Raw genomic sequence first — 144,179 nt, forward strand, 5'->3', positions numbered from 1 at the left:
CAGTAATAAGTGCCCCCATAGATGCCCACGAATAATGTGCCAGTAAAATGTGCCCCCCTAGATGCTCTTCAATCATGTGCCAGTAACAAGAGCCCCCAATCATGTGCCAGTAACAAGAGAACCCCCCATCATGTGCTAGTAACAAGAGCACCCCCCATCATGTGCCAGTAACAAGAGCACCCCCTATATGTGCCAGTAACAAGAGCTCCCCCAATCATGTGTCAGTAACAAGAGCCCCCCCCAATCTTGTGCCAGTAACAAGAGCACCCCCCATCATGTGCCAGTAACAAGATCACCCCCCCGAACATGTGTCAGTAATAAGAGCACCCCCCATCATGTGCCAGTAACAAGAGCACTCCCCATCATGTGCAAGTAACGAGCACCCCCATCATGTGCCAGTAATAAGAGCACCCCCATCATGTGCCAGTAATAAGAGCCTCAGCCCCCCATCATGTGCCAATAACAAGAGCCCCCCAATCATGTGTCAGTAACAACAGCCCCCCATCATGTGCCAGTAACAAGAGCCCCCCAACATGTGCCAGTAACAAGAGCCCCCTCCCCATCATGTGCCATTAACAAGAGCCCCCTCCCCATCATGTGCCAGTAACAAGAGCCCACCCTCATGTGCTAGTAAAACAGTATTGTACATATAAAAAAAACCTGTTATACTTACCTCCATGTCAGTGATGCGATGCAGGCCTCTTCCGGCCTGTGTCCCCCGCTGTATGGCTCAAGCGGCGCGATGATATTATTGCACCGCCTGCACCAGCCTCTGATAGCCTGCTGGAACTAGGCCGGCAGCCTATCAGAGGAACAGGGAAGGCACACGCCTCTCCCTCTCCTGCCCCGCCACAGCATCCATCTGTATCGCTGTCCTGAGGATGGCGATACAGATGACGATATGGAGATGAGCGCTTCCACAATGTAAGCACTCATCTCGCTGTGCCCTGCCGCCACCGCCATCAGACTGGTGTCACCCCATCACTGGTGTCACCCCATCACGGGCCGCACCCCCTTCGCAACAACACTGAGTAGAAGGAGGAGAAGAGGTAGGTCTGCATGCAATCTGTGGCGGTAACACCAAATCCACACTGGTGCCACGGGTTGCATGCTTGACAGCCGTCAGAAGGTTCACCTAGTGGGCAGTAAAAGTTATGTACCTTCCCTGCCTGTGTTTGCTAGACAAGATGCATCTTGGTCAGATGCATCTTGGCACCGACACTGTGTGCCAGAGATACATTCACTTGCCGCTGAACTTGGCCATATAGCTCTGGAATGCCCTTCTGGGAGAAAAATTTCCTTCCCGGGACCTTCTATTGCGGTGTGCCAATGGCCACAAATTTTCTAAATCCCTCCGAGTCCACCAGTTTATATGCCAGTAGTTGGCGGGCTAGCAGTTCAGACAAGCCGGTGGTAAGCCGTTGGGCAAAAGGGTTATCCGGCATCATCAACTTTTTACGTTCTAATATTTGGGCCACAGAAGCCTGCCTTTTGCCAGATGAATGCGACGATGGCACGGTGGAAGGTGGAGTGGAGGACAAAAATGGGAGGAGAGAGGAGAAGGAGAAGAGGCAGGACGTGGAGTGCCAGGAGTGTGGCTTTGTGGGTTCTAACGGTGTTGCTCCCACTAGGCTCGGTGATGGGAGGCCAGGTGCCTTCTTAAGGCGGATGTCCCTAGGTGATCCACCTTATACGTTGACAGAACAGGCTACAGATGGCAACACTATTGTCAGCAGGTGACACGTTGAAAATAGCCTACACTGTGGAGCCATGTGCCAGCGTCCTGGGAGCGCCAGGTGTGACCGTGCATGGTGGATAGCTCACTCCAGATACATTTGCAGTCTGCTTTTTGCCTCCTGCGCACTGCAAGTTCTGTCTGCTTCTCCTCCCTATCTGAACTCCCCTCCTCTTCTGCTCTTGTGGGCACCCACGTGACATCCATCGACACGTCATCATCGTCACCTTCACCACCGGTGATATTAGAGATCTCGGAGTAGGCAGCAACAGTGGGGACCACCCTCCTTGGGCTGATCTGGGTACTGTCGTCAGACCGCTGGGTGGCGGCCATTGCTTCCTCCTCTTCCTGATCTGATGCCAAGAATGGTTGCGCACCGGTAAGGTCTGGGAATGGATGGGAAAATAATTCCTCTGACTCGAGTGGAGGGGCTGTGGTGGTGGTGTCTAGTGTTGATTGCGAATATTCTAATCTAATCGCAAATTTGTATCACGAATATAGGCACTTCGAGAATTCACGAATATCTAGAATATAGTGCTATATCTTCGTAATCACGAATATTCCCCAAAAAATTTCATCAGTACCCATGATCCTTCACTGTTTCTTGCTTGTGGGCCAATGAGAAGGCTGCAATATCTTTGACTTTAGGAGTAGTGTTGATCGTGACTTTTGGAATCGCAAATTTTTAGCGCAAATTTTCCCATTGCCGATTTTCGCAATCAAGAAAATAATGACGAGATCACAAATTCTCGAATTTGCTAATATATGACGAATATTCTCCCAAATATTCGTCATATATTGTGAATTTGAATATTCCTATTGCTGCTCATCACTGGTGGTGTCTTTGGGGGTGCACACAGCAGACAGTAAGGAGGGTGCTGATACAGAGGATGAGGAGGGTGCAGAAGCGCAAGGCTGAGTGAGCCAGTTTCTGACTGGGGTACCTAGGGACCACCAGTAAAATTTATTTTGGGGGCCCACCGTACGGATACATTTAAATATAATAAATAATCTAACAAGTTTTTATAAGAACATAAGCTGGTTGAGGTGCTGTACATTGAATATATGTATGTAGTGTACTAAATGTAATGTGTTATGTACCCCTGTGGGCCAGTCCAAGCCTGGAGTGAGCCACTCAACCAACTCTGGTGTGTCCTTTGCCATGATCACATGCATCTTCTCCAACTTCCCACTTAGGCTCCGGTCTGGAGCACCTGCCCGACACCTACTACCCCTGCAGAATGGTCTGCCTCTTCCTCTGCCTGTCTTTTTTAAAATGACCCTGTGACAAAGTCCCTATAGAAGTCCCTATAGAAAGTCCAGTATTTGTGGAAGCAGGTATATACAACCCCTTAATGAGTATTTGCTGGAAGCAGGTATATCAAACCCCTTAATGAGTTTATTTTGTGGCAACAGGTTATCACACCAATTGCAATTAGTAAAATGGCAGCCAGATCGGGTTTATTTATAGGGTAGGTGGTGTGTACATGTGCTGAAACGTCTCAATTGACTGTCCTGCCCCACCTGATGGATGTGTCATGGGTCAAAGTTTGGCACAATGCAAAAGAATATGGCGCCGGCGGACATCGCCAGATGTTTGCATGTTCGGCGAACCGTGAACTAGCAAAGTTTGCCGCGAAACGACCGCCGTGTGAACTGCAAGGCCATCTCTATTCACTGCTGGTATATTTGTGTGCAGTATAGTCACTGCTGATATACAGTATATTGGTGTGCAAAATATGTTAACTGCTGGTATATATTTATGTATGTGGTATATTTACTGCTGGTATACAGCATATTGGTGTGTACTATATGTTCATTGCTGGTATACATTTATGTGTGCAGTTTAGTCACTGCTGGTATATAGTTTATTGGTGTATTGTATGTGCACTGCTGGTATACAGTGCATTGGTGTGTGTGATACGTTCACTGCTAGCATATATTTATGTGTGCAATATATTCACTGCTAGTATACAGTATATTTGTATGTGAGATATGTTCAAAGCTGGTATATATTTATGTGTGCCATATTTTCAGTGCTGGTATATATTTATGTGTCCAATATATTTTAACTGCTGGTATATGTTTATCTTTGCGATATGTTCAATGCTGGTATATATTTATGTGTGTGATATTTTCACTGCTGGCATATATTTATTTGTGCAATATTTTTACTACTGGTATACATTTATGTGTGCGATATTTTAACTGCTAGTATATATTTATCTGTGCAATATTTTTACTGCTGGGATATATTTATGTGTGTGATATTTTTACTGCTGGTATATATTTATGTGTGAGATATTTTTACTGCTGGTATTTACTTATGTGTGCAATATATTCACTGCTGGTATATATTTATGTGTGCGATATTTTCACTGCTGATATATATTTAAGCACAAAATGACAAATTAGATAATAATAAGTGACCACCTATAATCAGACAGAAATTAGTGTAATGAGTGGTCAAATTTAAAACTTAACGTTTAATCAGAGAATATTAGAAAATAGGTCCCATGATAATGAATAACAACATATAAATACGGAGCAGCGCGGCGGTTTATCACACAGGATCTGATGGTGCACAAAATCAAGTCATGCAACTAAGTGATGCTCGGCGGCACCAAAGATTATAATCAGGTGGTCCTACCGCTTCGATGCGGCGCTCCAGAGACAGCAATTGACTAGCCGGTGTTGATAGATGAGCACACCGTTGCTAGCGACAACTGTACAACGCAGGGTAATCTGTAGTACTGGCTGGCCCTAGTGATGCCCTAGAGCCCTACAATGGCCTATGTGACCGGATGGCGGTGACCGCCACCAGTCACCTACAGGAACCTCACCCTGGAATTGATGCGCCCTAATTAGCCCTTGCTTACCTGGTCCCTACACGCATGTTTCGCTAGGGGATGAGTAACAAGCTCATCAGGGGAAAGAACGGGAGCTTGGGCTGAGTCTGTGCAGGATGTACTGACAGTGGTGTCAAGCGTGCGTCCTGCACAGAGACAAAATCACACCACGATCCGGGTATGAATCAGTGTGGTATAGGGGAAGAGGGGAATTAGGATAAGAGACCCCTCTTCTAATAACCAGTTCAGGCGCATAGGTTGATGTAACCTGGGTAGCACTTGGAAACCGCTACCTTTTGAAGAAGAAACCAGCCCCAGATTGAGGCTTGGTTGAGACGCTCCTCCCTCAATCGACGAAAGCGGTACAAGCCCGCGCATGCGCGGAGCGGTGAAACGCATGGAGAGAGGGAGGTACGTGGGCGGACGTGAGTGAGAGAAATGACGTCACCACGTCCAATCTCACTGATGCACGCGAGATGACGCGACGGTTGCCAGGCAATCGGGACGCTGATTCAAGGCACCGTCGGACCGCACGGCTGCGGATGTGCAGCGGTGCTAATTATGGAAATGGTATTTAATGGCATAAAATGTGACAACAGTAGAATCTGGAATATGTTGGGCCCTAGAGTAGAAACTCCATAAAAGTGACCCCATCTAGGAAACTACAGGATAAGGTGGTTGTTGTTTTGGGACTATTTTAGGGGTAAATATGATTTTTGGTTGCTCTATATTACTCTTTTTTGAGGCAATGTAACAAAAAAATTTAATTCTAAAAAATGTTCTACATTCGCTATTTAGTTTTGTGGAACACCTAAAGGGTTAACATAGTTTGTAAAGTAACTTTTGAATACCTTGAGGGGTGTAGTTTCTTAGATGGGGTCACTTTTTTGGAGTTTCTAGTCTAGGCTACATCAGGGGGGGCTTCTAATGGGACATGGTGTCAAAAAAAAAAACTGTCCATCAAAATCTGCCTTCCAGAAACCGTATGGAGTTCCCTTCGTTCTATGCCCTGCCGTGCGGCTATATAGCCATTTACGACCACATATGGGGTGTTTCTGCAAACTACAGAATCAGGGCCATAAATATTGAGTTTTGTTTGGCTGTTAACCCTTGCTTTATTACCGGCAAAAGGGATTCAAATTGAAATTTTGCCCAAAAATGGGTGTTTTGGCACCGTTTTTGTTTTATATTTTTAACACCGTTCATTCGAGGCGTTTGGTCAAATGTTATTTTTATAGCGACGACTTTTACGCACGCGACGATGCCCAATATGTATGGCTCTCAGACTTTGGAGACACTAAGCAGGCATCCTAAAAACTGCGGCCCTCCAGATGTTGTAAAACTACAATTCCCACCATGCCCTGCTGATGGCTGTAGGTTGTCTGGGCATGCTGGGAGTTATAGTTTTACAACATCTGGAGGGCCGCAGTTTGAGGATGCCTGCTCTAAAACTAATATTTTTTTGGGGAAAAAAAATTGTTTCTGTGTCTCCAAAGTCTAAGAGCCATAGTGTTTTATGTTCTCTAGTGGACTGTTGGGGATTATAAAAATTTAGTACTCCATGGAAGTGTGATACTCCCTGAAGCAATCGATAACGCAGAGGCCCGGATGATCGGGGCACGTGTCACATTGAGTGGTGGTGTCCTTCCGTATCCCCCTCTTGTGACACACTCTGCATCTTTTTTGGGTTCGTCCCTTCTTTCCAGTATGGGGGACCACACCTGGAAAGTGTTGGCCAGGGACGATCCGGGCGCCTCCAGTTCCCGAGGTACTCCGGCCTGCTCTTTCCCGGTCCGAAAAGATCAGGTCTTTGAGGACTGCCTCATAGAATTGGAGGAATGTCCCTGTGCTGCCAGCGCTTCGGGATAGTACAAAAGAGTTGTACATGGCAACCTGCACCATGTAGACCGTAACTTTTTTGTACCATGCCCGGGTTTTGCGCATGGCATTATATGGCGTGAGGACTTGATCAGAGAGATCAACTCCTCCCATATACCGATTGTAGTCGACGATACAATCGGGCTTGAGGACCGTTGCCGCGGTACCTCGCACAGGGACTGGGGTGGTGCTGTTACCGTGGATTGTGGACAGCATAAGGACATCCCTCTTGTCCTTATACCTGACCAGCAACAGGTTTCCACTGGTAAGGGCACGGGTCTCACCCCTGGGGATAGGTACCTGGAGGGGGTGGGCAGGGAGGCCGCGCTGATTTTTCCGCACGGTCCCACAAGCGAACGTGGATCTGGCGGCAAGGGACCTGAACAAGGGAATGCTGGTATAAAAGTTATCCACGTACAAGTGGTAACCCTTATCCAGCAGTGGGTGCATAAGGTCCCACACGAGTTTCCCGCTAACACCCAGAGTGGGGGGACATTCTGGGGGTTGAATACGGGAATCTCGCCCCTCGTACACACGAAATTTGTAAGTGTACCCTGAGGTACTCTCACAAATTTTGTATAGCTTCACGCCATACCTCGCCCGCTTTGTGGGAATGTATTGGCGGAAACTGAGTCTCCCCTTGAACGCAACGAGAGACTCATCAACCGCGACCTCCCTTCCAGGTACGTAGGCCTGCTGAAATGTGGCCCCAAAGTGATCGATGACCGGCCGTATCTTATACAGCCGGTCATAGGCAGGATCACCTCGGGGTGGACATGCTGCATTATCGGAATAATGCAGACATTTCCGGATGGCCTCAAACCGGGGACGTGTCATGACCATACTGTACAGTGGGGTCTGGTATAGGACGTCCCCACTCCAGTATTGCCTGACACTGGGTTTTTGGACTAGACCCATATGCAGCACGAGGCCCCAAAATGTCCTCATTTCGGCTGCACTGACCGGCGTCCAGCCACCGGGTCTAGCCAAAAATGAGCCTGGGTTTTGAGCGACGAACTGTTGGGCGTACAGATTCGTCTGCTCCACCATCAAATTCACCAGTGGGTTACTGAAAAAAAAACTAAAAAAGTCTATTTCAGTAAACCCCACTGTGGGAATCTGGATTCCAGGATTGCCAGCGAAATCCGGAATCTCAGGCTCAAAGTCCACTGGGGGACACCAGCTAAGTTCATCGGCAGGGGGCTCCGGTGAACTTATTTGGTGGGCCGGGAAACCAGTACGAACCCCAGGGCGGCTCGTACTAGGGTGGGCCACAGGATCCCTAGCATGTGTGGCCCCTGGCTCCGCCTGGCGGCGTCTCCGCCGCCTTGGTGGCTCATCGTCATCCGATGATGATGAGGAGGATGCGGATGACAGAAGGAATGTGGGGTCATCCTCATCCTCACTGGGGCTCTCGGAGTCGGAGGCAATCTGGGCGTATGCCTCCTCGGCCGAGAACACCCGGCGGGCCATGGGTGTGTGTGCGTGTAGGTGTGCGTGTGTGGAAACCTTTATTATATGTGCGTGTGTGTGGGGGCAACGGGTGTTCGCGTACTAAAAAAAGGAAAATAAAGGGGCAAGTGTTAGGAAAAAAAAAAAAAAAAGTTCAAAGTTGCTGATCAGCGGTACAACGCTGATCAGCGGTGGGGCAGGCGATGCGCTAACAGTGGACGGACGCTAAAGTGCCGACCAGTCAGCGAACGCAGAAAAATAAAAAAAAAGTGGTGGTAAGGGGGCTAGTGGTGAGGGGGGGGGGCTGGGGGAGGGCTGGTGGGGGGATGGGTGGGGGGGGGGTGGGGGGGGCTGGTGGTGGTGGGGGGCTGGTAGGGGGGGGCAAGTGGCAGGGGGGGCTCTGGGGTCTGATAGATGGATCAAAAAAGTTTTGTGTAAAAGTTCTTTTTTTTTTTTTTTTTTCCTAACTAACTTTTCCCTTCTTTCCCTTCCTAATGGTGCCTCTCCCTCACTGACCCTAACCTACCTGAGTGGCGATGGGTGCAGGAGGGTGATGGATGCCGATTAGGGGGACACAGGAGCTGGTGCTGGACGATGCTGCACGGTCAGGGTGCTGGACAGGAAGAGGAGGGGAGAGAGGAGCGCAGGAAGTTTGAATCTCGCGCCTCTCTCCCCTGCACCAATCAGCACCCTGGACAGCAGTGTTCAGCACCAGGGCCAGCACCGCCTCCTCAAATCCTCGGACTGCGATTGGTGGTGTAAAATTACGCCACCGATCGCAGTCTTTTTCCGGTTCATCGGGTCACAGCACACCCGAATGGACCGGAAACGCAGAAAACCGCAGGTCTGAATGGACCTGCGGTTTTCTGCGATCGTCTATACGGGGGGGTCAAATGACCCCCCCCTGCGTTGTTACGGGATGCCGGCTGAATGATTTCAGCCGGCATCCCGTTCCGATTAACCCCCGCGGCGCCGGAATCGCGAATTAAAGCCATGACGTACCGGTACGTCATGGGTCCTTAAGGATTCGGGAAACATGCCGTACCGATACGTCATGGGTCCCTAAGGGGTTAAAGATAAAGTCACTGTCAGGGAGGTGGCCTCTGAACTGTCTACCACGGAGACTGACCTCTCCGATAGTGAACGTGAACAAGCCGGCACAGCAGCTAGGAAGAAGACTCAGTTTAGAAGAGGGGGTGGACGGAGAGGGAGAGGTAGAGGACAATCCCAAGGTTTTTTAGATCAGGCTATCCCCTACCCAGTGAGAAGCAGGTCGAAGACACGGGACCAGCAGGCCCCCAAATAATAAATTTATCCAAGAGAACACTAAATAATAGTGAGATGGCTGTCCTTAGCAAGGGTTTATCTTTTGTTCCTACACGCCGGTTTGACGCCTTCACCTGGACAAAGGACTTACATCTGTTCGTTAGGAAACTCAGGTGGCTCAAATTCTTTAGACACAAGGATGAGCGGCAGTGTCAGGAACTTGGGATACCATTGAGTATTCTATCTGATGTTAGGCTGCTGTACAGCTTGGAGGAATCAGTTGGAGGCTCAACTGGTCTGGGCCCTTTCACGACCCTGAAAAATAAGAGTACCAGGATGCCCCCCTCCAGCGATATATCATGCTTGGATGTTTTCCTCCAACTTGTAACAGCAGACCTTAAACAATTAACAGCACCCCCATCCAACAACAACTGCACCAGGGAGGAATGGGAAGCCATTAACTCACTCAAAAGTGACTCCACGATCACCGTGAAACCCTCGGACAAAGGAGGCAACACGGTGATCCTGGATACGGCCGATTATAGAGCCATGTGTGAACAGATTCTCCGGGACAAGAGAAGTTATGAGGTCTTATCATACAATCCAACAGACTCATATCTAGTCGAACTCATGGATATTCTGCAGGATGCTAAAACAAAGCAATTAATCTCAGCAGAAGAACTGGATTTTCTATATCCCAAACACCCGGTAATCGCTACCTTTTATAGCCTACCAAAAGTCCATAAAGGGACAACCCCCCTGAAAGGGAGGACCATTGTCTCGGGTGTAGGATGTATTAGCCAGAACCTGGGTATCTACATCGATAAAGTTCTGATGCCGTTCGTAGTGTCCCTGCCATCTTATGTCAGGGATACGATGAATCTGCTCAAGAGACTCGATGGTGTGAGCATTGAACCACAGGCTATCCTGGGCAGTATCGATGTCGAGGCTCTGTACTCGTCTATTCCTCATACAGCAGGTCTGAAGGCAGTTGAACACTTCCTGAGTATGAGGGGCCTCCAATTTTCTCAACACAACGCGTTTGTTCTTAAACTCCTTGAGTACCTGTTGACGCACAATTTTTTCTATTTCGGCACGAGGCTCTATCACCAGCTCAGGGGCACGGCGATGGGTTGTTCCTGTGCGCCGGCCTATGCCAATCTGCTCCTGGGCTGGTGGGAGTCTACCTACGTGTTCTCTGAGGAGGTGTCGTCGAGTACCGGGCCCATAGGCTTGTGGGCCCGTTACATCGACGACATCTTCATCATCTGGAACGATTCCAAGTCAGCTTTCTCTGACTTTGTTGACAAATTGAACGTTAATGATGTAGGCCTTAGGTTTACACATGAATCTGATCCAGTAAGCCTGCCGTTCCTCGATATTACCATCGCGAGGAAAGGCAGTGATGAACTCTCGACAACTATCTTTAGAAAACCCACTTCTACTAACTCAGTCCTTCACTGGAGCAGTAGCCACCCCACCGCCCTGAAAAGGGGTATTCCATGCGGCCAATATTTACGCCTCAGGCGTAACTGCTCCGAGGGACCTGAGTTTAAGAAGAGGGCTAAGGACCTCAGGACCAGGTTTCTCAATAGGGGGTACCCTGATAATGTACTCAGGCAGGCTTACCACAGGGCGGTCGACACTGCCCGTTCGGACCTCCTGGTGCCCAGAGTGAGAACTCCTCAGGACCAGAAGATCCGCATGCTGGGCACTTTTGATGGCTGTGCTGATAAAATACGAGGGATCCTAAGGAAACACTGGCCCATCTTAATGATGGATCCAGAAATTAAGGAAGCCATACATGACTACCCCCAGATAACGTTCAGAAGGGGCAGCAACCTGAAGGATCTCCTTGTACACAGCCATTTTACATCAGTGCCTAGACAGGGCACCTGGCTCGACCGTAGGCCCACAGGCTGCTTCAGGTGTAGTGGCTGTGTAGCCTGTGGACTTATGCAAACTGGCAAAACCTTCTTCAGCTCTAATTTGTCGAAAACGTTCCCCATTAAAGATTTTATTAATTGCAAGACGCAAGGTGTTATCTACAAAATCACCTGCGATTGCGGATTGGAATATGTGGGAAAAACTAGGCGCGAGCTAAGAAGGCGCCTTGGCGAGCATCTTGGCGACATCGCCAATAATAGAGATACAGCAGTATCAAGGCATGTTCATGACCATCATCAAGGAAATCCAATTTGCCTCAGGGCAATTGGAATTGAGAAAGTTCTGCATCCAACCCGTGGTGGAGACTGGGACCGTGTGTTACTCCAAAGAGAATCTATATGCTCGGAACAGTCTCACCCACGGGACTCAATGAACAGCTCAATTTTAGCTGTTTCATTTAGTTAATTGGTATCTGCATGTATAATACTTCATCTACTTTTGCCTTCGTCCCACTTTCCTCCCCCCCCCCCTTCTTTCCCATTACCATCATCCCTTCTCCTTTATCCCTGTGTTTAACTATTGGGCCAACATATTCCAGATTCTACTGTTGTCACATTTTGTGCCATTAAATACCATTTCCATAATTAGCACCGCTGCACATCCGCAGCCGTGCGGTCCGACGGTGCCTTGAATCAGCGTCCCGATTGCCTGGCAACCGTCGCGTCATCTCGCGTGCATCAGTGAGATTGGACGTGGTGACGTCATTTCTCTCACTCACGTCCGCCCACGTACCTCCCTCTCTCCATGCGTTTCACCGCTCCGCGCATGCGCGGGCTTGTACCGCTTTCGTCGATTGAGGGAGGAGCGTCTCAACCAAGCCTCAATCTGGGGCTGGTTTCTTCTTCAAAAGGTAGCGGTTTCCAAGTGCTACCCAGGTTACATCAACCTATGCGCCTGAACTGGTTATTAGAAGAGGGGTCTCTTATCCTAATTCCCCTCTTCCCCTATACCACACTGATTCATACCCGGATCGTGGTGTGATTTTGTCTCTGTGCAGGACGCACGCTTGACACCACTGTCAGTACATCCTGCACAGACTCAGCCCAAGCTCCCGTTCTTTCCCCTGATGAGCTTGTTACTCATCCCCTAGCGAAACATGCGTGTAGGGACCAGGTAAGCAAGGGCTAATTAGGGCGCATCAATTCCAGGGTGAGGTTCCTGTAGGTGACTGGTGGCGGTCACCGCCATCCGGTCACATAGGCCATTGTAAAGCTCTAGGGCATCACTAGGGCCAGCCAGTACTACAGATTACCCTGCGTTGTACAGTTGTCGCTAGCAATGGTGTGCTCATCTATCAACACCGGCTAGTCAATTGCTGTCTCTGGAGCGCCGCATCGAAGCGGTAGGACCACCTGATTATAATCTTTGGTGCCGCCGAGCATCACTTAGTTGCATGACTTGATTTTGTGCACCATCAGATCCTGTGTGATAAACCGCCGCGCTGCTCCGTATTTATATGTTGTTATTCATTATCATGGGACCTATTTTCTAATATTCTCTGATTAAACGTTAAGTTTTAAATTTGACCACTCATTACACTAATTTCTGTCTGATATATATTTACTCACAGAAATTTTCATTTCCTGGAGACCGTAGACAGCACACAATGGGTTAACTCGATTGACCCCTACTCAAAGCAGAAGACATGTTAAATCAGCAATATTAATTAAATATGCAAACAATCAATCACTTTGGCACATTCCCTTTTGGTGTCTATAAAGGGTTGCACAGAAGACAAGACCATGTATTTATCTGCAGCAATAACATATATTTATTAAGGGAGGGAAGTTGTGCTACCTACGGACTCCAGGAAATGAACATTTCGGTGAGTAAACTTCACTACTTCCTGGACGTCCTATGGCAGCACACAAAGGGAGTTCTGTAGCAATTGAAAAAAATCAAGGGAGGGTTCTACACCAACTGCTTCCTCGATCACTCTTTTGCCAAAGGCAGCTCTAGTGCTGAGACGTTCAGTCTGTAGTGTTTTACAAACGTAGACGCTGAGGACCATGAGGCAGCTTTACAAATTAGATCCAGTGCCAATTCTGCCCATGAGGTTGACGTGGAGTGCGTAGAGTGTGCTTTTAAAAGAAAAGGAGCAACCCGACCATCCAGTTAATATGCGTCTGAGATTACATTTTTAATCCACCTGGACAATGATGCTTTTGAGGCCTTCTTACCCTTATTCGGGCCTGCAAACTGGAGGAAGAGGTTTTCGTCCCTGCTGAATTCTTGTGATGCTTCAATATAAAAGAGGGCCGCTCTTCTTATGTCTGGCAATCATAGAGACTGTTCTTGAGAGTCTTCAGGATTATCTCTTAATACTGGTAGAACTATTTCTTGATTCAGATTAATTGCAGAATTAACTTTAGGTAGAAAACCTGGGAGGAATCTAAGAACTAGGTGGTTAGAGAGATCTCTGAGATAAGGCTCTCTGGAGAATAAGGCTTGCAGTTCTCCCACTCTTTTCACAGATGTAATACCAAGAAGAAAGAGAGTTTTAAAGGATATATATTTTATAGAGGCCGTTTCCAGAGGTTTGAAGGGTGGCAAGGTAAGTTGCTTAAGAATGATTGGCAAGTCCCTTGTGGGAACTGGAGGATGAAATTCTGGTCTTAGGTTCTTAATTAAAAACCTATCTACCACATTTTATTAGGTCATTCTTCCATTTAGGTGAGTATTAATGGCTGTAAAGTGAAACTTTAATGTGTTGTATTTCAGACCCCTGTCAAAGCCTTTCTGTAAAAACTGAAGAACTGCCGCCAGAGTGTCATGTTCTGCCTTATTTGAACACCACTTCAAATAAGTTCTCTAAACCCTTGAATAGGTTTTTGTAGATGGTCTCCTAGAGGACATTATTGTATCTATGACCGCATTGGAGAGGCCTTGGCTTGCGAGTTCTGTCCGCTCATTCTCCAAGCCGTTAATTGGAGACTGGACAAATCTTGATGGTACCGATGAGCTTGGGATAGAAGATCCCGGCACAGTTGAAGTTTTAAATATCTCCCTCTTGAAAACGAGAATGCGAGCAGAAACCAGGCCCTCCTGGGCCAAAACGGCATTACCACAATTGCTTCTGCCTCCTCGATCATGATCTTCTTCAAAGTCCTCATGAGGAACGGGGGGAAAAGCATATATCAGCATGTTCTCCCATGAAATGGATAGACCGTCTAGAGCTCAGGGACGATCCTGTTTGTAGAGGGAGCTAAATTTGGTTGTCTTGGCATACTCCCTGGTCACCATAACATTTATATCTGGAATTCCCATCCTCTGGGTGATCTGAAAAAATACTTTCTTGCTGAGGCTCCACTCGGCAGGATGAACTGCTGTCACTACCAGAGCTTTGAGACGTTCTCACAGCTCTGTGTCTCCACCCCTGTGATGATGTCACTTAGAGTTTGGAGGTGTTCTCACTGTTCTGTTTCTCCGCCCCTGTGATGAGGTCTTTACTCCCAGCTGTCTCTCCTGCATTTGATTTCCCTGCCTTTAAATCACCCCTCCTCCTATTGCAGGGCGTGGATTATATTTCTCTTTTCAGTTGTAGCTCTGCCTTGAGTATCTTCACTTCTTAAGCTACTAGTTCTCTGGACCTGTGTTCTGCTGCTGCAAGCACTCCGGATATTGCCAGCGGCCCTTGGATCCGTCTTCTCTGCGGCTGCAGCTCCATCAGCTAAGTGTGCAGACTTTGTTGTGTACCTGGTGATTTCCTGACTGGATCTGAGGTGGCCACGGTTCCCTCCATATTCTGAGCAGGGCATCGGTGGCCGTGCCCCTTCCACTATTGTAGGGGTTACAGGGCTCATCAGTCTAAGGTACGCGGGCATGCCTCGTTCCACCATTTGGATCCGGGCATGTGCTTTAGCAGCATAGGGAGAGTGTTGAGGGTCTGACAGGGGTCACCCTTTCTCTTCCCTAGTTTGGGTCCGGTCAGTAGCTCTTCTTACTGTGTATGCTCTGGTTACCCTTAAACAGCCGTGACATTATAATCCACCAAAACTGTCTTTGTTGACATGGATCCGCTTTCTGACCTGGTTGACTGCATGCAGGGTCTTTCTTTGGAAGTAGCGGATCTCCGTCAATCTGTGACTCAGCTACAAGCATTGGGCTCTGCTCCGGCTCATGGAGTCTGTTGCGAGCCAAAGGTCTCACTTCCGGAAACGTTCTCCGGGGGCAGTGAGAATTTTGTTCGCTTCAAAGAGGCATGTAAACTCCATTTTTGTTTGTGTCCCCACTCCTCTGGTAATGAGGAACAGAGGGTGAGGATTGTCATCTCCCTGCTCAGAGGTAATGCTTGGGCTTTTTCGCTGCCATCAGGGGATCCTTCCCTTCGATCCGTGGAAAGATTTTTTGTGGCCCTGGGGCAGATATATGATGACCCGGATCGTGTTGCTCTGGCAGAATCGAACTTACGTGTTCTATGCCAGAACAAACTGTCTGCGGAGCTTTATTGTTCTGAATTTTGGAGATGGGCAGCTGATTCAGGCTGGAATGATGCTGCACTCCGAAGTCAGTTCTGTCATGGTCTCTCAGAGGGTTTGAAAGATGCCTTTGCTTTCCATGAGAGACCAACGTCCTTAGAGTCTGCCATGTCATTAGCGGTACGCCTTGACAGGCGTCTAAGGGAAAGAAACAAGACCTCTCCGTCCAGCCATTGTCAGTCTAGGGGCAATAGTGCGGACTCATTCAGTATGCAGGGGTCTCATCCTGTCTCGCTCCCCTCTGAGGAGGAGCCCATGCAGCTAGGCCGACTTGCCCCTGATAAAAGAGGATTTAGTCCTCAGAATATGGTGTGTTTTTGTTGTGGGGGCATAGGTCATTTGGCAAATGTTTGTCCGTCTAGGAGATTCCTGAACTGTACTAAGAGCGATAATAAGAGAAAAACCTCAAGAGGTAGATCATCAAGTTCTGCTTCATCTGCTACTTTGGGCAAAGTTGATGTGGGAATTGATGCTTTTACTTTGACCTGCAGTTCCCGTTTTCTCCTGTCTGCCAGGGTGGCGCTAGAGAGCAAAGTCATTCCTTGTGAGATTTTTGTCGATAGTGGAGCGGCCGTCAATCTTATTGACACTCAATTTGTAGCCTTGCATGGTTTTCAGGTTTGTACATTAGAAAAGGATATACCTGTTTTTGCTATTGACTCTGCCCCACTCTCGCAGAGATCTCTGAAAGGCATTGTTCACAATATCCGGCTAGCTGTAGGTGACACTCATGTGGAGGAGATATCTTGTTTTGTCCTTAACGGATTGCCTTCTCCTCTAGTTTTGGGGCTACCCTGGCTCACTAGACATAACCCCACTATTGATTGGCAAGGAAGGCAAATAAATGAGTGGAGTGACTTTTGTAGAGAGAATTGTCTCACAGCGATTTTTGCAGAGGTGTCTACTAAAACTCTGCCATCATTTCTCTCTGATTTCTCGGATGTGTTTTCCGAGAGCGGTGTTCGGGAGCTACCTCCTCACCGGGAGTTTGACTGTCCCATTAACCTCATTCCCGGCGCCAAGCTGCCAAAGGCACGCCTCTACAATCTCTCACAACCGGAAAGACTCGCAATGCGAACCTATATCTCCGAGAGTCTCGAGAAGGGGCATATTCGTCCCTCAAAGTCACCTGTTGCCGCGGGTTTTTTTTTTGTTAAAAAAAAAGATGGCTCTCTGAGACCTTGCTTAGATTTTAGGGAGCTGAACCGTATCACGATTCGCGATTCCTATCCCCTTCCTCTGATCCCGGACCTCTTCAACCAAATTGTTGGGGCCAAGGTGTTTTCCAAATTGGATCTGAGAGGCGCGTACAACCTGGTCAGGGTCAGAGAGGGGGATGAATGGAAAACGGCCTTTAATACCCCTAACGGGCATTTCGAGAATCTCGTTATGCCTTTCGGCCTGATGAATGCTCCGGCCGTCTTTCAGCATTTTGTTAATAGTATTTTCTATCATTTAATGGGGAAATTTGTATTGGTGTATCTTGATGATATTTTGATTTTTTCCCCTGATGTTCAGACCCATCAGGATCATCTTTTTCAGGTCCTGCAGATACTGCGGGAAAATAAACTGTATGCCAAGCTGGAGAAATGTCTTTTTATGGTATCGGAGATTCAATTTCTGGGTTTTCTCCTCTCTGCTTCTGGTTTTCGCATGGATCCGGAGAAGGTCCGTGCTGTGCTGGAGTGGGAGCTTCCTGAAAATCAGAAGGCATTGATGCGCTTTCTGGGTTTTGCTAACTACTACAGAAAGTTCATTTTGAATTATTCCTCTATTGTCAAACCCCTTACTGACATGACAAAGAAGGGGACGGATTTTTCCTCTTGGTCGGAGGAGGCGCTGGCAGCCTTTTCTAAGATTAAAGAGAGTTTTGCGTCTGCTCCCATCTTGGTGCATCCCGATGTTTTCTTACCTTTTATTGTTGAGGTGGATGCTTCCGAGGTGGGTGTGGGTGCAGTTTTGTCCCAGGGCCCCTCTCCTGCCAAATGGCGACCTTGTGCCTTTTTCTCTAGAAAACTCTCCCCGGCAGAGAGAAACTATGATGTGGGAGATAGGGAGTTGTTGGCCATCAAGTTGGCTTTCGAGGAATGGCGCCATTGGTTGGAGGGGGCCAGGCACCCTATCACCGTTTTTACCGACCATAAGAATCTGGCGTACTTGGAGTCGGCCAGGCGTATGAATCCGAGACAGGCCAGATGGTCTCTGTTCTTCTCCAGATTCAATTTTGTTGTTACTTTCCGCCCTGGGATCAAGAATGTGAAGGCTGATGCTCTCTCTCGCTGTTTTCCGGGAGGAGGAAACTCCGAGGACCCGGGTCCCATTTTGGCGGAGGGGGTAGTTGTTTCTGCTCTATATTCCGATTTGGAGGCCGAGGTCCAGGCTGCCCAGTCTGAGGCACCTGCCCGTTGTCCCTCCGGGAAGTTGTTCGTGCCTCCTGAGCTACGTCACAAACTCTTTAAGGAACATCATGATACGGTTCTTGCTGGTCACCCCGGGAGTAGAGCCACGGTAGATCTCATTGCTCGGAGATTTTGGTGGCCGGCTCTTCGTAAGTCTGTGGAGGGTTTTGTGGCGGCTTGTGAGACGTGCGCTCGCGCTAAGGTCCCTCGTTCACGACCTTCAGGTTCCCTTCTCCCGTTACCCATACCTTCCCGTCCTTGGACACACCTGTCCATGGACTTTATCACGGATCTTCCTCGTTCCTCGGGGAAGTCGGTGATCCTGGTGGTCGTGGACCGTTTTAGCAAGATGGCTCATTTCGTTCCTTTCCATGGTTTACCCAATGCTAAAACGTTGGCGCAAGCTTTTGTCGATCATATTGTTAAATTGCACGGCATTCCCTCTGAGATTGTTTCCGATAGAGGCACGCAGTTTGTGTCCAGGTTCTGGAAGGCTTTCTGTTCTCGCCTGGGGGTTCGGCTGTCCTTCTCTTCTGCTTTTCACCCGCAGTCGAATGGTCAGACTGAGCGCCTCAATCAGAATCTGGAGACATATTTGCGCTGTTTTGTGGCAGAGAACCAGGAGGATTGGTGTTCATTTCACCCTCTTGCTGAGTTTGCTTTGAACAACCGTCGTCAGGAATCTTCTGATAAGTCACCATTTTTTGGTGCATATGGGTTCCATCCGCAGTTTGGGACATTCTCGGGAGGGGCTCTTTCTGGTTTACCTGAGGAGGAGAGATTTTCCTCGTCTTTGTCTACCATTTGGCCAAAGATTCAGAGTAATCTCAGAAAGATGAGTGAGAAGTATAAGCGTGTGGCTGATAAGAGACGTGTGCCTGGTCCGGACCTGAATGTGGGTGATCTGGTGTGGTTGTCTACAAGAAATATTAAACTGAAGGTTCCCTCCTGGAGTTTGAGGTTTCCAGAATTGTGGACTCTCGCATTGTCCGCGGTTCTCTTCAGTACCTCGTTCATTGGAAGGGTTATGGTCCTGAGGAGAGGATGTGGGTTCCGATGTCGGACATTAAAGCCACTCGCCTTATCAGGGCATTTCATAGGGCTCATCCTGGGAAGGTGGGTCCTGGGTGTCCGGAGTCCACCCGTAGGGGGGGGGGGGTACTGTCACTACCAGAGCTTTGAGACGTTCTCACAGCTCTGTGTCTCCACCCCTGTGATGATGTCACTTAGAGTTTGGAGGTGTTCTCACTGTTCTGTTTCTCCGCCCCTGTGATGAGGTCTTTACTCCCAGCTGTCTCTCCTGCGTTTGATTTCCCTGCCTTTAAATCACCCCTCCTCCTATTGCAGGGCGTGGATTATATTTCTCTTTTCAGTTGTAGCTCTGCCTTGAGTATCTTCACTTCTTAAGCTACTAGTTCTCTGGACCTGTGTTCTGCTGCTGCAAGCACTCCGGATATTGCCAGCGGCCCTTGGATCCGTCTTCTCTGCGGCTGCAGCTCCATCAGCTAAGTGTGCAGACTTTGTTGTGTACCTGGTGATTTCCTGACTGGATCTGAGGTGGCCACGGTTCCCTCCATATTCTGAGCAGGGCATCGGTGGCCGTGCCCCTTCCACTATTGTAGGGGTTACAGGGCTCATCAGTCTAAGGTACGCGGGCATGCCTCGTTCCACCATTTGGATCCGGGCATGTGCTTTAGCAGCATAGGGAGAGTGTTGAGGGTCTGACAGGGGTCACCCTTTCTCTTCCCTAGTTTGGGTCCGGTCAGTAGCTCTTCTTACTGTGTATGCTCTGGTTACCCTTAAACAGCCGTGACAACTGCATTTTGGCTCAGCCAATCTGCTGCAATGTTCTCTGTTCCCCGAATGTGGACTGCTGTTAGGCTCCGGAGATCTCCCCTTTTTCAGCCGAGAAATATTCAGCCACCACTTTAGATCTACTTTTGTGGATGGGTAAATTCTGAGGAATCTGTCTAATGAGAGAGTATTCCTGTCCCATAAGTCCAAAATATTTGTTTGCAGATGATGAAACTGATCTCTCGCCCAGGGAACTCCATTTATCGCTGAGGTTAGAGACCCCAGTAACTTCATCGCTGTCCTGATGGAGACCCGGGAGTTCTTCACCAAATGGTGGACTCTTTGGACAATCTTGCGAATTATGTCGTCTGATAGAGTGATCGTCATTCGTTTGGTGTCGATGATGAATTCCAGAAACTGAAGATGATTGGATGGATTTAGACTCAATTTCTCCAAGTTGATCAGAAAACCGTGCATGACAAGCATCTCCAGAGTCACCTGTAGGTGAAGCTTCAATTGTTGCTCTGAGGAGGCTCTGACTAACCAGTCATCCAAGTATAGGACCACGAATATCCCCTGTAATCTGAGTGCCGCTGGAAGAACCATGATCACCTCCGTGAACACACGTGGAGCTACTGAGATTCCAAAGGGAAGGCATGTAAACTGATGGTGAAGATCATGAGAGGGCATCTGTATTGCTATTCTTAGAAAATTCCTTTGGGCTGGAAGGACTGGTATGTGGAGATAGGCATCTCTCAAGTCTATTATTGATATAAAATCGCCTTCTTGCAGGAATGCTGTAACAGAGTTGATGTTCTCCATACTGAACTTTTTCTTGATTAAATATTGGTTTAAATAAGTAAGATTTAACACTAAGCCCCATTTTCCTCCTGTTTTTGGGACTGCAAAAATATGAGAGTAGACGCCCATCCCTTTTTCTGCAGAAGGAATGGGTTCTAGGGCGTTTTGGGCTATAAATTCTTCTAATAGTTGCAGAAGAATTGGATTCCCTCCTCTGTTGACAAAAAAACGGTCTTTGAGTACTTGTGTCAGTTCCAAAGAATAACCTCTCTTTATTATAGAGAACACCCCAGAGTCTGATTACGTTGAAGACCAAACAGCAGCAAATGCTGATTATCTGCCACCAACTGGAGGGATTGATGATCTGGTGTCATAAATCAGAGGACTTCTGACTAGTGATCTTCTTTTTATTGTCTGCGCTTGGTTTCCATATGAACTGATTCTTTCCAGTAAATATTCCTCTAAACTTTGGAGATCTTTTGTTTTGGCGATGAAAAAAGCTTAGTTGTTGGTCTTTTAGGCTATGGAAATGAGATACCCCTGGCTTCACTTAGGTTTTTCAGTATGTCTTCCAGCTGTTTACCAAACAGTGAAGCTGGCTGAAAGGGCAAAGCACAGAAGTGATACTTCGATGGTGCATCTCCGGAACACTGTTTGATCCACAACGCTCTTCTGGCTGCTGTTGATAGAACCATGAATCTGGAGAACTTCAGCGCATCCACTTAAGAATAGCACAGAAAATCTGCTTCAGATTTCATGATAGGAAGATTCTCCAAAATTTCTTCTCTAGGAACCCCTTCTTGTCAGTCAGTTGACTAAGCCAGATCCTTAGGGTTCTTGCTACTGGAGCTGAGGACAAGGCAATGTGCACAGATGAGGTTGCGGCCATATAATCTCTCTTTAAAAAGGAGTCAGCCTTTCTGTCTAAAGGCTCTTTAAGCAGAGAGGAATCCTGAGAAGGGAACATAGCTCTTTTAGAGAGCCTGGCGACTGCCAAATGTACCTTAGGCGGTGCTTCCCAACTGGAGATTTCTTTTGGGTCTAGTCTGTAAACTGCTTTAAACCTTGAGCTTTGATCCACTCTTTTATCTGATTTGGGCTACTCACTCTTCAGGCACTCTTTGAGCACATGATTAGGTTACTGGTAATTTAATCAGGGCCTCTCCCTTAAACCTTTATAGTTTCCCCAACCCCCAGCCTTCCAAATAAACACACACAGCCACTGTTCGGATTAAATCGGCCACAGCAGCCTTTTTATTAATAAAATAAATACATAACATAAATAAAATAACATTAACCCTGACAAGGGAGATCGTAGAAGCCCCAAAATTTAACATCCTTAAAAACCCAACATGGCACTTCCATCTTGCCTCCAGCCGTAAAATACCAGCTCAGAGACACCAACTGATGGACGCCTCTCCAAACCAACCAAGTACCTCAACTATAAGAGTCCAGCCCCACCATTGAGACCCTCCCATTTTCCAATACCGTCCTATACCACCAGCTTCTAGGATCTCCCACAGCCACGACTGCTGCGACAGCCACTCAACCTGACAAAATCTCGACCCTACCCAGAACCACGCCATCACCACCTAATACAACCAATGTTGATGTTTTTTTTTTTATATATAACCAAACCCTAGGGAGGGAGGGTGGGAGTTCCTTTCTCTAACCAAAATGGCACCCACTCCTACGCAGTCCCCTAATTGTATAACCCTAAAACCCACCCCCTTTTCCTAACCCCTCCCCACCTAACAGCTATTAACTCCCTCCAGCCCGGCCCTTTCTACCAAAACCTATCATGTCAGCCTCCCCTTAACTCCCATCCTAGTCCGGCCTCACTGGATGAGAAGGGAATTATTTGCCATTAGTTGCAGGGAAATAAAAGAGTTGCTCTTTTTTAGATTTATTTTCTGTGTTCTTTCCGATTCCACAGTCTGTTTAACCGCTTTCATGAGAGAGGAGACTCTATCACTATGGAAAAGGTACATATCCTCAGAGGCCCTTATAGATGAATTGTCTGAAGATATACTTTCTTAAGCGCTGTCAGAATCAGAGGCAGTCTGTACAAATTGTGGTGTCGTTTCTCTGTGCATTATTTTAGTTTTCTTAAGCTGCGTGCACTGGAAGCAGATTTTGCAATGTATCTCTAATCTGAGACTTAAATCAGTCCATAAATGAAGAGGCCGGGGTTTGAAAAGCTGAAGATATATTAGCTGGAAGGTTGAACACACTCTGTGTGACTTGCGTTTCCTCTTATGGGAATTCATTCTGCAGACAGAAACAGAATTGGTTAAATTAATCTTCTAACCCCTTAAATTAGCCAGATGTCACCCTGCAACAATACCTCTTGCACTAGAGGAATCTGCTACCCGGCAGAGCGGACGCCGACTGAGCGTGCGCTGCAATTTAAAAGATTTATTCCTGTAATCTCGCGAGAGCCAAGGCATCAGCATGGCTGGTATTGTTCTACTACACAGAACACAGAGTGGGCGGGTGCACTAGAGTAATTTACCAGACCACTTTATCAACTACTGAAACCTCGCAACCCGAAGCACCAGCTCACAGAAGGCAGGGTAGGAAACCAGAGGTTTCACCTGAGGAACAAACACACAGCTTGTGTCAGGCATATGCAATCAGGACAAGTTTTGGCTGAGGGACAAGAGCACCACTTGTATAACAGCACGCTTTATATAAAGTTTTGCGCTGCCATGAGGGACTAGCGACACCGATAGCATACAGGCAACCTAAATCCATGTCACTGCTTGAGGAGAAGAAGAAAAAATACATGGTCTTGTCTTGTGTGCAACCCTTTATAGGCACCAAAAGGGGATGGGCCAAAGTGATTGATTGCATATTTAATTAATATTGCTGATTAACATGTCTTCTGCTTTGAGTAGGGGGTCATTCGAGTTAACCCATTGTGTGCTGCCGTAGGACGTCCAGGAAATAGTATATAGGTGTGTGTGCAGTTTTTTCACTGCTTGTATATATTTAGGGTACACTACACTGCGATACTGGTTGCACGACAGCTGTCACAGCCAGCATCGTAGAGTGGTGGTGATCTCATAGAAATGTATGATTATGTAATAATATAACAGGCTATAGCTACTAGAGAGGGGCCTGGATGTATTTCTGGAGTGTAATAATATTACAGGCTATAGCTACTAGAGAGGGGTCGTTGATCCAGGGAGTTATTCTGATTGCCTGATTGGAGTTGGGAAGGAATTTTTTATTCCCCTAAAGTAGGGGAAATTGGCTTCTACCTCATTTTTTTTTTTGCCTTCCTCTGAAATAACTTGCAGGATGACAGGCTGAACTGGATAGACAAATGTATTTTTGTCGGCCTTATATACTATGTTACTATGTTACTATGTATGTGATAGCAGAGTGAATCACAAAAAAAATTCTGCAGTGTTGTATTTTTTTGTGATTCGCGCTGCTATCATATACATTTCTATGACATCTCTGCCACTCTGCTATTCTGGTCGTGACCAATGTTGCTGTGTAGATGTACCCTTATGTGTGGGTTACATTCAGTTGGCTACTTGTTTTTGTAACCGTTGATTTAATGACTAAAATTGGCCCTGATGTAGCCTCAACCTTGTAATTTCATAGGTTTTATTGCAAAAAGACCTTCACATGTGACGTTGTCATGTAACCTCAGCCTTAAAATAAATGCTGCATTTTTAATGAAAATTGTATGTAACTTCATTATGATACAGAAGAACTGCTCAATCCATGGTGTGAACATTACTCATGACTGGAGCCTGCTGCCTTCAGTATGGCGCCAAGAACTCTGGTTGTCAATAGATGTAATGTCCCGGAGTGCCATTACCACTCCTTGGCACCTTGCTACCATTTACTATAGGCTAATATAAAGTGTCATTTAATGTAGTAGTGTATTTAACTTTATTGTGCATAATTATTCAGGTAAAACTGTTATGTTCATGTGATTGCTTGGTATACCACTAGGTGGCAGAAACACTTAGCAGTGCTAGTTCCAGGGAATGGACTGGATTGTCCATTCTCTCTCTCCCTCTAGAGGGAGAAGAAGGAGAGGATGAGTTAGCTAGGGAGTAAGTCAGTCTACCCTACCCCCTCATGGGGAGAGGTTGTGTGAGGAGTCTTGTCTGACTTAACCCCTTCTAAGGGAAGGCAGCAGACCTGGTCCCTGCTGGACAGGTTCTGTTAGTCTTATGCCAGCCTTATCACTGGAGGTTGTGCAACACCAAGCTAAAGCTAGAGCTTGAGGTACTCCAAGCCATGACAAGAAGTTCCTAAGATTATCTACAGTAAGAAACTGACTACTGACATAGCTGAGCTGAGACAGCTACAGAGAGGATACAGCAGAGAGGAGTTTGTTGCAGAGAGAGGTATTTGTCTGCCATTTGCCTGCTTAAACCTATTGACGACCAAGATAAAGTCTGGAAACTGTATGGAATACCATTTATGCCAAGTAAAGCAACTGTTCAACTGTTTACCAAGTCTGGATTCAACTTTGCTCTACACCATCCAAGTTCACCTACCCCTTTTTGCACTACTTTGGACCACACCACGTCTGGGATCAGCAAATATACAGGTAGGAACACTGTGACACATGTATATAACATCTACAGAGACTGTAGGCCACCCTGCACCACTCTGGCAATCCTATCCTGGGTACCAACATTACCATCTACAAAAGGGATGCAAGGTGTCTTCTGACATATGGACCCGTCTGATAAGAGAAGTGCGGCCCATCAGAGTCACGGCCACTTCTCAGCTCGTGCCTTGGGGGTCTGCCGGACGGCTCACCAGTGTGAGAGACCCGGCCGCTGAGGGAGAAACTGAAGGACCCCCAGTACAAAAGTGAGAGGACCTAGTCTGTAGTGCCCAAGTGTGGCCTAGAAGTTTGTCACTGGTCCCCTGGAGGCATGAAGAAGATGATAATCTCATCTGGGATTCCTGGAAGGAGCACGTGTCGCACCAGGGAGCTTATTGGCCTAAGACTCCCCCCAATCCCGGAGGAGATCCTCGCGGAGCTGAGCCAAAGTTCTGATCAGGTTGTGCCGAATCCAGCAGAACCGCCTGGAGAACTTCCCATAGATCAGGACCCGCCTCTGTAAGAACCCGGTCATGGTCCCGATATAGCCCGGAACCGACTGTAGGAGCTGGAATACCTCCATAACCATCTCCACCATCCTAAAAAAAAAAATGACCTTAGGAGTCAGTGTGGACTGTGCTTGAATGGTGAGGGCCTGTTGGCACGTTTTATGTGTTTTTATATTTTAGGTTCCCGTTTTTGTCCTCACCTGGATAGTAGCACTTAGTAAGGACTCCCCCCAATTCCAAACATTGCCGAGTTGCGCTCAACAGCGCCACCTACCTTTGTTTTCTTTTTCCCCCCTTTTCAGGTTATTTGGGAGCCTCTGCTAATGGTTCTCATGACCTTTGCTGCTACAAGGGGAAAGGGACACCCCAGGAGCTGGTATAATGCTTTTGTTGCTGTATATACTTTTATTCTGACTGCTCCTAAATAAGGGGGTATATAAGAACCCCTAAAATACGTTGAGCCCACCTGTGATGATAATAAAAGGAAAGCACCAGAAGTAAGCCCTGGGTACTGCCGTGTTTATTCCTGATACACTACAAGCGATCCTGGTGGGGGAGGTAGAGTCAATGGGTGTCTTGAGCTTATCCCTTTGACCTCCTCCTCAGTGAAGTGAGTCAACTCTTTTTTCTTTTATCTTGAAATAGCTTTTATTGCAATTATTTGATTTTAATTATCAGCCTTTATCTATTGACAACCAGAGTTCTTGGCGCCTTCCTGGTGACAGTTTTTTTCTTTCCTTTCTTTATACACATTTATGGAGTAGTTTGATCTACTCATCGAGCCTTCCACTCTTCACACTCCCATACTAGTCCCTTCCCTCCTTTGTCGCCCTGCTTGTTATTCCGAGATTCTTTGGGGTTTTTATTCCAAAAGGGTCTTCTGACTAACATTCTCAGTTTTTCTATTTTTTTTCTCCTGCCTTCAGTATGGGAGAGGGCAAAGTGCGGCCACTGAGTTCATCTTTGGGAAACTGATTATGTATTAGAGGAGGGGCAGCACACCAGGAAGGGAAGTTGTAAAAAGCACTTTTTTCTTGGACATTGAACAGTCTGTGGTGACACTTCAACAGCACAAGGCTTACAGAAGGATTTGAGCACGTGGGCTTCACATTCTGCAGGTAAATCTACAGATACTTGGAGACCACTGATGAGAATGCTAGTCAGAGACCAGCACCTTCTCCATTCAACTCTGGGCTACATACTGCACCTTCATATTATAGGGGTTGCTGTTATCAATAGCAACCATGGGGGTCTGTTGAATATGTACAGGACATGTGCATCGTCACTTGTAAAGGTAACGTTTCAGTATGAATTTAGGTGGTGGTGACGTTTCAGAGATTTTGCCTTTAGGACATGTTCACATGTAACATATTTGTACAGGAACTTTCTGTGATTGTTCTGTTTATTTGAGGTGGACCTTGCAGAAATCCATACGCATGCTGAAAAAACAACCCTGTTCATATGGATGTAAGATATTCACAAAGCGGCCGTGTGTAAACTTATCCTGAAGGCTATTCACACAATGGCATTCCAGACGTATATTGTGTCCATAATGCTTGTGTGTGTCATGGCCCAATGCAGAGTTAAAGGGGTTACCAGTCTGACACACATTTACAACAGTTTTTTTACAAGCATATTTGGAGGACTCCCCTTTCCTGCAGCTCCCAGGATTCATTGCTGTTTGCTCCTGTTAACCCCGTCCTCCCGAGCATAGAAAATAGTCCCTCATATATAGCCCCAAATATACATAGGGTATGTAATGCCCCCACAATTTCCTCCTCCTCTGTTTAAAGGGAGATATAGTGAGATATTTCTCTGAATTTAGAACTGGGGATGAATAAATGAATGGTGTCTAGGCCACAACACTTGCTTCATATGAGATCACTATGCTAGCAGTGAGAGAAGGGGAGCAGGGTGTTGGTTGTGGGTAGGGTTGCCAACCGTACGGAAATGACCCGGACAGTCCGGGTTTGTAATCCTGTGCCCGGGTACAAGCCTTTCTCAGACCCAGGCACAGGATTCAAACTGCAGACTTGCACACCTGACAGCTGGCGCTGAGCGGCGGCGTTGGGTGTCCGTCAGCGGCAGATGAGGTGTCAGCAGCAGGGACGATCAGCTGTCACTGCGGGCGATCAGCTGTGATACTAGCGCAGGGCGGCGCTGTCTTCAGACACTCCCTCCCTCCTTTAAATGTTTTCTTTTACTATTGTTCCTCCTTGTGTTTCCTTTTACACTACTGTCCTCTCTGATATTCTGTCTGCTTGGCCCGTTCCTCAGTTACAGCTTACGCTCCACAGCTGGACCCACCTCCGGCCTGTGGAACGCAACTTCCGGCCCTGATGTGTTCCACCCGTATTCGGGTTTGGCTTGAAGAAAAGGTGGCAACCCTAGTTGTGGGTTAGAGAAGACACTAGTAGCTTGTGATGAGGCAGAACTTGGTTTATTTGTGTGGATTAAGTTCTGAACATACAAGACATTTCAGAAAACTGTAACAGCAAGTTTTACAGATATACGGTACACAACTGGTAACCTGGTCAAGTGATATTAATACACAATACTGTACATGGTACATGCTGTTGCATCCCCTACACCCCTTCTTAATGGCATGTGCATAATTATACAACATTCAGTCTCTTTTGTAGAAAACAATGACTTTCCATTGGCAAAGGTTTGGTGAGTGCGTCTGCAGCCATCTCCCCTGATGGACAGTACTGGATGTTGATAACTCCCTGTTCTTTCATGTCCCTGAGCAGATGATATTTTACATCAATGTGCTTGGTTCTTGGTAATAATCGTTGTTAGGTAACAAGTTTTCTGTTCCATTGTTTTTCGGATAATCTGGTTCCATTGGTGTTCTCGCTTCCTTTGCATCTTGCATATAAAAAACTGTTCTGATATTTCTGTAATTTTCTGGTTAAGAAGATAGCTTCCATCCTCTTCCCGCTATATTTGAATTCCTAGGTAGTGAGTAATGTTCCCCAACTCTTAAATTTAAAAATGTTGTTTCAGTTTGTGAACTATTTGGTCATAGTCCCCTTCTTGTTCAAAACACGTCAAGATATCATCAACGTAAATTAGGATATATGCACATTTGTTCTCTTGATTCTTTAAATACAGACATGGATCTGCTTTATTTCTTGAGAATCCTTCTTTCGTGAGTATTTCGTTCACTTTTTCATTCCACACTCTCGTCGCTTGCTTGAGCCCATAGATGCTCTTCTGCAGTTTGCATACAAGGTTCTTTTCCTTCTCAATTCCTGGTGGCTGTTCCATGTATAGATCCTCCTTGATGTCTCCATACAGAAAAGCAGTTTTGACGTCTAGGTGCTTCACTTGCATTCCTTTTCTGGGAGCAATGCTAAGGAGTGTTCTTATGGTGGAATGTTTCACAACTGGAGCAAATGTCTCATCGTAATCTTCTCCAAATTTCTGGGAGTATCCCTTGGCAACTAATCTTGCTTTGTATGTATAGATGTTTCCTTTTGCATCGTATTTCACCTTAAAAGTCCATTTTCTTCCGATAGTTTTGCGACCAGGAGGGTGTTCTGTTAGTGACCAAGTTTTATTTTCTTGAAGTGATTTTATTTCCTCTTCAGCTGCTTTTCTCCACTGATGGGCTTCCCTTCTCGGCTCCTTAGGATGTTGGCTCCTGTGTTTGATGTGTTTTAGTAGGGTATGATAACCTGCGGGGTGGCATCCTGGTTTTGGTTCATTACACATTTCAAATGGTGTACTTTCAATAGCTTTTGATGGGAGCCTGTTTGGTTAGGTAATGCAGCGTCTGAAATCAAACATCTGTTCATTTCTACAAGAGTGTGATTCTTTCTTTCTGCTATGCCGTTTTGCTCGGGATTGTATGGTACAGTTGTTTAGTGTATAATACCTTGTTTCTTTAGGTATGATTCCATCTCTGTACTCATATATTCCCCTCTATTGTCAGTGCATATTATTCCAGGTTTCCTTTGAAACTTAAAGATAGTAGGAAAAGTTTCTACACCCCCGCTATCATAAAAAGGTGCTCAAGTCCGTATGACTCACCCAGTCAAAAAAAATAATTAATAGTATTGTCACGGCTGAGGATGGGGAAAACCCTCAGCCGTGCGATGCCAGAAGATGAATGGTCGATGCAAGGCCAGGACAGGAATCAGGGAGCAGGTCACCTCCAATTACATCCCTAATTCTGACCCTGTCTCCTAGCCGTATGAGCCGACCCTGATGGTAGGAGGGCTCATACTCTGGAACCTAAAATTCCTACTAGCCCTCAGGGTGGCCCTGGACTAGGAGCAGGGTAAGACGACCTGTTCCTCCTAGAAACGGAGGAACAGGAGTCTCACTGGCCAAGCTACATAGAAAGGGAGACACAAACAGCTTATGGCAATGGCAGGTAAATGAAACAGAACAACACCTACCTGCCACAGACACAGAGCCTGGAACCTATGTATAAGTGCTGCTGTCCACAAGAACACAAACGGACACAGCACACACACCACACATCACACAGGAACTCAGGACCATAAGCTGCAATAATCCAGGAGACCAAACACACACCTTCATAACACCATGTAACATAACTTATGACCAAAAGGGTGGCCCCCACTGGCAGATGGTATATCACAGGAGGATGACTCCAGCTAGCCATGGCTGAAGTACCCCCCAGACTACTGATCACAGCAGAGGCTAAATAGCCCATGTAGCCACACCCACACACAGACACACCTAGTGCACACACACTAGGAAGGAAGTTAACCCTTCACACACCAGGGAGGGGAAGACAGCCACTTAAAGGGGAATACACATACAATAAACCCCGTGCACACCAGACAAGGAAAGTGCACACATATAAACACACGTTGCCATAGGCAACCGCATGCATACACAGTGAGCAGCCCAGCAACCAGCTCCAGCTGCTACACCGCCAAACTATATGTTGCCAATGGCAACCACACGTGAGGCAACAAACCCAGAGCCCTCACCTGTGGTTGACAACACAGAACAAACCGCGGACAACCGCATGAGACCACAAGAGTCACGACCATAACCATGGTCGTGACAAGTATATGTAATGTGAAAGGACAGGCACTCTACATTCGGAAATCCAAAAATGGAATAAACGCCTGATAGCATATATGAATAGATGTAAATTAATTATAGAACCAAAAAGGCAAGCAAAAAAAAGGATAAAGCATAAAACATCAAGCAAATCCTGCGATTAGGTGTAACAGATAGATAAAATAAAAATAAAAAAAGACTAAAAAGACTGCAACAATGTATTACTCATAAAATAGGGTTATAAACCATATAACAGGGGTATGGCAATGTTTGGTTAAATATATATCACAAGAATGGTGAAATTGATGAAGTGGATCAATATTAAGGTAGTCTATCAGCTGATATTCCCATATATTTCTCATCAAAAATCCCAATAATGATAATCAAATAGGTATAGCAATGGTACTCGGGTACTTGATATGCAGTCCCGTGTAAATAATGTCCTTTAATAGACAGTCAATTCAAGTAATGTAGCATCCCTCCACATACTCTTAGCACCAGCTACACTGGTATCATTTACATACGTGAGTATAAACGCATATACAGACAGAAGCGGTCCAGTGTTCGGCTGAGCTAACTGTGGCGTCCCACGTAGCACCAGCACTGTGACCGCAATTACCTGTCTCGGCGTCTTTAGCTGCTTCAGCCGTCTGTGTTTCGTCTCCGTAGCGTACGCATTCAGAGAACCTTGTGAGTGCAGCGTCTGTCATGTAGCGTGCCAGTAGTCGTGCTGGACTGGTTGAATCTTGCATGAGGGGCTGTCCATATAGATTGGAAGCGCTACCAAAGGATTACTGGAGGTTATAATGGTATTAGTAGTCCATCATATAGGTGAAGGTATTATACAAATTATACCAGGATAATAATGAGTTGATATGTTTTATCTATTTATCATCTGATAAAGCACATTTTTCTATATCATTTTGTTATGTTTTGTACTTATGCTAGGTTATCACCAATATAGTTTGAGGCCGTCTAATAATAGCTAGCCAATCATCCCCAATCAGGACCCCAGTGTAGCTGACCAGCTAAGACCTGTCCTAGGTTGCTAATATAGCTTATATGTTTATGCAGCTAAACCTGACAATAACCTTAATACAGTTCTTATGTTTGTGTGTTAACGACAAAATCAGAGTTATTTACAGTGACTTCATGTTTGGATGTCATAAAACTGTTATATATTGTGTTGACAGAAGCAGAAAAGATAATATGCCTTTAAGATTCATTATATAATGTAAGGTAAGCTCAATGACACAGCAGAAACAGCAGAAAGCATAGAGTTAAACTGTTGTTGCTGGGCAGGAGTTTTGACCAATCACAGCCAGTCTCTCACACAGCCTGCGTGGGAAATTTTCCTAGCAGGAGCTGCTAGAATCATTACACCAAAGGAGAGAAGCTGAACAGACATTCGTTCCACTAAGAGCTGTGTTTTATAGAAGCAGAGAGGCCAAAATAGTTCCACCAATTGCAAACTACAAAGTTCACAATCCAAATTTAAATTCCATATTGCAATCCAAATTGAATACAACCATACTAGATCATACTCAACCAATCTGTAAATAGTTACTGCTAACTGCATACTGCAAATTGTGACCAAATTCAGCAGGTAGAACTATTAGTTAGACCTCTCTGAGAGATCATAAAGGGCTTAAATAACTTAAGGTGAGAGTACAGATACTTAAGAGAGAAATATATCGACCATTTTATGTTGAATGACAAGATTGAACTGTTGAACCACCATCTTATGCATACCGCTATTTTGTGATATCTTTTCAACACGTGTTATGTACATGGACTATCTGCTGCAGAGGCGGCAGTGTTATATATGAAGAAAAGTTGAAGTTAATAAAGAAGTTATTTCAAGCATTCGGTCTGCTCTTTAAACCCACTGTTTCCATAGAACGGTGCTAGAGGAATTACAGAGTAATAGACAGTCTGGTTAGACAAAAAAGTCAGAGCTATCAGAATTCTTCTAATGTCACAGCGCAAAAAGCACTTCATGGTGCTGCTCCTGGAACACCCAGTGCTGCAAGGCACCAATGCTAACCACTGAGCTACCATACTACCCACAGAAGGGGTGTAGCTATATGGGAAGCAGGGGAAGTGGCCCATCCAGGAGGAGGACTAAAAGATTTTATTGTCAGGGCCCCCTTAACATTATTATGCAGTGACACTGTTGGAAACAGATCGAGTAGCTGCCGGGCCTCGTCTGAAAGATTGATCTTAACTAGCCACAGGAATGGAGGTTGCACTGGAGGAGGGGGGATTGCAAAAAAGTTGCTTGGAGGGGGAGGGGTTGAGGGGGCCGTTCAAAAATTTGCTGCAGGGCCCAGTCATTTCTAGCTTCTCCATTGACCCACAGAGTATTTTTCACCAATATTTACTCCTGTATGTTGGTAAATCTATTGGGGCCTATATCCAGTCTCTGACACTCCCAAGTGTCAAATGCAGTGCAAGTTTTATTGTATTTTTTCTGCCACACAATGGAGTAGCATCATTTGTAATTGACCCCAATTGAACAGTACTTGCCCTTCAGTCGCTCTGCTGATTCTTTGATCACGGCTGGGATCATGTAACTGGCTGAGGGCTCTTCCTTTCACATTGCAACCGAATGTGTGCCTATTCAGCTGCATAATGTAGCTGAACAGGGAGAAAGAGGGGTCATCTGGTTGTGACAGTAAAAAACAGACAGAATTTTTTTTTTGTATCCAATACTTGTACCTCATCCCCCCCAATCCATTGATGTCCATACAATTTAGATAGCTGAAGGCTAAATGATCCCTAGGCCGTTGGGGTTCCCTCCCAACATCACCATACACATGCACACTTACTGAAATTCCTTATTCACATGTCAGTGATTCACATACGTGCGCTGTCTATGTTCTCCATGTGCAGCACACGTACCTATTCATTTTAATGTGTGTATTCACACATCTGTGTTTAAGCCTGGTCCGTGGTTTTAGCAAGGGAGCATGCCTTATTTTGTCTGTGTTTACAGATCCATCATGTCTTTTATTATCTATTGGTCCTTGAAAAACACGGATGCCATTAATTTTCAGATGTGCAGTGTCTGTGGAACACGGACACACGGACCAAACAGGGTATCTTTACAGACATCTTCATGAATAAATCACTGACCATCTTATCATGGATTTCATCACGGATATGTGAACAAGGCCCAAGGCTGCTGTTTTGCTGTCCGCAGAATGCGGAAACGCAAAACACTGGTACCGGCCATGTGCGTTCCGCCAGCCCTATGATAGAAATGCCTATTCTTGTCTGCGATTGCGGAAAAGAATAGGACATGCTTTATCTTTTTTGTGGAGCCACGGAACAGACTTACGGATGTGGACAGCACACGGTGTACTGTCTGCATCTTTTGCGGCCCTATTGAAATTAATGGGACTGCACCTGTTCTGCAAAATTGCTAAATTGATGCAGACCCAGAAATGCGTTCGCGTGAATGGATCCTTACTAAGAACCCCACTGAAGTTAGGTGCACATAAATTATTAAGAGGCGTACACTTCTTAATAAATTAGGCGCCTCTTTCGGCAGGCCATGCAAACCAATACCCGCTCTGAGCTATGCCAAGCTGTGTTCTGCTAACAAGGTTAATGTCACAGATGAGGTCAGAAATTCTCTTCCCTACTCACACTAGAACCATACAAGTCACTGTAAGACTACCTGTGCACAGTGTAGATTTTGTAAGTAGAAGATCTACATAAAATAAGCATACCAAAAGTAATAAATACTGCACAAAATACTGTGCCAAAATGTTGGTTTATTTTTGGAGTGAAACTATGCCAACTTAAAGGTGGTGTAAACTTAGACTGGACACCCCCACCCCCACTGGTTGTCCCCTATGCACGTGTCCTCGGGTGCCTTATTGTAAATGTGGTCCTGTCGCTAATACGCCAATCAAATTCATGTGGTGATCCTTTGTGTCTTTCTCTGTAGTGTCACCATAGCTATGCACTAGAATATCTGCAATAAATCCTACTACAGACAGGCCTTCTAACTGCTTCATGTTGCTTGTGTTGAAGTTCTTCTGGAGCAGTAACAATCCAAAAAGGCACGTGTAGCCATCAATAATGCCCATGAGAGCCCTGAATGTACTGGGATAACTGCTTTAGTGTCCAGTGATACTTGCCAGAAGCCATCCTTGGCACCCAAGACAGGGAACTTATTTACTTTTGTTAAGCTTGGCAGAATTTCTTCTGTGCTGTGCATTGGATAATGTGAGTGTTTCAGTTCTATATTTAAAGAGTCACAGTTTTTTCACACAATTTTGTTCATAGTAAATGGGGGCATGTCAGAGCTAGCCAAGATCCTGAGTCTGATAAAAGAACTGCATCTACACAGCTTTTCAAGAGCAGATGAGCAGCCTGTGTGTCTGGTCTGTAAGTGTGTTCTCCACGACCACCCCCCATCCTCCCCCCACACACATACCTGCTATGTGGGCTACCTAGATGAAGCTAGTTGGTAGTAAGATAAAGGAAGTCACTGCCAGTATAGTACTGGCAGACTTCCAAAGTAGGGAGACGCCCACTGCTTCTAAGAGAAATGCATCTAGCTGTGCACATAAAGCAGGGAATAACGTGGCTGAGAAAGATATTAGGGAAGCCTAAGCAAGACTTATTTCTTCATAGTTATGATTGTTTTGATGAAGCACAGCCATTATGCACCTTTTTATTTTTTATTTTATTTTATTTTTTAAACTCTGTTACGCCTTAAGTGTGGGTTTGATGCATATTCATAGCTTGCCTTGATTCTTAACAGCAACCATGCTACTTATCCATGCTGAAGGTTCTATGACCTTTGTATTACTTCCAGCTTATCTAATCTTTCTATTTTCACCTTTAAAGCCTCATTCACATGTCAGTGTTTCACGGACGTGTGCTGTACGTTTTCTCCACGGACAGCACACACCCCCATTCATTTTAATGTGTTTATTCAGACATCAGTATTTTAGCACGGTTTGTGGGTCAATGTTTATAGCATGGATGCATGCTCTATTTTGTCCGTGTTCACGGATCCATCACGTCCATTATAATCTATGAGTCTGTGAAAACCACGGATGCAACACGGATGCCATCCGTGTTGCATCCATATTTCACGGATCATTAAGAAGAGATGCTTTGAAAATTATTTGGTGTCAGTGAAACACGGATGCAATACGGACAACAAAAAACGGACACACGGACCCAACATGGATTCTTCACGGACAGCTTCACGGATGCATCACTGGCCACCTGCTCATGGATGTGAGCATAAACACGGACGTGTAAATGAGACTTAACTGCTATGAGTGGAGCTTGCACTCTAGATGGTTGTGTTGTACACGAAGTATTGCTTTATCTATTTCTAGGTTGCACTCTCAGGTAGACACACCAGTCTTTGTAAGTGTCTCTATGTTTACTTTTGATGGTGTCATAAGTGTGGGGTTATAGTTTTTTGCTGATCATGTATTAATATGTTCTACATTCAGAGTAAGCAGACCAATTTTCTGACATGTATCTGCTGAGAGAAGTGGCTTGCGTTCACCTTTCACTTGGAATTGCAGTAGATAAGCTTTATCATTGTATGTCCAATTTAGATTACATTGACCTAGAGGTATCATATATGTATTATTATAGAATTTTAATTTGACATTTCTCATCTGCACTGTTGACTTTTCCTCTACAAACGTTTTTCTTTAAACTTAAAGGGAACCTGTCACCAGTTTTATGGTGTCCTAACTAAGGGCAACATAAATAAGTGACTGATTTGCTTAGCAAAATGCTGGGTCACTTTCTTTAATTGACCCAGTCAATCTGCCAACATCTTGTATTGAAAAGCTCCAGCTGATAATGATGAGTCCTGAATATTCATGAGCTCCTGACTCTCCCCGCCCACCTGCTGCTGAGTGACAGTTTGTTTCCATATGAATCAGCAGCAGGGGGGGCAGGGGAGTGGCTATAGCTCTGAATTAAATATACGCTGGACTCAATGACATCACGCTGGACTCCAATCGGCTCATTAGCATGCGGCATCTTTGTGTGTATATTATGAGGTAACCATCTGTCACACCAGTAAGTTAATACATCTAAGGTACTTTTTAGTAGTTAATGATTGTATATAATTAGTTAGATTATAATCAAATATCCACATGACAGGTTCCCTTTAAAGGACATGAATTGCTAGATGGACGCTAGCACATCCACAATACCCAGTCCTCATAGCTCTGTGTGCTTTTAGTGTGTAAAAAATCCGATTTGATACATGTGCAAATTAACCTGAGATGAGTCCTGTCCCTTACTCACCTCAAGGACAGGACTCATCTCAGGTTATTTTGCATATGTATTAAATCGTTTTTGTTTTTTTTACACAATAAAAGCACACAGAGCTATGGGGACTGGGTATTGCGGAAGTGCTAGCGGCCATCTAGCAACCCATGTCCTCAGCTCTATACACAACATCCTGGTGACAGGTTCTCTTTCAGTGTTTGTATGTCACAAGATTGCAGGTAACCCCACAGTAAAACTGACAGAGTGAAAGGCATTTATGAAGCATTTACGCCACTGTTGTCACCAAATTATAGCTTCCATTACACTGGGGATCGGTGCAGTGGAAATGTAGTTTTGAAAAATGAGGCCAGAAGTAAAAGTACATTCTATTATACTAAGTGCAACATAGATCTTCAATTCAATAGCAGTGAATTCCAAGAGGTAGAAAAGAATACAGAGGCAGGTTGGATGGCTGCAGTTTAGCACTAGTATTGTACTGGCCTATTATTATTCAGGGTGATGGGTGTCTTAGCCATAGTCCCTCACCGTACAGAAGAGTCTTTGATGGATATATTAGATGTCTGACTTCTCAAGGTTTACTTGAAGACTTGTATTGCTTATCTCTATGGAGAATCCTTCTTAGGAGCAGGAGCTCAGTAGCAGTGGTTACACAGGAATTCCCTCTTTTGGCAGGAAGCAGGACCGGCCCACTCCTACCAAGAGGGTAGGAAGAGGCTGGTTATACATGTTCCTTGCCAACCATTGCCATCCATATACTTACTAGCAGTAATGACCATATATATAACAAAAATGCATAACAATATAACAACACAACTATATACAATATTGTAGTACCCTGATGTCTGGGGTACTATAATCACTTATTTAATCCTCTGCACCGCGGCGTGTTATTGCTGCAGTTTAGAAGATGATGTCATGGCTGTATGACAACAAGGATCAGAATGTGGTGCTGGGACAACCCATTTAGTATTTCCTTTTTCATATAAAAATGCTGGAAAATACAACATCAAGAACTCATATGTATGGCATTACAACTTAAATAACTTGGTCTATGTTAACTCCTTTGTGTCCATTGTGAAAGCTCCACTCAGAGATGTTCTTGGTAATGGCTATGCCCATTCCAGTGTGGTTGAGAAGGAATTTGGCTATCTTAGCATACAGTATATGGAGATGTGATCCTGTTTCACTTCTCATAACCTTCAAACCCACAAACATTTCCATTGAATGTATTTTTTCCCCCTGTTTTACAGGTTAACGAAAATGGTTGTGTCTAAGTCATGGACAATGGTGAAGCACTTTGTTGGTGCACCAAAACCTGAGGACTTCAAACTGATAGAAAAAGAGCTGCCACCACTGCAAGAGGGAGGTAATGGAACCCTGTTTCAAACACCGTTTTCACTTCTCATAACCTTCCAACCCCATATTCATTAATATTGCTACTAGGATAAAACACACATATAATATAACTTATGCTTCTCATACATTTTCCAGAACATGGGCTAAAGTCTACCATCTGTCAACTAATGTAGAGATGAGTGAATCAATAATAAACAAATCAGATTTGTTACAAATTTCACAAAAAATCATCCACCAAACTAATTCAGAGCTTTTGGGATTCTCTTCGGACGAATTGTATAAAATTGTGCCATTGTACTGTTAATATGGGCAGTTAGAACCACAAGGGAGGAAGAAGACTGAGGATCCCATGACACTGGAAGAAAGTGTGTGTGTGGGTGGGATGGGGGGGAGGCTTGCCCTGATTGACTTAGAGGGGGAAAGACAGTCTAATCAGCCAATCAGGGGGCAGTAGGCAGGCAGATTCTTATGCTGACATAGAAGAATCATTCTGTGACCTAGAAGGAGTGTGTGTGTGTGAAAATGGTTAGAAACACAAGCCACTAATGTAATGTGATATTAACACTATAGGGAGAGAGAAATAATTTATATAGATTTTAGGGAAAGCTTTGAGGGAGTAAAGGGCTGGTCACACTGGAATAATACAGCAGCGTGCTGTTGCAACAGTTTAGGCTGTCAGTTCTGCATTACAAAACCCCCTGGCCTGCAAAAGAAAAAAATCTTTTTTTTTCTGTATATGAACAACTTTTTTTTTTCAGAACCTGAATTTTCTATGTTGCCAGGACAACACCCCAATAGCATTCTACTGCAAAAGCTAGCAATTGTACATTGTTCAGTGCCCGTGCGTTATATCCATGCGTTACATTATAGCTAAAGCATTTTACGGCAATAACGCCATGTTTTACCCATGTTATTGAATGCATATTTGAAAGACATTTCACTGCAAATACTGCATTGTTATTTCTTTGTTAGGGTACTTTCACACTTGCGGCAGGACGGATCCGACAGGCTGTTCACCATGTCGGATCCGTCCTGAGGCTATTTCGCCGTGCCGCCGCTCCGTCCCCATTGACTATAATGGGGACGGGGCGGAGCTCCGGCGCAGCGCGGCGGTGCACGGAGAAAGGCCGCCGGACTAAAATTACTGCATGTCAGGCTTTTTAGTCCGGCGGCTTTCTCCGTGCACCGCCGTGCTGCGCCGGAGCTCCGCCCCCGTCCCCATTATAGTCAATGGGGACGGAGCGGCGGTCTGCGGGCACGGCGAAATAGCCTCAGGACGGATCCGACATGGTGAACAGCCTGTCAGATCCGTCCTGCCGCAAGTGTGAAACTAGCCTTAGTGGACTCATTACTGCATCAGACCATGTGTTTCATGGACATTTTAGCATACCTCAAATACATTTAACAGTGTGTTTGTAGAAGGGGAGGGACATTTAATTTGCCTCTGTTTCAATAACAGAAAACCCACTTGCAATTTTACTACTGCCATTTAATAATCTGCTTATACCAGACCTATGATTTTTCATTAATAGGGAACTTGTAGCTTTTTTATGTATAGGCCTCTCATACTAAAATAAATGGATGAGTGCAAAACGAAAGACCTAGGCCTCGGCCTCCCAGAGTCAGAATGTAGGTAGTAGCAGTATTCGCAACGTCAACCAGGGCCGGCGCTACCATAAGGCAGACCAAGCGGCTGCCTTAGGGCGCGCCCTGCGCAGGGCGGAAGAACGGAAGAATGAATGAATGCCGTTTTTTTTTTTTTTTTTTTTTTTTCACTTGCTTGTGCTGCAGCGCCGCCACCGTCAGTGAACCTGCCCGCCCCCAGCCTGCGTGTGCCGGCCGGCAGCCGCGGCGCTCGTCATAGTCAGGGCAACATTACCACCCGTCCCCAGCCTGCGTGCGTCGGCCGGCGGCGCTCATCGTAGTCAGGGCAACAGTACACAACACAGTCACCTGCAGAGGGGGCGTGACTGGTGTGAGAGCGGCACGGCGGCGGCGGGTAGCGCAGGTACCATAGGCGAGGCTCGAGCTAACTGATTGTGTCTGAGTCAGACACAGGCAGCCGCGCCCGCCAGTAAGATGAGAGCAGATGATTCAGACGCACACTGGCCCTCTGGCCCTCTGGCAGCCAGCAGCAGCAGGAGACGTGGTCAGGACAGGACAGGTCAGGACTTGTTAGGGTAGGCGTAGGTCTGAATTGAATTTTTAATGCTATTTTATAAAGAGTCACACCAGTTTAAAATTAATTCAAAATGATGAGATGAGCGCCCATGAGCAAAAAGCGCTAGGCTAGCGCACACACTGACTAGCGCCAGAGCAGAGGCGCTCAGGCTTAGCATGGCATCAATGATGTGTTTAAAAAAATTAATTACAAAACAATCATTAATATTGGGGGGGTCACACACCCCGCCCCCCCCCCCTAATATTAATTATTGTTGTTTTGTAATTAATTTTTTTAAACACATCATTGATGCCATGCTAAGCCTGAGCGCCTCTGCTCTGGCGCTAGTTTGTGTGACCGTGACATGATGGAGGGAGGGCAGGGGGGACAATGTAAATGTCTGTACTCTGAGTATGCCACTGTATGTGACATGGGAATGGGGCCAGGCCGCCAGGAAGGGTCGGCCGGGGGGGGGGGAATGATGTTCCATGGGGGGGTAAAATGTGACACAATAGGGGGTAATGATGTGATCATGGATGGGGCCAGAGCCGTCCGTCAGGGGGGGGATTAAGTGCCATGGGGGGGGAGAAATGTGACACAATAGCCTATTGTGTGTCACATTTCTCCCCCCCATGGCACATCATTCCCACCCCTCCCGCCCGGTCGGCCCTGGCCCCATCCATGATCACATCATTACCCCCTATTGTCAATAGGGGGTAATGATGTGATCAGGATGGGGCCAGGGCCGTCTGGGCGGGGGTTAATGATGTGATCATGGATGGGGCGCGGGAAAGGGGGGGGGGGGCGCTAAAATGTAGCTTCGCTTGTGTTGGCAAAAATCCTTGCACCGGCCCTGACGTCAACCATCCATCCAATAGTAGTAGTGGGCCACAGTTCTCCCAGATTCTAAAAGGGTCAACTCTGCAGCCAAATGCAGGAGGAGTACACCGTCTGCTATTCAGGGGACTACCTGTGAGGAACACACTAGCAGTGCATGGGTTCCTGAAAGCAGCAGGCAGGTATCACGCAGTGGTGGAGGGAAAATGTCAGAGTGGGAATTTTTCACAAACTCGCTGGGGGATGTTAGCGTGGTGGAATGCAGAAGGACAGGCGCAGCCAGGGCGCTAATGTTGGCAAGATGGCCAACACATGGAGCGTCAGTGGTGTGGGAAAACCGTGCCACTTGTTTAGTGTTATAGCCTGATGCAGCAACCCAGGGGCGGACACAGACAGCAGAGGACCCCTGTGCAAAGTATGTACCTGGGCCCCCCCCAAAAAAACAACAACACCCATACAGATATAAATATATACGTGCAAAATAAAAAAAATCTCCTCCCGATCCTTCAGGGGGAGGAAGGGGTGATCAAGGGCATCAAAGATGGTGGAGACCGTTCAGATCCTGTGGTCCATATTAATGCCCCCTTAATGCCCTTACACAGTAATTATTGCCCCTATGTTTATATATTTTTTTCATACTAGGCCATGCCCTTTAACTCCTCCCAAGGCCAGCACATAGTAGTAACGCCCAAACTATGCCCCCTTCACAGCACTTATGCCCAGATATGTGCCCCTTCACAGTAGTTATATCCAGATATGTGCTCCTCACAGTAGTTATATCCAGATATGTGCCCCTTCACAGTAGCTATGCCCAGATATGTCCCCTTACAGTAGCTATATCCAGATATGTGCCCCTTCACAGTAGCTATGCCAGATATGTGCCCCTCACAGTAGTTATGACAAGATATATGCCCCTTCACAGTAGCTATGCCCAGATATGTGCCCCTCAGTACTTATATCCAGATATGTGCCCCTCACAGTAGTTATGACCAGATATGTGCCCCTCACAGTAGTTATGACAAGATATGTGCCCCTTCATAGTAGCTATTGTAGTGTACGGGAGAGTAATACCCCGTCACTACAGAAGGGTCACTTGGGTATTGTCGTTCCCCCTGTATTTATGGGGAGGTTGGTATAGAATATCTTGTCAATGTACTGCTATGTATTTTCCTGTTACTGTGAAACGTGCATGTGCAGGCCGGCCAGGGTGTCATTCCAGCTCTGAGTCACTAGAGGGAGCTAGGGAACCCTAGGTTATATAAGGCCCAGTCAGGAAGTAATTGCAGTGTTCAGACAGTGGGAGCAGAGGTCAGAAATGATCCTGTGTCTGAGTGAAGGCCAGGCTATGGGCCTGTGAGAGCATAGCAGGCCTGAAGCCTGCCGACTAGGAGAGGGTAGTAAAGGCCCTGTAACCGGGTTCCGGATCCAAGGAAAAGGTTCCCCTCCTGAGTCATCATCCGTTTAGCTGAAGCAGCATAAGCAAATCACCACCCAAGACACAGAATACCACAGAGGCCGATCAGATAAAGCAAGAGGTACTCAAGATAACAGAGGAGGTACTAGATAAGGACAGCTTCAAGGGTACGCCAGATAAAGGGCATTAGACCTTGGAGAGAAAGTTACATGTGTCAGGACCAGTCAGGAATAGTGTGCAAGCCGCCTGTACTGCATCTCCTGCAATCAACACTCTGTATTATACATTGCTAAGACCGGCCTTTCTGTAATTCCAAGAACCACCTGTATTCTTATAGAAAACCAACTGTCTTTCATGGAACGGCGCTTCCAACTGCGTCCATGTATGATTATAACTGATATTCAGTAAAGTTCCAGTTTTTGTTGGCTATCCTGTGCTTGCTTCGTTCTTCTACAATATCCTACACGGCGTGTCACCGTTTAATTGACACTGGCGTCACGAACTTTTAAATACCTGCCTGTTCCAGTATTTGCCCCAATTGAAGACGACAGTGGATCCCAGGTTAGTGAGTCAATCTGCACTACAAAGCCCAGCATACACTACTGACCCCCTGGGACACTGCATCGCTCTTTTTGGCGTCACGAACAGGATCCGCATACTTCTGCAGTGCAGAGAAGTGTGAACTGTGTGCTTTAACTATTCCACCACCGTATTGCAAAGACTGTAACCTTTATTCCTAACTTGTGGATTACAATTGTGCCTGGGAGGAATCAGAGACGCTGTACTGTGTTGCGCTACCCCCAGAGAGAAAATCGCATTTGTGGACTGTGTTTTGTTGGACTTTTCATCATCCTGCTTGCTGTCAGTGAATTGCAGCATCAGGACATCTAAAATGGCCGCCGACGCCATAAGGCTTTTTACTGCGCCATCAGGATGTGCAGAGGCGCGAATATTTGGCGCCGAAACCTTCCAAGAAGAAGGAGGAGACGATTGCCCTGGAGCGCCACCCACCTTGAGGAGTGACGACGCGGCTGACTACTTTGAAGAGTTACGCCTGGGAGGCGGGCCTCAGATGGAGATAGACCGGCCCAGTGTGTGGGAGGAGTCAGTGTCGACTCTGCACCCAGTGAGAGAAGAGATGGCGTACGCGGAAGAGCCGGAGTTCGATACCACGTGCGCCGATGCCTCGTGCGAGTGGGGCGCCACTCCGCCGGACTTTCCCGAGTTGGGGCCATGGGACCCTCTAGCCTGGACGGCCACTTCCTGGGCCCAGGCCATGGACTTGAGCATCACTCGTCCTCAGTCCCCACCGATCCGTCGCCGGCACGCAGAATGGCCGGCTATTATGGAAGAATTGAGAGCCGCGGTGGCTAAAAAGAACACCAGCCGGAAAAAGCGGTTTGAAGAAATGGCCAAGTCCATACAAGGAGACTCCTTTCCGGGTAAGCCCCAGCTAGAAAGGCGCCGCAGGATCGTGGTGTCCTTTGATAAAGAAAAAGGCTACGGGTTTATCCAGGAGTTGGGGACTGGCCGGGACTTCTATGTAAACCGGCGATCGGTGAAGCGGCACTACCTCCCGGAGCATCTCCATAATCTGACTATGGGAGAGATCGTAGAGTATACCCCCGCCGAAAGTCTACGGGGCCCCTACGCTACCGCAGTCACTCGCCCGAAGGCGCCGGCTGAGACCTGGGACTCTGAGAAAGAGAGGACAGATCCGGTTGAGACAGAGGGAGTGCAAGTGGAACAGGCCCGAACCACCCATCTGCATAGCCAGGCGTACCTCAGTCCCGACGTTTTCTGGGAGCCCATCGTGCTGCAGGGGCTGGAGGAGCGATATCCCCCTCCGGATGCGGTGAGACGTGAGGAAGAGAAGGAGCGGCAGGACAGCTGCCGGCGGGCAGAGGAATGTGCTGAGGCCCGGCGTCAAGCAGCAGCTGCCACCGTTACCCCAGCGGCCACAGTCCCTGAACCTCCGGTAGCTCCGACCACCTGCACTAAAGCTGAACTAGAGGCCCTACGCAAGAGGGTGTATTGGGTGGCGGACCTCGGCTGCGCTGGAGGCGTGCGGTGGTTCCCGTTTCCTAGGACGGATGCCGAAATGGAGGCCATGAAAGACAAGCCTCCCCCTCTAAAGATTGTAAGAGGAGACGGTTTCCAAATGTGGCCGGCCTTGCCAGAACAATTGCTGCAGGTTCCCTACGTCGACTCATCATCCGAGGAAGAATATGACACTCGCCTGTGAGTAATCCTTGCCTCATGTCCATCTCCTTAATGGCCGTTTTGTCCCTCCAGTTGGCAGAGCTGGTGAAGCTCGCTGCCAGTTACACACGGCCGGTGGCATCCTAACTGAATAATGTGCCACTGTATACCACTGCTTCCAGCTGCCCTTGTTATGTTTGGGACATCCGGTTTGCTGCTATTCTCCCAGTTGTGCCTTATTTTGCACTGTTTTTCCCTTTTTACCCCCATTTCAGGTTGAAAAGACATTTTTATGTCAGCACTATTTTAAAGGGTAAGCAGGACTTGCCAGGATAACGTGGCCCTGGTATTGTCAGAGTCCTGTATTGTCATTTTATATATGTGCTGCTGACAGTATTTAAGTAACCGGTTTGTTTTTATTCACGCCTATGTGCCCAGAGATGGACTTCCTATGTGCAAGCCTCTGAGAGGTTAATTTTATTATGGACTTATTTATTGTCATGGACTATCCTGGTTCTTTAAACCTCCGCTGTGCCAGGTCAGCGCCCCCGTTCCACTCACTATCCTGTGAAAAAGAGAACGACGCCCCTTGTCACCAGACTTCACCTTTGCCAATTGGGTCTGATAAGAGTGTAATTGACATATATGTATGCATGCATGTGTCTTTCTCTATTTCAGGTAATGATTCCAGTTGGGCGGGCCCTGATGGAGTACGAGGTCGTACTCAGCTTAAAGCAGCGGGGTATGTAGTGTACGGGAGAGTAATACCCCGTCACTACAGAAGGGTCACTTGGGTATTGTCGTTCCCCCTGTATTTATGGGGAGGTTGGTATAGAATATCTTGTCAATGTACTGCTATGTATTTTCCTGTTACTGTGAAACGTGCATGTGCAGGCCGGCCAGGGTGTCATTCCAGCTCTGAGTCACTAGAGGGAGCTAGGGAACCCTAGGTTATATAAGGCCCAGTCAGGAAGTAATTAGCAGTGTTCAGACAGTGGGAGCAGAGGTCAGAAATGATCCTGTGTCTGAGTGAAGGCCAGGCTATGGGCCTGTGAGAGCATAGCAGGCCTGAAGCCTGCCGACTAGGAGAGGGTAGTAAAGGCCCTGTAACCGGGTTCCGGATCCAAGGAAAAGGTTCCCCTCCTGAGTCATCATCCGTTTAGCTGAAGCAGCATAAGCAAATCACCACCCAAGACACAGAATACCACAGAGGCCGATCAGATAAAGCAAGAGGTACTCAAGATAACAGAGGAGGTACTAGATAAGGACAGCTTCAAGGGTACGCCAGATAAAGGGCATTAGACCTTGGAGAGAAAGTCACATGTGTCAGGACCAGTCAGGAATAGTGTGCAAGCCGCCTGTACTGCATCTCCTGCAATCAACACTCTGTATTATACATTGCTAAGACCGGCCTTTCTGTAATTCCAAGAACCACCTGTATTCTTATAGAAAACCAACTGTCTTTCATGGAACGGCGCTTCCAACTGCGTCCATGTATGATTATAACTGATATTCAGTAAAGTTCCAGTTTTTGTTGGCTATCCTGTGCTTGCTTCGTTCTTCTACAATATCCTACACGGCGTGTCACCGTTTAATTGACACTGGCGTCACGAACTTTTAAATACCTGCCTGTTCCAGTATTTGCCCCAATTGAAGACGACAGTGGATCCCAGGTTAGTGAGTCAATCTGCACTACAAAGCCCAGCATACACTACTGACCCCCTGGGACACTGCACTATGCCCAGATATGTGCCCCTCACAGTACTTATATCCAGCTATGTGCCCCCTCACAATAGTTATGCCCAGATATGTGGCCCTTCACAGTAGCTATGACCAGATATGTGCCCCCTTCACAGTACTTATATCTAGATATGTGCCCCCCCAGGGGTGGAAACAGAAAGCAGAGGGCCTGGGCCCCCTCCCCTTTCCCCTAGCCCCCTGCAACCACACAGACATACAGAAATAAACATAGGCCATAGGCAAATATTAATACATAGTGACGTGTGACAGCAGAAGGCACACCAGATTGTCAGCTCCTCCCGATCCTTCAGGGGGAGGAAGGGGTGATCAAGGGCATCAAAGATGGTGGAGACCGTTCAGATCCTGTGGTCCATATTAATGCCCCCTTAATGCCCTCACACAGTAATTATTGCCCCTTTGTGCCAGCACACAGTAGTAATATACACATTGTGCCGTGTCACAGTAGTTATGCCAGATATGTGCCCCTCACAGTACTATGCCCTGATATGTGCCCCCTCACACAGACCCATTGAAATGAATGGGTCTGAATTCAGTCTGGATGATATGCATTTGCTGCACACATCGCATGCAGTAGGAAAATTCGCTATTGAAAGAGGATTTAATCTGACATCACACGTGGAGGGACACCGCTGCATGCCATTTGCTGACACCAGACAAAGCAACCATGCGACTCTCAGCAAGTATCGTACATGGACCCTTCTAATTTGATAAGTGTTGGGTGTCGGAAATGTTTTTGCTCTTTCTCCGTGTCTGATCAGAAGAACCTGAGGGGGTCATTTATTATCCCGAAAAACGCCTATATTTCCGGTGCAGTCGCCGCAATCTGTGACTTTGCCCCGCTCACGCCATGTCTAAATAAGTAGACGGGGAAGGGGAGGGGCCGACAGGCCCGTCTAATTCACCATTTTCTACGCCTGGTTTAGGGGTAGAAAATGATCTACATCTAGAACTCGAACATGTAGAAATGGCGGAGGATCCACCAAGGGTTATGGACATGTCACCAGTATAGGACATGTCACATTTTCTATCCTTTGGGGAACAGACATACGGATGCAGAAAGCAAATTACTTCTATATGCTTTCCATATCCGTATGTCCGTTCTGCACAAAACAGAAAATGTGACACGTCCTATACTTCTCTACAAAATACGGACTGCAGACCCATTTAAGTCAATAGGTCTGCAAAAATATGCGGATGGCACATGGGCCACATACATAGCTTGCCGATCCACGGACCGCAAAATACATGAGTGTGGGCCAGGGCCAGTCACAGGAGGGCCAGAGGGGGACAGGGGTGATTGGTGGAGTAAAAAAAATAACATACCAAGTGTCAAGTTCAGTGTCTGACAGGGACAGTTGGCACAGGGGCCACCTCCAGTCCTTACTCACTTGCACCTGAGTTGCTGGTTTGCTGCAGGCCTCACACATTAAGCACCAACTCTGAGGTGCTGAAAAGCTAGGAGAGGACCAGATGTGGGTGAAGCTACCGATGGGGGCTACCGACATCACTAGACAGGGGCGGAGCTACTGTCATCACTAGATGGGGGAGGAGCTACCATCATCACTAGAAGGGGCGGAGCTACCGACACCGTGCGTGAAGTGGCTCAGCACAGGCCTGCCACAGGAGGCAGGGCGATCACAGATTCAGCTCAGGACGGGCTGCCCAGGCCTTGCTGCTCAGAGCTGTGGACGGCACAGCACGTCCTCAGACTCAAGACAGTGAGCCGCAGATTGCCATGGGGGCCCCTTCTACATGCTGGACGGAGTTATGAATGTTGAAGCTGGGAGCTCTCTGCTTCACCATTAGAATCAGCTGTCTGTGCGTCCTGTGGAGGGCCCCCTCCCACGCTGGGCCCCTGTGCAGCTGAACCGGCTGCACAGGCGGAATGTCAGCCCCGGCACCTTCTCCCGTCTTCGATACCACAAGCAGCAGAAGTTGCAGTAGCTAGTACAGTGGAGCAATTTTTTCATGTACTGTGCCAGGCTGACTCAAATCAGCAAATAAAGATGTACTGCCTCAACACACGGGTTCAGCCCTACCTGGACTCTGGTCTTTCTGGGCATCCATGTACAATGTTCACTGACCCCACGGACTTTTGGGCAGGAAGATTGAAGCAGTGGCCTGAACTGGCCCAGTATGCTCTCTCTATGTCATATCAGAGAGTTTTCATTGCGGCATGTGGTGCTGTCATACCTAAACAGACAAAATTGTCCTTCGCCAGGGTACAAAACATCACTTTTGTCAAAATGAACAGGGAATGGATCCATGAAGATTTTCACATTCCTCTGGCTGAGGCCAATGAATAGATCTGAAGGTGCCCCATCATGCCCCTGCTGCTGTCTGCCTGCCTATCATCATGTTCTGTACTACATGGTTGCTGCTGCTATATTGCCACTGCCGTGGTCTGCCTGCCTACCATCATGTTCCATACCGTATGACTGCTGCCACCATCATGTCACTGCCTCTGTCTGCCTGCCTACTATCATGTTATGTTTGGTATGGCTGCTGCTACTGCCACAGCTACTACTCCCTGCTGCTAATCCCCCTACTGTCCCTTCCATTGCTCATACTGCCACACAAGAATTGATTTGGGTCCGAATCAAATTGTTTTAAAAATTTGCTGAATTGAACATGAAACGAATTTCAAGACATTCGCTCATCTTTCAAGGGTGGGCTCACATCATGTTTGCCATCTGTTTAACTTATACTTTGGGGGGGATAAAAATATACAAAAGTATAGCACACCATGCTTTTCTATTCTGCAGAGTCCAGTAAAACTTTATATGGTAATGTATACTTTCTGTATGCCATCCGTTAACATATATGTTTTTTGTGAACCCAGTCTAAACTAAAGTATATAGTGTTTTATTATTGAAGTCAATGCCTAGATTTACTAATCCTGTAAATCAGGCATGTCCAAACTGTGGCCCTCCAGCTGTTGCAAAACTACAACTCCCAGCATGCCCTAATAGCTGTAAGCTTCCCAGGCATACTGGGAGTTGTAGTTTTGCAACAGCTGGATGGCTGCAGTTTGGACATGCCTGCTGTAAATGGTGTAATCTTAGAGAGCCTGTCTAGACCTGCACCAGACGTACCGCAGAGGCTCAGGCTGGATGATAAATCTGGTGCAGGGATAGACAATTTTCACTGACTATAATTACTATTGGTTGACTTACATTAATACAGGACTTCTTTGTACTAAGCCCCAATCCCTTGACGAGTAAGTAAGAAAAAGTGTAAAAACCCTAGTTGCCCAACTTGCACCCCATTTTAGGCTACTTTCACACTAGCGTTCGGAGCGGGTCCGTCTGATGTTTCATCAGACGGATCCGCTCCTATAATGCAGACGTTTGCATCCGTTCAGAACGGATCCGTCTGCATTATAACTTAGAAAAAATTCTAAGTGTGAAAGTTAGTCAGACTGATCCGTCCAGACTTTACATTGAAAGTCAATGGGGGACGGATCCGCTTGAAGATTGAGCCATATGGTGTCATCTTCAAGCGGATCCGTCCCCATTGACTTCCATTATAAGTCAGGACGGATCCGCTCGCCTCCGCACGGCCAGGCGGACACCCGAACGCTGCTTGCAGCGTTCAGGTGTCCGCTCACTGAGCGCTGGCAGGCGGATGCATTCTCAGTGGATCCGCCTCCACTGAGAATGCATTAGGGCCAGACGGCTGCGTTCAGGGCCGCTTGTGAGCCCCTTCAAACGGAAGCTCACGAGCGGACACCTGAACGCAGGTGTGAAAGGAGCCTTAGACAGGTTTTAGGTGTACACACCTTAATCAATCTGGGCCAATATATACACAGTGTACAGTCAGCTCCAAAGCTTCTGGTGGCTGTATGTGGACAGAATTTTACCTTTTTAAAAGGTTTTTGCAGCCATAGAAAAAGAAAATTTCAGTAGGATGCTAATGGTTTAAAAAAAAGATTCATACCCCACTGCTGCCATTCAGATGGTGCCCGGGTCTACAATGTGTGCAGCTTTTTGCTGACATAGCGGGAATGTTGCTCACCCAATCACTGGTTGCAGCAGTAATGTGCCTCATCCAGTGATTGGCTGAGCGACATTCCCAGCCATTTCCTGCTGTGTGAGGATCTCAGCAGGGAATAGATGACAGTGGAGACTTAGGCACCATCAGAAAGGCCACGATGGGGTTGGGGAGGGGAGGTACCTATTTTATTTTTTTACTGGATCTATTTTCCACCTGAATTCATAATAACATTTTTATTTACATGTATATATTTTCAGAAATTTTGCTGGAATCAGTCTTTTTAAGTGTGGACCCATATATGAGGTAAATAAGTTTAATAATAATTATAGTAAGGCCTCATGCACACGACCGTATGTATTTTGCAGTCCACAAAAAACTGATCCTTAAAAAATACGGATGATGTCCGTGTGCATTCCGTATTTTGTGGAACGGAACAGCTGTCCCCTAAAAGAACAGTTCCATACTTGTCCGTAATGCGGACAATAATAGAACATGTTCTATTTTTTTGCAGAATGGAAATACGGACATACAGAAACGCAATGCACACAGAGTAACTGCCGTTTTTTTGCAGACCAATTGAAATAAATGGTTCCGTATACAGTCCACAAAAAAACCGCAACGGACACGGAAAGAAGATACGTTTGTGTGCATGAGCCCTGTTATACTTTGTTGGTCAATTTGATTCCAATTTTGTCATTTGTGGGTTGTTGGTGTACAACTAAACTCTGAGTAGAGTACTAGGTGCGAAGCCGCTAAAATGGCACAAACAGCCCAGAACAAATATTATGAATGTGAACATACACTCACCTAAAGAATTATTAGGAACACCTGTTCTATTTCTCATTGATGCGATTATCTAGTCAACCAATCACATGGCAGTTGCTTCAATGCATGTAGGGTTGTGGTCCTGGTCAAGACAATCTCCTGAACGCCAAACTGAATGTCAGAATGGGAAAGAAAGGTGATTTAAGCAATTTTTAGCGTGGCATGGATGTTGGTGCCAGACGGGCCGGTCTGAGTATTTCACAATCTGCTCAGTTACTGGGATTTTCACGCACAACCATTTCTAGGGTTTACAAAGAATGGTGTGAAAAGGGAAAAACATCCAGTATGCGGCAGTCCTGTGGGCGAAAATGCCTTGTTGATGCTAGAGGTCAGAGGAGAATGGGCCGACTGATTCAAGCTGATAGAAGAGCAACGTTGACTGAAATAACCACTCGTTACAACCGAGGTATGCAGCAAAGCATTTGTGAAGCCACAACACGCACAACCTTGAGGCGGATGGGCTACAACAGCAGAAGACCCCATCGGGTACCACTCATCTCCACTACAAATAGGAAAAAGAGGCTACAATTTGCACAAGCTCACCAAAATTGGACTGTTGAAGACTGGAAAAATGTTGCCTGATCTGATGAGTCTCAATTTCTGTTGAGACATTCAAATGGTAGAGTCCGAATTTGGCGTAAACAGAATGAGAACATGTATCCATCATGCCTTGTTACCACTGTGCAGGCTGGTGGTGGTGGTGTAATGGTGTGGGGGATGTTTTCTGGGCACACTTTAGGCCCCTTAGTGCCAATTGGCCATCGTTTAAATGCCACGGGCTACCTGAGCATTGTTTCTGACCATGTCCATCCCTTCATGACCACCATGTACCCATCCTCTGATGGCTACTTCCAGCAGGATAATCCACCATGTCACAAAGCTCGAATCATTTCAAATTGGTTTCTTGAACATGACAATGAGTTCACTGTACTAAAATGGCCCCCACAGTCACCAGATCTCAACCCAATAGAGCATCTTTGGCATGTGGTGGAACGGGAGCTTCGTGCCTTGGATGTGCATCCCTCAAATCTCCATCAACTGCAAGATGCTATCCTATCAATATGGGCCAACATTTCTAAAGAATGCTATCAGCACCTTGTTGAATCAATGCCACGTCGAATTAAGGCAGTTCTGAAGGCAAAAGGGGGTCCAACACCGTATTAGTATGGTGTTCTTAATAATTCTTTAGGTGAGTGTATATATATAGGCTTCTCTACATACATGAAAATGTCAGCAATAATCATTTTTCCCCTCTTGTTTTGTTGTTTTATGTGGTGGTTTCTCTGGTGTTTTTTATGCACACAATGGGGGTCATTTATCAATCAGAAATATGCCTAAATTAGGTGTATTTCAGGTGCAGATTGCAGCGCCACGGTTAGTGGCGCTGCAATCTGCGACTTCTCCCTTCTCAGGCCAGGTCTAAAATTTTGGATTGGGAAGGGGATGGGCCGTTAGGCTTATCTCATTTACAATTTTCTACGCCTGTTTTAGGGGTAGAAAAAGGTCTAAATGTAAGACAATTCAAAAGCTGTGTTACATTTTTAACTGTCGGAGGATCTGCCGAAGGTATGGAGAGGCCGGCGCCTCTTCTTAATCTCGCCAGATGCACCGCCAGTTTAGGCCTTTATTAACATTGGCGTCTAAAATGTTGGTCGTAATAAATGTCTCCCCAATGTGTCTTACCAATAGCATTTTTACCCTATAGAGAATAGGATGAAAACACCAGAGCTTAAGCATTTTTGAAAAGAAAGAAGCCAAAACAACAAAAAACTAAAAATATAAATAAAAATAAATAATGTGAAAAAAAATCACAAAAATGCAGAAAAACAGCACTAAGTATGGCAGAAATCATTAAAGGAACAGATGTTAATATATCTTATTCTTTACGGTTTTGCTACTGCAGTTTTTTCTACATGGGCAGTCCAAGGAAAATATTCCTAGTACTGCTTTTATGGAAAACCATGTTGCAATACCTCATGTAAAACCATGATCATGTGGTTGTTAAATAATGTTTTTCCCTTCAAAGTCAATAGTGGAAGAGGCAGACTTATGCTACAGGCTACATTTTAAATGGGTTAGCTCAATAATTTTATGTTTAGCAAAAAAAAAAAAACTCAGTGTGGGAGATTTAAAAAAACTGGTGTGAAGTAGAACTGGCTTAGTTGCCCATAGCAACCAAAAAAATCACAGAAAAAACTAAGATAAAAACATCCTGCACGATATGATACAAATGTGCGGATGTCCCTGGCCATATTATTGAAGAAAACCACAGAAATAAGATAATAATGCACTTAGTAAAGTAGATGCAAGCACTATATATGGACAAAGTCCTCACTCTGATATGATAATATCTGAGACACTTAGTCAATATATTTTGATCAAAACACATCTAAGCCCGCCTACCGAACGCCAAGGTGGTCTCAGGTCAGGCGGGTCCTACGCTAAACCTACCTAAGCCGTTGGGCTTCTATGTTCAGGAGCGCAGATGCCGCACATATGGTGTGCTGCTCCTAGTAACCTCCATGTGCATCAAGCAACCAATGGGAGGAGGAGCAAGCACAGCCATATGTACCACCTAATTAAGGCGCTCTATTGGATAGGGGAGGGGGGCAAAAGTGCAGAGGAATGCTACTCCCAAGATAATAGGTGCGCATTCACACTTGAAGGTGCCACTCCCTCAAGCAAATACTACATAGACAAAAAAATCACAGAAAAAACTAAGATAAAAACATCCTGCACGATATGATACAAATGTGCGGATGTCCCTGGCCATATTGTTGAAGAAAACCACAGAAATAAGATAATAATGCACTTAGTAAAGTAGATGCAAGCACTATATATGGACAAAGTCCTCACTCTGATATGATAATATCTGAGACACTTAGTCAATATATTTTGATCAAAACACATCTAAGCCCGCCTACCGAACGCCAAGGTGGTCTCAGGTCAGGTGGGTCCTACGCTAAACCTACCTAAGCCGTTGGGCTTCTATGTTCAGGAGCGCAGACCCCGCACATATGGTGTGCTGCTCCTAGTAACCTCCATGTGCATCAAGCAACCAATGGGAGGAGGAGCAAGCACAGCCATATGTACCACCTAATTAAGGCGCTCTATTGGATAGGGGAGGGGGGCAAAAGTGCAGAGGAATGCTACTCCCAAGATAATAGGTGCGCATTCACACTTGAAGGTGCCACTCCCTCAAGCAAATACTACATAGACAAAAAAATCACAGAAAAAACTAAGATAAAAACATCCTGCACGATATGATACAAATGTGCGGATGTCCCTGGCCATATTGTTGAAGAAAACCACAGAAATAAGATAATAATGCACTTAGTAAAGTAGATGCAAGCACTATATATGGACAAAGTCCTCACTCTGATATGATAATATCTGAGACACTTAGTCAATATATTTTGATCAAAACACATCTAAGCCCGCCTACCGAACGCCAAGGTGGTCTCAGGTCAGGTGGGTCCTACGCTAAACCTACCTAAGCCGTTGGGCTTCTATGTTCAGGAGCGCAGACCCCGCACATATGGTGTGCTGCTCCTAGTAACCTCCATGTGCATCAAGCAACCAATGGGAGGAGGAGCAAGCACAGCCATATGTACCACCTAATTAAGGCGCTCTATTGGATAGGGGAGGGGGGCAAAAGTGCAGAGGAATGCTACTCCCAAGATAATAGGTGCGCATTCACACTTGAAGGTGCCACTCCCTCAAGCAAATACTACATAGACAAAAAAATCACAGAAAAAACTAAGATAAAAACATCCTGCACGATATGATGCAAATGTGCGGATGTCCCTGGCCCATAGCAACCAATCAGATTCCACCTTTCATTTTTCAGAGCTCCTTTGGAAAATGAAAGGTAGAATCTGATTGGTTGCTATGGACAACTAAGCCAGATTTCCTTGACAACACTTTTGATAAATATCCCCCATAATTCTGAGCATCTTTTGTAGTGATGTATATTTAGAGATTACATTTAAGACATATAATAGCGCCACCTAGCAGTTCAGCCCCATAGTACACCCTCTTTTCTACATGTTCAGAGATGGACATACATGAGCTGTTTCTGTGCTCTGTCTCTTCATCTTTGGTGTGGAAGGATCCCTGAGATTAAAGGGGTTGTCCATGATTGGAAAAACATAGCTGCTGTCTTCCAAAAACAGCATCACCGCTGTCCACAGGTTGTGTTCAGTATTGCAGCTCTGCCCCATTTACTCCTACAAAGGTATGCTGTATACCAGACACAACCTATGGACAGGGGTGGCGCTGTTTTTGGAAGAAAGCAGCCATGTTTATCTAATGCTGGACGACCCCTTTAAGCCTTCCCTGCTTGTCAGAAGAGGAGAATGTCATTGTGCATGTTCAGCATCTCTACTCACAAGCAGAGGAAAAGAAAATGAAGTTCTTTCTTTCAGAGAAGACAATGCAGATTATGGGACAGCCTGGCCCGCAGCAGGCATCACCCCACTCCTAAAGATTGCATATACTTATCCACATCTGAACTCATAGGCTTATTTAGTACGGGGAAGGGGGGGGGGGGTCTGAACCTCTGGGTAGTGCTTAGAAATGAAATATCCGTTCACATAACATATTTATGTCCCAATATAAAAGATGTTTTAATCACGTGCTGTGTGTGACTAACTCTAAAATTGTGGGATAACCACTTTAACTCCCTTCTCTCACAGCACAATAAATATACAGCAGACGTGGGTGTTTTAAAGATGGCACCCATTTTTGAGCACATCAGGCCCCATAGCCACCGGGTGCCTGCAATTTTCAACAGGCTAATGTCTGCATTCAGTGATAATGCTGATGGAGAAATTTAACCCTCAGACGCCATGGTAAAACGTGAACACAGCATCTGAGAGCACTAAAACCGAAGCCCAATGCTTCCGGCCCAGGACATCTTCCCCTGGTTGAGATTGAGGAAGGTATTCCATAGTAGTAGTAGGCCTGAGCCTGTACTGGTATATTCCAATGCCGGCAGCATTGCCTTGTAATACAGTATACTGAATTCTGTAATGGATAAAAATCCATTGCAAAATACAAATGGTAATATAATGATTGCAGGCTATATTCATCTAGGATGACAAAATAAAGTTAAAAAAAATATTCAAATCAACCCCCTTTCCCCAAAAGTAAAATATAAATAAACGAACAATATAAAAAATAAACATCATAGTCATCAGTATGAAAACACATGTACTATTTAAATACATATAAAAAAAAAAATTAAAATGGCCAATTTGTTGTTTTCATTGATTCACCTCCCCAAAAAAATGTAATAAAAAGTGATCAAAAAGTCCTACACAACTCAATGACATAATTGGAAAGTACAGATCATTCAGCAGAAAATGAGCCCCCAAACAGCTCCATAGACATAAAAGGAAAGTTGCGGGGGTTAGAATATGGTAATGCAAAAAAATATATATTGTTTTTTCGACCAAAATTCGTTCTTTTTTTTTTTTAGATTAAAACACAAGAAAGGCTATACAAATGTGGTATCGCAGTAATTGTATTGACCTGGAGAATTAAAGGAACAGGTTAGCTTACCACTCAGGTAATTCTGTAAAAAATGAAACCCATAAAGCATTTTTATTTTCCCAATTCACCCTATTTGGAATATTTTCAGCTTCCCACTACATAGTATGCAACAGTAAATGGTATCATTAGAATGTACGACTTGTCCTTCAAAAACCAAGCCCAAATATGTGAATGAAAAAAAAAGTTATAGTTATGGAAGGTCTAGAGTAAAAAACGCTCAACAAAAAATCCTCCTGGATTAAAGGGGTTAAGGGTTGTTTAAGACACAGCAGTTTTTGCTGCAGTTTTTTTTTTAGCTAAAGCCAGGAATAGATTCCAAATGAATGAGAAAAATAAAGGACAGACTTATACTTCATTGCTGGATCTATTTCTGGCTTTGGTCACAAAAACTGATGGTTTCAGCCATGGAAAAATTTTGATACATATTTTCCAAGCAGAATGGATTTCACTGCCATTCCATAATGAATCTGCAGCAAAATCTGCATGTGTTAGTTACAGATTTGCCCCGGAATTCACCCTTTGCAATACAACCCACAATGAAGATCCTCAAAAACTCTAGTGACGGGTTCCCTTTAAGAAGCTGCCCTGAGTCCTGAAAACATTACTGTAAATATGGTGACAATCAAAGCTTAGAAATCCCAGTCTCAGATTCACACCCACTTTTCAATACTTGCAGCAGAAGGCCACAGAGTGCCATTTATTGGGTACATTTGATTGGCAGTGAAAATTAATTTCTGAGTCTGAAGAAACTGGTAATGCATATTCTCTTTTTGTCAGATTTTATTGTTAAATACCACAGAAATTGGCATTTTTGAAGGGTAAAACAATATTTTGTGAATACTCATGATGACATGCAAGCAGCATTAACCAAATTCTTTTATATCTTACAGGCCGTATAGTAGCCGGTCTATGAAAGATGGGGATGTAATGATAGGATCCCAAGTTGCCAGGTAATATATATAATCCATGGCTTTCAGGACAGATGGGTCTTGGGTTACAGCAGGTTACCAGATTCCTATTCATTTTTCACTTCTGTTAACTAAGGAGTATATATGTTTAATATGTTTGATAATGTACAGTAAAAAAGTAATAAAAGTAACCCTCCATTTTAAGAAAACAAAATCACATGAACTGGGTAACAAAAAGAATACTTACGTGGTGCTCTCCTTTTCATCTTTTTAGTTGCAGATCCTGCTATTTCTCAAGCTCCTCTTCTGTCATCCAAAAGGGGTTGTCTGGTATTTGATATTGATGACCTATCCTCAGGATAGGTCATCAATATAAGATCGTCAGGGGTCCGCAGGTAAACCCCTGCTGATCAGCTGCTAGAAGAGGCCATGTGATCTGTAACATCAGCCTAATTGCAGCTCAGCCAGATTGATGTGAATAGGGCTGAGCTGCAATGCCAAGAAAAGACGCTGTACAATGTACTTAGCGGTGCTTGGAAAGATGCCGGGAGACAGATTTGTTCACCAAAGCTCCAGTGAGCACAGCGGCTCCCTGATTAAACTGGTCAGCAAAGGTGCGGAAACTCGGACCCCTGACGATGTGATAATGATGACCTATCCTGGGGATAGGTCATCATTATATTTACATGAATAACTCCTTTAATGAACCAGAGGGTCATTTTAAATAATTTCACTGCTGCAGGACCTTCTCAGTCTTTTTTTTTTTAGCTAAATTGGGAATAATAACATTTTTTTTTTTTAAAAGTTAACAAATTGACTAATGACTTTCTGGTTGGAATCAACTGTTTTGGGGTTCTTGTGCTCATCAACAGAGCAGAGCTACATCAAAGGCCTATCACCTGGCCAATCAGTAGCCTGCTTTATACTGAAGGGGAACAGGATCTCTGAAACAGTGCTATTTTGCAGGAGATTTTGGCTTGCCTGATATCCAAAGTCACGTTTCAAGGCTCTTTCATAGGTCAGATGGTGACTTACAGGATAGTTACCCACAGGTTAGTCAGAACGTTTAATTCCACAGGAGGAGAGCTATTGTGTGCGTTTACAATGCATACAGATGTAGTAGCGCTTGCAAACACAGGTTTCACATTGCATATTAACGAATCGTGACTTCTCCTCTTTCATTTCGAATGAAATAACAATTCTAACAGCAGTACACAACAAGGCTAGTAGATGGCAGTGTTAACCTAAAGTACATAATGACAGTACATTACACTATGCCCGATCCTTCTCTGCAACCTTCCTCCACAAATGTAACATTATAAAGTGTATATGTAGTGTGGTAAGGTGAACAGAAAAGTGTATGGTAAAGTCCTGGAAGGGGTGTATATCCCACCCAGATTCCTCAACTGGGTGAGGTAAATAAAATCCAGAAGTTTAAATGGTCTCAGCAATATGTAGGTTGCTGAGACCGTTTTGTTAAGTTTATGGGCTGGATTCTATTGGACTGGGAGAAGGTAGGATTGGTAGAGGCACCTCCCCAGTCCACACCATTCTGGGACAGGTTTTTCCCTAGACTGAGGGATCCCAGCTGAAGCCAGTTGGGATCATCAAGGGGAAATAACGCAGAGTCCAGGCTGTCAGTCTGGGGAGAGTAATGCCTGGAGAAAGTCTGGGAAGCTGGCTGCCCTGCTGGCTAGAGAAGCCAAATTCTCTGTGTGAACAGTGTTCAATAGGTGAGTTAGGAACTTTACTGTATTAGCCAGAGCCCAGACGGACAGGTGTTTATTTTCGTTTGGTTTATGTTTTGTGGTGCTGGACCTTCACCTTACCCATTGAATTATAACTGGGGTTGCCTGTATTGCCGGAGTGTGATAAATAAAGCAACAGTTGGACTTTAGCCCTGTGGTCTGCAAGAGAATCTGTCATCGCTGCCCTACCTGAGAGTGTAAGCCCTTACAGTAGGTATAATACTTCACCCCCCCATCCTGCAACTTCTGATGTTCCCATTTCAGGGTGGCTGAGTGGGCGCGCGATCCCCCCAGCCTGCTTTACCACTCAGCTGCTATATTTAATATTTAATTAGATGGCCGGATCTATATCTAAAATCATATATCCTTTATTCTAAGAACAATGCCGGCTTGAAAGGTCACTGTTATTAAAGGGGCGGGTGCTATGAAGGTCCCTGTTAAAGGGGCGGGCACTTTGAAAGTCACTGTTAAAGGGGCATTCACTGTGAAAGTCACTGTTAAAGGAGCAGTCATTGTAAAAGTCACTGTTATAGGTATGGTCACTGTGAAAGTCACTGTTAAAGGGGTGGTCACTGTTAAAGTCACTGTTAAAGGGGCGGTCAAATTAAATAGATGAAATATACCCGTGCAAAGCAGGTTTTTTTTTTGCTAGTATACTATATAAATGAAATTTACTACACCATATTATAGCCTAAACTTTGCTTAATTGATACTGTCGGATGATAAATGCGCAGCTGGGAAAGATGTATGGCAAAATTGCATGATACACATATATTTTTATATTTGTTTTGCTTTTATAAAGTACATAAGTCTATTTGCATTAATGTATAATATATTGCATGCTCCCCAGGGAATAAAGTGTTAAGCCAAACAAATAGGAGGAGGGCGACTGCTGATTATTTCTTAATTCATTCCAAAATTTTCATTCCTAGAAAATAAAAATCCAATAAATAATCACAGCTATCAAGATTATTTTGTCTTTTATTTGTAAAAAAAAAACACAGACGGATAGAGATTAATCTGTTACATACTGCATAGAATATCAAATTTCTGTCTGCGGGAATATTCATATTGTGTAAAAAGAACATTCTCAGGTTTTTCATTAGGCACATTTGTAATTCTCTAGTGAATCCCCTTCTAAATATTTTGGATGCTACAGTACTTCTACTGTGTGTAATCATATTTGTTTCCAGGATAGAGACTTTTCTGAAGCAGCCTCTGAAGTATGAAGGATGGTGCATTCAGTGTAAATATTCTTATCTTTAAAATCTCCTTTTAATCCAGAAAATGTACAAAACTTGATTGTATGAATTTAAAGTGGCTCTTTAAATTCATACTATCAAGTTTTATACATTTTCTGGATTAAAAGTAAGTGTGACATGGGCGGCACAGTGCTTGAAAGAATAATGTAGTATATATACAAGGAAATTCTGCCTGGCCTATTTTTCGGTTATTGTTCTGTCGGACTGCATATTTTTTTTTGTGATATTTACAATAAAACCTCATAGGTTTCTGTGTAGTAGTCCATTTACTGCAGCTGTATAATCACTCTATTCAGCCATCAAGTCTCGTATGTAATGATATTTGTAAAGGGGGGATATTAATCACCAATATTATGCGAATATCGATAATTAGTATTCCTAAATAGGAGGAGCCGTCTAGTGAAGACTCCGCCTATTTATACCTTTATATAACAATACACAATATCTTCGCTTAGCCTTACACTAATCACTAAACTAGCTGCATGCGCCTTACTTACTACCGCTAACAAGTACACACTACACAAAGGGTACAAGTAACACAGTATTTATTACAATGCACTACGCACGCAATACTGACAACACAACACTAAATATACAGTACTCAACTACACTACACGTTCCCAAATTCCACCCACAAACTAACTATACAATACACACATACAGATATAACAACCCAACCGCCTAGCTCTATACTGTCCCTACGGGGTTACAAGAGGGTTAAACACAATACTTTGTTTGCAGAGCAGCTGCATGCTCAACAGAGCAGCAGAGCTTGGGTTAACCAGGGGATGCAGGGTTAACCAGAGGATGCAGGGGTTGGGGTAACCCAGGGGTTAATCAGGGCCACCAGGGTAAACGTTCAGGGGTAAAGGGTTAACAGGGTAAATCAGGGGAGCAGGGATGTTAACCAGGGGGATGAAGGGGGTTAACCCGGGGATGAACCAGGGGGATGCAGGGGGGGGTTAACCAGGGATCCAGAGTGGGGGGTTAATGGAGTTGGTGAGATAGGGGGGGTGATACTTAAGGTCGTCCAGGGGTCTGCTCCGGTCGCAGGACGCACTCTCCTGGGTCCGGTCCTTCAGGAGGGGGCGGCCAGGCACTTCTGTCGAGCGCCGATCGCACTCTCCTATTCCGGTCCGGTCAGCTGCCACGTGGGAGACCCTGACTCCCTAAGCGCAGGACGCGCTCCTCTATAAGGGGGGGGGGGTCCCGATGTCCTGAGCGCCGATGCGCTCTCCAGTGGGGGCCCGATCCTAACTATCCTGTCCGGAGCGCAGGACGCGCTCTTTTCATGTGGGGGCGCGCCCCCATCATCCACGTGGGCCGGCGCAGTGATATGACGTCACTGCGCCGGCCCGCACATCGGGGACGCGCTGCAGACAGGCGGGAGATGCCTTTGATCTCCCGCCTGCTGCCCTTAGCATTCCGGACAGTGCGATTGTAATCGCACTGTCGGAATGCGCATAATAGGAGGAGGGGAGGCTTCTCCCCTTCTTCTATCATGCGTAATTATCTCCAGCGGCGCTTTGTATCCATCAGGGGGGCTCTTTGTATCCATCAGGATGACCGGACCCTTGTCCAGTCATTCTGATGCAATTAGCCAGATTGCATCGGTTTGAATGCTTGGGGCACATTCAAACCGATGCACCTGGTTTCAGGTGTAGGAGGGGGGATACGTATAATATACATGAGTATGGATGCTTGGGGCACATCCATACACATGTATATACAATATTAGGGACATAAGGGGGCACATATATTATAAGGGGGCACAGATATCACAAGCCCCTACATATAAGGGGGCACAAGCCCCTATAGGGCACAGATATACTATAAGGGGGCACAAGCCCCTATATATACATTATCAGGGGGCACGGCTCCCAGGGGACACATATTTCCCACAGGGGCCAACATGATTCCCTGGGGATCACCATGGGCAGACGTGCGCAGATGCTGGGCACATCTGCGCACATCGTCCCATGATACTATGTCTAATGTATGCACATATATATCATACATGCCCGCACGTGTTTGCAGGCATGCATGGATATATATGCATACGTCTCAACCGTTCCTCAACAATCCCCCTGTTGTCGGAATATAATACGACAATATAATGGGGGAACGGGTTGAGATATATTTGCCCCCCTTCAACCCCATCTTTGGTGGAAGTTCAGGAAGAACTGTAGTGTACACTGATCTTTAGGTACTTAGACATCCCTAATCCAGCTTCCTCCGACCTGCCCTTCACTGTAACCTACTCCTCCGTCCACAGGATACACAGTCTTCTTCTTGACATCTTTCGGTTAACTGGCTCTTGGTGTCGGCCACCCCCACTTTGGAGTGACCACACCCCCACAGTCTCTCGGTAATCTGATCTTCAGGTACGGCCCGCCTCCAAGGAATCTGGAGCGGGTTCACCCTTGCAGTCTTTAACTGGCCTTTCTTTTATCCGTCTCTTGGTGTCGGCCACCCCCACTTTGGAGTGACCACACCCCCACAGTCTCTCGGTAGTTCTGCCGATCTTCAGGTATGGCCCGCCTCCAAGGCATCTGGAGCGGGTTCACCCTTGCAGTCTTTAACTGGCCTTTCTTTTATCCGTCTCTTGGTGTCAGCCACCCCCACTTTGGAGTGACCACACCCCCACAGTCTCTCGGTAGTTATGCCGATCTTCCGGTATGGCCCGCCTCCCAGGAATCTGGAGCGGGTTCACCCTCACAGTCTCAGTCCCAACTTTCTTCTATCACAACTTTCCAACGTCTGTTTCCATCTTGACGGGGTCGTAGACCCCTGTGTCAATGGGAAACGACTATAGGATGCAAATGTGTACAGCCAAATTATAACTCACCGCAATGCGTTGGGTGAGTTTCCCTGGGTATAGGCTGTCACACATTTGTACCTAGAGTGTCTATGGGTACACAATCAACCAACAAACATAATCAATATATGTACAATACAATGTGCAATGGGGTTTCAGGGTAGTACATGTTATACATCCCGAACCCCCATTGAAAACAAAACGTGTCCATAGAATAATATTTGGCTACAGGAACCATGTTTGGTTATGTCCTGAGCCTCCTCCTCCGGATAGTTCTGTACAGTTCTGTCTGGTTCTGGTGTATTTTGGTCAATAAATCCCTTGACCCTCCGATCGTATGACGATCACCAGAACCAGAAGAAGTTTCACTGGGTGAAACAAGTGATATGCTCTTCCACCCGAACGTCTCCAAATCTTCCTCCAGAGCCTTAAATAATGCTCCCGCTGGATTGTGGCACAGTCCTCCATCTCTAAAACACCTCTAGGCAGAGGTCGCTTGGTTGCCAAAATCCAGTGGGATCCTCTGGAGTCTCCCAAGAGCGTCAGGGGGAATAGCTGGCCTCTTCCGTGGCCTCTCCTGGGTTTTTCTTCCGCTCCATATAAAACCTATGGCAGAAGAAAATACCAGGTGCTCCCAGGGGAATTTCTCCCCTAACAGTGCAGTTAAATGTACAAAAATTCCCAGCACCAATACCTTTGACCCATGGGTAGAGAAGGGTATTGGGCTGCCCTTTGTCTCACAGGACTCCTCATTATCCCAACACTGGTGTCTGAACACCCTACCTTCAGAGGAGCGTGTCCTCTGCTACACATCCCTCTGCACCAATAGATAAGGATGGCCTCCCTACTAGGTTAGGATAACTGGAGTTCTGTGGACAAAGCACCATCTTGATGGCACCGCATCCCTGTCCACTCATGTGTACCCAGGCTGACTTCCCCCTGTGATCCCATCTTGTGGAGGCCCGCAGAACCAACGGCATAGGCATGCCCCGGCTCCCCAGGACCCCACAACACAAGAACACAGTCCACACTCCGCTGCCAAACACTCTGCGTCCAATCCCTATCAGAGCTGTGTTACCTGCTCGAACTAGAATTAAGTGCGCAGCACAACATTACACCAATGTTGTCTGTCCGCCCCAGTCCCCAGCGCAACACAGCCCTACCGAAAACCTTGAGCGCAACAGTGTTATCTGTATCGATCCGAGACCCTGGTTGCCCAGAATAATATCACATCATCCTTTGTGTGCTGCATGAAGAAGGTCCTTATGCCTTCTCCCGACCAGCAGGATTTCCCGTGTGATATTATCTGCTCGCTACCCTATACGTTCTCGATCCACAGTATAACACTGCTCCACTCCAAGGGGACACAGAATGAGACAAGACAGCAGATGGGACATTACAACACTACATAAATCAGCCTGGTGGAACACACTCATAGACAAGGACCACCATCAACATCAAAGAGAACGTTACAATGGACAACAAAAACACACAACATGGACATGTATAGGGAACAAACGGTGTAACAAATAGTACAGGGGTGTCAAATGTTGCCTAGCCTAGCTTGGCCACTCTGGCCCCTCAGCAGCAGATGGTGTTGCCGAGAGGTAACCCCTTTATGGTCAAGCTGACTAGACCCCGCTGCACCATTCGCTACCTGCCTCCCATCACTGGACACATTGCAGTTACTTGCACAAGGGCAATTCCTTGCAATGTGTCCTTTGTTCCCACACCTGAAGCACCTGATTGGGCTTACTGTCTTGTGTGTTTTGCAGTGCTTCGCTATATGACCCAAGCCACCACAAGCAAAGCATTTGATGTTTGCCCGGTGTGCCTTAGGTCCGTCCACACTGCAACCGCGCTCCCTGAATTGTTCCATCTTCAGGGAGGCACTTTTCACGATGTTTCTTTTCCCCAAAGTCAGGGAAAAATCTCTGTTAGTCTGGACAGGCTTGGTCTGGTGATTTGGCCTGTCACAGACTACTCTCCCCCCTATTTGCCCTGCATAGGGCAAAGTTTTGGGATATTCCGACCCTGACTTTATGGGAAAAGAAAGGGCCGGCACCAACTTGGTGATGACCTGTTGCATGCCAGTCATTATCTGGGAGCTTACAGCAACCTGAGCCTTCAATTTGGCTACCGTCACACTAGTAGAGGCAGTGCGTTCCTTGAAGGCCTTGACCTCAGTATAAGACTGAGTCAACTGAGCCTCAATTTCCTCCTTCTGCTTCTGCATTTCCACTAATTGTGACTGTATTCGAGCCACCTGCGCATCTCGGTCAACAGTAGACTGCACATTCTCCGCCAGCTGTGCCCGCAATGCCGAAACCTGGTCGGAACTATTGGCACAGCACTGGCAGTGAACAGCCGGAGGAATTGTCTCTGTTGACTGAGACACCAGCGCCACTTCCTTTGGCTTACAGATGCTAGCCTCAAACGTATGAACGAGTTTGGCTAGCATCCGAAGCCGTTTAGTGGCCTTATTCAACACCGTCCGTTTGTTAACACAAAGCTTGTCATAACTACAAGCCTGTGCCAACAAATCGGACCACAGCATTTCTGCTGACTTGTATGTGGTGGGGAGGATGGGATTGAATGTACTGTGTTTGCTCAAGTGTTGCAGTGTGGGGAAGTCCATACTCACCGTTTGAGCGTCCATCTTCTCCTTGGGGCCGTACCTCCTCGCAGCTGCTTGGAAGAAGTCCATTTTCCCGGAACGCCTCTTCCCGACCAGCCTGACTTTGTACGCTGCTCCCACGAAGATGGATCTCTTCCAGTGACGTATCCTCTTCTCCCTCGCAATCACTCGAGCGGTGTAGTGACCGTGCAAAGCAAATAGCAAAATATTAATTCACAGATAGAACATAGATTCTCTGCTAAAGATTTTGATCTGCGTTTGGTGCTGTGAGGAAGAGTCGCGTTTCCTGTCCGAATTATCAGGTCCTAGACGCTCAGACCGCTGACCACGTCTCTCCTAGACGCTCAGACCGCTGACCACGTCTCTCTTGCCTGACAATTCACAGGATAACCGACCTCTAACCTCAAAACCAAACACAGATTTCAAAATCCAAGCAGTGGGCCTGGCTCGCCAATGTAAAGGGGGGATATTAATCACCAATATTATGCGAATATCGATAATTAGTATTCCTAAATAGGAGGAGCCGTCTAGTGAAGACTCTGCCTATTTATACCTTTATATAACAATACACAATATCTTCGCTTAGCCTTACACTAATCACTAAACTAGCTGCATGCGCCTTACTTACTACCGCTAACAAGTACACACTACACAAAGGGTACAAGTAACACAGTATTTATTACAATGCACTACGCACGCAATACTGACAACACAACACTAAATATACAGTACTCAACTACACTACACGTTCCCAAATTCCACCCACAAACTAACTATACAATACACACATACAGATATAACAACCCAACCGCCTAGCTCTATACTGTCCCTACGGGGTTACAAGAGGGTTAAACACAATACTTTGTTTGCAGAGCAGCTGCATGCTCAACAGAGCAGCAGAGCTTGGGTTAACCAGGGGATGCAGGGTTAACCAGAGGATGCAGGGGTTGGGGTAACCCAGGGGTTAATCAGGGCCACCAGGGTAAACGTTCAGGGGTAAAGGGTTAACAGGGTAAATCAGGGGAGCAGGGATGTTAACCAGGGGGATGAAGGGGGTTAACCCGGGGGATGAACCAGGGGGATGCAGGGGAGGTTAACCAGGGATCCAGAGTGGGGGGTTAATGGAGTTGGTGAGATAGGGGGGGGTGATACTTAAGGTCGTCCAGGGGTCTGCTCCGGTCGCAGGACGCACTCTCCTGGGTCCGGTCCTTCAGGAGGGGGCGGCCAGGCCGATCGCACTCTCCTATTCCGGTCCGGTCAGCTGCCACGTGGGAGACCCTGACTCCCTAAGCGCAGGACGCGCTCCTCTATAACGGGGGGGGGGGTCCCGATGTCCTGAGCGCCGATGCGCTCTCCAGTGGGGGCCCGATCCTAACTATCCTGTCCGGAGCGCAGGATGCGCTCTTTTCATGTGGGGGCCCAGACCCAACTAACTTCCTGAGTGCCGGGCCGCCGGATCTTTAAACCCGGCCGCCCGCACTCCCGCGCTGCGCCGCCCACCAGGGGGCGCGCGCGCGCCCCCATCATCCACGTGGGCCGGCGCAGTGATATGACGTCACTGCGCCGGCCCGCACATCGGGGACGCGCTGCAGACAGGCGGGAGATGCCTTTGATCTCCCGCCTGCTGCCCTTAGCATTCCGGACAGTGCGATTGTAATCGCACTGTCGGAATGCGCATAATAGGAGGAGGGGAGGCTTCTCCCCTTCTTCTATCATGCGTAATTATCTCCAGCGGCGCTGGAGATAATTACAACAAAGGGCTCAGATTCTGTTGAATCTGAGCTCTTTGTATCCATCAGGATGACCGGACCCTTGTCCAGTCATTCTGATGCAATTAGCCAGATTGCATCGGTTTGAATGCTTGGGGCACATTCAAACCGATGCACCTGGTTTCAGGTGTAGGAGGGGGGATACGTATAATATACATGAGTATGGATGCTTGGGGCACATCCATACACATGTATATACAATATTAGGGACATAAGGGGGCACATATATTATAAGGGGGCACAGATATCACAAGCCCCTACATATAAGGGGGCACAAGCCCCTATAGGGCACAGATATACTATAAGGGGGCACAAGCCCCTATATATACATTATCAGGGGGCACGGCTCCCAGGGGACACATATTTCCCACAGGGGCCAACATGAGCCCCTGGGGATCACCATGGGCAGACGTGCGCAGATGCTGGGCACATCTGCGCACATCATCCCATGATACTATGTCTAATGTATGCACATATATATCATACATGCCCGCACGTGTTTGCAGGCATGCATGGATATATATGCATACGTCTCAACCATTCCTCAACAATATTACTTTAGTTATTCCCACTTTCCCAACTACTACAGTACCCCCACCACCAGCCATGCATTATTTTTTTTCCAGACCCTTCTTTGCTAGTGCAGTGCAATAAATGTACAGCAAGACCTACTGCAAATGAGTGCAAAAGTAATGACACCAGTTGTTGGTATGGATTTTTAACTTGGCGTACAAATTAAATAAATCACCTTCTATTGAGGCAGGTCTTTCCGCTCCTGCCCTACATCTACAGTGCCATTGTTCATGCCATATACATACTGTATATTTCTATATAGTATAGTATATATAGTATTAGAATGTGTTTTTTGCTTCTCTTTCCTCCTGGCCTAATTTCTATGTGGCATATGCTTTTTTTCCCCCTCTGTGACATTATGAGTTCAGTGCACTTCGGTGGCTTCTGGAGTGTTCAATATTAGTGTGTGTAATACAGTATATCTCTGAAGACTGCTGATGCATCAATTCTGCGTGCACCTTATCTCAATATAGCCAGACATGTGGGAAAAGCCATTTGGTAAAGGAAAGCTTCAATATAGCAAATGTGTTTAGAGGAAATTAAATTGCGTGTTAAGGGTTATTCAAATGGACTTTGTCATCAGTATGTAGCTTTTCTGACCTATTCAGTTGTACAAGATAATATAACATTTTCCCGGACTGAAATCCAGAAATCCCACTCACATCCCGACACCCATTCTGGGGCTGAGAAGTTACCCTAAACATGGTGCTCCACAGCAGCTTCAGCTCCACCAGTGCAGCAGCACACATACTCCTGTGACAGGGATGGTAGCGTGGATCCCTCTATAACCAGAGCTGCAGCGCACATCCCATAGTGACCCGAATGACATCACACACACCTCTCTACCACTATGTACCATTATTAATGTCATTATTAATTAATAAATAAATATAAACATAAGACCTAATAAACAGCAGTGCACATCTAGCAGCTGACACCATAGAGGTCCCTGTGCTGATACCGCCTTCTCATTGTAATCCCCGCTCTATAAATAATAACCACTCCACTCTATCTGGATGGTGTGGGGGTTTTTTTTATACCAAGAAAGCTATTTGCCCACATCCACATATTTATTTATTTTATTTATTTTAACTTCAGAAGCAAACATACATACACTACAACTACAGTACAGTACAGTACATGCTTCAGAGCAGGGAGAGTTGTGTCAATCAACCCAAAAATGTAGGTTAGGCAAAGATCTTGACATCCTGCTGGAGCTTAACAACATTCTGGAACACAATATGCCACAATGTAGTTAATCATGTACTGTAGGTAAAACAGAGATCCCAACACCCATGCTGGAGCTAAGAAGTTACCCTAAACTAATATGATGCTACTGTATAGATCTATCTATCTATCTATCTATCTATCTATCTATCTATCTATCTATCTATCTATCTGTCTATCTGATCAATACAGTAGCATCGCAGGATCATTGTGGGAGTATTATATTAATAAATCAATACAGCAGTAGCGCTGGATAAGGTGTAAAATACACCAAAAGTTGATAGACCAATATATGCAGCGCTGCTGCTGTATTGATTTTATTATATATAAATAAATTTAGATTTTATATATTTATATAATATATAAATATAGTATAATGAGAGAGACACGCGATCGCGTTTGATATTTACAGTATCATGCACTTATACCGCCCAATCAAAGTCTTAATAAGAACAAAGTGAATAGGCTTTATTTACTGTATATAAATATTTACTGATAAAAAGGAATTTTATTTGCTAGATTATTAAGATAAGGAATAATGCAAAAACAGGAGCGCTGAGCTGCAAAAAATAGGTTTCATTCACAGATTACAGCATAGTCAGCCAATCAGAGAAAAGTTCCCAGGCAATTAAGGTTAATTGGTGATGACAGGTTGTCAAAACAAAGTTTCATATCTGCTAACAAGGCAATTAACCTTAATTGCCTGGGAACTTTTCTCTGCTTGGCTTGCTATGCTCTAGAAGCCATCGAAGTGCACTGAACCCATAATGTCACAGAGGGAAAGCAAAATAATATGCCACATAAAAATTAGGCCAGGAGAAAAGAGAAGCAAAAAACACATTCTAATACTATATATACTATACTATATAGAAATATACAGTATGTATGTGGCATAATAATGGCACTGTAGATGTAGGGCACGAGCGGAAAGACCTGCCTCAACAGTAGGTGATTTATTTAATTTGTACCCCAAGATGAAAATCCATACCTACATCTGGTGTCATTACTTTTTCACTCATTTGCAGGAGGTCTTGCTGTAAGTGGGAATATCTAAAGTAATACCATTACATACAAGATGTTCTGGCTGAATGGAGTGATTATACAGCTGCAGGCTACAGAAAATGGACTACTACACAGAAACCTATGAGGTTTTAATTTAAATATCACCAAAAAATATGCAACCCAACAGAACAGTAACCCAGAAATAGGCCAGGCAGAATTTCCTTGTATATATAATACATGATGCTCTCAAGCACTGTGGCGCCCATGTCACACTTACTTATTGGCTCTTTAAATTCATATTATCAAGTTTTATACATTTTCTGGATTAAAAGGAGATTTTAAAGATTAGAATATTATAAATTGTGGCTGGCATTGTGCAGCTACACTGAAAGCACCATCCTTCATACTTCAAAGGCTGCTTCAGAAAAGTCTCTAACCTGGAAACAAATACGATTACACACAATAGAAGTACTGTTTCATCCAAAATATTTAGAAGGGGACAATTCACTTGAGAATTACAAATGTGCCTAATGAAAAAGTAGGAGTGTTCTTTTTACACAATATGAATATTCCTGCAGACAGAAATGTGATATTCTATGCAGTATGAAATAAAGAAGGTTTTTCTTGTTTTGGATTCTATGCCGTATGTAACAGATGAATCTGTATCCATCTTGTCTGTGTTTATTTACAAATAAAAGACAAAACAATCTTGATAGCTGTGATTATTTATTGGATTTTTATTTACTAGGAATGAAAATTTTGGAATGAATTAAGAAATAATCAACAGTCGCCCTCCTCCTATTTGTTTGGCTTAACACTTTATTCCCTGGGGAGTATGCGATAAATTATACATTAATGCAAATATACTTACTGGTATGTACTTTATAAAATCAAAATAAATATAAAAATATATGTGTATCATGCAATTTTGCCATAAATCTTTCCAGGCTGCGCATTTATCATCTGACAGTATCAATTAATCAAAGTTTAGGTTAGGCTAGTTTCACACTAGCGTTCGGCTGTCCGCTCGTGAGCTCCGTTTGAAGGGGCTCACGAGCGGACCCGAACGCTTCCGTCCAGCCCTGATGCAGTCTGAATGGATGCGGATCCGCTCAGACTGCATCAGTCTGGCGGCGTTCAGCCTCCGCTCCGCTCAGCAGGCGGACACATGAACGCTGCTTGCAGCGTTCGGGTGTCCGCCTGGCAGTGCGGAGGCGTGCGGATCCGTCCAGACTTACAATGTAAGTCAATGGGGACGGATCCGTTTGAAGATGCCACAATATGGCTCAATCTTCAAACGGATCCATCCCCCATTGACTTTCAATGTAAAAGTCTGGACGGATCCGCTCAGGCTAATTTCACACTTAGCCATTTTTTGCCAATATAGTGCAGACGGATCCGTTCTGAACTGAGCCACCGTCTGCATTAATATGAGCGAGTTCAGAACGGATCCGATCGAACGCTGGTGTGAAAGTAGCCTTATAGTATGGTGTAGTATATTTAATTTATATAGTATATTTATATTTCATAATTATTGTGTAGTAGACAGTAATAAAATAGGTATAAATAAATAGGTATATAGCTCTTTAACCCCTTCAAGACATTTTTCACCTTAAGGACCAGGCCTAGATATCAAACATGTTTAGTGTGATTTTTATTTTTTTATTATATAAATGTAATATATAAATTTGCGGCTATAAGAAGAAATAAGATTTTTTAAACTTTTTTTCTATATTTAAAAATATACGTGTATCTTGCAATTTTGTTCATTCACGGTCCCTCTTTTTATTACTAGTGCTGTGCACTTTTTAACCCCTTCCCAACCCATGACGTACTACTACGTCATGGAAACCACTGCGTTCCCGCAATTTGAAGTAATAGTACATCATGGTGATCGCGTGGGCACCGGAGCGGTGCGCACGCAATCACTGCAGGGGCCCGGCAGTCCCTGGTAGTCAGGCCCCTGCTGTATCCATCAGCATCGCTGTAAAAGCCGATGCCGGTGGATTAACGCCTTCTATGCCGCAGTCCGCGCTGACTGCGACATAGATGGGGGTTGGGTCGGGTGAGTGAGCGCATCGAGTCCCCGCGCTGCTGTGGCGGGGACTCGATGTGTCAGAAGGCAGCCCGATGACGTGCAGAGGCTGCACAATGCCTTGCACTGCATCGGTACCTGCCTTCTACGGGTGCCAAGGAGATCCAGCCTCAGGCTGGGTCTCCTAGGCAACCTGTTTGTGTACTACTCACTGTAGTACAAGAACAGGCAATGCATTACAATACATTAGGTATCGCCGTGTCCGTAATGACCAGCTCTATAAACATATCACATGATCCACCCTGTCCGATAAACACCATAAAAAATAAAAATAAAAACAGTGTAAAAAAAGCAATTTTTGTCACCTTACATCACAAAAAGTGCAACACCAATTCAAAAGGCGTATGTCCCACAAAATGGTATCAATAAAACCATCACCTCATCCCTAAAAAAATAAGCCCCTACCTAAGATAATCGCCCAAAAAATGTAAAAACTATAGCTCTCAGAACATGGAGACACTAAAACATCATTTGTTTGCTTCAAAATTGCTATTATTGTGCTAAAGTGAAATAGCTTTAAAAAAAAATACATATTAAGTATTGTCACGTCCGTAACAACCAGCTCTATAAAAATATCACATGACCTAACTCCTCAGATGAACACTGTAAAAAGGGGAAAAAAAACGGTGTAAAAAAAAAAAAGGCATTTTTGTCACAAAAATTGCAACTGCAAGTGATCAAAAAGGCATATGCCAAAATACAGTAGTACCAATCCGACATCACCTCATCCCGCAAAAAATGAGAGCCTACCTAAGAGAATCGGTCAAAAAAAAAAAAAACTCTCAGACAATGGAGACACTAAAATATGATAATTTTTTGCTTCAAAAGTGCTATTATTGTGCTAAAGTGAAATAAATTTAAAAAAGTATACATATTAGGTATTGTCACATCCGGAAAAAACAGCTCTATTAAAATATCACATGACGTAACCCCTCAGGTGAACACCGTAAAAAATATAAAATAAAAACAGTGTAAAAAAAAAACCAAGCGATCAAAAAGACATATACCTCCCAAAATAGTACCAATCAAACCGTCACCTCATCCCCCCAAAAATTAGTACTTATCTAAAAAATACAAAAAGCTATGGCTCTCAGACTATGGATACACTAAAATATCATTATTTCGGTTTCAAAAATGCTATTTATGTGTGAAACTAGACATATTAGGAATTAAAAAAAATGGGCGTTCAGAAAATGGAGATACAAAAATCAAATTTTTGTTTTCAAAAATGCTTTATTATGTAAAACTGAAACAAACATCATAGAAAGTAGACATATTTGATATCATTGCGTCCGTAACAACCTGCTCTATAAAAATAGCGCATGATCTAACCTGTCAGATGAAAAATAAAAAATAAAAACTGTGCCAAAACATCAATTTTTTTGTTACCTTGCCTCACAAAAATGTAATATAGAGCGATTAAAAATCATATGTACCCCAAAATTGTACCAATAAAACTGGCACCTTATCCTGTAGTTTCTAAAATGTGGCCACTTTTTTGAGTTTCTACTGTAAGGGTGCATCACGGGGGCTTCAAATGGGATATGGCATCTAAAAACCAGTTCAGCTAAATCTGCCTTCCAAAAACCATAAGGCGTTCCTTTCCTACTGCGCCCTGCCATGTGCCTTTACAGCAGTTTACGATCACATATGGGGTGTTTCTGTAAACCGCAGAAACAGGGTAATATATATTGAGTTTTGGCTGTTAACCCTTGCTTTGCTACTGGAAAAAATGGATTAAAATGTAAAACCTGCCAAAAAAGTGAAATTCAGAAATGTCATCTCCATTTTCTATTAATTCTTGTGGAACACCTAAAGGGTTAACAAAGTTTTGAGGGGTATAGTTTCTAAAATGGGGTCATTTTTGGGTGGTTTCTATTATGTAAGCCTCACAAAGTGACTTTAGACCTGAACTGGTCCTTAAAAAGTGAGTTTTGGAAATTTTCCGAAAAATTTCAAGATTTGCTTCCAAACTTCTAAGCCTTCTAACATCCCCAAAAAATAAAGTATCATTTTCAAAATGATCCAAACATTAAGTAGACATATGGGGAATGTAAAATAATAATTATTATATGAGGTATCCACTATCTATTATAAAAGTTGAGAAATTGAAATTAGAAAATTTGGGAATTTTTCAATTTTTTTTTTCTTTTTCCCCAAATAAATGTGAAATATATTGACTCAAGTTTATGACTATCATGAAGTAAAAGTGTTCCAAAGCTATTACCACATAAAGTGACATGTCAGATTAGAAAAAAATGGCCTGGGCAGGAAGGTCAAAACAGGCCCTGGGTTGAAGGGGTTAAAACATGTTATTTAATAGCGATATTACAGAGCAGAGTAAGTCCTCCTGCTGTTATAGGCCTCCTCCTTATATGTTTTTGCCACTTTATATTTCAATGTGTTCTGTACCTTCTATGTGCTTGAGTTGAATATGGTATATTATTAATCTGCTTACCAGTGTTAGTGCAATTGTCCGCTGTTACTGGAAGAAAGACAACTACTGTATGGGCCCGTAATTGTGTATACAATGAAGAGAACACTTGATAGCATGGTTCCGTTCATTGTATAGGTGTATGTGGTGTATAATAAAGTTAATAATTTCTTACCTGGTAACAGGATCTGATTAAGAGAGAAGTCATCGGCAAATGACGTCTGTGGAAAGTTGCAGGTGCCATTGGTGAATGATGATTGGTCCTGCTCTTTAATGGATAATTCAGGTACCCATAAAAGAAGGAAACAACGGTTAGGGCACATTCACTGCAATGGACAACAAACAACTATCGCCCCCCCTCCTCTATATTGTCGCAATGTTAGATTCATTGGGTGAAGTCGCTCATTATTTGAGTGGACGTGTTGTTTATTATTATATCTATTTAACAGTTAATTAGTAAGTTAAAGAATTAACATTGTGGCCTTTTCCTCCACATATATACTTATAAATAATTTCCTAAATAAATGTTATTTAGCAATTTATTGCACTTTGTAGTAATTTATGGAACCTTTGCCCATCATGTATAGTAAAGTCAGCAACGTATGTATATACAGTAACTGCCACCAGTAACAGCGCACAATCGCACCAAAACACTGGTAAGCAGATTAATAATATACCATATTCAACTTCAATATTCATATTCAATATTTTTATATTTGTTTTGTTTTTATAAAGTATATAAGTATATTTACATTCTCTAATGAAACATGATATCGCTATGTGCTCACACAATTCCGCTGTGATCTCTAGTGTTGCTACATCTGTAGTAACTTAGTAACATAGTAACATAGTTTATAAAAAGACATCTGTCCATCCAGTTCGGCCTGTTATCCTGCAAGTTGATCCAGAGGAAGGCAAAAAAATAATAATATGTGAGGTAGAAACCAATTTTCCCCACTCAATTGCTTCCCAATTCCAATAACTCCCTGGATCAACGATCCCTCTCTAGTAGCTATAGCCTGTAATATTATTACACTCCAGAAATACGTCCAGGGCCCTCTTGAACTCTTTTAGTGAACTCACCATCACCACCTCCTCAGGCAGAGAGTTCCATAGTCTCACTGCTCTTACCGTAAAGAATCCTCTTCTATGTTTGTGTACAAACCTTCTTTCCTCCAGATGCAGAGGATGTGCCCTTGGCCTATAAAACTTCCAATACTAGTTCTAGTGTTCTTCACAAGGAGAACTAGTACTCTAGTACCTACCTTATGTCAAAGACCTCACATCAGGCTAATCAACCTCCCTGTTCTGTTACTCTGTACTGAGGCAACAACACTGAAACAGTTATTTACTGATTGGTCAATTTTTTGGGGTATCCTAACTTATGTTAAAGGGAGCTTGTTTTGAAAACTTTAAACTTTTTTGTCATTTAGGATAATAGAAAGCAAAAATTCAGCATTCGCAGTGGGTGGATATTATGTTGGAAACTGTGGCTGGACAACACACTTTATATCTAACGGCAAAGGTCTGCTTCCACTGCCTTCTGAATGGCCTGGATCTCTGCCCAGATCACTGGCTCTCGGAACAGTAGGCATGCCTGGGTAAGATTTTATTTAATGTTGATTCGATCTGGTTTACACAGGGCAGTTTTGGTTTTGAGGGAATTTTAAAGGGAACCTGACAGGTTATTTGTGCTAGCCTTTCTAAAGGCGGAATAAAGTAGTGACAGACATGCTGACATCAGTGGTCAGTCACTTATGTGTTAGCAAACTTTGAAAACGTGATACTTTAAACTTTTTTCATGGCCTGCAAGGAGTCCAACAATGATCATGATATGCAGGAAATCCCCTGCCGGCTGCTTATTGACAGATTTTCCCCATTATCCAGTCAGCATGTGCCAGCAGCAGCTCTTATATAATACTATTTGAGACTTACAGATTTTATCTGTAACAGTGTAGAGGGCATAGGCCATATTAAATAGAATATCAATGGGGCATGTGATAAAAGAATATGTAGTGTACCGTATATGTCAAGTTTATAGCTAGTTAGTGTTATATGCCAAGGAAGGCAGCTCTTTGCTTGCAACTCTCCACATATAACACTCCCCACCCACGCTGCTTGTACTGTGACAGAGGTGGATTGGCTGTAGACTTTACAGGGAAATCTCCCGGTGGGCCGATACCCAGGGAGCCACCTGAGCCCTCCTTATGGCCAGCCAGTGGAAGTTTTTAGGGATGTATTTTGTGCTGCTGGCAGTAATTTCTGAAGGACTATGGTATTTGGCTCTGTGGTGGTGGTATAATGTGCCACAACATGGTATTGCTGGCCCTGCCTTCCATCAATTTGGACCTGACTCCAAAACTGTGCCACTTTTAGTATTTTTTCCAGGGCCACTTTAAGTTCCCAGTCCACCCCTGACTGTGCCACTGGTGTGTTTTAGACTTTGTGATTTATCAACACTATTCTGTATTTTATTAGTGTAACTGCATATTTTGGCCTTTTGGAAATCTGCAATCCTAAGGAAGGAGATGTAGTTCTTGTCAATAGTGCTGCTGGAGCAGTCGGATCAGTTGTAGGACAGATCGCCAAGATAAAAGTAAGTAAATGTGAAAGCTAACCCACTGTTTTTCTTTAAAACTTAATTTATTTCAAACCTGGTAAAATTAAGATAGCATTTTGTTTTACTGTTCTGTAGTTAATAGTCAAAGTCGTTGGGCCATCTCACATTTTGATGGCATATGAGTAGGCTATGTCACCAATGTTCGATTGGTGCAGGTCCAACCTCTGGGAACTGCATCTATCTCTAGAACAGGTGCCGCCAAAAGGAAGGAGGGTGCATTGCACAAGCGCGGCCACCATTCACTTCTATGGAAGTACCAAAAATAGCCGACTGCCGTGCCTGCACTGTGCACTCTTCATTTGCTTCTCTGGGAGTTCCAGAAATAGCCAAGAATACTCACTCGGTTCTTTTTACAACTCCCATAAAAATGAATGAAGAGCATGTCGCATACAGTACAGACCAAAAGTTTGGACACACCTTCTCATTCAAAGAGTTTTCTTTATTGTCATGACTATGAAAAATTGTAGATTCACACGAAGGCATCAAAACTATGAAATAACACATGTGGAGTTATATACATAACAAAAAAGTGTGAAACAACTGAAAATATGTCATATTCTAGGTTCTTCAAAGTAGCCACCTTTTGCTTCGATTACTGCTTTGTACACTCTTGGCATTCTCTTGATGAGCTTCAAGAGGTAGTCACCTGAAACGGTCTTCCAACAGTCTTGAAGGAGTTCCCAGAGATGCTTAGCACTTGTTGGCCCTTTTGCCTTCACTCTGCGGTCCAGCTCACCCCAAACCATCTCGATTGGGTTCAGGTCCGGTGACTGTGGAGGCCAGGTCATGTGGTGCAGCACCCCATCACTCTTCTTCATGGTCAAATAGCCCTTACACAGCCTGGAGGTGTGTTTGGGGTCATTGTCCTGTTGAAAAATAAATGATGGTCCAACTAAACGCAAACCGGATGGAATAGCATGCCGCTGCAAGATGCTGTGGTAGCCATGCTGGTTCAGTATGCCTTCAATTTTGAATAAATCCCCAACAGTGTCACCAGTAAAGCACCCCCACACCATCACACCTCCTCCTTCATGCTTCACGGTGGGAACCAGGCATGTAGAGTCCATCCGTTCACCTTTTCTGCGTCGCACAAAGACACGGTGGTTGGAACCAAAGATCTCAAATTTTGACTCATCAGACCAAAGCACAGATTTCCACTGGTCTAATGTCCATTCCTTGTGTTCTTTAGCCCAAACAAGCCTCTTCTGCTTGTTGCCTGTCCTTAGCAGTGGTTTCCTAGCAGATATTCTACCATGAAGGCCTGATTCACACAGTCTCCTCTTAACAGTTGTTCTAGAGATGTGTCTGTTGCTAGAACTCTGTGTGGCATTGACCTGGTCTCTAATCTGAGCTGCTGTTAACCTGCGATTTCTGAGGCTGGTGACTCGGATGAACTTATCCTCCGCAGCAGAGGTGACTCTTGGTCTTCCTTTCCTGGGGCGGTCCGCATGTGAGCCAGTTTCTTTGTAGCGCTTGATGGTTTTTATGACTGCACTTGGGGACACTTTCAAATTTTCCCAATTTTACGGACTGACTGACCTTTATTTCTTAAAGTAATGATGGCCACTCGTTTTTCTTTACTTAGCTGCTTTTTTCTTGCCATAATACAAATTCTAACAGTCTATTCAGTAGGACTATCAGCTGTGTATCCACCTGACTTCTCCACAACGCAACTGATGGTCCCAACCCCATTTATAAGGCAAGAAATCCTACTTATTAAACCTGACAGGGCACACCTGTGAAGTGAAGACCATTTCAGGTGACTACCTCTGGAAGCTCATCAAGAGAATGCCAAGAGTGTAAAAGCAGTAATCAAAGCAAAAGGTGGCTACTTTGAAGAACCTAGAATATGACATATTTTCAGTTGTTTCATACTTTTTATGTATATAATTCCACATGTGTTAATTCATAGTTTTGATGCCTTCCGTGTGAATCTACAATTTTCATAGTCACGAAAATAAAGAAAACTCTTTGAATGAGAAGGTGTGTCCAAACTTTTGGTCTGTACTGTATGTGCAGTGCACTCTCCTTCACTTTGCACTCCCCATTCTAGAGATAGATGCTGGTCCCAGAGGTAGGACTCACATCTATTGGACATTGGTGGCTTATCCTAGTGATATGCCACCAAAGAGTGAGATGGACCAACCCCTTTAATGCTATTCTGTTTCACATTGCAAGCATCACAGACAACTTACTGTTACATTGTTGTGACCAAACACTGTTGCTTGACCTCTTTTGATGAAAGTCACCATAACTGGCAGCAATAAGTTGCCACGATCATGTAATGTCACTATTGATAGCACATTTTTATGTCCCAAATAGTTGATGAATTCTGGAAGGACCATTTGTCAGAAAATTCTTAAATGTTTAGTGTTATATGAACGCCCTAAAAACACTTCTTTAATTGTGATAAATTAAGTTTATGCAATTAGAGAGGGATGTATCACATTTGTTCTTGTGTGTTTTTCTCTTAATTGACTCCGGATATGTTATATCACCTGTTTGAAATGTTAGATTCTGTTGATTAACAATAAAAATAAAATACAAAAAAAGAATTGAGGTGAGTTTTTAGATAAGAAAGTGTTACATGTTGCATGGCATATTTTATAAACTGTCCCAGCTTTGCTCTATTTTTAAACCTCAGGGTGGTGAACAGGCTGAGGTTTAGAAGTGGCCAGCCTAAAAAAATAAGTCATTATAGTAATGTCATCCAAGGGCAAGCCCATTGATTAAAGGTGTTTTGCAAGACTATTTTTTACTAATGACTAGGGATAAGCGAATCGACTTCGGATGAAACATCCAAGGTCAATTCACATAAAACTTAGTTCTAATACTGTACCTCTGGATAGGTCATTAGTATCTTATTGGTGGGGGTCTGACACCCGGGACCCCCACAGATCTGTTGCATGAAAAGGCACTGGTGCTCCCAGTAGCGCTGAGGCCTTCTCTCAGTTCAACAAGCACAGCACCAGATATTGTATAGTGGCTGTGCTTGGTATAGCAACTCGGCCACATTCATTTCAATGACGCTAAGCAGCACCTTGGCCATGTGACTAATGAACATGACGTCACATGGCCTTGACAAAGCTGCGAGAATGTGGTGGGGCTACTGCAAGTGCTGGTGCCTTTTCAAACAGCTGATCAACAGGGGTCCAGAGTGTTGGATCCCCACTGATCAGATACTGATAGCCTATCCCAAGGATAGGTCATCAGCTACAAAAAAACTTGGAAATCTCTTTTAAGCACAGGAGTGAGTTCTTCAATAGGGAGTTGGTGTCCTTAAAGTGTACTGGCTGTGCTAGTATGGTAAGTCAGAGCCTTTATTTCTTTCTGGCTGGGTGCTATATTCTGGACAGCTAAGGATCTCACACAGTGGCCACATTTACTAATTCTAAAGATGGCGTAAGCTTAGACAGGCTGTCTTACCCTGCACATGATTTATCACAGGGGCTCCAGCAGGATGATAAATGTGTTACAGAGATAGACACTCTCAATCTTTATCAACTAATGGTTGGCTTTTCTGACAGATTTTTACGCAAAATTGTGCATCTTATGCCCTGCCCTTTCCCACAAAGATCCATCCCTTTCCACTAAGTCTCATCTTCATGTTGTAAGTGTAAAAAAAAAAGTGTAGCAGCCCTATATGCTCCAAATTGCACCAACTTGTGCCACTTTTTAGACAAATTTTTGTGAATGTTTTAGTCCTAAGCTGTGTTCATTATGACACCAGAAACAAAGGGAGAGATTTATCAAACTGGTGTAAAGTAGAACTGACTTAGTTGCCCACAGCAACCAATCTTATTCCTCATTTCATTTTTCACAGCTTCTTTGGAAAATTAAAGGTGGAATCTGATTGGTTGCTATGGGCAACTAAACCTGTTGTACTTTACACCAGTTTGATAAATCTACCCAAAAAAGTTTTGTTCCTTTATTCTGAAAGTTGTCCAAAAGTGGAGAGTGGGCCCGTCCCATATCAAAATGTCATATGCAATTTTTGTATTTCTCCTTAGGGCTGTAAGGTAGTGGGATCTGCTGGTTCAGATGACAAAATCCAATATTTAAAAGAAATTGGCTTTGATGAAGCTTTTAACTATAAAACAGTGAGTTCTTTGGAAGAATCCCTGAAGAAGGCATCTCCAGAAGGCTATGACTGCTATTTTGAGAATGTGAGTTTTGCGCTCTCTTGTATTGGGGAGGGAGGGGGAAAACAAAGCCACTCGAATTTAAAATAAAATGTGCGTATGTGTACATGAGTGATAACGATATATTTGACCATAGTATGACTTTTATTTAGCATATTTTAGCAGCTTTCTCTTTTGCAGGCTATATCTCTAATTCTTAGTTGAATCTAAGCTGGTGGGTGTAAACTAGCTGCTCCCCATATACCGCAATACCCTTAGAGATAACAAATTCGGCTCCATAATTCTGTTTCACTCAGAATCGCGCAAAAGTACAGTACAGTATGGGATATCATAGAGAAGTATTGGGCTAGTATAGATGTGAATAAAGCACTTGCATGCTATATAACATTTACTGTTAGCTGCTGAATCATGTCTGTACTGTTCTGGGAGTTCTAAGGAATGATGTCATCTGTAGCTATAATCTCCTATGTCCGAGGGTGCATATATTAGTGAGACCTTATGGATGAATTAGATTAGTTTTAAATATCCAAGAACATTGAACAATAAAGTAGCAATGTCAAGAAATTGATGTGGGACAAACAATAAATGTGAATACAAATACACAATATATTAAACACATTTTGTTCTTTGCTCTGTAGGTTGGTGGTAAATTTTCCGATGCTGCACTACCACAGATGAAGGATTTTGGAAGAATTGCTGTCTGTGGTGCAATATCCATGTATAATGATGCAGTGCCTCCATCAGGTAAATTTCTATGACTATTAATCAGTTTAATTCATGTACTAAATGGGTTGTGCAAAAATGGGGAGGGTTTTGGCAACCTCTTGGCCGGACCTATAAAGAGAAGCTTACTTACCTGCTCCCTGGTGCTGGCTCCCTGCTCCTTCTCTTCCAGCTCTGCTGGGTTCCCTTGCTGAAAACATTTACTTTGACATTGCCATGGCCAGTGATGGGCTGCAGGCATTGTCATACCGGATGTTTACAGAGAGGGAGCCCAGTGGCACAACTTTTACAGGTCCAGCCAAGTGGAGGGGTTGACTAAAAAAACAATTCTTGCACAACCCATTTAAGGACTAGGCTACACTGCTGAATTTAAGGCTTCACCAGTTGTGTGGCAGAAGCTGAGTTGCACTATTTATTACCCAAGATACTGCTGTGCATATTTTTTTTCATAATTACTTGAATGAACTGAACTTCAGCATTCGGAAGTTATATCATCCAATTTCAGGTGCATGCTAAATTTATCTTTAATGATCCTGAAAACATTCCAGCTACATAGCAAAGGTCCTATAGACAGTCCCATAATGACATCTAAGACACATGCATGTAATTCATTCTCTCTACTTGTTAGAAAAACCCAAATGTGGGAGATCACCTTTAAATTAAAACTTGTGCGGTATATTCAGCTGACATTTAAGTCGCCTAATAAAATTGCTGGGTTAGTATTGTTAGGTTCAAGCTATCCATGGCTCTACCGTGGTAGTAGTTACTGAAAATAAAAGGCATATTTACATATGTAACATGTGGCATCTTTCCTTCACTTTAACAAAAGAAATCTGCAGACCTAATGAATGTCAAGCTTTTCAACTTTAGTAAATTCAACTGAAAATAGATGTATTTGTTACCACCACTTTAAGAGGCACAGTGGCCTAGATGTATTAATGTCTGTTAGAGAAATCTGTCTGCAAAGATTGGTGCATCTATGTTTGTACACTTTTTTCCAAATACATGACAAGGTGCAGGGCTTAGTGGACAGGGACGGAGATTCATGGGAAAGGGTGGAGGGCCTAATATGCGCCATTTTGGCACCAAAATTGAGCCCGCATCTGACTTAAAAATCTACATCAAAGTATACCAACCAATAGTTGTTATAGAGTCAGAGAAAAGTGTCTTTCACTGCACCAGATTTATCATCCAGCCTGTGCCAGTGTGATAAATCTGATGCAGGTCTAGACAGTCTGCCTACGTTTATGCTATCTTTAGGAAAATTTTATTTAAAAAAAGAAGCCAGAATTTTTTGCATATCCACCACCAAAAAAAAGCGATCAATTACAAGCTATCAATAACTCTTATGTACACCAAAATGATACCAGTGAAAATTGCAAATCACAAAAATCAAGCCCTCACACAGTTCCTTATAAAGAAAAATAAAAAGGATATAAGTCTTGGGATGTAGCGATGCAAAACCATTTTTTTTAAAGGTTTTTTATCGTGCAAAAGTAATAAAACTTAAAAAAAGACCTACAGTATATGACGCAAAAGAATGTTGTAAAATTCACAGTGTAAAAATGTAAAGGCAGTATTGATGTTTTTCTTACATTCCTCCCCTGAAAGAGTTACATGTAATAATCAGTGATTATTACGTGTGATAAATGTACCATTAAAAACTACAATTTGTTCTGAGAAACAAAAAACAAGTTCCCATAAAAATAAAAAAAGTTATAGCTCTAGGAATGCGATATGGGTGAAGGGGTTAAAATAATTTAAGTCACATTATCAGCACATAGCAGTTCCCAAAGGGAACATAGTGAAAAGTATGTCAAGCATAGCGTACTCTTTATGGCAGTCACCATGATATATTTTCTTATATAAATGTGTAATTTCTCTGCAGATAACTTTTTACTTTTAGTCTTTAGTTTTAATTTGTTTTGCATGTCTTTTATAGGACCTTATATACATCCCACCATTCTCTTCAAACAACTCCGAATGGAAGGTTTCATTGTGACGCGCTGGTCAGACAGATATCAAGAAGGACAAAAACAGCTCCTGCAATGGGTTTTAGAGGTAATCTTATACACACGGTATATGGTAATGTTATATATGGGAATTTATAATAATGTTATTCCATGGCTACATACACTATGACAATATGATCTAGAGTTGAGTGATGTTAATAAAGAGCGGCACTGCTTGTGGCCAGTCACTTAAAGGGTTTATCCAGCTATCTGTAACTGATAACCTCTGGATAGGTCATCAGCATCTGATTGGTGCTGAGCTGAGACCAAGCCACGTGACCGATGGTCATGATGTCACTTGCCTATGGTAAGCAGCTAATCTGAGGGTGTCCTGGGTGTCAGATACCTAATGATCAGATGATGACCTATTCACAGGATCAGTTACCATAGTCGGATAACCTCTTTAAAGGAGTTATCCCATGGTTAATGTAAAAAATAAAAACCAGACATATAGTACATGACAAAGCTAGAACCAGCCCTGTACCTCCCATGGATCCCGAGCTCTCCCCATTCATTGTTCCAGTCACTCTGCAGGATTTATATCAAGCTGGCAGCTCAGGGAGCATGTACCTTCTGTTGCAACTCTCTCCCTATCACAGTTTAAGAGGCAGTTTGTAGGGTGGAACTAAGCATGTGCGTCCACCTAAGCGAGGTGGACAGAGAAATAAAAAAGCAAACAGCAGGTGGCACTAATACAGGTACATTTTATTGAATAACTCAATGGCTGCACTAAATTAACTTTTGCAATTGCATATAATTATATTCAGATCCAGGTGCTGGTTTTAAAACTGCAGAATATTTTTTGTCGGACAGCCCCTTTTTATTATTATTATTATTTATTATTAAAGCGCCATTCACTCCATAGCGCTGTACATATAAAAAGGGGTATACATACTGTACATAATACAGACAATTGCACTAAGCATGAAGAGGACGAGTTACAAACTGGTACAGAAGGAGAGAGGGCCCTGCCCGGGAGGGCTTACAATCTACATGGTATGGGAGAAGGACACAGTAGGTGAGGGTGAATCTGGTCATGGTGGTATAGAGGCAGCAGGGTCATTGGTTGTAGGCTTGTCTGAAGAGGTGGGTTTTTAGGTTTCTTTCAAAGGATTCCACTGCAGGTGAGAGTCTGATATGTTCGGGTAGCGAGTTCCAGAGAATGGGGGGGGGGGGGGGGCGTACGGGAGAAATCTTGGAGGCGATTGTGGGAAGAGGTGATAAGAGGATAGGAGAGAAGGAGGTCTTGTGAGGATTGGAGATTGCGTGTAGGGATGTATCAGGAAAGTAGCTCTGAGATGTAGAGAGGGGACAGGTTGTGGACAGCCTGGTATGTATTTGCTAGTATTTTGAACTAAATTTGTTGGGCAATGGGGAGCAAGTGAAGGGATTAGCAGAGGGGAGAGGCAGGGGAGTAATAGGGTGAGAGGTGGATCAGTCGTGCAGCCAGCGCCGCTCTGGCCAGGCTTAGCATTAGGACCTTTTTATCCGGCCCACAGCACCACCTGCTAGCTAATTTTTTCACTTCACTTGCCTCTGAGGTAATTGCAGAGAAGCGCCGTTATCTCGCACAGGCTCACTGGATACAGTAGAACCGACATGTACCTCAGATAAATCAATGTAAATAACAGAGGGGCCTAGACATACAATATGCAACGCCTACCCGAGCCAACCCAATAGCCCCCATGAATTAAACTAAAATATTCTCATGTAATATATCATAAATCTTTATAATTACAAAAAATTAATGGACAAGGTGAAAACAGAAGAAAAAGGGGAAGGAGATAACTAGATCTCCTCACTCCTGATACCCCTGATAGAGGGAATCGCACAGGTACTTAGCTGAATATAATAATGATGTAAAATATCCCTGGGGAAAACATGTATAGATGTACAATGCACAGTGTGAATGCGAAACACTGTGACTGTACAAAAGGATAATAGTTGATGGTACAACTGAAATATACACACGATGAATGGGGACCAATATCAAGCCGGAACCATGTCCAGTAAAAAAATGGCACAAAATAGATCAAAGGGTCCGCATGTCAAAGTGTGCATAAAAAAGGAGCTGCAAGTGACCACAGCTGCTAGCTGCAGTAAACACTAGTGCAAAATACAACACATGCCCACAGCGAATATGTCAATGAACATACAGAAAAGATACAACTGCATGCAGGTGGTTTGGGGCAACTAGCGGTCTGTCAGACAAATGTCCAGTCACCAGATCCTGTATTATGGCCCAATGGTAAACCCACAAACCACACAACCATTGCTGTAAATAACACAATAAAACTGTTGAGAAACATTGTTAATTACTCATGATGAGCGAAGTACCCGAGGCAAAAGTGATGCCTATGCTCCAACGCGCGCTTCGCCACCCTACCGGCTTCGTCAAATGCAGAGAAGCGGCGTAATCTCGCACAACCGCACTGGATACAGTAGTCTGCCCCCGGGCCGTGCGGACTACTGGCAGAGGCATCGTTGAGTGAAGTGCGCATGCACCGTCTTCCAGCACACCTCACTCGACGATGCCTCTGCCAGTAGTCTGCACGGCCCTGGCGCAGACTACTGTATCCAGTGCGGCTGTACGAGATTACGCCACTTCTCTGCATTTACCTCAGCGGCAAGTGAAGTTAATAAATTAGCTAGGAGGCGGCGCTGGGCGGGGAGGGGATCTGTGGATAACACTTGTGGGGATCTGTGGGTGACACTTGTGGGGATCTGTGGGGGGCACTTGTGGGGATCTGTGGGGGGCACTTGTGGGGATCTGTGGAGGACACTTGTGGGGATCTGTGGAGGACACTTGTGGGGATCTGTGGAGGACACTTGTGGGGATCTGTGGAGGACACTTGTGGGGATCTGTGGAGGACACTTGTGGGGATCTGTGGAGGACATGGTATGTAGCTGGAGGGACAAAGTGTGCAGCCATTGATTGTGATAGATAGGTCTGTTGGGGGGGGGGGGGGGGTTGAGCAGGATGGGGAAAGATGATGAATTCTGTTTTATCCATGTTAAGTTTTAGAAAGTAAGAGGAGAAGGAGGAGGATATGGAAGTTTTGTGGGATTCTGGATAGTAGGGTGGTGATGTCTGGACCAGAGAGGTAGATTTGTGTGTCGTCAGCATAAAAGTGATACTGAAAGCCATGGGACTCTATGAGCTGTCCCAGGCCAAAAGTGTAGAGAGAGAAGATCAGGGGTCCTAGGATAGAGCCTTGTGGGACACCAAAAGAGAGGGAATGAGACAAGGAGGTGTTGTGAGAATGGGAGACGCTAAATGTCCATTCTGTGAGGTATGATGTGATCCAGGAGAGGGCCAGGTCAGTGATGCCATGAAATGAGAGAGTTTGTAACAGAAGGGAGTAGTTGACAGTGTCAAAGGCAGAGGACAGGTTTAAAGAGAATTTGTAACCACAAAGTGCAGTGCAATTTGCAGACAGCAGTTAAATAACAGGAGAAACTGATTGGATTGATATATAACTTTACGGGAAAAGATTCAGTAAAACTGAATTTAATACCTTTATCTCTGCTTTTTCTTACTTAAAGAGGTTTTACCATCACAGACAATGGGGGCATATCGCTAGGATATTCCCCCATTGTCTGATAGGTGCAGGTCCTCTGGGACCTGCACCTACAATAAGAACGGACCGGGGAAATGAACGGAGGGCGCACTGCGCATGTGCAGCCGCCCTCCATTCATTTTTATGTGGCCGCCGAAAATAGCCGAGCGCTGTCTCGGCTATTTCCGTCTGCCCCATAGAAATTAATTGGAGCAGGGACTGCACGTGCGCGGTGCGCTCCCATTTACTTCTATGTTGCTGCTTAGAGATGTAGATTGAGAACAAGGAGTAGTGCGCTCTGGTAGATGGTGTGCATATGCACTTGAGAAGATGCGCCATGTACAGCTATCAGTGACTGACATCTATCTCTGTATACTGTGGGAATTGCTCTGGTAGACAGGCTTGCGGACGCAGTATAGAGGCAACGACAACGTCTTTAACTTAACCTCCTCCCGTCACACTAACGCCGAAAGGCGTCATCTCTGCGGCGCTCCCAGGTCACACTAACGCCAATAGGCGTCATCTCGCGAGACGCGAGATTTCCTGTGAACGCGCGCACACAGGCGCGCGCGCTCACAGGAACGGAAGGTAAGCGAGTGGATCTCCAGCATGCCAGCGGCGATCGTTCGCTGGCAGGCTGGAGATCCGAATTTTTTAACCCCTAACAGGTATATTAGACGCTGTTTTCATAACAGCGTCTAATATACCTCCTACCTGGTCCTCTGGTGGTCCCTTTTGTTAGGATCGACCACCAGAGGACACAGGTAGGTCAGTAAAGTCGCACCAAACACTACACTACACTACACACACACCCCCGTCACTTATTAACCCCTTATAAACCCCTGATCACCCATGATCACCCCATATAAACTCCCTGATCACCCCCCTGTCATTGATCACCCCCCTGTCAGGCTCCGTTCAGACGTCCGTATGATTTTTACGGATCCACGGATACATGGATCGGATCCGCAAAAAGCATACGGACGTCTGAATGGAGCCTTACAGGGGGGTGATCAATGACAGGCGGGTGATCACCTATATACACTCCCTGATCACCCCCTGTCATTGATCACCCCCCTGTCATTGATCACTCCCCTGTAAGGCTCCATTCAGACGTCCGCATGATTTTTACGGATCCATGGATACATGGATCGGATCCGCAAAACACATGCGGACGTCTGAATGGAGCCTTACAGGGGGTGATCAATGACAGGCGGGTGATCACCCATATACACTCCCTGATCACCCCCCTGTCATTGATAACCCCCCTGTAAGGCTCCATTCAGACGTCCGCATGCGTTTTGTGGATCCGATCCATGTATCCATGGATCCGTAAAAAATCATGCGGATGTCTGAATGGAGCCTTACAGGGGGGGTGATCAGTGACAGGGGGGTGATCACCCTGATTACCCTGATCACCCCCTGTCATTGATAACCCCCCTGTAAGGCTCCATTCAGACGTCAGCATGCGTTTTGTGGATCCGATCAATGGATCCGTAAAAAATCATGCGGATGTCTGAATGGAGCCTTACAGGGGGGGTGATCAGTGACAGGGGGGTGATTACCCTGATCACCCCCTGTCATTGATAACCCCCCTGTAAGGCTCCATTCAGACGTCCGCATGCGTTTTGTGGATCCGATCCATGTATCCATGGATCCGTAAAAAATCATGCGGATGTCTGAATGGAGCCTTACAGGGGGGGTGATCAGTGACAGGGGGGTGATTACCCTGATCACCCCCTGTCATTGATAACCCCCCTGTAAGGCTCCATTCAGACGTCAGCATGCGTTTTGTGGATCCGATCCATGGATCCGTAAAAAATCATGCGGATGTCTGAATGGAGCCTTACAGGGGGGGTGATCAGTGACAGGGGGGTGATTACCCTGATCACCCCCTGTCATTGATAACCCCCCTGTAAGGCTCCATTCAGACGTCCGCATGCGTTTTGTGGATCCGATCCATGTATCCATGGATCTGTAAAAAATCATGCGGATGTCTGAATGGAGCCTTACAGGGGGGGTGATCAGTGACAGGGGGGTGATCACCCTGATTACCCTGATCACCCCTGTCATTGATAACCCCCCTGTAAGGCTCCATTCAGACGTCCGCATGCGTTTTGTGGATCCGATCCATGTATCCATGGATCCGTAAAAAATCATGCAGATGTCTGAATGGAGCCTTACAGGGGGGGTGATCAGTGACAGGGGGGTGATCACCCTGATTACCCTGATCACCCCCTGTCATTGATAACCCCCCTGTAAGGCTCCATTCAGACGTCCGCATGCGTTTTGTGGATCCGATACATGTATCCATGGATCCGTAAAAAATCATGCGGATGTCTGAATGGAGCCTTACAGGGGGGGTGATCAGTGACAGGGGGGTGATCACCCTGATTACCCTGATCACCCCCTGTCATTGATAACCCCCCTGTAAGGCTCCATTCAGACGTCCGCATGCGTTCTGTAGATCCGATACATGTATCCATGGATCCGTAAAAAATCATGCGGATGTCTGAATGGAGCCTTACAGGGGGGGTGATCAATGACAGGGGGGTGATCAGGGAGTCTATATGGGTGATCACCCCCCTGTCATTGATCCCCCCCCTGTCATTGATCCCCCCCCTGTCATTGATCACCCCCCCTGTCATTGATCACCCCCCCCCTGGTAAGGCTCCATTCAGACATTTTTTTTTGGCACAAGTTAGCGGAAATTTTTTGTTTGTTTTTGTTTTTGTTTTTTCTTACTAAGTCTCATATTCCACTAACTTGTGTCAAAAAATAAAATCTCACATGGACGCACCATACCCCTCACGGAATCCAAATGCGTAAACATTTTTAGACATTTATATTCCAGACTTCTTCTCACGCTTTAGGGCCCCTAAAAAGCCAGGGCAGTATAAATACCCCACATGTGACCCCATTTCGGAAAGAAGACACCCCAAGGTATTCCGTGAGGGGCATATTGAGCCCATGAAAGATTGAAATTTTTGTCCTAAGTTAGCGGAAAGTGAGACTTTGTGAGAAAAAAACAAAAAAAAATCAATATCCGCTAACTTATGCAAAAAAAAAAAAAAATTCTAGGAACTCGCCATGCCCCTCATTGAATACCTTGGGGTGTCTTCTTTCCAAAGTGGGGTCACATGTGGGGTATTTATACTGCCCTGGCTTTTTAGGGGCCCGAAAGTGTGAGAAGAAGTCTGGGATCCTAATGTCTAAAAATGCCCTCCTAAAAGGAATTTGGGCCCCTTTGCGCATCTAGGCTGCAAAAAAGTGTCACACATGTGGTATCGCCGTACTCAGGAGAAGTTGGGGAATGTGTTTTGGGGTGTCATTTTACATATACCCATGCTGGGTGAGAAAAATATCTTGGTCAAATGCCAACTTTGTATAAAAAAATTGGAAAAGTTGTCTTTTGCCAAGATATTTCTCTCACCCAGCATGGGTATATGTAAAATGACACCCCAAAACACATTGCCCAACTTCTCCTGAGTACGGCGATACCAGATGTGTGACACTTTTTTGCAGCCAAGGTGGGCAAAGGGGCACATATTCCAAAGAGCACCTTTCGGATTTCGCAGGCCATTTTTTACACATTTTGATTGCAAGGTACTTCTTACACATTTGGGCCCCTAAATTGCCAGGGCAGTATAACTACGCCACAAGTGACCCCATTTTGGAAAGAAGACACCCCAAGGTATTCCGTGAGGGGCACGGCGAGTTCCTAGAATTTTTTATTTTTTGTCACAAGTTAGCGGAAAATGATGATTTTTCCTTTTTTTTCTTTTTTCCTTACAAAGTCTCATATTCCACTAACTTGCGACAAAAAATAAAAAATTCTAGGAACTCGCCATGCCCCTCACGGAATACCTTGGGGTGTCTTCTTTCCAAAATGGGGTCACTTGTGGCGTAGTTATACTGCCCTGGCAATTTAGGGGCCCAAATGTGTGAGAAGTACCTTGCAATCAAAATGTGTAAAAAATGGCCTGCAAAATCTGAAAGGTGCCCTTTGGAATATGTGCCCCTTTGCCCACCTTGGCAGCAAAAAAGTGTGACACATCTGGTATCGCCGTACTCAGGAGAAGTTGGGGAATGTGTTTTGGGGTGTCATTTTACATATACCCATGCTGGGTGAGAGAAATATCTTGGCAAAAGACAACTTTTCCCATTTTTTTATACAAAGTTGGCATTTGACCAAGATATTTTTCTCACCCAGCATGGGTATATGTAAAATGACACCCCAAAACACATTCCCCAACTTCTCCTGAGTACGGCGATACCAGATGTGTCACACTTTTTTGCTGCCAAGGTGGGCAAAGGGGCACATATTCCAAAGTGCACCTTTTGGATTTCACCGGTCATTTTTTACACATTTTGATTGCAAAGTTCTTCTCACACATTTGGGCCCCTAAATTGCCAGGGCAGTATAACTACCCCACAAGTGACCCCATTTTGGAAAGAAGACACCCCAAGGTATTCCGTGAGGGGCATGGCAAGTTTTTAGAATTTTTTATTTTTTGTCGCAAGTTAGTGGAATATGAGACTTTGTAAGAAAAAATTAAAAAAATAAAATCATCATCATTTTCCGCTAACTTGTGACAAAAAATAAAAAGTTCTATGAACTCACTATGCCCATCAGTGAATACCTTAGGGTGTCTACTTTCCGAAATGGGGTCATTTGTGGGGTTTTTCTACTGTTTGGGCATTGTAGAACCTCAGAAAACATGACAAGTGCTCAGAAAGTCAGAGCTGCTTCAAAAAGCGGAAATTCACATTTTTGTACCATAGTTTGTAAATGCTATAACTTTTACCCAAACCATTTTTTTTTTGCCCAAACATTTTTTTTTTATCAAAGACATGTAGAACAATAAATTTGGCGAAAAATGTATATATGGATGTCGTTTTTTTGCAAAATTTTACAGCTGAAAGTGAAAAATGTCATTTTTTTGCAAAAAAAATCGTTAAATTTCGATTAATAACAAAAAAAGTAAAAATGTCAGCGGCAATGAAATACCACCAAATGAAAGCTCTATTAGTGAGAAGAAAAGGAGGTAAAATTCATTTGGGTGGTAAGTTGCATGACCGAGCAATAAACCGCTAAAGTTGTGGAGTGCCGATTTGTAAAAAAGGGCCTGGTCACTAGGGGGGTATAAACCTGTGGTCCTTAAGTGGTTAAACAGTTCAGTGTTTATTCACACATAAGGATAAGCAAAACAAAGAATCAGTTTTAAGGAAAACAGTCACATTGAGTCTGGTGTTTGTTCACACCATGCAGCAATGCAGAAGTCCTTGGACATAGCAGAAACCACCTACTCTCAAGCCAACAAGGTAGCAGGCCTTTACCCAGGCCCAAACTCCCAAGTCCAAACACAGAGACTGACAGAGTTTCACTGTCAGAGAGGAGTAAATTCCTACCACCTGACGGTGCTGCCTGTGTTTTATAGCCCAAACCAAGACCCGGCCTGGAACGTGTGGAGAAGCCACCCACCATGCACTTTGGCTTCTCCCAGTAATAGCCGGCCCGGATCGGCTTTACAGCCATACTAAATAGCAAAACCATGTTAGCCAGCACTAGCTGCTGCTGACACATGAAATTACCGGCTCTTACCTCACCAAGGCCAGGAATCTCGGTGACACATACCTTCCGTCAATGGCGGACCCTTACGCCTTCCTACAATACACACTTGCACATAGAATGCTATCAATCACTGATAATACCTCCCCCATGTACCACTATTAGTGACTGACAGCTATCTATGCATACACACTTACACAGAGAATGCAATCACTGATAACATCTCCCCTGTATGCAACTGAAGTGAGAAAATACAGAGGTTTAGGCCTCATGCACACGGCCGTGTTCCGCGGCCGAGAGCGGACCGTGGAAACCCGGCCGGGATTCCTCCTGACAGCATGAGCGCTTGGAGTCATTGGTTGCTATGACGCCGTGCGCTTCATGCAGCCGCTCCTGTACAGTAATACACTATACTAGTGTATTACTGTACAGGAGCGGCTGCATGAAGTGCACGGCGTCAAAGCAACCAATGACGCCGTGCGCTCATGCTGTCAGGAGGAATCCCGGCTGGGTTTCCACGATCCGCTCTCGGCCGTGGAACGCGGCCGTGTACATGAGGCCTTAAATGTATAAATTTCAAGTTATACTGAATCTTTTCCTACAAAACTATATATTTATCCTCTCTGCTCCTCCTGCTCTATATCATGCTGCCTGCAGATTGCACTGCATTTTGTGGAAATAGCCAGCATGTAATACTAGCTTCAATAGCACTGGGCTTGCAGTAGCAGAAATGGCCAGCTTTAATTGATATCACTGAATATGGTTAATAACTTTGGGATTTGATTTCTCAACTTTAAAGCCATTTTAAAACTTGGTTCCAAAATTGGTGTCGGTACTGAAGCCGATTTTTTATACCTGTTTTAAAATGTTTTTCGAGTTTAATAATCAAATGCCTAAGTTATTCACGAAAGTCTCATGAGCCCATTTTAATGCTGTACATAGATGGATCTAGGATCCAAAGCTCGCTTCGCTCATCCCTACCTGTGATACTCTATATAGGTTTTATCAATGTAAATTTAACATATTAACAAACAATATGAAAAAAGGAACTATTTTTGGATCTGAAATTTCCACATGAAACTACAAAATTCATAACATACTGAATCTGGTGGTTTAATATAGATGTACACTATTATAAGATACAGTAACATTCATTATTTTCTTTTAGGGTAAGGTGAAATATCATGAACACATCACCAAAGGTTTTGAGAACATGCCGGCTGGATTCATAGGAATGCTCAGTGGAGAGAATACCGGCAAAGCAATTATACAAGTTTAAATATGTCTGTATACAGTTTACATTACTATGTCCTGCTATGTTAAGCTGAATACTGCTTGTAGAACTTTATACCTACATTACATGTTATTATGACAATAAATACCCAGCAAATATATGTACATTCAAGATGCCATAATTTTCTTAATGTTACTTACGTGATAATGACAAAGCTATACACTGTGGAGAGGCGCTGCGGCATGACGTGAACAGATGGGCGTGCGGAGGTCCGCCCCCTCCCACAACGCAGGCTCCGGCTCCCGCTTCCGCCACGGCATGGGCGATGATGCCGCTGCTCCGGACTCCCTGCTGAGAAAGACTGTTGAGAGAGACTGACCTGCTGTGTTTTCTGCTGGCCCAGCCGGTCCTCCCCCACACGTTGGGGCACGGCTGCTCCCTCTGCTGAGCCGGCGTCTGAGGCTGGATGTCCAGTGTCCCTATCCACTCTTCAGAGCGCTGCTGTGTCTCCCCCGCTGTGCCGTCGTTGGAGGCTGGATGTCCGGGGTCCCTACCAGGGATACCTGCGGTCCCAGGCTGCTCCATCTGTGCCTGCCTTGAGCTGGAGGTTCCATGCGGTGTCCGGATTCTGGTAGTCGCGGCGCGGTGAGGTGTGAGTAGACGTCCCCCGGCGCGGTGCCATTCAGGGGAGCCATATTTGCCTGGTGCTGCCCGCAAGGAGCGGCCGTTTGAATCTGAGTGCCTTATGAGGGCTGTTTCTGATGTCCTATCCGCCCTGCTGCCATGTTCTCTGGGGGGCCCTGAAGAGAGGGGCGCTGTCCGACTGGGAGAGGTTGTCTCCCCCTTCCCTACCAGCTGACACGGTATCGGCCGGTTTTCTATACGCTGCCCCATCTGCCTCGGCCCTATCGGACCCCTCTGCGGGACCGCTGTGATAATAGTTGTGGCTAAACTGCAGTCTTTGGGTATTATATTAATCTACCAGTGTACATTAACGCTGCCCTTATCCTGTTGCGGGACATTGCACTGTATTACTCCGGGGTGAAAACCGCTCCACTACTCCTCTGAGCCCCAGAGCCTGGAATCTATTAGCCCTAGAATCGGGGCAATCACATTTCTGGAGCTTCCCGTGATTTAGGATACTGGGGCCGTATATGTAAGATCCCCGGATTTATTTATTCCGCCTGGGTGCCCCAAGATGCTCTTGAATGTGTGTATGGAAATATCGTGCCCTGCACAAAACTGATCCTGAGGTAACCGTGTAAAGGGGGGAAAGGGGAAGGGGACAACTTAAAAAAAAAAAAAAAAAAAAAAAAAAAAAAAAAAAGGCCCCCAAATTACAAAACAGAAAGTCTATCGGAACCTCCTCACCCAAAGGGGGAGCTGCAAGGACGCAGCTTGATAAATACCTTAAATCCCCACCCCCATTAACTAAGACAAGGGGGAATCAGAAACAAATATCACAGATCGGGGACGATGAAGAGAGCGAAATCCCACTAAAGAAGGCGGGAGGAAATCAGGTAGCGGAAGCCGAAAACCAGATGAGTACTATAGATCACAAACTAGCGGGTATACTGGAAGCCGTTAAAACAACTAATCAATCATTAAGTACGTTGGCAGCAGTGCAGTCCGACATTTCGGTAATCCGGGACGACTTAAATAAAATGAGGCAACGCATTAAAGAGTACGAAACTCTAACTACTGAACTGCAAAAAGAATCCAGGCAGATTAAAAAAAGGATGGCAACAGTAGAGAGTGATAATAAGGCACTGAAGGAAAAAATGGCGGATTTAGAGGACAGATCCCGGAGAGACAATCTTAAATTAGTGGGATTCCCGGAAGGAGCAGAAAAAGATGACCCCATAAGTTTTATACAAAAATGGCTGTCAAATAATGTAACGGGTACAGGAGTGGATATAACACCCATAGTGGAGAGAGCATACCGCATTCCAACAAGAAAACCCCCACCAGGGCTAGCACCAAGGCCTATGTTAATTAAGATGAGCTCTTCAAGGGATCGGGATAATATCCTTAGATGGAAAATATAGATTCAAACGGTGAAATATAACGACGCTAATATAGAGATATACCCGGACTTTTCTAAAGTTACGCAAGATAAAAGAAGACAATATAAAGATGTTAAAAAGAGACTGATACAAGCTCAATTAAATACTCCATGATGTACCCCGCGAAACTACGGGTTATCTATAAAGAAACCGTTCAATTCTTCTCCAACCCAAGTGATGTAGCTGACTGGATGGACGCTCAGGGCATTAAATAATTCGCTCATGGCTGTGGTGGGGAGGATCCGGGGGGGGGGGGGTCGTCGGCGGGGAGGGGGGGATAGTCTACAGTTAGAGACCTATGAGCCGCAGTTTGCGACTCGCAGGTCAGAATGGGATGGGGGGGTGGGGGGGGTTTCTTTCCGCGGGGAACTGTTGGGGTTTTGAGCGTACACGGTTGGGGGGGCTCCTGCTATTCCACCCAGTGCTGTCCCACTAATAAAAAATGTCTAGAATATTGACCTGGAATATCCGCGGCTTTGCAGATAAAATTAAGAGATGCGTAGTGTTTGATCTGGTCTCTAGACACTTACCAGCAGTAGTGGCTTTGTTAGAAACCCACCTTACAGGTGAGAAAGTGGCAGCGCTGGGTGGAAGGAGATGGGCATCTCATGAATACCATTCTTGCTACTCCACATATTCTAGGGGAATTAGTGTCTATATTCATAGACAGGTAGACTATGACCCAATAGAACAGTTAATTGATCAAGAGGGCAGGTATATTTTTTTGCACTGTAACTGGCAGGGGCAAAGGAGAATTATTGCTTTTATATACATTCCACCCCCTTTTACAACAACTGTACTATGTAAATTGATGGAATACATTGCAGCACGAGAGGAGTGCCCGGTGCTGGTGATGGGCGACTTCAACTCGGTCATGGACATTAAAAAAGATAGGATTTCCACCGTAACTAATTATGAATCTAATTCTGGTCCAAGTACTGTACTATCGAGAATATGTAAAGAGATGGCATTGATTGATATATGGCGATCTCTTTATGGATATAAGCAAGTTTTTTCATGTTTTAGCAACAAATATAGGTCCATGTCTCGAGTTGATCTGGCCCTCGCCAGCCCCGGACTCATTAATAAGATTAAAAAAATGAATTATGAGTGTCACGGGGTCTCTGACCATAGCCCGGTTATGGTAATACTGGATAGTCCTAATAAACCAAATCTAAATAGAATTTGTAAACTTAACCCCCACCGGATGACATTAATAAGGGATTTGTATAAGATTAATGAAGAAATAAAGTTCTTTTGGAGTAATAATGCACACTCAACACACATTCATATGGTCTGGGACTCGCTTAAGGCATACCTTCGGGGTATTTATTCACATGAAATCAGGAAACAGAAAAACGTCTTTGCCCAAACTCAAAAAGAAATAGAAGGGAAGCTCAACCAGATAATGAATGAGATTACTAATGTAAATTCCCCTGAGAAACAACTTCAACTTAAAAAAGTACAAGATGAATATAAACAATATTTATATAATAAAGCACAGAACAAAATGTTCTTCTCAGGGTTGAGAAGCTTCAGCGAGTCCGGCAAACCAAGTAGATTGCTATCCATGATAGTACAAAATCAAAGAGGGAGTAATAACATCATTGGCATCAGGACAGAGGCAGGTGATATCCTACGAGACCCAGATGATATTTTAAAAGAATTTACCCGATACTTCTCGATGTTATACCAAGTCGGGCCTAAAAACCAGGGGGAAAAAATTGACCAATATTTAGATAATATTAAGATTCCCGAATTTAACCAACAAGACATTGATTGGCTGAACAGGCCGATCCAATTGACTGAGCTACAGACCACGCTGCAATCAATCAAGGGTAATACATCCCCAGGGTTGGACGGTTTTCCATTTGAATTATACCAGAAACATGAGGGAATTATCCTTCCCCAAATGTTGGAGGTACTAAATCAATCTTGGATAATGGGGTCCCTACCACCTTCTTGGATGGAAGCAACCATCACCTTAATCCCCAAAAAAGGGAAAGACCCGCTGCCAGTCACATCCTATCGCCCCATCTCTCTGTTGAATACAGATGATAAAATTCTTGCCAAATTGTTAGCCAATAGATTAAAAACAGTTATCCACAAAGTCGTTCATGTAGATCAAACTGGGTTCATCCCCAAAAGGAATATACAGGACAATGTAAGGAGGGCTTTTTTGAATATCCAAATGGGGGGTGGGGGGGGACTGCTCCATCCTGTCCTTGGACGCCGCGAAGGCTTTCGACAGGGTGGAGTGGCCCTTCCTCTGGAGAGTGATGTCGCGGGTGAAAATAGGGGAATATTTCTCCAGATGGGTCCGCATTTTGTATCAAAATCCGGTATCCAGGGTCCGAATCAATGGTGAATATTCTGTCCCTTTCCCCCTGACGCCAGGGTTGACCCCTCTCCCCCTTGCTCTTCTCGCTGTTTCTGGAGCCAATCGCATGCAAAATTAGAGCAGACGGGGGAATATCGGGCTTTGGGTGTGAGGGTGAAGCCGACAAAATAAGTCTCTATGCGGACGATATGTTGCTATTTCTGGGGAAGGGGTACAAGAACTTGCCTAGGGTCATGGAAAATCTGGATGAGTTTGGGTCTCTATCTGGTTATGAGATAAACTGGGAGAAATCAAAATTCCTTCCTTTAAGACGGTCCCACTCGGCCATAATTTTCGGTTAAGCATATTGACCCCAGCAGACTCCCTACTGTATCTAGGCATTCAGATAGGGACCAAACTGGAACACTATACGAAATTGAATATACTCCCAATAATAGACAGAGTTAAGGAAAAAATTTGAATATGGCTAAAACTCCCCCTATCACAAATTAACCGTATAGCACTCATAAAAATGACATTGCTACCAATGTTACTATATGTATTCAATGCTAGCCCAATTACGATAGAAGATAAATTTTTCAATAAATTAGAGACCCTCTTTAACCACTTCAGCCCCGCTAGGTGAAACCCCCTTCATGACCAGAGCACTTTTTACACTTCGGCACTACACTCCTTTCACCGTTTATCGCTCGGTCATGCAACTTACCACCCAAATGAATTTTACCTCCTTTTCTTCTCACTAATAGAGCTTTCATTTGGTGGTATTTCATTGCTGCTGGCATTTTTACTTTTTTTGTTATTAATCAAAATGTAACGATTTTTTTGCAAAAAAATGACATTTTTCACTTTCAGCTGTAAAATTTAGCAAAAAAAACGACATCCATATATAAATTTTTCACCAAATTTATTGTTCTACATGTCTTTGATAAAAAAAAAAATGTTTGGGCAAAAAAAAAAATGGTTTGGGTAAAAGTTATAGCATTTACAAACTATGGTACAAAAATGTGAATTTCCGCTTTTTGAAACAGCTCTGACTTTCTGAGCACCTGTCATGTTTCCTGAGGTTCTACAATGCCCAAACAGTAGAAAACCCCCACAAATGACCCCATTTCCTAAGTAGACACCCTAAGGTATTCGCTGATGGGCATAGTGAGTTCATAGAACTTTTTATTTTTTGTCACAAGTTAGCGGAAAATGATGATGATTTTTTTATTTTATTTTTTTCTTACAAAGTCTCATATTCCACTAACTTGCGACAAAAAATAAAAAATTCTAGGAACTCACCATGCCCCTCACAGAATACCTTGGGGTGTCTTCTTTCCAAAATGGGGTCACTTGTGGGGTAGTTATACTGCCCTGGCAATTTAGGGGCCCAAATGTGTGAGAAGAACTTTGCAATCAAAATGTGTAAAAAATGACCGGTGAAATCCAAAAGGTGCACTTTGGAATATGCGCCCCTTTGCCCACCTTGGCAGCAAAAAAGTGTGACACATCTGGTATCGCCGTACTCAGGAGAAGTTGGGGAATGTGTTTTGGGGTGTCATTTTACATATACCCATGCTGGGTGAGAAAAATATCTTGGTCAAATGCCAACTTTGTATAAAAAATTGGAAAAGTTGTCTTTTGCCAAGATATTTCTCTCACCCAGCATGGTTATATGTAAAATGACACCTCAAAACACATTCCCCAACTTCTCCTGAGTACGGCGATACCAGATGTGTCACACTTTTTTGCTGCCAAGGTGGGCAAAGGGGCGCATATTCCAAAGTGCACCTTTCGGATTTTGCAGGCCATTTTTTACACATTTTGATTGCAAGGTACTTCTCACACATTTGGGCCCCTAAATTGCCAGGGCAGTATAACTACGCCACAAGTGACCCCATTTTGGAAAGAAGACACCCCAAGGTATTCCGTGAGGGGCATGGCGAGTTCCTAGAATTTTTTATTTTTTGTCACAAGTTAGCGGAAAATGATGATTTTTTTTTTTTCTCTTTTTTCCTTACAAAGTCTCATATTCCACTAACTTGCGACAAAAAATAAAAAATTCTAGGAACTCGCCATGCCCCTCACGGAATACCTTGGGGTGTCTTCTTTCCAAAATGGGGTCACTTGTGGCGTAGTTATACTGCCCTGGCAATTTAGGGGCCCAAATGTGTGAGAAGAACCTTGCAATCAAAATGTGTAAAAAATGGCCTGCGAAATCCGAAAGGTGCCCCTTTGCCCACCTTGGCTGCAAAAAAGTGTCACACATGTGGTATCGCCGTACTCAGGAGAAGTTGGGCAATGTCTTTTGGGGGGTCATTTTACATATACCCATGCTGGGTGAGAGAAATATCTTGGCAAAAGACAACTTTTCCCATTTTTTTATACAAAGTTGGCATTTGACCAAGATATTTCTCTCACCCAGCATGGGTATATGTAAAATGACACCCCAAAACACATTGCCCAACTTCTCCTGAGTACGGCGATACCAGATGTGTGACACTTTTTTGCAGCCTAGATGCGCAAAGGGGCCCAAATTCCTTTTAGGAGGGCATTTTTAGACATTTGGATCCCAGACTTCTTCTCACACTTTCGGGCCCCTAAAAAGCCAGGGCAGTAGAAATACCCCACATGTGACCCCACTTTGGAAAGAAGACACCCCAAGGTATTCAATGAGGGGCATGGCGAGTTCCTAGAATTTTTTTTTTTTTGCATAAGTTAGCGGATATTGATTTTTTTTTGTTTTTTTCTCACAAAGTCTCACTTTCCGCTAACTTAGGACAAAAATTTCAATCTTTCATGGACTCAATATGCCCCTCACGGAATACCTTGGGGTGTCTTCTTTCCGAAATGGGGTGACATGTGGGGTATTTATACTGCCCTGGCTTTTTAGGGGCCCTAAAGCGTGAGAAGAAGTCTGGAATATAAATGTCTAAAAATGTTTACGCATTTGGATTCCGTGAGGGGTATGGTGCGTCCATGTGAGATTTTATTTTTTGACACAAGTTAGTGGAATATGAGACTTTGTAAGAAAAAACAAAAACAAACAAAAAATTTCCGCTAACTTGTGCCAAAAAAAATGTCTGAATGGAGCCTTACCAGGGGGGGGGGGGTGATCAATGACAGGGGGGTGATCAATGACAGGGGGGTGATCACCCATATAGACTCCCTGATCACCCCCCTGTCATTGATCACCCCCCCTGTAAGGCTCCATTCAGACATCCGCATGATTTTTTACGGATCCATGGATCGGATCCACAGAACGCATGCGGACGTCTGAATGGAGCCTTACAGGGGGGTTATCAATGACAGGGGGTGATCAGGGTAATAAGGGTGATCACCCCCCTGTCACTGATCACCCCCCCAGTAAGGCTCCATTCAGAAATCCGCATGATTTTTTACGGATCCATGGATACATGGATCGGATCCACAGAACGCATACGGACGTCTGAATGGAGCCTTACAGGGGGGTTATCAATGACAGGGGGTGATCAGGGTAATCAGGGTGATCACCCCCCTGTCACTGATCACCCCCCCTGTAAGGCTCCATTCAGACATCCGCATGATTTTTTACGGATCCATGGATACATGTATCGGATCCACAGAACGCATGCGGACGTCTGAATGGAGCCTTACAGGGGGGTTATCAATGACAGGGGTGATCAGGGTAATCAGGGTGATCACCCCCCTGTCACTGATCACCCCCCCCTGTAAGGCTCCATTCAGACGTCCGCATGATTTTTTACGGATCCATGGATACATGGATCGGATCCACAGAACGCATACGGACGTCTGAATGGAGCCTTACAGGGGGGTTATCAATGACAGGGGGTGATCAGGGTAATCACCCCCCTGTCACTGATCACCCCCCCTGTAAGGCTCCATTCAGACGTCCGCATGATTTTTACGGATCCATGGATACATGGATCGGATCCGTAAAAATCATGCGGACGTCTGAATGGAGCCTTACAGGGGGGTGATCAATGACAGGGGGGTGATCAATGACAGGGGGTGATCAGGGAGTGTATATGGGTGATCACCCGCCTGTCATTGATCACCCCCCTGTAAGGCTCCATTTAGACGTCCGTATGCGTTTTGCGGATCCGATCCGTGGATCCGTAAAAATCATACGGACGTCTGAACGGAGCCTGACAGGGGGGTGATCAATGACAGGGCGGTGATCAATGACAGGGGGGTGATCAGGGAGTTTATATGGGGTGATCATGGGTGATCAGGGGTTTATAAGGGGTTAATAAGTGACGGGGGGGGGGGTGTAGTGTAGTGTAGTGTTTGGTGTGACTGTACTGACCTACCTGAGTCCTCTGGTGGTCGATCCTAACAAAAGGGACCACCAGAGGACCAGGTAGGAGGTATATTAGACGCTGTTATGAAAACAGCGTCTAATATACCTGTTAGGGGTTAAAAAATTCGGATCTCCAGCCTGCCAGCGAACGATCGCCGCTGGCAGGCTGGAGATCCACTCGCTTACCTTCCGTTCCTGTGAGCGCGCGCGCCTGTGCGCGCGCGTTCACAGGAAATCTCGCGTCTCGCGAGAAGACGCGTATATGCGTCCAGGAGGAATAAAGCAACCACCTCCCGGACGCATATACGCGTACAGCGGTCGGGAGGTGGTTAACGAATTGATATGGGGCCGCAAAACGAGTCAGAATCAAGATACAATATCTGTATAAAGAGGAGGGCGGAATATCCATCCCTTTTCTAAAAGGGTACTATCTAGCTGCCCAATTGAGATGGTGTGTGAGGAATCGAAGGAATAAATGCATTCGGTCTCTTTATGGGGAGCAATATAGACCCCGGGAGGATCTATTTCATATTCTCGAAACTGGTATTCTTAAGAAGAAAACAATAATAAACCCGTTCAGTAGAATGCTTGGGTATATTTGGCAACAAATTAGAGATATGGTGGGCGTATCTGAAGCAGTCCATTACACCCCACTGTGGGGAAATGTAAACCTACCACATGTTATGCAACTGGGCGATGCAGAATATTGGGAAAAACACGGGATATATTTAATTACACAAGTTTTTCATAAAGGACAGATTAAGCCCTTAAATGAAATTTTACCAGACACTGAATTAGGATTTATTGACAAATTTCGATATGAACAACTTCGTCACGCTATCCACTACACGGAAAATAAGAATTATCTGAATATTGTAAAGAACACTTTTTTATATTTCTGTCGAGATATGACTGTTAATACCTCTATATCACACATCTATGCTAAGTTAAAACATGAACACACGAATAGGATCACATTTGGGGGTGAGGCTAAATGGGAAAGAGATCTACAAAAGGGGGAACCCATCCCGTGGAACATAGTGTATAGAAATATAAAAAAATCGACTGTTTCACCCGCCCATGCATGGATTCTTCTAAAAATCATACACCGCCTCTACTATACACCAGCACTACTGCATATCATTTATAAAGACAGGAATCAGAACTGTTACAAATGTAATAAAGATAGAGGAGATTATAAACATCTGCTGTGGGAATGCCCAGGGATAAATGAATATTGGATCCGAATATTTCGGAAATTGCAGGATAGCTCCCCTATGAAGTACCAAGCTTGCATTGACTATGCTATCCTGGGCATATTCCCAGAGACAGATAAAAATAAAATTGAGCAGATACTTTGGCTCCGGGGCATCGCATTGGCCAAAATAATAATCGTTAAATATTGGGGCATCAGAAAACACCCCAATTTTCAGGAGTGGATGGAACGAATGAATAAGGTTAGGCAGTATGAATATATTTTAGCTCAAACTGCGAAAAAAAAAGGCAGCTTGGCTGCGGATCTGGGGCAACTGGAAACAATGGTAGCTGGTGTAGATACAGGGACTCCGCGGAAAGAAACGGGGGGTGGAGGGGGGAAATTAAGCATAAAATGAGATGATTTCATCATTGTATTTGTACTTTGTTGTCAGATGATAGTGAAATGGAAGATTGTTGATATCTATTTCATTTTTTTAAAATGATGAGCTACCTATGGCCACAGTATATGAACCAGTAACGTCCTATATGGTGTAATCTAGGCCAAGTTCATCTATTGTAGTCAACCTAAAACAATGATTAGCTACCTATGCCCTCAATATATGAACTAGTAACATAGTGTATGGAGTAAACTAAGCCTGTTTCATAAAAAAAAAAAAAAACAAGGCCAACATGAAAATGAGCCGAATGCCTGGTGCCCATTCCACCATGTATCCTCATTTTCAGAGAGGTTTGACTAAACCTCATTTGTTCACTCCACTTCCCATCTGTTGTAGTAAATACGAATGGTGTGACCATAGGGTTGGTTTGTCATTCTTAATTTGTCCATTATAAAAAGGGATTGAGGTGACCTGAGCTGGGGCCTACACTCTCCATGAGTCTCTGGCCTGGGAACATCTATCATAATGAGGCCTCTTAGACAGTAATCACCATCTCTAAAAGCTTAGTAGAAGTAACATAGTTTACTTCTATTACATGGTTATGGACACATTTCCAGCGTTAGGCCCACATTCATTCTATGCCATTACATTCTTGTTGGGCGATTTATTGATTGCACCACCACTTAGTTTGACCTGGTCTTCAGCAAGATTGCTTGCTGTTTAGGCACTTATTTTAATTCAGAATAGAGCTGCCACCTAATTATATTTCTGGATCCTACTTGGTACTTAACCTTAGACTTGACAACTGACTATGACATTATGATTGTTACTTGGTTGCAGATGGCACGATCTCTTATGGAAGGGTTCAGTTCACCATTAGGAAATGGAATATGATTGACCTGAGCTGAGGTTAACCATCTCCATGTTTGTCTTGGCTGGAAACCAACCAATCATTAGACCTCTTGGCTTTATAGTATATGCAGATAGTACACCATTGCTGCAGGTCACGTTTTGGAAATCTTTCAGCATTGTTAAATACCTAAACTAAGGTGATACCAACAGCTTGCATGAAAAAAAAAAAGAAAGACAAAGCTATACACTAAACAAATACAACTTTTTGACCTTCCTTATGCTGAATCAATGTGTTGTGTTCTGATGTCATTTTATGCAGGAGGTATCATGCATATTGTTGTTTTATTTTTATTTTTTATCTTTTACAAATGCAGAATACTTTTGGTATGGAGTGACCAAAAATAACACGAGAGAATGGAATTGTGGAAAATGGTCTTTTATTCTGCAAAAAAATATGGGGCATACTACCCCTACTGGCATTCTCCCTTGCCATAACAGTCTACTTATTTAGCTTTCAATGTATATTTTTTTTTATTATAACAAAGAATTGGTGTAGAAGAATTGTGCAGTGTACAATATTTTTCAGACTATTAAACGCACCTAGGATTTGGAGATGAAAAATAAAAAATATATTCTTATAAAGCGAATGCAAGCGAATTTTTACTCTGGTGACACTGGTACATTGCCGGCCGCTATGCTGCACATGCTCATTAGCATTTGGACTATAAGATGCACTTCAACTTTTTCCTCACTTTTGGGGAAAAGTATGTCTTATAGTCAGAAAAAAGTGAAATAGCTGCTAAATGAAAAAAAGAATAGTTAAATGCTAAAACAGTAAAATGCAGAATAATTAACAATGGAATGCAAGCATTTTATTCTACCACTACCTGGGACACCTTGCCTGGTATTCCAATGCCGACTTTGCTATGAAATATAGCTAAAACTGCCTGTTTAACTTACCTTCTCCATTACGATTACAAAGTCACTAACACTACTAATATAAAGCACTTATTCTACGCAGGGCTAAAAATATGAACTTGTAGGATTGTATGTACTTGTCAGGAAAATTTTGACTGGTAAAAAAGCGGGAAAAGCATTCTTAGAATTATTATCAGAATGGTTTCACTTTTGAACTGATTGCAAGAACCAACACATGATATGTATATACAGAGGCAGATTTATTAAAAGGTATACTGATAACCTCTCTTACACTAGGCCACATCGGTCACATGGCCTAGGCTCAGCTCAGTCCCAGTTAAGTGAGTAGGGCTGAGCTGCGATGCCAAGCACAGCCACTTTACAATGTGAGGTGCTGTGAGGAGGCAGCGGCGCTCAACGGTGTGCTGCAGTCTCCTCAAACAGCTGATTGGCAAGCGTCCTGGGTGTTGGATCCCCACTGATCAGATACTGATGATCCTGAGGATAGGTTGTCAGTATAAAAAACTCAGAAAGTATATAACATACATCGCAATACTAGGAGTTAAACAGGTATCAGAGAAGTCCTCTCTAGTGTATAACAAACGATTTAAGCATATAAGAAATGTATACATTGGAATTTTCCCATATGAAGTTAGATTAGGCCAACAACATAATCCAAAAAGCAATGAAAGTACAAGGAACAATTGTGGAGGGTTAGTGTACAAGCTAGGTATTCAATTTTATGTAACTATATCACTCCTAAAGGCATGTACCAGGCCGGCCAACTGTCACCTGAGAAAGGGCACATCCGTGAAAGAGTATATACAGTCATGTGAAAAAATTAGGACACCCTTTGAAAGCATGTGGTTTTTTGTAACATTTTTAATAAAAGGTTATTTCATCTCCGTTTCAACAATACAGAGAGATTAAAGTAATCCAACTAAACAAAGAAAACTGAAGAAAAGTCTTTTCAAGATCTTCTGTAAATGTCATTCTACAAAAATGCCTATTCTAACTGAGGAAAAAGATAGGACACCCTTGCCCCTAATAGCGAGTGTTACCTCCTTTGGCTGAAATAACTGCAGTGAGACGGTTCTTGTAGCCATCTACCAGTCTTCGACATCGGTCTGAGGACATTTTACCCCACTCCTCAATGCAGAACTTTTTCAGCTGTGAGATGTTTGAGGGGTTTCTTGCACGTACAGCCCTTTTCAAGTCACCCCACAGCATCTCAATGGGATTCAAATCTGGACTTTGACTTGGCCATTCCAGGACTCTCCATTTCTTCTTTTTCAGCCAATCTTTGGTTGATTTACTAGTATGTTTTGGGTCATTGTCATGTTGCATGGTCCAGTTCCGCTTCAGCTTTAATTTTCTAACTGATGGTCTCACATGTTCTTCAAGCACCTTCTGATACACAGTAGAATTCATCGTGGATTCTATGATGGTGAGCTGACCAGGTCCTGCTGCAGCAAAGCAGCCCCAAACCATGACACTTCCACCTCCATGCTTCACAGTTGGTATGAGGTTCTTTTCTTGGAATGCTGTGTTTGGTTTACGCCAAACATGTCCTCTGCTGTTGTGTCCAAATAATTCAATTTTGGACTCATCTGTCCAAAGAACATTATTCCAGAAGTCCTGGTCTTTGTCAACTTTATCTCTGGCAAATGTCAGTCTGGCCTCGATGTTTCTCTTGGAAAGCAAAGGTTTCCTCCTTGCACACCTCCCATGCAAGTTAAACTTGTACAGTCTCTTTCTGATTGTAGAGGCATGTACTTCTACATCAACAGTAGCCAGAGCCTGCTGTAGTTCTCGAGATGACACTTTAGGGTTTTTGGAGACCTCTTTTAGCATCTTGCGGTCTGCTCTTGGGGTGAACTTGCTGGGGCGACCAGTCCTGGGCATGTTGGCAGTTGTTTTGAAAGCCCTCCACTTGTAGACTATCTTCCGGACAGTGGAATGGCTGATTTCAAAATCTTTTGAGATCTTTTTAAATCCCTTCCCAGACTCATAGGCTGCTACAATCTTTTTTCTGAAGTCCTCTGACAGCTCTTTTGCTCTCACCATGGTGCTCACTCTCACTTCAACAGTCAGGAGCACACCAAACTAAATGTCTGAGGTTTAAATAGGGCAAGCCTCATTCAACATGCAGAGTAACGATCTACTAATTATGTGCACCTGGTGTGATATACCTGTGTGAGATCTGAGCCAATTTAAGAGGGAATACATGTGAGGGTGTCCTATCTTTTTCCTCAGTTAGAATAGGCATTTTTGTAGAATGACATTTACAGAAGATCTTGAAAAGACTTTTCTTCAGTTTTCTTTGTTTAGTTGGATTACTTTAATCTCTCTGTATTGTTGAAACGGAGATGAAATAACCTTTTATTAAAAATGTTACAAAAAACCACATGCTTTCAAAGGGTGTCCTAATTTTTTCACATGACTGTAATTTTTTAAAGATAAATTGCTGCCAGGGCCCCCTGATACATACAAAAGACTAATGGTTTTGTGTCTGCCAGCTAGCCAGTTCCTCCAGACGTTAGATTTGGTTAATCTTTTCTATCCATAGAGAAATCAATGACGGCTGCTTCTGTAACCACAACAATAGGATGAAACATTTGGCTCCAGACAGAAGCATAATTAAGTTGCACATGGAAGGGCGAAATATGGTGGTCGGGAAGCCTATTGTCATTTTCGTGGATACGATAAAGGGAGGTAAACATATATTCCTAATGTGACAGCCTACATCTTTCCAAAAAGCAGTAATGAGCGTATACCAGATATGATACAAGAACCCCACTCCCAAGCCACATCTCCAGCATAATTGTCTTTAAGAGAATCCAAGTTGATACAATAGTTCTGCTATATCCTATAACTTCTGGATAGAAACGTTTAATGACTTTCCTAAAGTTTCATGGATCTAGAGAAGTAACATAGTTACTAACAACAAGTGTCTTCTGCTCTGCTGATCCCCAACTCCTCCTCCCAAAGGCTAAGGAAGTGAGGTGAAGGGGAGGCACGCTGAATCAGGAATAAAGTGTTGATATTCTGTGCCTGGAGGACTTATAGGTGAGTATTAGTTTTCAAACCATTGTAAGTCCCTGATAACTGTGTGCTATCTGAATAAATGTCTGAAAGAGTGCCGAGTATGGTTGATATGTATAAGGAAACGGAGGGAGAGCCAGTGACTGTACTTACCAGGTCTGCAGTAGCCATATTATTAGAAAGAGTGAGATCTGATAATGTATGAGTGGAAAGGAGAATCCATAATTCTCCTGTTCACTAAGTGTCCACACCCACCATTCGAGGAAGCAGGTGTCACAACCGGACAGCTGAGAAGCTCTGACAGAAGCCTTTCAGAACCTCCTCCTTGAGTTTTCTTTGTTTTGAATTTCAGTTGCTCATCTCGTTAGCCTCTCTCAGCTGTCATGTAGTTGGACTGATTGCATCCCTTTAAATTCCTCCCCATAATGCATTAGTGTGCGGCTTATACAACTTCCTGGAGTGTGTGTGCATGCTGATCCTATCTTCCAGCCTTCTAAAAGATAAGTGCTGTACATTTATTTGTGATTTTCTGTTTGCTGGATCCCAGGTGACCCTGACTCCCTCCGTGTCTAGTGTAGGGAGCCGGTGGTCGTGTCCCCTCACTATTGTAGGGCGTTCAGGTGGTATATACTTGAGGTACGTGGATATGCGATCATCCACCATTGGGATTTTCGCATAGACTGAGCAGACAGGGAGAGAGCCAGGTCTGATGCAGGGGTCTCCCTTTTGTTCCTTAGTTTTGGATCCAGTGAGTCATATATTCATTTTGCATTGTCTTGTTTCCTGTACACCTTCCGTGACAGCAGGAGTCAAATGTGAGGATGGTGGGAATAAATTCTGCGATTTCTCCAAGCGGCACCAGACATCTAAGGTGCCTCTGAGGAAGGGGTTTGTGATTAGGGTGACATGAGGCTGCTTATGTAACCAAAGGATATTCAAGAGATCCAATAAATAAAAAAAAGCTAATTCTAGTTCATCTCACAATATAGAAAGCGCACAAGAGACAATATCCAAACATCTTTGAAGATGTATAGCTTGATAATAGCCTTCCAAATTGGGTAGCCCAAGGCCACCAATGGTTTTCTTTTGCATTAGGCAGAGGGGAAACTGTAATCTCCTCTGTTTCCATAGGAAGGAGAAGAATCGCTTATGGATGGACAAGAAAAAGTGTTTTGGTAAATGGATGGGAACCATCTGCATAATGTAGAATAAATAGGGCATTACATACTTTTGGAGGAGACTCTTGCATCCCATTCAGGAGATATAAGCAATGTAAGAGGGAGGAGGTTTTCGGTATAAAGTCAAGTAAATCCAGATGGTCTCCTGGAAGCTGAATACCCAAGTAGGTGATTGAAGATTGAAGTCATTTAAAGAGTGTGGAGGGTTCAAGAAGTCATAACTAATCCTCTGGTATAGAAACATTTAAAATCTCCAATTTATCATAATTGACTTTGAAATTAGAGAGGGATACAAAAAGCTTGAATTGGTGGAGTTTGTGAGGAAGAGCCTAAGGAGGGTATGTCAATATTGAAAGTAAACCATCGGCAAATGCATGAGTGGAGTTACCCACAACAAGGCCACGCAATAGCTTGTCCCTCCGCAGGCTCTGCAGTAAGGTCTCCATGACTAAGATGAATAGCGAGAGGGATAGAGGACACCCTGTATGGTCCCATTGGCTATTGTAGCCGTAGGGGCTTTGTAAAGTGGAAATATGGCTTCAATATAGGAAGGGGGCGCATTAAAGGCGAGAAGAGCATGGTGCATATAGTCCCAAGCTACGCTATTGAAAGCCCTATCGGCATCAGTAACTAGGAGCAGCAAAGGAGTATGCATAAGCTTGGCATGATGTATGAAGTTCATTAGTCTAATTGCATTATGTTTGCCCTTTCGGCACCTCACAAAACCCGTGATGTAGCTACACGTGTTACAAAGTGAAAGAAAGAAGCCCAGGAAAGCAAAATCAACAGCCAGCCAATCCAAAGATAGCCATCCTCCGTGATCTCACATTTCTCTGTGAGCTAAGTTTAGGGAGAGATGTGAAATGCACGAAAGACAGTGTTGCTATAAACAGTTAAAAAAAGAAAATTGGAGAAGGATCTTGCAGAGAGATTGTAGGGAGAGACTGTAAGAAGTTCATAGGGAGAATGCAGGACAGTGCAGGCTAAGTGTAATAACCCTGTGCATCTTGTTCACCTGCTATGCCATTCATACTTGATCTGTTCTGATATACATAGACTTACTGTCAGACTTAGGGCTCTTTCATACGAGCAGAACCCGTGCGTGGAATCCGCTTCGTGAAAGAGTGCCAAGCCCCTTTCCGGACAGCAGAGACACGGAGCATTAAAATGATTGATAATGATTTTTGCCTCTCTCTAACCTTTTTTCTACAAAATCACAGTGCCAATTTTATCTCACTGTGATTTTGTAGTAAAAAGATCAGAGACAGGGCCGTCTTTACCAAGGGGCAAAAGGGGCAGCTGCCCTGGGCCCAGTTGCTCCTGGGGGGCCCAAGGCAGCTGCCTCTTGAGCCCTGCCAGCTACTGCCCCGGGTGTCAGGCTGTCGGCTACACAGGCATCATGATCGTACTGTGTTAATGATCTTAATTCTAGGACCTTAATGAGTTTTGCTCTAGGACCTTAATGACATCATTACCATGTGACCAGTAACCTAGCAATTACTGGTCACATGGCTATGAGGTCATCACAGGTCCTACTGAGTGTTTCAGAAGTTAACTGTGGAGCTTTTTTGTGTAAAGATTACATCAGAAAAAGGTGACAGGGGCTGTTATGTTAATATACTGTAAACTACTGTATAGTGGGGTGCTGTATACTGTGTGGTGGGCTGTATACTGTGTGGTGGGCTGTATATTGTGTGGTGGGCTGTATATTGTGTGGTGGGCTGTATATTGTGTGGTGGGCTGTATATTGTGTGGTGGGCTGTATATTGTGTGGGGGGCCTGTATACTGTGTGGTGGGCTGTATACTGTGGGGGGCCTGTATAGTGGGGGGGGGCCTGTATAGTGGGGGGGAGTGCTATACTGCTGTACTGTATAGTGTGGGGGGCTGTATCGTGTATAGTTTGGGGTGCTGTATACAGTGAGGTGTTGTATACCGTGAGGTGCTGTATACTGTGGGCTGCTATACTGCTCTACTATATACTGTGGGGTACTGTATAGTGTGGGGTGCTAAACTGCATACTGTGTGGTGCTGTATACTATAGGGTGCTATACTGCATACTGTGGGGTGCTGGGGTGCACTGTAACACTAGGGTGAGCCGAGCCCTGGTCTCCTTCCTGCAGAGCGGTGCCCACTTCCAGCCTGAGCCCAGCTGCCCAGAGCACTGATCCTGAGCCGCTGGAGTCTTCAGAACTGGAAGTATTTACAGTCATTCACTGTACTCTACCAGATGTGTGGATTTTTTGTGTGTGTGTTGTGGTGGAGGGCGTGATTGCATGCTAAGGTGTGGGAAGGCGGGATCCAGGGGGCCCAAGTACATTTTTGCCCAGGGTCCAATCAATATTAAAGACAGCCCTGCACAGAGAGGCATGAAGCATTATCAATCATTTTAATGCTCCGTGTCTCTGCTGTCCGGAACGGGGCTTGGCACTCTTTCACGCAGCAGATTACCCGCACGGCATCCGCTCATGTGAAAGAGCCCTTAGTCTCAACAGGCGGACTTACTCCGTGTTTATCTTGTTGACCTGCTGCATATGGAAACCCAAAAATAGAAAATGGCACTTTTGTATGGTATTTTAATTAATTGACTAATGTTTCAAATACTTGTAATCGCGGTGCCTTTTTCTATTTTTGGGTTTCATAGACTTACTGTGTGTCAGACTTAGTCTCAACAGGTGGTCTAATATATCGCCACATTTATCTTGTCCACTTGCTGCAGCACTCATACTTTATCTGTTGAATATATATATATATATATATATATATATATACACATACACAGTACAGACCAAAAGTTTGAACACACCTTCTCATTCAAAGAGCTTTCTTCATTATTATGACTATGAAAATTGTAGATTCACACTGAAGGCATCAAAACTATGAATTAACACATGTGGAATTATATACATAACAAAAAAAGTGTGAAACAACTGAAAATATGTCATATTCTAGGTTCTTTAAAGTAGCCACCTTTTGCTTTGATTATTGCTTTGCACACTCTTGGCATTCTTTTGATGAACTTCAAGAGGTAGTCACCTGAAATGGTCTTCCAACAGTTTTGAAGGAGTTCCCAGAGATGCTTAGCACTTGTTGGCCCTTTTGCCTTCACTCTGCGGTCCAGCTCACCCCAAACCATCTCGATTGGGTTCAGGTCCGGTGACTGTGGAGGCCAGGTCATCTGGTGCAGCACCCCATCACTCTCCTTCATTATCAAATAGCCCTTACACAGCCTGGAGGTGTGTTTGGGGTCATTGTCCTGTTGAAAAATAAATGATGGTCCAACTAAACGCAAACCAGATGGAATAGCACTGCCGCTGCAAGATGCTGTGGTAGCCATGCTGGTTCAGTATGCCTTCAATTTTGAATAAATCTCCAACAGTGTCACCAGCAAAGCACCCCCACACCATCACACCTCCTCCTCCTCCATGCTTCACGGTGGGAACCAGGCATGTAGAGTCCATCTGTTCACCTTTTCTGCGTCGCACAAAGACACGGTGGTTGGAACCAAAGATCTCAAATTTGGACTCATCAGACCAAAGCACAGATTCGCCACTGGTCTAATGTCCATTCCTTGTGTTCTTTAGCCCAAACAAGTCTCTTCTGCTTGTTGCCTGTCCTTAGCAGTGGTTTCCTAGCAGATATTCTACCATGAAGGCCTGATTCACACAGTCTCCTCTTAACAGTTGTTCTAGAGATGTGTCTGCTGCTAGAACTCTGTGTGGCATTGACCTGGTCTCTAATCTGAGCTGCTGTTAACCTGCGATTTCTGAGGCTGGTGACTCTGATGAACTTATCCTCCGCAGCAGAGGTGACTCTTGGTCTTCCTTTCCTGGGGCGGTCCGCATGTGAGCCAGTTTCTTTGTAGCGCTTGATGGTTTTTGTGACTGCACTTGGGGACACTTTCAAAGTTTTCCCAATTTTTCGGACTGACTGACCTTCATTTCTTAAAGTAATGATGGCCACTCGTTTTTCTTTACTTAGCTGCTTTTTTCTTGCCATAATACAAATTCTAACAGTCTATTCAGTAGGACTATCAGCTGTGTATCCACCTGACTTCTCCACAACGCAACTGATGGTCCCAACCCCATTTATAAGGCAAGGAATCCCACTTATTAAACCTGACAGGGCACACCTGTGAAGTGAAAACCATTTCAGGTGACTACCTCTTGAAGCTCATCAAGAGAATGCCAAGAGTGTGCAAAGCAGTAATCAAAGCAAAAGGTGGCTACTTTGAAGAACCTAGAATATGACATATTTTCAGTTGTTTCACACATTTTTGTTATGTATATAATTCCACATGTGTTAATTCATAGTTTTGATGCTTTCAGTGTGAAACTACAATTTTCATAGTCATGCAAATGAAGAAAACTCTTTGAATGAGAAAGTGTGTCCAAACTTTTGGTCTGTACTGTATATATATATATATATATATATATGTAGCTCTTCTACGGGGGTCATTCACACAAGTATCTTTGCCAGACACCAAATTTCAGATCCAAACATTGCTTTATTTGGCACCTCAGCAAAACAAACAAATTGATACAAAATAAACACCTGCTCAGCTGGGCTCTAACTAAACATAACCTGACTCACCTAAAGCACCATTCACACACGGTCATAACCTGCGGCTTTCCCAGCCCAATGTCCATCAGCCTCCTGGCTGTACAGAGCACCGTTCACACAAGGTCTAAAGTCCAGTGCCTTTATGGGGGAGTGTGGGCCAGTAGTCCTCCCGAATCCGGCCTTGTGACCACTTGTGCCCAGCGTCCCCCAACAATCTGGCTAGCACCTGGCCTCGTGGCCCCTCAGCCAGCCCAGCTGAGACCACTGAGACTCGGTTGTTGAGCCTAGAGCAGGACTGTTTCACAAAAACTCTGTCTCCTTCCCCAGACTGCGAGCCACACCCAAGTCCAGCAACAGGATTAAATACCATCCCTGGACATGGACATATTCCAAAATCCCGGACTGGAGCATGGGGAACAGGCACCCACCCAACACATTGCCTGTTTCCAGTAAAAGCCCACCCTGGACTAGCTGGAGCCAGCTAAGCCGAGTAGCTTGGTGTCCACCAACTACCTTAGTGGCCACCTATATCTAGGGCCTTAACTCCACCGAGGGGCCCGGCCTGGTGCAAACAACACCCCTTTTTCATCCTTCCCCAGGACTTTACTGCACCCATCACTATTCACATTGCCACAATATATATGCAGTTGTGTTCAAAATAATAGCAGTCAGACATCACTAACCTGATTTCTACATGGCAAATAATTTACTAGCATGTGTAGCAGAGTAATAGAAATCCAACAGTCATGACATGCATTCTGCTGATTTTGTGTAATTAAATGACTAATTGAAAGGGGCATGTTCAAAATAATAGCAGTGTGGAGTTCAATGAGTGAGGTCATTCATTCTTTGAAAAACAGGTGGTAATTATTGCCCATATTTAAGGAAGGAAGGCAGCAAATGTTGTACATGTTGGTTACAGTGCATTTCTCTCTGAAATTCTGAGGAGCATGGGTCATTGCAGACATAGTTCAGAACAACAGTGTACCTTGATTAAAAGTTGATTGTAGAGGTGAAAACATATAGTGAAGTGCAGAAAATGATAGGCTGCTCAGCTAAAATGATCGCAAATGCTTTAAAATGGCAACCAAAACCTAAAAGAAAGCGAAAAACTACCATTCGAATGGATAGAAGAATAGTCAAAATGGCAAGGACTCAGCTAACAATCAGCTCCAGAAAGATCAAAGAAGGTCTAAAGTTACCTGTGAGTACTGTTACAATTAAAAGATGCCTATGTGAAGCTCAGCTATCTGCAAGAAGCCCCCGCAAAGTCCCACTGTTGAAAAAAAAAAAAAAAAAAACATGTGCTGAAGAGGTTGCAATTTGCCAAAGAGCACATTGACTGGCCTAAAGAGACATTTTGTGGACTGACGAAATTAAGATTGTTCTTTTTGGGTCTAGTGGCCGGAGACAGTTTGTCAGACGAACCCCAAACGCTGTATTCAAGCCACAGTACACTGTGAAGACAGTGAAGCATGGTGGCGCAAGCATCATGATATGGGGATGTTTCTCATACTACAGTGTTGGGCCTATTTATCACATACCAGGGATCATGGATCAGAATACTTGAAGAGGTCATGCTGCCTTATGCTAAAGAGGAAATTCCCTTAAAATGGGTGTTTCAACAAGGCAACGACCCCAAACACACCAGTAAACGTGCAATATCTTGGTTACAGACCAACAAGATTGACATTATGGAGTGGTCAGCCCAATCACCGGATCTTAATCCAATAGAAACTTGTGGGGTGACATCAGAAATGCAGTTTATGAGGCAAAACCAAGAAATAGAGAAGAACTGTGAGATGTAGTCCAATCCTCCTGGGCTGGAATATCTGTTCACAGGTGCCAGAAATTGGTTGACTCCATGCAACACAGATGTACAGCAGTGTATTCTATGTATACTGATTCGTTGTTATTGTATTTCAGTTTCACAAAATAAAATAAAGTTTGATTCCTTTGGTAGACAACACAAGCAGTGGGCTTCTGTTTACTGGAGTATCGGACAAGTGTTTAGCTGTTCATTTAGAACCACACAGTCAATGTTTTGAGAGCGGAACAGTGAAAAGGTGTAGCGCAACAAGCCTGGAGATAGGAGTCAGTGCACAGACAGAAAGTGAGGGCCAAAAGGTCGAAGCTACTGCAGGCCCGACATGACAGGCTTTGCAGGGGAGACCAGGATCGGAAAGGGTTAATAGTTTGATAGAAGTCGTGTTAGGGCCATGGGTAGTAGGGATTGGGTCAAGCAGGGTCATATGGGCCTGGGAGTAGTTAGTAGGAGAGGGGTACGTGACATCCGGCCAAAGGGCAGTTAGTCGTCTGGAGCAGGACCTGGGAATGGACGTACCTGTTTACCTGCAGTGATGGCGTCTGTGGAAGACCCCCTTGTGGAGTGCCACGCAGTTGCTGTGGAGACGACGTTGCCTGACGACGATGACGCCAGTCTGGAAGATGGAGAGCTGCGACCTTCACATCTGCCGTTCGGCCTGAGAGCTGTTCCAGATCCTGTACCAAGTCAGCCTGGTGACTCCACTGCGGTGTCTCTTCCCCCTTCCCTATCCTCTTCTATTGTGTCTTTGCTGAATGTGTTAGGGTTGTCACTGGCGCCGCACTTAACGGGGAGTTGGCGTGAGACTGGGGAGGCTTTTTCGCAATTGCTGGAATTTCAAGCTTTAGGCCCCCTGTTCCCCAGCCTCAGATTTCGCCGTGGGTGGGTACTGCACCAGATGAGGTGCTATTGGAACCTCTTAGAACGGCGCTGCTGCGGACTGGTTTCGGTAGGGAGGTTCAGCCTAATTTTGAATTGGTAGAGTCTTCAAAGGGAACGGGTAACCCTTTGGTTCGTATGGCGGACGCGGCCCATGGTGAAGTTTATGTTTGTTTTGACGGTCCGCTCGGGGCCCATTTGAAGCAGGAAGTGCGGGAGAAGATATGGAAAGATGAGAATATTGAGATATTTACCCTGCTCCCCCTTGAAAAATTTAATTTGGACAGAGGGAAACCGGACGAGAGTAAGAAAGAGGGGGAGGAACCGCGTCGGTATCGTTTGATACTGCGCACTTTTTCCAATTGGCTTTAGGCGTTTGACATACTGGCCAGTGTTATTGGTGAATGTGCTCCACGGAATTGCTCTGCCCTTTTTTGTTACATGGACTCAATAGGTGGGTTTATGGTGGGGTGGCCTGGCTCTGGTACGATGAGCAATTCCGGCAGCGCAAGGCAGTTCTTCGCTCTTTGTGGATGTGTTTGATGGTGGCTGCTCGGGCTTCTGAACAGCCTTTTCGTTCAGGGGCCGGGGTTTAACCCTCAGGGGCTGGGTCCCCAGCTAACCAGCGACCCGGTTGTTGCTGGCAGTTTAATGAGGGACATTGCCGCTTCGGAGCCTCGTGAACCTGCAGAGGATTGCACTCTCAAGCGAAGTCTTTTAGGTGCAACGCAAGGTTTTGTCACAGCGATTCTGCGGGAAAAAGGGATGACGCTGGTGACACTCGAAGTGATGCTCCAGTTTCTAAGTGATTATCCAGACAGGGATGCTGCCCAGTGTAACAGTCACGTACACACACACACACAGGGGGGAGGATAGTGACCACTGCGCTCCACCCTCACCCCTGGCCCTGCCTACTTGCCTCACGAGTCCTGATGACAGGGGACAACTGGATGGCAGTCTCTAACTTAGAATACGTGCGGGAAGGACAGACAAGACAAATAATGGATAGTGAACGGACGGACCAGGTCAAAACCAAGAGGACAACACAGTACAGAGGGATAAGCAAAGAAAGGTCAGGAGAAGCTGGGGTCCATCTTGCTTAACCTATCGACCACTACCCAAACTACAATCTTACCCTCCGCCGGCGGTAGGTCAGTTATAAAGTCCATTGAGATATGGGACCAGGGTCTACTGGGAATGGGTAGGGGTCGTAGGTTACCAGCAGGGCGAGTCCAAGGTGTCTTGGACCTGGCACAAACCTCACAGGCTGAAACGTAGGGCTTGACATCCCTAGTTAGAGTGGGCCACCAATAAGACCTAGAAACCAGATCCTTAGTGCCCTCAACACCCGAATGTCCACAAAAGGCAGAATCGTGACATTCACCCAACAGCTGGAGACGAAATTGTACGGGAACAAACAAATCTGTTGGGGTGGATACCGGTGCCAGATGTTGTTCAGACTTATGCGAGCCGTGATATCCTGGGTTAGAGCTGCTATGAAGATTTTTGCTGGTAGGATGGATTCAGGTGGTACCTCAGTAGGTTGAAAAGCATGGAAGCTCTGAGATAATGCGTCCGCCGTCACATTTTTACTTCCCGGCCTGAACGTAATGGAAAAATAAAAACGAGTAAAAAACAGAGCCCATCTGGCTTGACGGGGATTCAACCTCTTAGCAGACTCGAGAAACATAAAGTTTTTATTGTCAGTGACAACAGTTACACAATGCCTTGCCCCCTCCAGAAAATGCCTCCACTCCTCAAATGCCCATTTAATGGCCAGCAGCTCCCTATTCCCTATGTCGTAGTTTCTCTCAGTGGGAGAGAATTTCCTGGAGAAGAAGGCACATGGTCTCAGGTTAGTGAGGCTAGCAGGACCTTGTGAAAGGACTGCTCCTGCGCCGTCCTCGGACGCATCCACCTCTCCTGATCAGGCTGGATCAGAATGGGAGCGCTGCTGAATGCCTTTTTTAATTTTTCAAATGAAGAAATGGCCTCAGTAGACCAATTCTCCAAATCGGCCCCTTTCTTAGTAAGGTCGGTCAACGGTTTAGCAATTACGGAAAAATTCATAATAAATTTACGATAGTAATTGGCGAAACCTAAGAACCGTTGTAAGGCCTTTAAGGATGAAGGTCTTACCAATTTCTTAATTGCTAGTACCTTACCAGGATCCATCTTGAAGGCGTGAGGAGTCAGAACATGCCCTAGAAACAGAATCTCCTGTACACCAAAGACACATTTCTTTTGCTTAGCGGATAGCTGATTCTCCCTCAACACCTCTAATACTTGTTTAACATGAGACACATGGGATTCGAAGTCAGGAGAGAATATCAAAATGTTGTCAAGATAGACAATAACAAATTTACCTAAGAACTCCTTAAGAATGTCATTCATGAAGTTTTGGAACACAGCTGGGGCATTGCTGAGTCCAAAAGGCATCACCTGATATTCAAAGTGTCCTGCCGGAGTATTGAACGCCGTCTTCCATTCGTCTCCATCCTTGATTCGGATTAGATTGTATGCCCCTTTCAGGTCAATCTTGGAAAACCAGGTTGCCCCCAGAACCTGGTTAAATAAATCCGGAATCAATGGGAGGAAGTATCTATTCTGGACAGTGATTTTATTTAATCTCCGGTAATCGATACATGGCCTAAGACCACCATCTTTTTTCTTAACGAAGAAAAACCCCGTCCCCATAGGAGAGACAGAAGGTCTAATATGCCCTTTACCAAGGCTCTCCTTAATATAATCTTCCATGACCTAGCGTTCGGGCTTAGAAAGATTATAAATTCGCCCCTTAGGAAACTAGGCCCCCTGTACTAGCTCTATAGTACAATCATAAGGTCTATGGGGGGGGGGGGTAGAACCTCCAGGGTTGGTGATGAGAATACATCAGAATATTCCCTAATAACAGTGGGTAAAGTATCAGACTTTACTGAGACCCCAGCCTGTACCACGGACAAGCACAAGTCACACTTAGGCCCCCATCTCACCAACTCCCCCTTGGACCAATCTATAGTGGGGTTATGTAGTCGGAGCCAAGGCAACCCTAGTACCACCTCAACCGGTAGGTTCTCCAGGACAAAAAGGGAACATCTCTCTGAGTGGCACACACCCACGGTTAGAGAAATCTCTGAGGTACATGAGCTCACCGTACCACCAATAAGAGGAGTAGCATCAATAGCCATGACATACAGTAGATAGGAGTTGGTAAAGCAAACATTGGAATACCCAATCTTACAGCGTACTCAGAGTCAATAAAGCTGGCCGCTGAGACAGAATCAATAAAGGCCTTACCCGCCCATTTATCTACCCCCAGAGAAATCGTAATGGGTACCAAAAGCTTACATTTAGAAAAATCAGGGTGTACCTGGTCTTTAGGTTGCCTTCTTAGGACACTGGTTGATCCAATGGTCAGGATCTCCACAGTAAAAACATTTTCCACATCTGCAGCGTAGATTCCCTCGGGTCATGCCAACCTGCATGGGTTCCTCGGTGGAGACCTCAGCATTGTCTCTGGGATAGGCCTCTGGCTGGACCACCATCTGGGAAGAGAACTGTTGTTCCTGTCGTCTCTCTAACCCGTCGGTCAAGTCGGACATTAAGGGTCATCATCTCCTCTAAGGTCTCTGGAAGTTGATAACTGACCAGAAGATCCTTTAAATTATCAGACAGACCTGACCTGAACTGACTCTTCAGGGCTAGTTCGTTCCATCCTGAGGGGACACACCACCTTCTGAATTGGGTGCAATAATCCTCCGCAGGTAGATTGCCCTGAACCAGTGCCTTTAGAGCCGTCTCAGCTACTAGAGCCCTGTCTGGTTTATCATAGAGGGTACCCAGGACCTGAAAGAACCCCTCCACAGAAGTTAAACAACTGGCGCCAGCAGGTAAAGAGAACGCCCAGTCCTGGGGATCACCCTGTAGTCGGGAAATGATAATGCCCACGCGTTGACTCTCGAGGACACGGGGCGCAAACGGAAGTAAAGTCTGCAACTCTCCTTAAAAGAGAGAAACTTCTTCCGGTCTCCAGAAAAGGGTTCTGGGAGCTTAATCTGGGGCTCAAAATACGGACTGGAGGCCTGAGGAGTGGAAGAACCTTGCCCTAACTCAAAAGAACTGAGTTTTTCCCCTAACTCCTGCACCATCTGCGTCAAATTAGAGACATGGTCAGTCAGGGTCACCAGAGGATTCATTATACAGTGGTTATTGGGCCTGTTAATCTGTAACAGTCACGTACACACACACACAGGGGGGAGGATAGTGACCACTGCGCTCCACCCTCACCCCTGGCCCTGCCTACTTGCCTCACGAGTCCTGATGAGAGGGGACAACTGGACAGCAGTCCCTAACTTAGAATACGTGCAGGAAGGACAGACAAGACAAATAACGGATAGTGAACGGACCGGGTCAAAACCAAGAGGACAACGCAGTACAGAGGGATAAGCAAAGAAAGGTCAGGAGAGGCCGGGGTCATAAATACCAGGAGAGTCGAGAAGTACCAAAGGAGTCCGCAAAGAATAGTCAGGTGGAAGCCGAGGTCAATATACCAGGAAGGATGCGCAGTACAGAGGGAGCAGGCAAAGGATCGTCAGGGAACAGGATCAGGTAAGTACACAGGTATCCAACAACTGCCAGGAACCTAAATTAACAGGCAACCTGTGGCCAGCAGGCTGCCTGTATTTATAGTGGGGAGTGAGGGTCATATGACGTGGCCAGCGTCACATGACCGACAGACCGACCAGTCGAGCACCGAGTGATCAGCTTGGCGCTCAAGGCAGACCTAGGAGCAGGGAGCCTCCCAGCTAGCAAAGCCGCCCTGGGAATCAGGTCAAACACAGATCCTCGCTCCCGAAGCTAAGCAGCAGGTCTGCGGCTGATGGGAGACTGAGTGCGCCTTCGGAACCCCGTTACACCCAGTTTTTGGAAGAAGGTTTTCGTTTTAAAATCCCTTTTGTGCCCGACGCACCGGTTTTTCGTCCTCAGCACTTGAAGTCAGCCCGACAGCACCCTCACGTGGTAGTGGATAAGTTAGCCAAGGAGGTGACCTTGGGACGCATGGCGGGTCCATTTCTTCCAGGTCTCTCCTTTGGGAGTGGTGCCCAAAAAGGAACCCAATAAATACTGACTGATCCATCATTTGTCCTATCCAGTATTGGACAAGAGTTGAGATTAGTAGTATATGTCTCTTTTGACAAGGCAGTGGACTGGGTACGTCGGGCGGGAGCCCTCATGGCCAAGACGGATATTGAAGAGGCTTTTCGTTTTTTTACCAGTGCATCCGGAGATCTTTCACCTTTTGGGTTGCATGTGTGATAACTGTTTTTATGTCGATCGATGTCTGCCCATGGGTTGCTCTATTTCCTGTTCGTACTTTGAGGCATTTAGCACTTTTCTGGAATGTGTAGTGCGAAGGGCGTCGGGTTGATTTCCTTTGTATAGGCCCGACTGCTTCTCGGCAATGTTCTCTATTGCTTTATACTGTCGAACAGGTGGTGCACCGTTTCGGGGTTCCTCTGGCCCCTGATAAAACCGTTGGTCCGGTGGCAGTGCTTTCCTTTTTGGGTATTGAGTTGGATTCCTTTGCTATGGAATGCCGGTTACCTCTAGACAAGTTAACGGAGTTGCGTAACCTAGTTCACGACCTATTGGAGAAGAGGAAAGTTCACTTGCGACAACTTCAATCGCTGTTGGGCAAGTTGAACTTTGCATGTCGCATTATATCGATGGGGCAGGTTTTTTGTCGACGGTTAGAGCTGGCTATGTCAGGGATCCGGAGCCCCTTACATTTCATCCGTTTAAATGTTGATCACAAGGCAGATCTTAGAGTTTGGGCAAAGTTTTTAGATTCCTTTAACGGTAGGTCACTATGGAGGGCAGATAGGGCAGACAGTGTAGACTCAGAATTATTCATGGATGCCTCGGGGGCTTTTGGATTTGGTGCTTACTGGCAGGGTCAGTGGATGGCAGGTGTTTGGCCTTCTCAATGACACGCTGCGGGGCTTACTCGTAATCTGGCTCTGTTGGAATTGTTTCCAATAGTAGCGGCTGTGGAGGTTTGGGGATCTTAGTTTCAGAACAGACGTGTTCGTTTTTGCTGTGATAATCTGTCGGTGGTACAGGCCATTAACAGTATCTCCGCATCTTCGCCACGAGTGGTCAATTTTTTACGCCTCCTATTTTTGCGCGGGTTGGAGCTTAATACATGGATCTGTGCTTGTCATGTTCATGGAATTTCTAACTCTATTGCTGACTCCTTGTCTCTATTACAGTGGGATCATTTTCGTATGCTGGCACCAGAGGCGGCACAGCATGGGAACATCTTTGGAGTCGGGCATTCGGGTCGCCTTTGCCTTGATGAGTGATTCGACGAGGCGCTCTTATCAGACGGTTTGGGGAGAATGGTTGCTTTTCTGTGGTCGGTTAGGTCATTAGTGGGGTTAGTGGGGATTTAATCCCGTTTCATTGGTTTTGCCTACAAAACAAGTTTTTTGGGTTCTAGTATATTGAATATATAGCGTGTTTAGCTTACTGGTTTAAACTTTTGAATATTCCTGATATCACAAAGAAATTTGTGGTAATTCAAGCGTTAAAGGTCTACCGCAAGTCGGTCGCTTCTATGGATGGTCGTCGTCCGGTTTCTTTTGATTTGTTAAGGGCCCTAATTGCGGATTTACAGTATGTTTGTGTGTCTGTTTACGAACGTCTATTGTTTTTGTTGGCAATTGTCCTTTTGTCCTTGCGTTTTTTAGAGCTTTTTGCATCAGCGAGCTGATTAGTCGCACCTGTGTGTCCCATGATTGCTTACAACGGACGGATGTTTTTTTGTCACACGAATCGGGTGTTGTGCTGGTTGAGGAAATCTAAGTCTGATTAGCAGGGAAGAGGGCGTATGATTGAGCTGTTTCTATTAATGGTTCGGCCATCTGTCCAGTGCAATATGTCCGGAAGTTGTTGGCGGTCCGGTCTGACCTTCAGGGGGGTTCCTTGTTATTGCATGACGACGGTAAGGCCCTTTCCCATTTTCAATTTGTGGCAGTCTTTAAAAAGGGTATTACTAGGCGAGGCCTGAATGTTAGGGAGTATGCTTCGCATTCATTCAGGATTGGGGCCGCCACGGAAGTGGCTAGAATGGGTTTGTCCGACGGGCTTGTTCGCAAGATTGGTAGGTGGGAGTCTGGGAGATTCCGGTCCTATGTGCGTCTGTCTAGTTTGTAGATTTCTGTATATTCTGTTCTTGGATTTAAGCTTTTCATTTTTTCTTTTAGCCTCTGTAATTTGCCTAGTTTGGATCTTAGGCCACTCCTATGTCTATTGGGGGGCCCTGCGTGCCAATGTATGCCCAGCTCTGTTTCCAGAGGAGTGAGGTGAGCCTGCGATGGATTGGAGTTCGAGGCTTGTTATGGGGTGGAGTGCTTCCAGAGTTGCATTTTTACTCCCATTTAGACAGAGCGCCCGATGTATTGGTTTTACATGCTGGGGGGAATGACCTTGGCGTTCGGTCTTCTAGGCAGCTGATCCGGGATATCAAGTTCGATATCCTGAGATTGTTGTCCTTGTTTTCCTGGTATTTTGTTGGTATGGTCGGAAATAGTGGCCCGTTTGCGGTGGAGGTGTGCTCGTTCAGTGGAGAAATTGATTAGAGCGAGGGGTAGGATTAATAGGTAGGTGTCCCATGTTGTTTCCCGTAGCGGAGGTGTGGTGGTGCGGCACAGAGACTTTGAAGTGCCTGTTCGAGCTATGATGAGATCCGATGGTGTACATTTAAATGAGGTGGGCATGGACATTTGGAATCTCGGTATACAGGAAGGGATTGAAACAGCTGTCAGGGTGTGGTGGGATTCGCAGGCACAAGTGGTCATGTCTGCACTTCTTGGCAAGGAGGAGGTCATGCATTGAACGGATTGAGGTGGTAGTTGGGGAACCATTGGAAAGAGAGCGCCCCCAACAACGAGTGGTATAAGGGATCGGTTTCCGGATAAATTATCATCCCCAAGTCGGTGTGTTGCGACTGGGGATGTCAGGGCAACCATGACCTTCTCTCCTGACAACCTGTTTGGGTTTTAATATGTTTCATGATGTTCATGATGTTTACAACATGTTCCTTAATAAAGAGGCTGCTGTGGCCATTCTTTTCCATTGTCAAACGGTGTCAAGACTGGTTATTTTACAGTTAGATAGATTCTCCCACTCTGCAATACCCTAGCGAAATGAGGGCCAAAAAGGGCGGAGCTACTGCAGGCCCGACATGACAGGGTTTGCAGGGGACACCAGGAGCAGAAGGGGTTAATAGTTTGATAGAAGTGGTGTTAGGGCCGTGGGTGGTAGGGATTGGGACAAGTAGGGTCACATGGGCCTGGGAGTAGTTAGTAGGAGAGGGGTACGTGACATCCAGCCAAAGGTCAGTTAGTCGTCTGGAGCAGGACCTGGGAACGGCCCACCTTCCCTCCCTCTTGTTACGTGGCTTGTGGGTGTGGGTCTTTTGTTTATACTTGTGCAGCATTTTGTCATGGCAGCTGGCCAAGAGGAGGTCATACATTGAGAGGATTGAGGTGGTAGCTGGGGAACCATTGGAGAGATGGCACCCCCCAACAACGAGTGGTATAAGGGATCGGTTTCTGGATACCGGAAGTTATCATCCCCGAGTCGGTGTGTTGCGATTGGGGATGTTGGGCAACTATGACCTTCTCTCCTGACATCCTGTTTTGGTTTTAATATGTTTCATGATGTTTGTAACATGTTCCTTAATAAAGAGGCTGCTGTGGACATTCTTTTCCATTGTCAAACAGTGTCAAGACTGGTTATTTTACAGTTAGATAGATTTTCCCACTCTGCAATACCCTAGTCATGAGTCTAAGACCAGAAAGCCAGTATAAGGCTACATGCATACCAATAGAGCCGCAAAAGATGCGGACAGCACTCCGTGTGCTTTCCGCATCCGTTACTCCGTTCCTTGGTCTGCAAAAAAAATATAACCTGTCCTATTCCTGCCATTATCAGGAAGCAAGGTTGCATATTCTTCAGCATCAGTGTGCAGCCGCCGCTGCAGCAGCAGAGGCTGCAGGTTATGCTGATATTTCGTGTTGATCACGAATATTCTAATTATGAATTTTTATTGTGAATATCGGCACTTCGGGAATTCACGAATATTTACAATATAGTGATATATATTTGTCATTTCAAATATTCAAGATTTTTTTTAAAACAGTACACATGATCCCTCCCTGCTTCTAGCTTGTGGGCCAACGAGAAGGCTGCATATCTTTGACTTTAAGAGTAGTGTTGATTGCGAATTTTCTTTCTGTGAATTTTCGTATTGCAATTTTTTATTGCAAATTTTTAAATTGCCAATTTACGCAATCAATAAAATAATGACTGAGATAACAAATTCGCAAATATATGGCGAATATTCGCCCAAATATTTGCAAAATATCACAAATTCGAATATTGCCCCTGCCGCTTATTACTACTGATATTGAGCGGTCTGGAAGTGGGTCTATCTACAAAAGCCCAGATGTGCCTGAGGAACCCCTTTCTTCAGTAGAACGCACAAGGGAGTATGTCCAAGAACTTTCAAGCAGCAATGCAACAAAACAGTTCCCGAATCCAGAGTCAACTGAATTTAAACCAAAACAAGAAGAAACCCTGAGTGTATGAAAACAAACCCATGAGGTCAGCAGTACCAGAGCGATTAAAGATGAATCCTCACTGCAGCAATCCAAAAACCAGAGTACACAAGATGTCATTAAATATCTTATCAGTAAAGAAATGGTTAATTCGGGCTTTCTCTAGTTTGATGACTGCCCCGAGAATTACTGGGCATGGAAGTCTTCTTTCCTGAGTGCAAATACTTAGACTTATCACTAGCTGAGATGCTAGACCTGATGATAAAATGGCTTCGGACTGAGTCAGCAGAGCATGCAAGAAGGATGCGCAGGATACACATATTTAACGCTTCAGCAGGACTTGATATGGCCTTGTAAAAGCTAGATGAAAGATATAGATCACCAGAGGCAATTGAAGGTGCTCTAATGAAAAGACTTGAATCTTTCCCCAAGCTAAATAGCAAAGACAATTTGAAACTGAAAAAGCTGGGTGATATTCTTTGGGAAGTACAGTGTGCCAAAGAAGAAGGCTACTTGCACATTTAGATACCGCCAACGGTACTAAGCCTATAGTGGAGGAAACTACCTCACAACCTACAAGAAAAATGTCGGAGCCAAATACAAAGAAGAACATGATGTTCCCTTCCCCCCGAAGTCAGATAAGCCACCTATATCCTACAATAGGACTTCAGTGATTGCTCACAAGACAATGGTTCCCTCTGAGGACACAGACTGTCCAAGCAGCTACAAGGTAAACACTTTTGAAGGCCCTGACAGACTTTGGCCACTTCATAAAAAGCCCCACCCTCTAAACAAGTGCAAAGGGTTCAAAAGTAAACCTATTAAGGAAACGATAGACTTTCTTAGACAAAACCACATCTGCTTCAAGTGTTGTGAATCCACTAAGCATATAGCCAAAGACTGCAAAATACAAGCGGATTGCTCAGAATGTGGCAGTAACCGACACATTACAGCTTTACACCCTGATACTTTGCATCAACCACTAGAGGTCACTGAAGCGCCAAAAGATGAGGGCAGGAAGCAAAAAGATAATTCAGCTACCCAGACATGTCCAAATGCACTGAAATCAGTGGAGACAGTACAAATCCACGCTCATGTTCCAAGATATACCTAGCAGCAGTGTACCCCACAGGGAAAAAGGAGAAGGCAGTTAAGATGTATGTGGTTCTGGATGAACAGAGTAACAGGTCACTGGCAAGGTCAGACTTTTTCGATGCCTTCAACATTACATCAAGTGCAGTCCCATAAGGGAGGGGAGATAGAGGTGCTGGTAAACAGCCGCTCCTCTATGTCGTGTCCCCGCCCCATAATTCTATAAGAATCCAAATAATTCCATCTCTGCATTCAATCCTGCAGGGATCAGCGTATCAAATTCAAAAATCTTCCTGGATTCTGCTCTCGATTAGGGCTGAGCGAACCCGAACTGTAAAGTTTGGGTTCGTACCGAACTTTAGTATTTTTGGACCCCGGACCCGAACCCGAACATTTCAGTAAAAGTTTGGGTTCAGGTTCGGTGTTCGGCGTTTTCTTGGCGCTTTTTGAAAGGCTGCAGAGCAGCCAATCAACAAGCGGTTAACTGTCTGACCTTAGAACCCATCACAGCCATGCCTACTAATGGCCAGTGTAGAATGTGACCCAGCCTCTATATAAGCTGGAGTCACGTAGCGTCGCACGTCACTCTGCTGTTACTAGTGTAGGGAGAGGATGCTGCTGGTGATTTCAGGGAGAGAATAGGAGAGACTTTGCTCAAAATCTGAATCTAACTCAGCGATCTACATACACTGTGTTTTGTGGGTGCAGGGCACAATTTTTTTATACTGCCCTGAGCCCAGTGACCGAAAAAAAAAAACTTTAATAAGTCAGTTAGGTAGGCGGCGGCCATTTTATGCAAGCTCAATGCACCAGCACTGCATCTGAGCTTTTGGGACATTGAAAATATTTTTTTTTTTTGGCAATATACAACATCTGGATTAGTCAGTGTGCAATTTAAGCTAGAAATACACCCATCATTTTCTGGGGTTTTCAAAACACAATTTTGCCAAAAAACACTATTTTCCTTATCTGCAAGTGTTAAATTCAAGTTAAATATATACAGCTTACATATTCTGTTACCAAAAAAAACACTTTTTTGGCAATATACAACATCTGGATTAGTCAGTGTGCAATTTAAGCTAGAAATACACCCATCATTTTCTGTGGTTTTAAAAACACTTTTTTGCCAAAAAACACTATTGTCAGGCCTTGCAGCAACAGCATCATATACTGCTGACAAATTCAGTTGTTAAACAAACACTCGTTTAGGCAAAAAAAATTAAGTTAAACCAACCTATAAGAAAAAAACTCACATATAATGTGTAGATAACACTGGGGTCTAGTATAATATACTGAGCCAACCCAAAAACAAAACTAATAACCTGGGATGGCCGCATAAGGTATGCACATAGCCATTGAACTGTAAAATACAGACAGAGGCAAGTGTGCCAAGTGCAGGTGGTAATAGAGATATAAAAAGAAATGTAACAACTAACTGAGCAAAACAACAAAACATGTATTACCCATGATATGCTGGACCCAGAGCGTGTGACCAAAGGCTGCACCTCGACGTACTGAATACATGATAAAAACAACGAGATTGCACTTGGCACACTTGCATACCTTGTACATACATGTGCATACCTTATGCGGCCATCCCAGGTTTTTGGGTGGGCTAGTTTGCCTTGTGCTATTTGTACATTTTTTTCATTTATATTTCTGTGCATGCAACCAGTACATGTTACTTTACCTACAGTTCTCACAATTCTCATGCTGATGTATACCTAGGGCTGTGACATCTTTTTCCCTGCCAGTTGGGTGTTTGGGAGAGAGGTTGTATCTGACCTTCTTACATGAGGTCTCCCCCCTCCTGTACACTTGTGCCTTATGTTTCATATATTGTTTTTTATGTGATCATGTCTCAATAAATTACATATATTTTATATGTGTGTCTCCCACTTTTCTTTGGGGTTATTGGTTTTGTTTTTGGGTTGGCTCAAAAAAAATTTAGTTGGCAGCCTTTGATGCAGATGTCATTGTGAGATATACCCTTAATACATTTGGGTTAGATATAGAGATTTGAAATGTCGCCATTTGGTGCACCAATCTTTAATTCAGGCCTACTGTGTGTCAGGCCGTGTAAGATACACCCTGTATATACAGGGCTTATATTCTTACATTAATAAAACACCCTTTTTGGGTCAAAATACACAATATTTCAGGCCTTGCAGCATAAGCACGTTTGAAATTCCTGGGTTATATACTGCTGCCATATTGAGTTATTAAACAAACACCCGTTTGGGCAAACAAAGTTTATTTGGCAGCCTTTGCTGCATATGTAATTGTGAGATACACCCTTAATACATTTGGGTTACATTCAGAGATTTGAAATACCGCCATTTGGTGCACCAATATTTAATTCAGGCCTACAGTGGTTCAGGCCGTGTGAGATACACCCCTTACATACAGGGGTTTGATTCAGGCATTTGAAATACAGCCACCATTTTGGGCAAATAAATCTTTAATTGGGGCCTACAGTGGGTCAGGCCATGTGAGATACACCCTTTACATACAGGGGTTTGATTCAGGCATTTGAAATACAGCCATTTTGGGCAAAGAAATCTTTAATTGAGGCCTAGTCTGGTTCAGACCGTGTAAGATACACCCTTTACATACTGTCGTTCTATTCTACTATTAATTAAACACTCATTTAGGGCAAGATCCTAAATTCGTAAAATATGAGGAGAGCGTGAAATAAGGTACATGGCCCAGGTTGTGGTGCTGCTGGTGGAGCTCCTGTTGCATGGAGAGGACGTGGTCGATCTGTGCCAGCTACACACACAAGTGAAACCCCTTCCTCAGGTGCGAGAACCTGCAGCAGTATTTGGCAGGGCCTAATGCGGCTCTACGAATGGTGAGGCCCGAACAAGTACAGGCGATAGTAGATTGGGTTGCTGACAGTGGATCCAGTTCCTTCATATTATCTCCCACCCAGTTTCCTGCTGAAAGACCACAGTTGGCACCTGCAGCCGATGTCCATCGGTCTTTCACCTCACCCCCTTGCAAATCAGCCAAGCAGTCTGAGCCCCAAGTCATGCAGCAGTCTCTTCTGCTTTTTGATGACTCTGTTAGCAGGGTTTCCCAGGGCCATCCACCTAGCCCTGCCCCAGAAGTGGAAGAGACTGAGTGCACCGATGCCCAACCACTTATCTTTCAAGATGAGTACATGGGAGGACCATCGCAGCACATCTCGGATGATGACAAAACACAGGTGCCAACTGCTGGGGCTTTCGAAAGTATGCAGACCGACAAGGAAGGCAGGGGTGAAGACTGGGTGGAAGATGATGTCGAGGACGATGAGGCCCTCGACCCCACATAGAATCAAGGTCATGCGAGTGACCTATGTAGTTCGGAGGAAGATGCAGTAGACGCACAGAGCCTCCAGCACAGCAGAAGAGGGAGCAGGGTGCAAAAGCGAAGCGGCCATTCTCTAGACAGTACGCCTGCTACTGCCCGCCGCAGCAAGGGACTGAGCACACCAAAGCCAGCTCCAAGGAGTTCCCTGGCGTGGCAGTTCCTCAGACAATGTGTTGACGACAGGACACGACTGGTTTGCACGCTATGCAATCAGAGCCTGAAGCGAGGCATAAACGTTCTCAACCTGAGCACAACCTGCATGACTGCACGAGTTGCAGTGGAGTGCACACCTCAATAATCAAGAAAGGTCTCTGGCTCCTCCTGCTTCCTCTTCGGCTGCAGTTGCGGCCTCTTCATCCACCTCTGAAATGACAGTGCCACCTGCCACCATGCAAACAGAGGATCTGCCAGCAACACCAACACCTGGGTCACCAAGCATCTCCACAATGTCCCACGGAAGAGTTCAGCTCTACATCTCCAAAACGCTGGAGAGGAAGTACCCCCCTACCCACCCGTGATCCCTAGCCCTGAATGCCAGCATTTCTAAATTACTGGCCTTTGAAATGCTGTAATTCCTTCTGGTGGAGACGGATAGTTTTAAAGGCCTTATGGCGGTGGCTGTCCTACAGTACGTCGTGCCCAGCCGCCACTACTTTCCAAGGAGAGCCATCCCTTCCCTGCACAACCAAGTAGGGGACAAAATCAGGTGTGCACTGCGCAACGCCATCTGTGGCAAGGTGCACCTGACTACGGATACGTGGACCAGTAGGCACGGTCAGGGCCGTTATATCTCCCTAACAGCACACTGGGTAAATGCAGTTGCGGCTGGGACTAAGGCGGATAGCAGATTGGCGCCTGTCCTTCCACCACCAAGGATCGCAGGGCGCTTCAGTTTGCCTCCTGTTGCTTCCTCCTCCTACTCTGCATACCAGCTCCTCATCCGGTCAGCGTAACACCTTCACCACCAACTTCAGCACAGCCAGGGGTAAACGACAGCGGGTATTTTTTAAAACCCCACACCGTGCAGGAGCTGTGGACGGGCCTTGAACAACAGACCGATGAGTGGTTTGTGCCAGTCAGCCTCAAGCCCGGCCTAGTGGTGTGCAATAATGGGCAAAATCTCGTAGCAGCTCTGGGACTAGCCGGTTTGACGCACATCCCTTGTCTGGCGCATGTGCTGAATTTGGTGGTGCAGAGATTCCTTAAAAATTACCCCGATATGTCAGAGCTGCTGCAGAAAGTGTGTGCCGCCTGTGTGCGCTTTCAGCGTTCTCACCCTGCTGCTGCTCGTCTGTCAGCCCTGCAGCGTAACTTCGGCCTTCTTCCACCTCATATGCGACGTGCCCACAAGGTGGAACTCCACCTTGCACATGCTGGCCAGACTGTGCGAGCAGCAGCAGGCGATAGTGGAGCTTCAGCTGCAGCACGCGCTGGTGAGTCGCTCGGCAGAACAGCACCACTTCACCACCAATGACTGGGCCTCCATGCGAAACCTTTGTTCCTTGTTGCGCTGTTTTGAGTACTCCACCAACATGTCCAGTGCCGATAGCGCCGTTCTCAGAGTTACTATCCCACTTCTATGCCTCCTTGAAAAAACGCTCCTGGCGATAATGGAAGAGGATGTGGCACAGAAGGAGGAGGAGAAAGAGGGATCATTTCGTAGGGTTTCCGGCCAGTCATTCCCAAGTGGCTCCGAGGGTGGGTTCCTGCACCCACAAACCCAAGGTACACAATTGTCCAGCCAGTGCACAGTTCTGGAGGATGACGAGGTGGAGGATGAGGAGGAGGAGATGGAGGCACCCAGACCAGCTCATGGCCATCACTGGTGCGTGGCTGGGGGATACAGAGGACACAGACTATACACCTCCCACAGAGGACAGCTTTTTCTTGTCTCTGGGCAGTCTGGCACACATGAGCGATTACATGCTGCAGTGTCTCCGCAACAACCGCCGCGTTGCCCACATTCTAACTTGTGCTGATTCCTGGGTGGCCACGCGGCTGGATCCCCGTTACAAGGACAACGTACCATCCTTAATTCCGTCACTAGAGCGTGATCGTAAGATGCGCGAGAACAAGTGCACGCTGGTAGACGCGCTTCTGGTGGCATTCCCACTTGACAGCGGGGGTACAGTGGAAGCACAAGGCTAAGGCAGAGGAAGAGGTCGCCAACGCAGCTGGGGCACCACCAGCACCTCAGAAGGCAGGTTTAGCATAGCCGAAAATGTGGAAAAGCTTTGTCAGCACTCCACAACAACCAGCACCACCAGCTGATATGGAACATCTTAGCAGGAGGCAGCATTTCACCAACATGGTGGAGCAGTATATGTACACATGCCTACACGTACTGAATGACGGGTCTGCCCCCTTTGGGTCTCCAAATTGGGCACATGGCCTGAGCTTGCCCTTTTATGCCTTGGAGCTGCTGGCCTGCCCTGCAGCCAGTGTAATATCTGAACGTGTGTTTAGCACAGCAGGGGGCGTCATCACAGACAAGCGCAGCTGCCTGTCCAGAGCCAATGTGGACAAGCTCACGTTCATTAAAATGAACCAGGCATGGATCCCTCAGGACTGTCCCTCGTGCAGAATAGTCATGTATACCGGAACTAACAAGCCATTGTTAGACTGCAGCGCAATTGCTTATTCTTGTATTTTGGATATTTCAGACTCTTTTAGAGTGTACCCTAATTTAAAAAATAATAATTAAAACCAAAATCCTGTGTCGGCTACCTCGTCCTCCTTCACCGCCGCTTCCACCTACACCGCTACGTCCACCGCCTCCTCAACTCCTACTCTATATGGAACTCCACCTCATAAATCAATATTTTTTTTTAATCGTACATATTTTATTTTCTATCATTTCACTACTTTGTCAGTTACATTTTCTGGTGAAATTCAGCAAATTTTGGGTGTATAGTACCACTGCTATACCAAGTAGACAGGTTTAAAAAATAAAAAAAATGTTATTTACATTTTCGGATGAAATTCACAAATTTTTGGGTGTATAGTACCACTGCTATACCTAGTAGGCCGGTTAAAAAAAGAAACTGTCATTTACATTTTCGGGTAAAATTCACCAATTTTGGTGTGTATAGTACCACTGCTATAGCTAGTAGACCGTTAAAAAAAAATAAAAAAATTATTGTCATTTATATATTCTGGTGAAATTCACCAATTTTTGGGTGTGATGTACCACTCCTGTACCTAGTACACCTGCTATGCATAGGTGACAGGGAATCAAATTTAATATATTATTCAGTAATTAATGTGCACCATATCCTTTCACCAATTTTTGGGTGTGATGTACCACTCCTACACCTAGTAGACCGAAAAAAAATAATAAAGGTCAGTTACATTTTCTGGTGAAATTCACCAATTTTGGGGTGTGATGTACCACTGCTATACCTAGTAGACAGGTTAAAAAAAATAAAAAATAGTCAGTTACATTTTTCCAGTGAAAATTCACCAATTTTTGGGTGTAATATACCCCTCCTCTACCTAGTTGACAGCTTAAAGGGATTCTGTCACCAGTTTTTGACCCCCACATTCAAAAATATGGTTATGTGCATGGTGCCTATGTGATTCCTAATGTGGTCTTATAAGCTAAATCTGTAGGCTCATTTAGTGTAAAAAAAACATTTTATCTAACCTGTCATTCATCAGATTAAGGTGCCCAGGAGGACGCTCATGTCTCCAAGATGCCGCCCGCCGCCGCCGTTCGTGCCCAGCTCCTCCTTTGCTTTCTGAAGCGATGTGCCCAGCTCCTCCTTTGCTTTCTGAAGCGATGTGCCCAGCTCCTTCTTTTGCAGTCCTGCTACAAAGGTCTTCAATCTGCCCAAGGGGCGGCGTTTCACCTCTCTTGCGCCCAGCCAGCCTCCCCCAACTGCCGCTTTGAAGCGCCGCCCAGCTCATGAATATTCAGTTTGCTGGGCGGCTTCTGCGGTCCCCGCTCTGAAGCGCTGCGCTGACCAGTGCCCTGCGCATGCGCCGGATCTTGTGAAGTCGGGGACAGTAAGCGCCGCCCAGCGAAGTGAATATTTTTTCTGTTACATTCTTGGGTTGACATTATATTTTTTTAGACGTGAATAAACACCTGCTATGCATAGGTGATAGGGAATAAAATTTAATAAATTATTCAGTAATTAATGTGCGCCACATCCTTTCATTAAATGCTTAAACTTTGAAAAGTTTTCACACTTTTATGCTTTAATAATTTCTCCCACATTTCAACTCTATAATTTTAAATTTGAAAAAATGAATCCTCCCTTGGATGTGGTCTCTCTTTCTCATGCTCTCTCTCTGGCCTGGAACCCTGATTCCCCGCCACCTGTGATCACCATGGTAGGAGCATAAACAAACACGCCTACACGAACTGACTGACAGGGGTCAGCCCCCTTCAACTTCTGGGTCTTCAAATTGGGCACATGGCTTGAGCTTGCCCTTTACACCTTGGAGGTGCTGGCCTGCCCTGCAGACAGTGTATTGTCTGAACGTGTGTTTAGCATGACTGGAGGGGGTTATCACAGGTTATATTTCCCAATGTTTGGGGTGTACCCTAATTTTAAAAATAAAATTTTAAAACAAAAAGCAGTGTAGGCTACCTTCTTCTCCACCGCCGCTTCCACCTCCTACTCCATATAGACCTCGTCCTCCTAGATCAAGATTATTATTTTTTATTTTTACCTATTTTATGTTATTTAAAGTCATTTCCCTATCCACATTTGTTTGCAGAGCACTTGCCATGCTCTTAACCACATTTTGATGCCATTTGCAGCCCTCTATAGCCCTTTCCATGACATTTTTACAGCCATTTTAGTGCTCAAAAGTTCGGGTCCCCAGTGACTTTTTATTTAAGTTCGGCCGAACCCGTCGAACCCGAACATCCAGGTGTCCGCTCAACTCTAGTAATGACAGATCATATGACACAGGTGGACATCAACATTTCAAATATGTGACTTCTGAAGTAATTAGTTGCACCAGAGCTTTTTATGCGCTTCCAAACAAAGGGGGTGAATACATACGCACATGCCAATTTTCTGTTTTCTATTTCTAAACAATAGTTTTATTTATATATTTCTCTCATTTAACTTCACCAACTTAGACTATTGTGTTCTGATCCATCACAAAAAATTCAGATTAACTAAACATTGAACTGTAATGTAAGAAAATACGAAAAAAGTCAAGGAATACTTTTGCAAGGCACTGCATATGTTCACTGCTGGTATACATTTATGTGTGCAGTTTAGTCACTGCTGGGATATAGTATATTGGTGTGTGTTGTATGTTCAGTGCTGGTATATAGTGATGGATGAACATCGGCCGGGATGGTTCGCGAACGCAATCAAATGTTCGCGAACCAAAAGTTCGCGGCGGGCCCCATTCACTTTAAAGGCAGGCGAACCTGGAATACCTTCAGGTCATATTTGCAGCCACCAAATACTTACTAGAAGTACACAAATAGTCCCACAGTGACATACCAGATGTATTATTCGAATCTGCGATCTCCATTCATTATTTTTTTCAATGCAAAATATCGGCAATGTAATTTTCGCCTATGCACATGCGCAAAATATGCGCGGCCAACTACAGCAACTGGGTTTCCACCAGACCGAAGTTGGATGCGATCAGAAAAGATGGTTTGCAACAATTTTCGCGACATTGAGGAAGAATTTCTGATCACTGTAAGTAATTTGACATTAAAGCAGTGTATTGGATTACATTTCACATACATGTTATAACAATCAATGTATATGCAGATCGAGTGTTTAAAAAAAGCGCCATTGCGAAAATCCCTAATGATGCGATTTTTTCGCGGTACACACAACTTTACATTTTATAAGGTCTCATGAGATATTAGTGATTGGTGCACTAAGTATTGTTGTGAGAACTTGCCACTCCAGTACAGGCCCCAAAAAATAGCCTATAGGCATTACCTGACAGCAAAGGACTTTGGATTCTGTGGCTGGAGGAACATTAGGCGGTCACAGGATAAAAATGTAACTGTAGGCCAGTACAGGCCTCAAAAATTAGCCAATAGGCATTCACCTGACAGCAAAGAATTTGGGATTCTGTGGCTGGAAGTACATTAGGCGGCCACAGGATAAATATGTAACTGTAGGCCAGTACAGGCCCCAAAAATTAGCCAATAGGCATTCACCTGACAGCAAAGAATTTGGGATTCTGTGGCTGGAAGTACATTAGGCGGCCACAGGATAAATATGTAACTGTAGGCCAGTACAGGCCCCAAAAATTAGCCAATAGGCATTCACCTGACAGCAAAGAATTTGGGATTCTGTGGCTGGAGGTTCATTAGGCGGTCATAGGATAAATATGTAAATGTCGTCCAGTACAGGCCCCAAAAATTAGGCATTCAACAGACATAAAAGGCCTTTTATGCCGCTGTATTTACCTAAGACAGGGACCATGATTTGTTCTGGGTGGTGGCGGATATTTGTGGGCTGTCATGAGGAATTTCAATCAAACATGGTCGACTCGTCACATGTGTTGAGATCCATGCCTCATTCATTTTTAGAAATGTGAGGTAGTCCACACTGTCGTGAGCTAGGCGAGTGCGCTTATTGGTCACGATCCCCCCTGCTGCGGTGAACGTCCTTTCGGACAGAACACTGGATGTTGGGCAAGCCAACAGTTCCATGGCAAATTGTGCCAGCTCTGGAAACAGGTCAAGCCTGCACACCCAGTAGTCCAGGGGTTCATTACTTCTCAGAGTGTTCACATCGGCCGTTAACCTGACGGTCTAGGCGTTCCCTGAGGCTGGATCCGGAGGACGGCTGTCAATGGGTTGGCTGCAAGAATGATCTCATATCCGAAGTGACCAACACATCTTCAAACTGCCCTCTTCTTCCATGCGCTGTTAAATTGGTAGCCGCAACTGTTTCTCTTTGAGTGGAAATTCCTCTGACAGCGCCTGCAAAAGCAGAATGCAGCATTTCTCGAAGCAAGGCCTGAAAGTGCTGCCTTCTGACAGCCCTCTGTGATGGTGGTAACATTTCCTCCATTTTGTGTTTGTAATTCACTGAAAAGTTAAACCTACTTTTAAAAATTAACTTTTAATAAATACTATTTAAGATAAATCCTAAATGACAATACAATATATATATATATATATATATATATATATATATATATTAAGGTAACTGCAATTAGATATCTAGCATGGAGCATTTAAGGGTATGCAGTATCTCGGACAAATGTATCACAATGAATAAAGAAATTACCACTTACGCTTACCGATATGTAGTACTCAGCGATTCAAGGTTGGATCCCGGATCTGGATTACAATCAGCGGTTCGATATTGAATCCTAGATCCAGATTCCAGGGATGCTGGTCATCAGATTCAAAGTGCAGATACAATCTTCCCACTACCAATGTGCCAATGGTTCAGGAAAATGGGGAAAAAAAGAGATAAGAAAAATAGGGAGGTCTGACCCTACAATGCTAAAGGTCCCTGCCTAGAAGTGGATAGAACCTCTGCCTAACCGCGGAGGTATCACCCCCTAATGAGGCAACCCCACTTATCGATGGCTAAACCCTGGACAATTAACCCTATAAAAAAATTGCTCCCAGAAAGAAGTGTAATCCCGACGCGTTTCTCTCTGTCACCTATTTGGTGGCAGAATCATCAGGGGATAATAGATGCAAAAATGGCACAACAGCCAAAAACAAGCCAGATAATGCTGCTGGTCTTAGTGATGTGATAATAGCAGTCCAGGCAGATACATACTCCTGCTGCCACTAAATACCCCTTTTGATAATGTCTAATCACTCACCGATGTGTTCGCCATGTGTGTTCCGGCGTGCGTTCCACGAGGGGCCGACTTCCGCTTAAAGATTAGATTGTGAAACGCAAGTGACGTATTTCCATGCGTCCCGAACTGCATAACTATAATCCTTTAGCGGTGGAACGCAGGGCGTCACCACGGCGCCTCCCATAAGTGCCCATGTGCAGCAGGATGTGACGTTTCCAATGCGTGAACCGCATATGGAACGCATCTCCGGGCGCTCGCCTCGTACTAGTGACGTCAGCCAGGAGGCGGAGTCTTTATCCCGGTGCATGTGAACCGCATATATTCACGTAGATTCTAAATTATTCCACCCTGGTATAGGGGATGAATTGTCAAGTAAAGGTGACTATGTTTATGCGGCTCCTCGCAGACACATCCTCAGTGGCCATTGGGGTAAATTTACATTAATACGATGACCAGTAAAAATACATATATATACTAGGAATGGGTGATTAAGCAGGGACTAAGACAATTACGTATTGGTTCATAATAGTCAGATACACAGATACCCTAGATCACCCCAAGATACACTCAGTTAAACCTATTTCGGTTCGATATCTATTTTTAATTTCAAACGAGTCAATTCATAATGAATACACCCACAAGAGGACTCAGGCTAGAACTCCTACTGGGCAATATTCAAAAAAGAAAATCACAAAAAGGATCCAAAAGTTAGAATTTCATTGAGTCCCAGTGGGCTCACCGTTTTCAATCTGTGAGTCCACTCGGCCTCCTTTTGTAGGATCCTTTTATTATGGTCGCCACCGCGAGGTGACCGACGTACCACTTCCACCACACAGAAACTAATTGCCTTATCATTGATGCTATGAAATAAACAAACATGTCTGGCAACGTCAGTGTCTTTTTTATTCCTTATATCACCCAAATGGTCACCAATCCTCCTTCTGAGCTCTCTTTTAGTTTTACCCACGTACTGTAGGCCACAAATACAATTAATCAGATATACCACCCCTGATGTTTTACAGTTGGCAAAGTCCCTATTAGTATAGGTCCTATTAGTTGTGTAGCTGGAAAAATTATTGGTTTGATAGATAAAGGGGCACGCTATGCATGTGCCACAGCGAAACGTCCCTAGAGGTTTTCTATCCAGCCAGGTACCTGGTTTAGGGGTCGGGATGTAGTGACTATGGATGAACCTGTCTCCAAGTGATCTGCCTCTCCTATACATTATAGCCGGGTACATTGGAAGCATATCCCCTATATGGGAATCAAGGCGGAGCATTTCCCAATATTTTTTCAGGATATCTCTCACCTCCTTATTACAGTGGTCAAAGGTTCCTATTATACGACAAGTAGGATCAATTTCCCTTTCTATTGTCTTTCCTTTTCTTGGGTTTAGTAGATCCAACCTGGTGGTATTTTCTGCTGCCTTAAAGGCTCTCTGTAAAGGTTGGTCTGGGTAACCCCTGTCTTTGAATCTAGTTTTTAAATCCCGTGCTTGTTCATAGAAATCCTTATTGGAACTGCGAATTCTCTGAATTCTTAGATATTGCCCTTTGGGCTTTCCCATCTCAGCAGGCTATTTGTAGCTTTTGGTTTTCTATAAGTTTTGGTACTGATGCTGCCATTATTGAGAGAAATATACAGATCCAAGAAGGCAAGACCTTTATCACTGATTTCTGATGTAAAATGCATTCCAATTTGGTTATTGTTTAGGTCCGCCACAAAATCCAAGAACAGCCCTCTGGGGCCGCTCCACAATATCAGGATATCATCCATATAGCGGCCCCAGAAAGCTATCCCGGGTGTCCAGACACTCTTTTTGGTGAATACCACCGTATCCTCCCACCAGCCCAGGAACAAGTTAGCATATGTAGGGGCACAGGCGCTCCCCATAGCTGTGCCTCTGAGCTGGTGGAAGAACTTTGATTCAAACAAGAAATAATTATGTCGTAAGACAAAATCCATAAGTTCCAGTATAAGCTGGTTATGTGCTGTGTACTGCATGCCCCCGGCTTTTTAAGAAGTGGTTAGCAGCCGTTAGACCCAAATTATGTGGTATGTTGCTATATAATGCTTCAACATCTATAGATGCGATCAGAGTGCCCTCATCCAGATGTAAGCCCTCAATTTTAGTGAGCAGATCAGACGTGTCCCTGATATAGGAAGGGAGTGATACAACAAAAGATCTTAAAATACGGTCAATGTATATACCGACGTTTTGGGTTAGAGAGTCTATACCGGCCACTATAGGATGACATTTTAAAGGGACCAGGCCCTTATGAATTTTAGGTATGGTGTAAAAAGTAGGAATTTGGGGATATGGTTTCAACATGAATTTCATTTCATTGCTAGTCACTAATTTTGCTTCAAAGGCCTCTTCTAGTATAGTTTCCAAATGTACAAAGAAATTCTGTGTCGGATCCTCTTTTAATGTCTCATACCCGTCCTTATCATTTTGAATAGCATAGCACATACGCTTATATTCTGGATGTTCCATCATAACCAAGTTACCTCCTTTATCAGAGGACTTGATTATGATGTCATGGTCCTTTTCAATCCTCACCATAGCCTCTATTTCGTCTTGGCCAAGGTTAGATTTTTTTCCCCATTTTCCTGAACCATTGGCACATTGGCAGTGGGAAGATTGTATCTGCACTTTGAATCTGATGACCAGCATCCCTGGAATCCAGATCTAGGATTCGATATCGAACCGCTGATTGTAATCCGGATCTGGGATCCAACCTTGAATCGCTGAGTACTACATATCGGTAACCGTAAGTGGTAATTTCTTTATTCATTGTGATAAATTTGTCCGAGATACTGCATACCCTTAAATGCTCCATGCTAGATATCTAATTGCAGTTACCTTAATATATATATATTGTATTGTCATTTGGGATTTATCTTAAATAGTATTTATTAAAAGTTAAATTTTAAAAGTAGGTTTAACTTTTCATTGAATTCCAGTTATATACCTACCCAAAATATGCATTAAAACTACTGTGAAGCATTTTGTGTTTGTACCGGGGATCTAAGTACGTTGCCACCCAGTACTGGTCCTTGCCCTTTCTACTTTTTATACGGCTGTCCCTCTTAAAACACTGGAGCAAGAAGGCCCTGATTTGCACTAAACTGGAAGCGGTGCAGTGGCCTGGCTCCTGCTCATCATCCAGGATAATGTCGTCCTCCCCCCATCCACGGACAACACCAGGGATCCTAGAAACGTTTAAAGCATGCTCTTCTTGCTCCTCCTCCGTCCCCCGGCATGATCCTCCTCTGACTTCTCTTCAGACTCCTGTTGTTGACTTGTCTCAGAT

The 144,179-nt window shown here is 44.7% G+C and overlaps 1 protein-coding gene across 2 annotated transcripts; it reads left to right on the top strand.

Annotated features, from left to right (window-relative positions):
• Positions 1 to 26,695: 26,695 nt before the first annotated feature.
• LOC122932067 (prostaglandin reductase 1-like) lies at positions 26,696 to 95,639 on the top strand. Of its 2 annotated transcripts, none has more exons than XM_044286263.1 (10): positions 26,696 to 26,811; positions 38,281 to 38,396; positions 51,015 to 51,060; positions 58,029 to 58,088; positions 77,046 to 77,213; positions 78,091 to 78,208; positions 82,243 to 82,398; positions 83,013 to 83,118; positions 85,040 to 85,158; positions 95,410 to 95,639. In XM_044286263.1, the coding sequence occupies exons 2-10, from the start codon at positions 38,291 to 38,293 to the stop codon at positions 95,518 to 95,520; spliced, it is 990 nt and encodes a 329-aa protein (XP_044142198.1). In that variant the 5' UTR covers positions 26,696 to 26,811; positions 38,281 to 38,290; the 3' UTR covers positions 95,521 to 95,639. The 2 variants fall into 2 exon arrangements, with proteins under 2 accessions (XP_044142198.1, XP_044142203.1); XM_044286268.1 differs by lacking the exon at positions 26,696 to 26,811 and adding an exon at positions 27,156 to 27,182.
• The last annotated feature ends 48,540 nt before the right edge of the window (positions 95,640 to 144,179 follow it).

The sequence above is a fragment of the Bufo gargarizans genome, chromosome 1 (assembly GCF_014858855.1).
Source record: "Bufo gargarizans isolate SCDJY-AF-19 chromosome 1, ASM1485885v1, whole genome shotgun sequence".
In the NCBI taxonomy this organism is placed as follows: Eukaryota; Metazoa; Chordata; class Amphibia; order Anura; family Bufonidae; genus Bufo; species Bufo gargarizans.

Coding starts and splice junctions, on each gene's coding strand:
- LOC122932067 (XM_044286263.1), top strand. CDS start 38,291: ATGGTTGTGTCTAAGTCATGGACAATGGTGAAGCACTTTGTTGGTGCA. Junction 38,397..51,014: donor GCCACCACTGCAAGAGGGAG/GTAATGGAACCC, acceptor ATATATTTTCAG/AAATTTTGCTGGAATCAGTC. Junction 85,159..95,409: donor TCCTGCAATGGGTTTTAGAG/GTAATCTTATAC, acceptor ATTTTCTTTTAG/GGTAAGGTGAAATATCATGA.